Source organism: Leguminivora glycinivorella, chromosome 13 (assembly GCF_023078275.1).
Source record: "Leguminivora glycinivorella isolate SPB_JAAS2020 chromosome 13, LegGlyc_1.1, whole genome shotgun sequence".
NCBI classification, from domain to species: domain Eukaryota; kingdom Metazoa; phylum Arthropoda; class Insecta; order Lepidoptera; family Tortricidae; genus Leguminivora; species Leguminivora glycinivorella.
The window spans coordinates 10,130,123-10,274,301 of NC_062983.1; the positions used below are offsets into that span (position 1 = coordinate 10,130,123).

Below are 144,179 nucleotides of genomic sequence, written 5' to 3' on the forward strand. Positions count from 1 at the left end.
TATATATATATAGAAAATACGTCTAAATCTCATTCTACTACCCGCCAGCAGTAAAAACATTACAAGTTTACTTACAAGATTTATAAAATCTAACCACAAAAAAAAAACGATTTAAAAAACGTTATTAAAACAGTTAAAAGTAACGAAACGTTACTATTTACACCCTGGCAACATTATCAAGTTTCAAAGAAAAGTCATCTGAGGAACGTCTGTCAGTACTGTCACTGTCAAGCAAGTCCAAACGACAAGATACCTTATTTTAACACAAAACATAGCAAAAGTAAATAATTACCATAAGTAGAAAAGTGGGTAACATATAAGAAAACAGATAATACGACTAAAACTAAAAGTCACACTGAATCGAATGAAGACAGACTTGACCAGGAACACAAAAGAATGGAAGAAAGATAAAGTACCAAGAAATATGTATGTATGTATTAATAACATTTATATTTAGGATTATTTTTATTTTAGGTTACGAATAAAGAGCCATAAAGACTTTAAACACATTGAAAATAGTTTTCTAATAAACAACATAATTCCATTTTAAGACAAGACTTTATTAGTTTTTGCTTTTCCAGAATTAAACGCAACTGGTAACTATCAACCACTTGGATACTTTTACCCTCCATTTCATACAGTATTTCTATAAAAATACACAATTTTTTGCACTAACAAAATAGGATACGAATCTAGTTATGTTGACAAAACGCATGTATGAAGACGAAGACGGCCATTATTTGGATGTCCCTTCACACATGGCTAAGCGGTTTTCCAAACCACGTTAAGAATGCATCTGTTAAGTACCTTATCTCTTCAAAATAAAGTATAATATTACTGGGATAGACGTGAAGATAAATTTGTTATCTCTAATCGTTAATAATGTGTTTACATGATAGCCAACAGTGGCGAATTGAGGTAATTTGGTAATGGTCTGATCTTACTATTTACTTAATATCCTATAATCTGATATATTATCACTTTGGTGTTCTGAGATAATTAACTTGCGGCAAAGAAAGATGTACGTTTATTAATTCGTACGTAGATATAAATAGTTTAAACTCTTTTTGAAATAGACTTTGTTTCTTTTGAGATATAATAAATAAATAAATATAAGTCTTATAGTACATTCTTACAAATATTGACTGAGTCCCACGGTAAGCTCAAGAAGTCTTGTGTTGTGGGTACTCAGACAACGATATACATAATATACAAATACTTATATACATAGAAAACATCCATGTCAGGAACAAATATCTGTGCTCATCACACAAATAAATGCCCTTACCGGGATTCGAACCCGGGACCGCGGCGTAGCAGGCAGGGTCACGACGCGCTAGGCCAGACCGGTCGTCCATATACCTGAGTGGGGCCTGTAACAAAGGCGAAGAATTGAACTCTAGGCTATTCTCCTTCTACTGATCAACATTTGTTCGGCGACTTTTAAAAATAACTTTTATTTTGATTTTTATCACCCTTGAAAGTTTTTTCTAAGAGGATTTGTATTGCGAATTCTGTTAAGTCTAAAGTGTGACAGACAACGTCAATGACAACAATAATGGCGTACATTGAAGCTAATATTTATTTTGTATGAAAAATTAAAAATTTAGACTTCATAATTTTTAAAAGTCACTGAACAAATGTTGATCAGTATAAGGAGAATATTATAGCCTACAGTTCAATTCTTCGCGTTTGTTACAGGCCCCACTCTGTATTATATGTGTTTATCTTGCTATATTGAATATACCTACTAAAAATAAATCAAATTGTTAAGTTTATCTTTTAGCCGCCATATCAATGGAAAATCTCATGTTTGCACATCTTGCAAGAAGCAACTCATCTGTGATAGAAAAGTCACATATTCTTAAAAATTGTAAGAGATTCGTGATTTTCGTAACTGTAATGCTAGTTAACATAATCAGTTTCATATCCAGTCGATCGGAACGATGATTAATCAATGTGTAATGATGCAGTATTTTGTAGACAAGGTAATGTGGGCTGTCACACTAGACCGTCAGTTTTAGTGGGACGCCAACAAAATTGTATTACAGTGACTAAGCACCGACGGGTAGTAGGCTCATTCTTAGTTTTCCTTTTACGCTAATTCAAACGTTCACAAATAAGTACATGACAACACAAAAGTTATATCTAATTCACTGATTTAAACTTTCAGGATTGTTGCAAATAGGTAATTATATTTTCTCAAACATGGTATGAAATATTGATGTTATGTGCCTTATAATTGGCAGTGAAGTGTGATGTTGCAGGTGCGGTTAGGACGATTGATAGATAATGAAATTTCATACAAACCTTGCAGGCCAAGGCTGGCAAAGTCTTCTTTTTATGAACCCTTATGGTGCGACTCTGTCCGTCTGTCTGTCCGTCTGTCACATTGTTAAATATCTCGAGAACTACTTATGTTATCGATATGAAATTTGGAATAGTTATAAACATTGTGAACCTCTACAAGTTGGAAGAATTTTTTTTTAATTATTTAATTTCCAAACACAGATAATTGTGACATAACATCCAGGTATTTAGCCAATTAAAAAAAAACTATAAGGGGCTTTATAGACGCAACTGGTACGGGCCCTAGACAATATTTGATTTTGGGTGCGTTTTCATACAAAAAAAAATTTTTCGTTTTATTTTTTATTTTTTTTTGTCTATATATCTTCGGCCGGCAACCCCATTTGTCCCGGCCTCTGTAGTAATGTACTATTAAATCGGGACTTAATTTCGCGTATGACTACATGACTAGCCTCTAACGTTTCAGGGAAGGCATTGTCCCCGTGGTCTCGGAGTTCGGTGGTGGTGGTTCAATCCAGTATTCTCCAGACCATGGGGACAAAGCCGTTCCTGTCATTGTCATTTGTTAGGTTGCACAGTACACTCACTACGTCATTCGACAATTTTACGTGAGTGACCCGATTTTAACATGTTTGATGTCAGTGTCTCACGATAGTTTTGTTATTAGAATAAGTATCCTGAACGTCACTTGTTTTGTCATACTATTACTTTATTTCCACAATATGATTATAATCAATTAAAGAGTGAGGAAACTTAAATTGACTTTCGAATTAAAATTATAATACCTATCTAATTCAGCTTGTGTAACCTGATAAATTTTCTGTTATTTTCAGATTTTTTTTTACTTTTATTAAGTTTATGTGCAACTACTTTTTATTTTCTATATTTAGGCACTTCAAGAAACTCAGCCAAAATCTATCGATTTATAACTTTTTAAGTATTGACAAATAAAATACAACACATTATTTATGTAAATTTTGCGTTTAGTAGACTCTGGAATCACCCAAAACGTCACACTTTTTGTAAGGGCGCGCACACTAACGTATTGGCTTATCCATCATCTCTGAGTGATATATGCCTTTGTTTTAGTTGATTACCCATGTGGACACGCCCTTAGCTGAATAATGAGTGTTAATTAATTTGTGACTAGATATAATTGATGTTTGTTGGGGCTTTCACTTTGTAGGCTTTAAACATGACAAAGCTTTTTGAAGCCTAAATGAAATAATTATATATGCTACAATATTATATTTAAGTATTGAGCTTTGAGACGACCCTTTTTTTATAAAGATAGTATAAATAAAATAACACAAGACAAAAGGGTCTTATAAACAAGGCAAAATTACGTTTCCTTCAGCATCAAAGCTGAATAAACCCTAGCCTAAAAAGACAAAGTGGTTATTATTTTGACAAATCACAAAGTATCAGCCATTTTTAATTTTGGATCATATAGGGTCGCAGCGCGCATCAATATTGCAGATCTCGCAAAACGTCTGTTTGCCGTAAATAGTGACCGAAGAGATGGTCACCTCTTTGCATAAGCAGCATAGCGTTAAAGGGAGGAAACACCTACCACCAATATCTTTGCTACAATATGTTCATCTTTATTGTCTGACAATTATGTTATTTCGATTGAGTACTACTAAATGGGCATTTTCGCGAGAACTATCACATGTTTTTCCTATTCAGAATCACGAGCACTTTCAATCTAGGACAAAAAAAAATCGTCCCAAAATTTTCCATTATTTTGCATACTTTCCACTTTGTACCTAACGACCGCTGTACAAAGTGTTTGAAAAATGGTATAGTAACGAAGTGGAAAAAATAAATTTAGTATCGAAAGGGCTCGTGATTCTGAGTAAGGAAAAACATTAAACTATGACTATTTTTAGAAAAAAAAGTTTTTGAATCTTTTCTTTTAGAACTTAGATAACTTACATAATATCTTACTTAATTTACTTAAATTTATTCTCTTTCTGTAGCAATTCGCGCCAGTAATTGTAACTCGGTTGTAATTTGATTTCCTACGGGGCAGGCATTGCCTAGTGTAGGAATCAAGCCAACTATTGCTAAGGCACAAAAGGTATTCTTTTCAAATTCACTGTGTATAGTTCTTTAATTTAATGTTATGTGTATGTATATGAATTTGTATAGTTATGTTTTTTTTTTCGCGAAAATGCCCAAATCCAAAAACCGTTTTTATATTTTAGGTGGATTAGAAGGTTGAGAGTTAATCATAAAACGAATTTAAGTATCTACTGCACAACAGAGAACCAAAAACGAATTTAACGAGTCTGTACCTGCATAAAAATGTGACTATCTAATCCAGACAAAAATCTAAACTTTCCATATTACTCAAGAATTCAACAAGGTACATTTTTATTTAAACTTGGTAATCTCCTGTCTCATTGTCAACTGGCAGCTCCTTAAACGTGCCGGGGCCGAGACCTCCAGTTTTTTAAAGAAACCGACGCTTTAAGGAGCTCATGGACCTCAAGGGACAAAAACATCGAAAACTTTAGTCGTTTAACAGGCAATTTCAAGAAATTAAAAAGCCATCCGCTATCTTCGGACAGATTTTTATCCGTTTCAGCCTGAAAGGGGGTGACAATCTCGTTATAAAGTTTGTTGTGTACAGTATTTTAAGGTGCGCGAAAGAGACATTATATGTATGTATGTTCTTAGCTTAATACTGAACGGGTTCAAACCCAGGCTCGTACCAATTATTTTTTTCGGAACTTATGTGCGAAATTAGACTTATATTGACCGGGATATAGACCGTGATTACCTTCCGTTCCTTCCTTCGTTTCTTCGTTATTTTTTCTTATTTGTGGTTTTCCGTGATCATGATGCATGCAAATGCGTCGAAATATCTATCGGGAGCTCGACAAAAATCAAAAAGGTAATCACGGTCTATATCCCGGTCAATATAAGTCTAATGAAAATAACCGTGAATCATTCAAAACTCTTATGTGCCAAATGTCTTTGGTATTTGCCAGTGTCTTTTCGATGAAGGAAAACATCGTGAGGAAACCGAACTAATCCCAATAAACCCTTCGGGTTGGAAGGTCAGATGGCAGTCGCTTTCCGTAAAAACTAGTGTCTACGTCAAATCTTGGGATTAGTTGTCAAAGTGGACCCCAGGCTCCCATGAGCCTTGGAAATGCCGGCATAACGCAAAGAGGATGATGATGACGACTTACCTACAGAAATATTAATTTAGGAAACAATGTTTTAAAATCGGTGGCGCATGACAAGATTTTCAAGTAGTGGGGGTTACTGCACGACTTTAAACCTATAACTAAGTAATGTAAGTATTAATAATGAGTTTTTTGAAGCGTATGCATGAAATCATTTGATATTTATGTGAAAATGTGTCGTTTTTCTGTGAAAACAAATATAACATTCATATTTGTATGGATTTAGGTTAGCGCGTAGTGACCCTGCCTGCTAAGACACATTAATGGGTTCGAATCCCGGTAAGGGCATTTATTTGTGTGATGAGCACAGATATTTGTTCCTGAGTCATGGATGTTTTCTACGTAGGTATATATCTGTATATAACGAGTATATATGTCGTTGTCTGAGTACCCGCAACACAAGCCTTCTTGAGCTTACCGTGGGACTCGGTCAATCTGTGTAATAATTAATGTCTTAAAATATTTATTTATTTATTTTAGTTCTTAACTACAGTTTATAGGCCACGAGGGTTGCTGAAGATAAGAAGGCGTGGCGCAAGCTCATGAAAGCCCTTCGCAGCTCTGGGGCGCCTTAGGACAATAACAACAACAACATTTAGAAGCAGAATATCAAGAACGTAATGAATATTTATAGAAATCTACTTAATTTACTGTGTTTAATTTTCCTAAACTATTTGCATTCTTACATCTTGCCTTTAATTTAAGCGAAATTTCGCCGAACCCCTCAAAGCGAGAACAGTCTATTTCACTAAAGTATCTGCATTAAGGCTGTATGTAAATATAAACATATAGGCGAGTTCAGGGGTGCATGCTCGGCAGTTAAATATGTGGACAGCGAGAGCACTTTGTTTCAAAACAGCTGAGACACGGTTGACACAGTAATGTACTGTTTCAGCTCTTTCCAATATTTTTACATAAAAAGAGATTAAAACATACCATCAAACATACAACCAAAGCCCCAAATGTATTTTTTTATTCGGAAACAAGAACTTTCGTTTTCACGGTGCTATTAGAACATCCAAAACATTTGTCATTCAGACATCTTGGCCATTTTGGCCGCGTCCTAATACAGCTACGGGCAAGCATGAGCGAAATGCAGATATTTACGATATCTAATTATACGAAAGTAATATAAAATTGGTCTGTGACATTTTACTTAAAAGCGCGAAAACACGCAATGACATATCTCTTAGTTACAATGTCAAGGTCAGACAGCCAAAACATTATGTAATTTTTTCTCTTTTTTGGGATTTTCTCGTAGTCAATTTTGCTCAGTATGTCTTAAATGGCACAGGCGTGATTGAATTTATGTATGTCTTAAAACATCCAAATCGCTCGTAAATGCAAGTGTCTAAAAACCTTATATTTAATTAAAGTAAACGTTCTTCAAAAGTAAGCTACGCTTAGTTGGCGAACGTATCGCGATGTTAAACGTTACAAGGAAAGTTTGGAGGAGGTTCGAAACTACTGCTTATTTAGCGATACTGGTATGAAAACGCTGTGAACATTATTATTACTTTACTGCTGGCGCAAAGGAAGGCAAAATTATGTTTACACTGCGAAAACTACGCTGAAAATTATGACGTGTATATTGAAAATGTTTACTGCTGTTCTTAAGGGCGGTTAGTTTTATGCGATGAGCGAAGCGGTCGCATGCGATTTATTGAATGTAGGGAAATTAATGACATATGTGCAGTAAGTTGGTTATTGTTTCTCATACATTAAGTGATCGCTTGCGTTTACCGCTGCTTCTGTCGCAAAAAATATCGCGCTTTATAAATAGATCAACAACTTCAACCCTGTCAATATACTGTTGGCTGATCCTAAACAATGAATAAATGTAAAAACAATGTACATAATAAATAAAATGTATGTAATGAATATCAGGCTAGCTAGAATAGGTACCTACATAAATTTATGAAAGATAATCGTAAAAGAAAATTTAAAGTTTCTACTGTTTATTTTAAAGTTTGTTTGGAAAAGATCGTTTGCATAAAACTGCCAGAGTTGCCTACATTTACATCGAAAATCTGTTTGTATTTTATGTGGTGCTAATTTTACTGTTAAAATAACTTACCTATTTTGTACCTTATCACTCTTATCAGTTTTCTTAATATTTTAAAGAAGAATTCTTGTATAAAATCCACAACTACTAGTTACAATCGACTCAACATGACTGTCAACCATACGTTACATTGACGAAACACCAATCCGAGCTAAGTGCCCCGCCCTGTATCCCGATTCCTTCGATTTATTATCCCACTATAAATTTCCCGGCCCTTTTCGGGCCCATTAAATAGCCCGAAAATCATCTTAGCACACCGCGAAATATAGTCATTTGTGGGGTTTTATTTTCATTTTATTGTTTCGAAATAAGAGAATGAGGTTAGGTAATGGACCGTGTCGATTCAGTTTTACGAGCGTCCAGGAAACTCGGAACTTTGCCTCTACTATGACGTTTTAGAATACGTAACTCGATAACGTAAATGTCGCGGAAAATGTAAATAATTTTAAGCACTTTAAATTCTTTCACGTTCGCGTCACTCACGAATCGAACGCGATAAAAAGTATAAAAACCTATAGAGGTGTACAAATAAATTTTAAGGTTTTTTTTTTTAATTTTGAATTTTTATTGAGAAAAACTGGTACAATGTATATCGTTTAAAATATTGCCCGTCGCTTTCTATTACCTTTGCCCATCTTTCAGGCAGCAAACGGATACCGCGTTTAAAAAAATCCTCATCTTTTGAGGCGATCCAAGAATCGAGCCAATTTTTCACATCTTCATAAGAAGTAAAGTGCTGATCAGACAGCGCATGAGCCATTGACCGGAACAAGTGGTAGTCCGAAGGAACAATGTCTGGCGAATACGGCGGGTGAGGTAGAACATCCCAGTTCAGTGCCTCTAAAGTTTCCTTGACAACTTTCGCAACATGTGGCCGAGCGTTGTCGTGCTGAAATATCACTTTGTCATGTCTTTTGTCATATTGGGGGGGGTTTAAGCTTTAATATTCGACTCAATTGCTTCAATTGTTGTTGATAACGTTGCCCAGTGACAGTTTCGTTAGGCTGGAGTAGCTCATAGTAGATAACTCCGAGTTGATCCCACCAGATGCACAGCATTATCTTCTTGCCATGAATACTCGGTTTGGCCGTTGAAGTTGAGGCATGGCCGGGCTTATCCCAGGATTTTCTGCGCTTTGGATTGTCGTACTTGATTCATTTTTCGTCTCCTGTCACTATTCGATGTAAAAAACTCTTCCGGTTTTGTCTTTGAAGTAGTTGTTCGCACGTGAAAAAACGGCGTTCGACGTCTCTAGGCTTGAGTTCATACGGAACCCAATGTCCTTCTTTTTGCACCATACCTAATGCCTTGAGACGATTTGAAATCGTTTGCTGAGTCACTCCCAAGGTCTCAGCAAGTTCCTCTTGAGTTTGACATGAATCTTGGTCCAGTAATGCTTCTAACTCGGCGTCTTCAAACTTTACTGGCCTCTCTTCGCGTTCTTTGTCACTGATGTCAAAAAACCGTCGGAACCAATACTCGCATGTTTTTATTGATGGAGCATGCTCTTCATACGCTTCACATAGCAGTCGATGCCCTTCAGCTGCACTTTTCTTTAAGTTGAAGCAAAAAAGCAGTGCTTCCCGCAAATGTTGTTTAGTTGGCACAAAAGTTGACATGGTTGGAGCACAAAAATGCGTGTCCTTTACACTTCAACGAAATAAATCCTACTATGAGGGGAAAATGGTTACGTTTTAACATGTATACGCAAGTTTCAAGATAGTCCGATGCGATGTAGTACTAGTTATGCCATCTTTTGTAAACCCCTCAAAACTTATTTGTTCACCTAATATATTATAATTATAAGTAACCGTTTTGCCAACGCCACCTATAGCGAATCGGGAGGCAATGGTGTGGTGAAGAGATCTTTTGAGGGAAAGGCAGTCAGCGCGTCGCGGCCGATAGGCGATGGGAGGTTGCTGTGGAGTTATGGACGCGGATATGTACGAACTCCATCAGGTTGAAAACTGGAGAGAAGATGCTAAGGATGGGAAACAGCGGTGAGCTGAAGTGTTGGACGCCATGAAACACTTTGCCATTTGCATTTTGTCACTGGGCCATAGGAGTAAGTAAGTAATCGTTTGCGGGCACTGAATACTTATTCATACAATAAATACGCCACCTTCTAAGGCGTGTAGGAATTGAGGGAAGGCATGGACAACTTCGCACGCATCCAACAGGCCTCCGTGGCTAAATTGGTCATAGCGACTGCTCCGGCAAAGCAGCAGTTCGCAGTTTCGAGTCCTGCCGGAGGTGTCAAATTTTCCATTTTTTTCTTTAATTTGAAAATATATGTAGTATCATACAATGAACGTTGTCTTCCGTGGTGTGTATTCTCGGGTAACGAATTCTAAAATGTCAAAAGCTCCATAGTAGAGGGTCAGGAAACTCGGAACTAAACGCCCTTGAGCACTAAAGTTTTAAGTGCTAAGGTGTGTCGGCATTTGAACACGCGCACGCGGATTTTGTAGTTAAAGGATTCAGTAGAAGAACGACGCATTACGACATATTTTACAAACTATTATAGGTATACATTTATAGTATTATATGCAGTCGCGTTCAGTTACATTTATGCGAATTAAAATATTGGAGTCGTGTTCAGATATTTTTTTAAGTAAGTAACTAAACTCGACTGTATTCATAACAGACTCTTAAAACAAAGGTATATTTTAATTGGCATAATGTAATTCATTTAATTGAAATAATATTCCTCTATACTTATATTGTATGTTTGACTACAAAGGTTATCAAACCTTTTTTTTTTTTTTTGACGGAGTGGGAATGCTGTTACGCACGATGTGTGGGACTCGCCGTTTCTTTCCCCTCCCCTGTCGAGAGGGGGGAAACTTGGCCCTACCCACTAAACCCACTCCGGCGTTCCATCCTCTTTGCCGTTCGTGAGGGCGCGCTGGGATCGATGTTGTCATCATGTCATTCACCCGGCATTGCCCGGCCAAGGCACCCGCTTAAAGAGGGGGATCAGAGACGCTTGATCCCCCTCGCTGGCATTCAATCAGGGGGTAAAACCCTTACGGCTCGAGGCGAGCGTACGCTCTTCGCCTTCGACCCTGCCGCCTGCGTCGTAGCGGAAGAGCGTCTGCGGCTGCTTCTCGCTCCTCTCTGCTTCTTCCTTCTGCGATATGATCACTTCGCAGAAGGAAACCACCGCATTCCAGTTTTTCTCGCTACCCAGCATAGCTTCTACTACGCTGCGTAGCGAGAGGTCCGCCATCCCCGTCGCCGCCCTGAGCGTGGCTCTTTCAACAGCCCAGCGACCGCACTCTTCCAAAGTGTGCTGGGCCGTGTCGTCCGCTGCGCCGCATTCGTGGCAGTGAGGCCCCGGCTCTCTCCGTATTCTGTGCAGGTAATGTCCGAAACAGCCGTGTCCGGACACCACCTGCGTTATCCTGTATGTTAGGGCCCCCCTCCTGCGGCTGAGCCACTCGTCCATCACTGGTAGAATAGCACCTATGGTTCGGGTTCCATAGGCGCTATTCTCCAAGGCATCCCTCCATCTTTCTTTCAGGCGCTCCGCGGCAGCCCGCTCCCTTCTCTCGGCTTCCTCAGCGTCCGGGACCTCTCCTCGCTCCCTGGCTTCCACTTTAAGCCGGTACCTCTCCGCCAGCATCCCCGCATCCAGCTCCCAAGGTGGGGTGCCGGCAAGAAGGCATGCCGCTGCGTGAGAGGTGGTGCGGTAGGCCCTCACCATTCTTTGGGCCACTAACCTCTGTGGCCGACGGAGCAGTGCCTTTGCGCGTGTCGTCAGTCGTTCAGCCCAAATGGGCGCGCCGTAGAGCGCCATGCTCCTGACGACCCCCGCATATAGGCGCCGACATGGGGTATTCAGCCCTCCCAAATTAGGTAATAGGCGGCCCAGAGCCGAGGCCGCCCCCACGAGGCGAGGAGCCAGTTTCGCAAAGTGCTCCTCGAACGTCCACTTTCTGTCCAGGACAAGACCCAAGTACTTGATGTGGGGATTGACCTGGACAGATTCACCCCCCACCCTCACTGCAGCGCCCGAAGGTAACCGGCCCCACCCCCTCGTTCGCCCGAGGACCATAGCCTCGGTCTTTGGTAAGGCAACCCGGAGCCCCAGGAGTCCTATGCGCTCCACCGTGAGCTCGGTCGCCACCGCCGCCCTCCTGAGTACCTCATCTAGCTCTCTTCCCCGCACAGCCACTAGTGTGTCGTCTGCGTAACACACGGTGATCATGCGGGGAAGCTGCACCCCCCGGATTACCCAGTCATAGCCGAGATTCCACAGGATTGGACCCAAGACAGACCCCTGCGGAACCCCGCACGCCATAGCCCTCGCACTCCTGATACCCCTCTGTTCATACAGCACTACCCGTCCCGTCAGGTAGTGCTCTACTACTCGCCTCAAATAGTGAGGCACCTCGTGATAACGAAGTGCCTCCCCAATGACCGCATAGGGCAGCGAGCCGAAAGCGTTGGCGATATCCAGTGATACCGCCACTACTCCTTCCCCCTGCCCAGCTGCTAGCACCACAAAATCTCTCAGCGCTGCCACCGCGTCTATAGTAGACCTCCCCCTGCGGAATCCGAATTGGCAGTCATGTAGGTTCGGACCCATTCCCACCAGATGCTGTTGAATTCGGGCGGCCAGAATTCGTTCGAAGAGCTTCCCGACCTCATCCAGGAGCACGATGGGTCGGTAGCCGGCCGGAGAATCTGGTGGACGCCCCTCCTTACGCAACAGGCATAGTCGACCTTCCTTCCAGCAGCTTGGGAAGCGGCCCTCCTCAAGGCAGTCCTGCAGAAGGGATTTTAGACGATTGCCAAGTTGCTTAAGTGCCAGGAAGAGCACTTTGCCTGGCACTCCGTCCGGTCCCGGTGCTTTGCGCGCAATCCTCAACCGCTCCATGGCCAATTCCATCTCCTCGTCCGTTATAGGGGGAACAAAGGGCGGCTCCACCGGGTCCGCTGGGGGGCCATCGCTGGTGGTATGAAGTCTGGCGCATCCGGAAACAGGCCCTCAACTACCCTCCGGAGAAGTTGTGGCTCCATATCATCTATGGGCGGGGATCTCTGCAATTTATTGCGCACCATTCTGTATGGGCGTCCCCATGGGTCCCTATTGAGGGTAGCCAGGAATTGCTCCCACCCCTCGCTTTTCGCCTTCTTGATAGCCTGTTGGAGAACTCGCTTCTTCTCCACTAATGCGGTGCGGAGGAGCTCCTCCTCTTCAGCTGTGTGCCTCCTCCTTCTACACCTTGTGTAGGCCCGCCGAGCGTAAAGGTTATCAAACCTACCGTGTAAGTAGTTACAAAGTTTGTCGTTAAATTACTTCGTGTACTAGGTATTTTGAATACTCACTAGTCAGAATAAAACTTAAATACCAGTCATAAATCCTCCAATAAACATTTTTTCCTAAATTCAACTAAAATTTTACTTACTTTTGCTTTGGTTTCATGCGCCGCATGGTTTGAAGAACAAGGTTTCCGATTTCAAGTCTTGAGATTGGAGTGAGTCCACCCGCTACGGAAAAAAATAAATTAATAAGTACAATAATCACACGCATATATTCCCAAAAGAGGTAGGCAGAATACATGAAACTACACGTTTCAGTGCCACTCTTAGCAATCAAGAGGTTGAAACAAAACGAAATGTGCAAGTTGCCAGCCAGTTGATTTCTATGATACTCACGGAAGGAAAGGAGGGTGAAATTCTTTACCCGACATCACACGGGCATAAATTCACTTTGTATTAGGCATTAAAATATGTAAGTAGATTATAAGTACGTAACATAGCATGTTAGTGTTCACTAACAACTATGTACTGTAATTGTCTGACAATAAACGTTTTTTTTTTTTTTAAATTTATAAAGAGGATATTTACTGTTATTAACCCCCGACGCAAAAACGACGGGGTGTTATAAGTTTGACGTGTCTGTGTGTCTGTCTGTCTGTCTGTCTGTCTGTCTGTCTGTCTGTCTGTGTGTGTGTGTCTATCTATGGCATCGTAGCTCCCGAACGGATGAACCGATTTAGATTTTTTGTTTGAAAGCTGTTTGTTTGAAAACTAACTAGTCGGGAGTATTCTTAGCCATGTTTCATAAAAATCGGTCCTCTACGTCGCGGTCGGGGGTTCTTTCATAATTTTAATTTTGTGGTTAGGTTATAATCAATATTATACATATTTAGTGTCTAAACAATCACAAGAGAAATAAAAACCGAAGCTCACAGATTAAACAGCTTGCTATCAAAGTATATCATCTGGTAATTAATTAATAGACCAAAAAAACGTTCGCGATGTCGCCAGCCAGTCCAACTTCGCACATTATTCAAAACTTATTCCTTTGCCATTGAAGTTGGCCGTTTTCATTAAATTATAACTTTTAATTAGCTGGATTTTGTACTCTTTTAAGAACATAAGATAACAAATGCAGAATACTGATGCTAAAAGCTTTGAAAGTAGTTTCTTAATTAACTTTATTAAGTATCTAGTTTTTCTTTCATTGGGACTTTACCAGTAATAAGCTAAGTGGAAGAAAGTGTTAAGCAAAAATAATGTTGATCTGTCTTTTTAACCCCCGACGTATAAACGACGGAGTGTTATAAGTTTCACTGTCTGACTGCCTGTCTGTTTGTGTGTGTGTCTGTCTGTGGCATCGTAGCTCCCGAACGGAGGAACCGATTTAAATTTAGTTTTTTTCTTTGAAAGCAGAATTATTCAGGAGTGTTCTTGAAAATCCATGTTTCATGAAAATCGGTCCACTATGTCGAGGGTTTTTTCAAAATTTTAATTTTGTGGATATCAAAAACTCCATCCTAATGAAGCTTTTCGATTCAATCACAACTTTGGAAGACTTTTTTGATATGACACAAACATACAAACAATTGTTTTTCAAGAATTCCTGCGTCGACCATGTGACGAAAAGTAACTGAATGACTACGTTTTTTATTTACTTAAATTTTAATAAAAACAGGTATATTCGAAGGTACCTAGCTTTTGAACCTTAATAGTTATAGCAGGGGCGGCTCACTCCGCAATTCTACTGTGGCGCTACAAGTACATGCAAGCGGCCGGGAGTTCGCGGCCCATTCAGTGATGACAACCTTCGCGCGGCGCAATAGAATTCAATGTCGGCTGCTCGCTTGCGGTCCGTTTGTTAATGTAGGTAAGAATTTAGAATGGCGGCATTTTATAAACATCAAAGGAGTGAGCCTTCTGTACTTGTACTATTTCTATTATATATTCTGTGGTTATAGTTACATTAATTTTTTAATGGTTTCGTCAAAAATTAAGACAATTGTCATTCACTATCCTCATACTAAAATACGTACTGAATAATAAGTTACGCGAAAAAGTGTGCCAAAACACTTGCCTTTTGATACAGGTCAGTTAAATCAAATGCCGCAATTTTTCGCGGAACCACTAAATCAATTTAAATCAAGCACGTGCCAGGATCAAAACCACCTTCCAATTTCTCTTTTCTCAAGCATAAAACATACCCAAAATGAAACAATAGGCTTGTCCCGCACAATCGCAGTGTGGTCACCGAGTCCTGAGTCCCTAATAGTCACTGGATTTACGGGCACCCTATAAATCTGAGAGGGATTGTTAGCCCTAGCGCAAAAAGCTTATGTGGATGGACAGACGTTACTTTATTATTCATTAATGGTAATTTTATGAAATTCATAAAAAGAAATGGAATATTATATTTTATAGCTACTAAAGAAATGGTTTTAGGCGGTTTTGATTTAGTAAAGTAGTCCAGTCTAGGTGCCTATAAATGGACACTTATCCGTCTAAGAGAAAATAAAAAATTATCTGGATTTTCTTTATTTGTTCTCGTAAGAGTGAATTAGAATTAAAGAATGGAAAACAAAATTACACAGATTTTTACCAAGCGTACTATGGTAAAAAGACAAAAGGGTTACGGTATTACGCTACTGGAATAAAAATAATTTCAACTTTGTTCATAGTTTTGGAGTAGGTCTGAACGATTGTTTTCTATTTAATCATTTGCATTAAAAATTAGTATATAACACTTGAAATGAAGCCCTTCCAAGTGGCCAAAAAATAATCCAGGCTTGCCGGGATACATAACACGATTACTTACATATGTAGATATGGGGATATCTGGTGGAAACATGTTTTGTTGATACTATTTAAGCACTAGTTTTTATAGTCAGTCTGGTTAAACATGACACACAATAAACATTAACTGATATTAGCTTTCACAAAATTTTACAATCACTATCCATAGAATTGCAATAGAGTCAAGCAGAATCACTAGTAATTTTCTGTCATAGACCTATAGGTTTCCTATTTCAAGTGTTTTCTGCAGGGAGACTTAGAGATATATTTCTAATCTCCATAGTTTTCTTACTTTGACAGCGTGTCAAAACCAATGAAAACCATAAAGAATCAATACCTACTAAAAAGTATAGTATTCTGTTTGTTCTTTGTAAAAAGGTTTATAATATTCATATATTCTACTTTTTCCATGAAAGGTGTACATATCAAAGTTTATATAATTTGGCTGTAAGGACATTGCCATTAACGCATAATGTTTACATATTATTTTTACAAAAAGCAGTATCCTCTTTTCTTAAATTTATATAAATAATATCACATCTCAAAGAAGAAAAGACCTTGACAGCTTTTGACAGCTTTCAACATCAAACTATTTTATTTTGTGTTTTCTTTGTATGTGAAAAATTTCACGCTAAAAACTAAAATAAGATGAACGCTAAAGTGCTTGGTGTGTTTTTATATTTTGTCATAAATTTTAAAACATGTGTGGGAGGAAAGTATTCGAATCACAAGTTGATCACTCTGAACACAGAGACTAGAAGTCAGCTCAAATACCTTCGTGCTATGGAGACTCAAAAGTACATGCATATTATTTTTTGTGAGAAACCATACAAGGTAAGTTCCTTCAATATATCACGGTTTGTTATGTTAGACAGTTGGGTGCAAACCTAAAGCTTCCCATTCACGGTACGATATATCTGTACGATCCGTCGCAACAGATCAATTGAAACGACCGATCGACAGTGTATGTCCATTCATTAACTATTTCGGATATCGGACGTCGCAACAAAATTCCGTGCAAGCATGAATATTGCAACGATGGATCGAAAGTGTATGGATGCTTGCAACCAACGATTCGATTTCTATTTCATATTTACCTACCTGACTTTATTATTGCGTTTCGTCTAAGATCGTTTACGGCCGATCGTTAACGATCAATCGCTTGTGTGGCTGGCACTTACGATGCGACCGATCGTCACGATATCTATGCGATCGATCGAAACGATGAATCGTACCGTGAATTACGGAAAACTGCGGGACGGTTGAGGCTAGCCTGCGTCCGGACTTCTATACTCATCTATACTGGAGGCTGAATGAGTTTTGAACTGTTCTGACAATACGATCTCGTCGATCACATTCGTTAAAAGTCAAACTGACTTAACTATACCAAATAAAGCACGGTGTCCATACGACAAGGTTCTAGAGTGGCCTAGGATTCTAATTGGTGGACTGTACACTCGAGTTTGAGTTCAAACGCGCACAAATCAGCCTGAGAGACCGTACTGGTACTGTTTTTAAGTCTGAATGGAGATTGACTAAAAAGTGCAGTCAAATGCAATAATGTTATTTTCCTTAAAAGGCGTTATTACCCTTATAAGGCTCGAGAAAACAGATCGTCCCACATATTTGTGCCAACAATCTTGTGTAACATAGTTTTGCAGGTAACTTTACCTACAAAATAATGTAATAAGGGCGAATTACACAACACAAATTAATGCCCTTACGCGGCTTAGCAGGCAAGGTCACTAAGCGCCAAATGGTCAAATTATATTATATTAAGTCCGCCATTTTGTACATGTTTCTTTGGTTGTGCAATAAAGTTTAAATAAATAAATTGTAATTTATTTCAGTTGGGACAATCTGTACAAGTTGTCGTCAGTCCAGAGGACTTCGAAATGTTTCAAAACAGGGCGGAACACTTTAATTTAAATTATACGATACTGATGCATGATATTCAAAAGTAAGTTTTGGCATTTTTATTGTATAATCTAAGTATTTTTTGATTAATAATTAATAATGCTATATTACATTCATGTACTGTAGTCACCGGCAATAATCTAAATATATAAAAGAAGAAGCTGACTGACTGACATATCAACGCACAGCCGAAACCGCTGGTCCTAGAGATTTCAAATTTGGCACGTAGGTTCCCTATATCCCCTGTTGTGGTGCAATGGGGTTTAAATATCAAAAAAATATATAAAAGAGGATATTGACTGACTGACCGACATATCAACGCACAGCCGAAACCGCTGGTCCTAGAGACGTCAAATTTGTCAAGTAGGTTCCTTATATAGTGTAGAGGAGCACTAAGAAAGAATTTTCCAAAATTCACTTCCTAAGGGGGTCAAATGGGGGTTCAAAGTTTGTATGGGGAAACAAGATTAGTTTGACTATTTTATTCGAAACTTCACAGGAAGATTCCTTAAGACATATGGCTGACTACGTGTTTCAGGTTTTTTGAAAATTTAACCCCTAAAAGGGTGAAAAGGGGGTGATAAAGTCAAAAAACGAATATGGGTATCGTTTTTACGGTTTATTGGGTCGCTGATCACGATAAATACAACGTTTTTAAAATCTAACGAGGCGGAAGTGAAATACCTTCTCCCCTGTAGTGCAATGGGGGTTTAAATATCAAAAAATATATAAAAGAAGAAACAAACTGACTGACTAACTGACATAATATATCAACACACAGCCGAAACCGCTGGTCCTAGAGATTTCAAATTTGGCACATAGGTTCCTTATATGGCGCAGAGGAGCACTAAGAAAGGATTATTCAAAATTCTCCTCTTAAAAGGGTGAAATGGGGGTTCAAAGTTTGTATGGGGAAACAAGATTAGTTTGACTATTCGAAAATTTGACCCCTAAAGGGGTGCAAAGGGGGTAAAGTCAAAAACACAATATGGGTATCGTTTTTATGGTTTATTTCGTTTCGCTGAACACGATAAATGCAACGATTTTAAAATCTAATGAGGTGGAAAAGAAATTTTCTCCCCTGTTGTTGTGCAATGGGGTTAAAATATCCAAAATAGCCAAAAACTAAGTATAGGTTTAGTTTTTATATTTACTTCTGGTTCAAGAGATTTCAAATTAGGATAGGGATAGGGATAGGGATAGGGATAGGGATAGGGATAGGGATAGGGATAGGGATAGGGATAGGGATAGGGACAGGGACAGGGACAGGGACAGGGACAGGGACAGGGACAGGGACAGGGACAGGGACAGGGACAGGGACGGGACGGGACGGGACGGGACGGGACGGGGACGGGGACGGGGACGGGGACGGGGACGGGGACAAAGATAGAGATAGGGACTAATAGGGATTGGGGATAAGAATAGGGATTGGGGTCGGAATAATCGGTCGGCAATCGATATCTAGGCAGTGTAAAATGCAGGTGGCTCAGTGGGAAGGTATTAGTAAGTAGGCATCGGCGAGTATCCTGCATCCGTAATAACTATTACATTCAATGTGCTGTAAGAAGATCGTTGTTTGCTTGCCTTTTATATGTTTACGTTTGTAATAAGTATAAGCAAAATGGAAAAAATTGTAAGCGATAATGCAAGGAAGTACTTTTTACCCTACCGACCATAGCGTCGGGATACTGGCTATGTGGGTTGTATGAAGATTCCCCAGTATAAATATTTATATAGGTTTATTTTATGTAAACGTTTCAATAAGAATACTTTTATTACGCGGGCGAAGCCGCGGGTAAAAGCTAATATCGTATAAAATGAAGGCTGCATAAAGCAATATCTGAGACGAATTTTTTTACCTTCTTTTTAACGCTCGACGCAAAAACGACGGGGTGTTTGACGTGTCTGTCTGACTGTCGGTTTGTGTGTGTGTCTGTCTGTAGCATCGTAGCGAACGGATGAATCGATTTACATTAGTTTCTTTTTTCTTTGAAAGCTGAATTAGTCAAAGGTGTTCTTAGCAATGTTTCATGAAAAACGGTCCACTATGTCGCGGTCGGGAGGTTTTTTCGAAATTTTTATTTTTCTGAAAGCAATCGAAGGCCGTTTAAAATGCTTTTTAATTAAAGACGTTTTTGTGTGATTTATTGCCGGCGACTGTGCAAGAATAATGCAAAATACATAGTACTATCGTTAATTGCGTGAATATTCAAACAGGAATGAGAAGAACCTTCTTAAGGTTCCTTCACAATTTTCTATGATCTACTAAAAACAATACCTGTAACATCACCTGCCCTATTGTGATTTGCTTTTTGTTTGTCCGGATATTCTTCACTCAGGTCGCAATTCTCAACCGATTCTCGTGCAATGTAGTGTCCAGATTTCATGATTTTTTTTTTGTCGATCAGTTTTTGTAAATTTACCAAAATACAAATATTGATATAAAGGGCTAAGACTCCAATAGCGTGTATGCGATTAACACGAACGTGACTTGACTGTGATAATGACTTGAAGAACTAAGTTTTTCCGACTTTTGCGTTTCTGAGCATGTCCACTAGTTTAACCCTTCGTCTGTGTTTGATAAGGATCCTAACATATATGTCGTGTCGTTGGACTTTAAAAAAATATGTCAAAGTTTTTTTTTATACTACGTCGTTGGCAAACAAGCGTACGGCCCGCCTGATGGAAAGCGGTTACGTAACCTACGTAAATAATTACTCTTTGAGTTGCAGGCGTCCAACGCCTGCAACTCAAAGAGTAATTATTTTAAGACAATTTTTTGACAGAAACAGGCGACGGGTTAATACCTATTATACGATATTTCAGGGCATTTGACGCCCAAGCCATATCAAGCTACCAGCTCCTCCGACCAGAAACCTTCTCTTTTGAGCACTACCACCTACTGGAGGATATTTACCAGTGGTTGGCAGACTTGAACACCAACAAATCCGTTAACGTACGTCACATAACCATTGGAAAGTCGTCAGACGGCAGGGATGTTTCCATGGTCAATATTAACCTGGATCCAACTTTCAACAAGCCGAAGGTAATTGTAATTTTGATTTATGTATTTATAAACAAATTCTAGTTTTGTCATACCTATTCGAAATAAGCATTCAACTTGGATAGAAACTCCGATTTCTCTCGTACCTGGTTAAAAAATGTGTTCATAAGGTTTGTTCGTGCAAATGTTAAAACTTTAGGGCCCTAATAGGGGTTGTTTGGCTCAACCTCGTAACTTTGTATCGAAGATCAGTCTGCTTACTAGAACGATTTTGATACGAGTTTGAGTGGTAAGGCCCAACTCACAAACCTATATTTAGGTGGAAGAAATGAATTAGGCCGGTTGCATCAAACCACTTGTCACCGTTAAAGTGTATGTTTATCGCATGGGAAGTTCCATACGATGCTGATGTGTCTGTCAAATGTGGGTGATAATCCTCCCTTAATCTTATTTTATAAGGGCACACACACACATAGCGTCACATTTTACAGTGAAATTTGTATTTACTTGTAATACGAAATATGTTTCTGACAGTCATTATTTTGTTGTTGTTGCAAATATCACGCAACGAGAATGTTTTCGTTGACTTCCACCTACGTACTCACACAAACCTACAAAAATTAACTGTGAGTAGGGACGGACTACTTAGAAGTTTTGAGTGGTAAGGCACGCTAAGTATAGCCTGTCAACCAAATTTTGGCAGTAGCAATGTACATCGAACTAAAGTATGGTATCCCTATAAAACGAACAAAAACCAGCAATGTACGTCGAACAGCCACAGATATTTTTTTTCAAGGGGCTCGTTGGGCCTGCAGCATTGGAATGCCTCCCTAATATAAAAAGCATATGAAACGCGTATACTCATCCTTTATTTCCTTACGAATTAGATAATGTATTAAAAAGGGACAGATATATGCTAGTTATTTCTCTTTTTCGTAGGGTGGAGGTTTCCACAGATAAGATACAAATGACACGCGAATTTCCACCGATTTTTAAAACTAGTGTTGCTAGCCCGCGATTTTTCAAATTTGCCGCCTTTTTCTAGTGACAAGATTTGGTTGACGGTCTATAGATGCGTTGGTTTTATTGAATCTGTGTTTAAAGGTGATAGTAGAAGGAGGTATTCATGGACACGAATGGGCAGCAGTTGTATTTGTGACTTACTTGATCAACGAGCTGGCCCAAGCTGCTGCATCGAGCGACGATGCGTGGAAGACGTTGGCGAAGAGCTACAATTGGTATTTGATACCAGTGCTGAATCCTGATGGATATGATTACACGCATAAACAGGCAAGCAATCAACACTCTTCTCTCTTTTCTTTTATTTACCTCCCTCTTACTGTAAAATACAGTACGATTAACATCAGTTAACGATTCGGGTTTTATATCTTGCTTGCTCGCACTTATGCGATCCCGATAAGAGCCGAAGCCGAATGGTAAAAGCTGAATCATACGAGTACTACCCCTAAAGGCCCATTTCGACGACGCACGAACTCGCGATTTCAGTTACAATACGGACTTCACTGTTAGGACTACAACTACATACAGTTCAGTACACTAATAAAATACCACAATGTAATGAACCTCGCATGCACGCACCGTGTAAATGGGCTTTAAACAACATTAACCCTCATCATAACGTAACTATATGCCATCTCTTTATTCACGTCTGATTGTTGAATATGCTTTGCTTGTCTTATTCTATACTATAGTTGACCAGGATACTGATACGCAATAATGTGTCATCGTGGTGTCATCCCACATGCATTTCGCAATAAGATGTCAACTTAAAAATTTGACGATTAAAGTTGGCATTTTATTGCAAAATTCATGTGGCATTATTGCGTATCAGCATCCTTGACGTGTAAAAAAGCCAAGGTGGGAAATAAAATTTAAGAACTTTAATTCATCAATTCAATAAGTTGTGACAATGTTATTGTCACAGCTTTCATGGGCCGTAGCGTGCTGAAGTATTTCTCTCTTGAGCTCTTCCGTATTAGTGCTACAGAGTCATTTTTGCATCATTTGCTACGGAACGTCATCAAAGATAGAAACATATAAGGAGAAATTAACAAGTTGTATAAAAATTCCAGGATCGCTTATGGAGAAAGAATAGAAACCGAAACGCTTCAGTCGACTTAAATAGAAATTTTGACGAAAGTTTTGGAAGTATGTATTTTAATTCTAAGTAACATATTATTAATTTGACTTATAAAGTTATTTAGCCGTCTCTCAGCTACCTACTGCTCGGTCTCTAGTGATATTACATCTCGCTGACGGCGAGTTCACGAAAATCTGCTTCCGCTCTATCCACCCAGCGATACATTGGATAACCGAAGCATAACATCGTCCGGTAGATCCAAGTAAGCCGTCTTGACTGCCCGATCCTCACCTATCCTTTGGAGATGCTTAAGTCAGAGGAGACGATGTACCTTGGTCTCACCTATTACATTTGTACGGCTTCTTATTCCGTCAGGTTCGGCTATTTGGTCTTCTATTGTTATGATGATCGGAATTCTTTCGGATTTCGGATGTCTGAAATGATGATCGGTATATTTTTCTTTCAGAATTTGAATCCAGTCCAGACCCAAATACAGACAATTACTGCGGAACACACCCTTTTTCGGAACCAGAAACAAAAGCACTGGCATCCTTCGTCATGCCTATTCGCAAGGAAATCAAGTTTTACTTCGCTATTCACGCTTATGGACAAAGGATTATTATTCCGTATGAGGACAGAATACAGCATTTGGAGAATTTTGGAGAAATGGTACGTCATAAATTTGTTATGTTTCTTCAGTCTATGTCTTTAGCCTTAGGAGTGCGAAGACACGAAAAAATGATAAGAAAACTCCGGCAACTTCGACAAGGTCGAGCCTTAACGTCCCAAGCACGACATTGGTCTTAGGCAACATGGTCACACGGCCATTGGATGAAGCGAGAGAATAACGATGAATTGCCACTTGCGGTATTTCAGGATTGTGTGTATATATATTTTAGACTTATTTAGATAAGTTAAAGATTATAATTTGATATGAAGAAAGATTTTCTTTGACAATATGTCAGCGGCTGCATCAAACAGTTACGATTGTTTTTATACATTTTGAATGCATCGCTAAGTATTTGTTTAATTTCGCTGTTTTCCTTTAACAAATGCTGCCTATCATATGGTTTAAATTCCTGGTTTTTACAGGAGAACTACAGTCGACAAGCAATACGGAAATTGTACTTACGAAATCATATTAAATTTATCACAGGAACTGTGTATGATACTATGGGTGAGTCAAAACAATATTAAATAAATTATTCGGTAGCCATAAATTAAAAGATATAATAAACGAAATAATTTATCCAGTATAAATTATTTCGTTTTAGGTTCCTTCAATGTCAAATAGACCTTACACTTTGTTCATCATATCAGCCGAAAGACGTCCACTGGCTGGACATATGCCTCCCCCAAAGATTGTCACAATGACCTGTCCTGCGCCACCCGCGTCCAGCGGACTCCAGCGACCTTCACCAGGTCATCATTCCACCTTGTGGGGGGCCTACCCACGCTGCGCCTTCCGTTACGCGGTTGGCGGTACACCGTGTTACGATACGAGTAAATGTTGCTAGACCAAATGGTGGGAAAATTTGCTTGCTTCGGATGAGGTCTTGGAGGCTCAGTTTACAAAGAGCTGGGGAATGGTTTCCAGACTCTGTGTAACAAGTGTAAATTCTGTATACACCTATGAAAGTGCACATATACAGTATAGGGTTCAAAAAAAACGGGTTTTTTGCAGGAATAAGAATGTCAGGAACTAGCGCAAGTTGGATGAAAAAACAAATGAAAGTCAAGTAAGTGAAATGTATGACATGGTACGGTCGACGTCGATCGATGCCAGGGTACGTAGCCGAATGACACAAACGCTCAAGAAACGAAACGCTCGTAGATATCTATCTCTATCGCTCTTGCGTATTGGCGCGACAGAGCCAGACTACCTTTCGCGGCGTTTCGTTTTCGTTTTGCGTCGCAGGAATGCCATTCAGCTACGGCACCAGGTGACTCAGTCAGCCATTTTGACAAAAACTTATTTTAGGTACGTCTACACCGTCCAAGTACGAGACAACGGTACGTACGGCTACACGCTGCCGAACGACCAGCTAAAGCCGATGTGCGAGGAAACAAAGCTAATGATACAAGAGCTAATGACGGCGAAACCGCGACATGTCAGGGCGCTTTACGCAGACAATGCTGAAGTCAACGATTTGTTTGTCCCACTTATGTTGTTTAGTGTTATTGTGATTTTAACATTGAAATAAATTGTTTTAATTTGTCAAAGATAACTTTAAATATACTTTTCCCCTCACTAGCTCGGAAACACGTGTTTTGTCCTTTAATACCAGCGGGTAAAAACGCATTTTATCCACTAGTGGGTAAAGTAATTTGACCTTGAATAAAGTCAAATTAACTGCTTTAAAATTGATAAAAGTAGGTGAATCTAGTAATAAAGATGATTTACCACCTGTGGAACTACGGGAAGCAGTGATAAACGCATTTTTTGCGTTGTAGTTTCCTCGCTATAGTGAGGGGAAAAGTTTTGTGTTACACTCGGGTGCAAATGTATTTTACTTCTCGTGTGTTAAAAAACTCGCAAGTTTAGGATTCTATTCTCGAACCACTCGCTTCGCTCGTGGTTCAACTATAGAATCCTTTCACTTGCTCGTTTTTCAATTCCACACTCGGCGTTAAAATACAACTTTGCCCCCTTGTATAACAAATAACTATTACTAGATGTATCAACTCGTAGTATTAATTGATATCGACTTTCAGTTGTCAGTATAACTAATTCTCTCAGGATCTTGGTGCTCGTCGTCGGTAAATATTTCTACCATGTACTTCTTATATTATATTATATGTGTATGTGTTTATATCATAGAGGAATACGTAAGGGAAGAGTTGTAACTCTATACAACAGTAAATGCGGGTTATTTGTATAGGCATAGTTAAGTGACATCTAGCGACAATCACGCGTCAACTGTTGATGTTGCAATGAAATATCACTTAACGAGGCTTTTTTAATATTTTTGTTGACTTCAACTTATAAAAATTGACGCCAGAAAGCACCAAGCTGCGATTAAAGACGGACAACTTAGTGGATTTTACTGAGTTCATTTGCCACGCTAAGTAGATATGTTTGCTTGATCTATGGTATATTATGACATCTGTATTTGTAATTTCAAAAACTTTCAAAATAAGCTGTGATTATAATCTATTGAGCTACGCTTTTATGATGTAATGTTTTTTGACATTGTTACCACTTATGTAATTTGATTATCTAACAATGTTTTTATATTTTGTATTTTATATTGTTCTTATCCTGAATGTATGTGATGGAATGAGATACGACGGATATATGCTTATGCGGGGTTTGCCCGCTAATAAAGTACATTTGGATTTCTTCAAAAACGTGACGAAGAATTATGATGTCGACGTGTGGCAGGCTCCAGGGTCGGTCAACAAGCCTGTTGATTTCGTTATAAGCCCTGAACATGCTGAAATTGTAAAGTCTGCAGCGATCAGTCAGAATATTCCCTTGGAAATATTGCAGAGTGATATACAGAGGTGAGTTTTTGGTAATTGAGAATGCATCAATTCTAAGGGCGTTCCCTGTGATATTATGATTAGTTTCCCATTGATATTATGATACTTTCGAAAGCCTATCATATTAACAACATCGTCTTTAAACAAAATAGTATCTCATAATTCCTTCACAGCTCATTGTTTCTGTGATATTTGGCATCAAAGTTGAACAATTTTAGGATCAAAAACTGTTTTTTGGAATAACTTTTGTTTTAATTACTTTAAAATTAAAATCTCTTGTATTTTTAGAAACGTCAAATGTAAATCCAAATAATTATGTCGATTTCATGTATGTAATACTCTTCACTAAAATCGAATTTCGATAAAAGTGTTTTTTAGACCATGCTTAAAAATTCATTTTTTTAATACTAGATATATTTACTATACACCGTGTCCAATAAGTCCGAATACTCACATTTTACCTCAGTTCTAAAGATATAGGGATCACAGGCCATCAAATTCTTATTTAAACTGAAGAGTATATTCCTTTTAATAAAATACAAGCACAAAGTTCATGAAATTTCCGAAGTGTCTAAGAAAAACAAAGAGGTAAAGTGCCAACAAAATACTTGCTCGGCACGCAGGTGACGAGTTATTTTTTATAAGCAGAATCTGTATGTGATAAAACAGACGCCACGTGTCCAAAATAAACTATTATGGGTACCGAGGATAGATAACGTTCCGGGCAACTAGAAAAATGTGCCTAGGTTCCAGAGCTCACCATCGGCCCAGGTGTGGGATGCAGTATGTAAGCGAGGTAAACTACCTTCAGTACTTACAGATAAAAGCGTTAAAATCAACGTTTTTTTCTTTAAAACCAAGGTTTTGGAGAAAAAAATGCCTTAAAGTTAAAAAGGATGCTTGGGAATGAGTATCATGTGTCCCAACAAGACGCACCTCCAGCACATTCGGCAAATGGTATTCTAGCGTAGTTTCAGACTAATTTGGCAGTTTTTTATCCGAAACATGAGTGGCCACCCAGACCTCCAGGTTTAGGCGTATTAGACTACTTTGTATGGTCATACATGCTTTGAAGACTAAATTTTTATAAAATCATAAACCTAGATCATTTCAAAAAGATTATTGAGAGTATTTGGGATGAAATGTGAAGAAAACGGTGCGTGCCGCGTGTGATCCGTTTGAGAAGCGTTTGAGGCTGGTAAACAAGTTAATGCTGGAGTTATTCCAAAACATTTGTTGTGAATGTAGTAAATAAGAGTGCCATTCATAAAATATAATAATAATGTAGTAACTATTTGTTCATTTTGTTTTATTGGCTATTTGTGCTGTATTCAAACTTATTGGACACGGTGTAAATAGGTATCTCATAGGTTAGCGTGCTCCACCGTAGACTGCATCATCACTTACCATCAGGTGTGACCGTGGTCAAACGTCTACCTATTAAAACTAAAAAAAAAAAAAAAAACGAACGGAGAAAGAACATTAAAGAACCGATGGCCGTTGGGCTTATAATTCTATCTGTGGAGCCACTTAACGCTGGCTTATACTCTATTTCAAATACGAATTCCTACTTGAATCTTAACACTCGTGCATATTTTGCAGCGCGTTCGACAATCAAACAGTTAACACCTACAGAAGACGCAACACCGATTCCTTTACCTGGGACAGCTATTACCGCGCAAATGATATAGTCAATTGGTTAAAAGATCTTCAATCAAAGTACCCAAAAGAAATAAAATTGTTCAGCATCGGGAAAACAGCCGAGGGCAGGGATATTATGTGCGTCAAGATCGTCTTGAAAGGATCGAAACCAAGGTTTGAAACAAATTAAGTAGGTAAATCAACACTACAGGTGTAGTGCGAAAAGATTTTCCTTCATATTTTACGGAAAAGTACGAACGTGGAACATGTCATGCTATTTCATTTAATCTCAGTACAAGACGTACTGACACTGTCTGAACTAGCATGACAAATACGAACGATTCCGGAAAAATACGAAAGAAAATATTTCGCACTAAAAAAACGGACTTCGGAATCATCAAGAACAAAGTATGATCGACTAGATGGTGACACCACACCTTTTGTTGATTCTCGGCTAGTTTTTTACTAAATATGTATATTTTCTCAGGTCTAAAGTTATAATTGAAGGTAATATACATGCCCGGGAGTGGATTACGTCGGCTATGGCTACCTATATCATTAATGAGCTGATCCATGCCCCCAAAGGAAAAAATAAAGAATGGAACAAAATTGCTAACAATTACGAATGGTACATTATTCCTTTATTGAATGTGGACGGCTACGAATATTCGCACACAACTGTAAGTATAATTTAAAAACAATTTATACTAAAGATCAAATGCATGCCAAGTTTCGTGCTTTCCGCTCTATCCGTCTAATATGAAGAATGAAGTACAACAATCTTGAAAAACTTATAATGAAAAGAATAAATATATTCGATATTCAATCAAAACAGACAACTCTGAATAAGCATGAGGCCCAGGGACCGCAACTTTGGTGCCGATGACAGACGTATGACGTCAAGCTAAATACAGAGTGTTGTTATCTAGATTATATACACTTAATCAAATAACAACTTATTAGCCTCTTTAGTTTACTGATATTCAAACTTGAGTTAAGAGTTTTTCCACGTACTGGCCACGTATAAAAACATAACTGTCTTTGTCATGTTAAAACCGAGATTGTGGGAAATGACAACCAATTTCTGTTTAACTGTTTTTCATTGGTAAAATATAACCGAAATATTATTGTTTCGCTATGGAACCGTATTTGCAGAAATTTCCTTTTCTGATTTTACAAAATGAAAAAATGTACTGCTCCTGCTGTGACCAATATTTAAGAGGAAAAGCAAGTAATATAGAGAAACATTTGAAAACAAAAAAGCATATAGAACGAGAAGGAGGAAAAATGACACAGCATGATTTCAATATGGATTTAACAAAATTTATGATAGCTTCGAATATACCCTGGAATCAATTAAAAAATAAGAACTTTTCCAATTTTATTGAAATATGCGGTTATAGGAATTATGACCAGTGCGACCCCAATTTTCCGAATTGGCGAGAGGTTAAAGAATTATTTTGCCCTGAATGTACGTGTGAAATGTAAAAAAAAACAACCTTTTGTTAATATGTTGTTTTATTTAAGTACACGAAGAATAATATTTTTTGTTAAAATTACATTACTGTAAAAAAAGCCAATAAAAATAATACTTGCATCGTTTTTTAATGTTAACATTATTTTTTTATGCAAATACCAAGCAGTTCTCAATATCTCATTATTAAGAATTGAGGTATTGCAATGTTATTAAAAGAACATCCTATATCGGACTAAACGTCATAATGACGTCACCGGCACCAAAGTTGCGGTCCCTGAGCATGACATAAGTTATTAATGATTTTTCTTTTGATTACAATATAGTCACGAATGTGGAGGAAAAATCGGCGTGGCGGTTTTGGAGTCGATTTGAATCGAAACTTCGATATCGCTTTTGGAAGTAAGATCTATAAATGACACAATTACTAGAACGCTTGGGACAACCCTCAATCCCAACTATTTCTTCTTGGACGAATAAAAATGATAATAGGCTATTATAAGAATGTTCAGTGCGCTACACAGGTAGCACTAGTAGCAGAGTATTTTAAGTGACTTAGTTCGATTTTTTAAGTTAAAGAAGTTATATTAACGTATAAAAAAACCGACTAAGAGCGTGTCGGGCAATGCTCAGTGTAGGGTTCTGTAGTTTCTCGTATTTAAAAAAAAACTGTTCAACCAATCAAGTTCAAAATAATTTTCCTAGAAAGTTTTTATAAAGATCTACTTTTATGATTTTTTTCATATTTTTTAAACTTATGATTCAAAAGTTAGAGGGGGAGAACACGATTTTTGCTTTAGGAGCGATTATTTCCGAAAATATGAGCATTATCAAAAAATGATTTTAGTAAATCCCTAATCCCTATTCATTCTTAAATACCTATTTAACAATGTAGGGAATAAATCAAATTATTTTATTAAATCCCAATCAAATTATTTCATTCCCAGCTTCGCCACCAGTTGGCTTGATTGCTTTTTATTTAGCGTATGGTATCTATTTCAGTTTATAACCTATCCAACAATATATCACACACACACACACACTTGGAGGCCTTGGTAATTTTTTCTTTGTATATGACATTTATTTCAGTTTATAGTTAAAATAATAGTAGTATGTCTACTAAAAAACACAAATTAAAATATTTCCTATGAAATAATTTAATTTGGTGTTAGAGTTAATATATCACACGTTAGGGTTGAAATGGAAAAAAAATCACTCCCCACTTTACGTGTAAAAAAAAAATACGTTTATTACCATAACACAAAAAGAGTACAGCAATGGAATAAAAAAGTAATATGCTAATTCACTTAAGCTAAGCAAAATAAGAGCTAAGTACATTTTTTTTTCGTGCTCGGTAAAAGGATACTCTTCTTGTATCTTGGTGTAGGGGGTACTCTAATGAAACATTTTTTTCCACTATTTAGTTTTGCACTTTGTCGGCGTGATTAATATACATATTTGTACCAAATTTCAGCTTTCTAGTCCTAACGGTCACTGAGATTATCAGCCAACGAACATATTATATCTATGTAGTACATGTTTCAAAACAAAATCCGCCGGGCCGTTTCTTTACGTTTACGGAAACTCAATAACTACAAAATAAAAAATTATGACGATGTTAAAGTGAAAAAAAAAACACGCAATATAAAATATATTTTTATATACTACGTCGGTGGCAAACAAGCATACGGTCCGCCTGATGGAAAGTGGTCACCGTAACCTATGGACGCCTGCAACTCTAGCAGTGTCACATGCGCGTTCCCAACCCATTGAAAACTTGTACACTCCCTTTTGCTGTGTTAAGTACATAGCGACTTATATATATACTAGCTTTTGCCCGCGGCTTCTCACGCGTTAGAAAGAGACAAAAAGTAGCCTATGTCACTCTCCATCCCTTCAACTATCTCCACTTAAAAAATCACGTCAATTCGTCGCTCCGTTTTGCCGTGAAAGACGGACAAACAAACAGACACACACACTTTCTCATTTATAATATTAATATGGATATATGTATAGGTACTATATAATTTTTACCATTTTTGTGCTTCAGTTCACGAGCGAAGCCGGGTCAGGGTGTAGGATATTATCTACTCGTATTGAGAAATCTTAAATTATAAATAATAAGTTAATAATTTACAATTTAAGATTCCTTTACAAATTACTTCTGTTTGTTTAGCTGATGCAACAGAAACCAGTAAAAAGTCTCCAATATACGCCGGCCCTAAACCATTCTCTGAACCAGAAACCAAAAGTTTAAGAAAATTTATGAAATCCGCAAGCAAGGGCTTGACTATAAGCCATTACATATCAATACATTCATATGGACAGCTCTTCATCATACCATACGCATATACTACCGAACACCTTGAAAATTTTAGTGAAATGGTAAGTCTTTAATTTTTTTTTGTTCTTAAATAATAAAATAAATAGCTATCTCATTGTCTAGTTTCTAAATCGGTTCCCCTTGTTTTGGCATAATTTTACAATCAAGAATTATTTTTGGCATAATCTACATTGCCATAATTCACCTTACGCATAATCTATTATAGGCTATTCTCTCTAGTCTTACCGCGTAGTTTTACCAGTTGAACCAATGGGAATTTTTTTCCCAATAGACTTACTGATTGTAAGACTTTGCTTTTTTGTACGAAACCAGACGCGACAACTGTTTCAAATATCAAAGTAATATTTAGATTATGCCAAATAAGTTTTTTGTCAAATTAACATTAAATTTGTCGAAAATCGATTATGCTAAGTCTGTTATGCGAAAATCGTTTCGTATAATTGAAGGTATGCCAAATAGAGGGAACCTTTCAAAATCTTTTCGACTTTTAGTCACCTACGTTGCATTGTACGCTAAATAATTGTTTGCTTCTTTCTTTTCTTAATTTTTCCAGGTTTTGGATTTTTTTTCTGTCAAAGGAACTTCAAAAGTTTATCCATTAATTTTAATCTTGTATTTTTTTAAATTGTTAACACTATTTATGTCCTATGTCCACCGCAGGACAGGCTATGCCTAGTGTGGGGAGCAGAATAAAATTTAACTTACTATGGGCTGGTTTTTCAATCGCCAGATAAATAATATCTGTCAGATAAATGTTAGCTGTCATTGTCATTTATACGTGTGATGAAAAGGATAGTGATAACTTTATCTGATAGATATATTTATCTGGCGATTGAAAAACCGGCCCTATGTTATTTAAATAAATGTTTCAATGTTTCAATTTTATTTTTTACAATAAACGGGCTTAATTAATACTCACGGCCACGGACTAGTTAAGGCGAAGACGTGGCCTACGATGGAGCTCGCCCAGAAGGTGCATGTTTATCCTTGACTTGAAAGTTGCTGGGTTATATGAGCCAGGAAATATGAAGCTCATATGTAGTGCGAAAAGGGTTACCTTCGTATTTTTCCGGAAACGTTCGTATTTGTCATGCTAGTTAAGTCAATGTCAGTACATCTTGTATTGAAACTGACTGAAATAGCACGACACGTTCGTGTGTTTCCGTAACAATACGAAGGCAAATGTTTTCGCTACTACATCTGTAACAGTTACTTATAGGTATATTTTTTTTTAATTTTCAGGAGAAAATAGGAAAAAAAGTGGCAAAACGTATTTTGAAGCGATACGGAACAAAGTACGTTGTAGGAACAGCATACGACACGGTGGGTAAGTTATGCAAACATTTTATGACATTTTCTATTCGGCCTAAGAGGAAAATAAAGTTTCCCTGTCACACAATAAATATAAAAATAAAAAATAAATATAAATATTGGGGACACCTAAGCTTACACAGTTCAACTTAGCCCTAAATTAAGCAAAGCTTGTACTATGAGTGCTAAGCGACGATATACATACTTAAATAGATAAATATATACATATATAGATAGAAAATGACTCAGGAACAAATATCTGTGCTCATCACACAAAGAAATGCCCTTACCGGGATTCGAAGCCAGGACCGCGGCGCCGCAGGCAGGGTCACTACCGACTGAGCCAGACCGAGCGTCTACAATGTTATGACGACCGGTCTGGCTCAGTCGGTAGTGACCCTGCCTGCTGAGCCGCGGTCCCAGGTTCGAATCCCGGTAAGGGCATTTATTTGTGTGATGAGCACAGATATTTGTTCCTGAGTCATGGATGTTTTCTATGTATATAAGTATGTATTTATCTATTTAAGTATGTATATCGTCGCTTAGCAACCATAGTACAAGCTTTGCTTAGTTTGGGGGCTAAGTTGATCTGTGTAAGGTGTCCCCCAATATTTATTTATTTTATTTATTTATTTATATGTATAACTTTTAAAACAGTCAGTGTGGGAGCACCATTATCATCATCATAATCCTCCTTGCGTTATCCCGGCATTTGCCACGGCTTATTGGAGCCTGGGGTCCGCTTTGATCGCAAGAAAAATCGCAAGATTTGCCGTAGGCACTAGTTTTTACGAAAGCGACTGCCTTCTAACCTTCCAACCCGAAGGGTAATTAGGCCTTATTGGAATTAGTCCGGTTTCCTCACGGTGTTTTCCTTCATCGAAAAGCGACTGGCAAATGTCAAATGACATTTCGCACATAAGTTCAGAAAAACTCATTGGTACGAGCCGGGTTCGAACCCGCGACCTCCGGATCGAAAGTCGCACGCTCTTACCGCTAGGCCACCAGCGCTTCAATGTGGAACACCATTCTTCTTCTTCTTTACATCCTGTTACCCTCTGCTGGGGTGTAGGGCTCGAATCATATTTTTCCATTTACTCCGGTCTTGGGCAGTTTGAGTGACCTCCCACCTCATGTCTAGCACCCTGAGCTCCTGCTGAACCGAACGACGCCAGGTCGATTTAGGGCGGCATGGTTTGCGCTTTCCGGGTACATTCCAGGTGAGGGCCATTTTGGATAGGTGGGTATCAGGTTTTCTGAGGATGTGTCCAATCCAATGCCATTTCCGCGTCTGTATTTCTTCTTGTACGGGTGCTTGTCCAGTTATTCTCCATAAGTGGGCGTTTGTGATCCAGTTAGGCCAAAAGATACGCAGGATCTGCCTCAAGCATTTGTTCACAAACACTTGGAGTTTTGACATTAGGTCTTTGCGGACAAACCAGGTCTCACACCCGTACAGTAATACGGCCTTTACATTGGAATTGAAAATCCTCAGTTTAGTTCTTCTAGTCAGGGTCGAGGAGCTCCACACCGGTTTAAGCTGACCGAAAGCGGCTCGGGCTTTGTTTATTCGAGATTCAACACCATTAGGCGTGGAACACCATTAGGCGAAATTACACATACGGGCATAGATTGTAAACTTGGACAGAAAAAGCATTACTACGTATCAAAGAGGATCGAGTATTATATAGAGAGTTACTGTAAAAGTAAAATGTGTAATCACAGTGCATACCATCTCTCGACAAGCTTAAAACTTTTGAACCTCAGTTTTAACAATTTGGCCCATATTGTTAGCTTGATATGTGTTAAAATGTCAAATATGAATATTAGCCCCATCTAGCCGAGCATTCCCCGAAGGTGTAACGCCATCTAGGCCACCGTACCTTTTTCTCTAGGGCTTTGATATGAATAGGGCAATTGACTGAAGATGGAGTGATGGCGTTTTTGGCATGTTTTAGGATATACGGCATCTGGTGTTAGCGCATGTTGGGTCAAGAAAGCGTATAAAGTTCGGTGAGTTCACAATAATTTATTTGCTTTTATTCGTCTTTTATTTGGTCCTAGTTAGGGTCCATTTGCCAGTTACTGGTCAGCCTCCAATAACTGCTAACAGCACCCTATAGGTACAAAAGATAGGAATTCTATTTACCTATAAACTTACAGTTCGTCGACTGGCGAATTTTCAAGCTTCATTTTATTGATATACTTATTTTATTAGCTATTGTATAGGTTCAATAGTTCAATCTCGTTCCATACTGTTTGGGTCACTCGGCAAGCTTCGTGGCCTAAACATGGAAGTCGACTGAAAAGCTCTGCAATATACCATGCTTGTATAAAATACTATTATAGGTACGTGAACGTCTTTGAGCTTCGTGACACTGGAAAATACGGATTCGCCTTGCCGATAAACCAGATAAAACCCACATGTCTGGAAACTATGGATGGACTTATGGAACTCCTCAAACCACGGGAATCAATCAAACTATCAGATTATGAAGAGAACGAATCCCAACCCGACGGCACGGCTGTAACAACGTTGAATGGACTGGCCTTATGTATAAATTTTCTTTGGTTTTTTCAGTCCATTATTCTGATAAACTTCTAAACTTACATATTCACATACATTCATACTCGCTCTGCAAGTTTTTTGTTATTTTAGTAGCGTGTGGATTTAAATAATGCCTTACCTTTTCGACGGTTTTCCTCCCGGCCCACGGCACAAAATTGTGTCGACGCTAAGCTCAAGTTGCGTACGGACTCTGCGAGCCTGGGTGAGCCGGCTTGCGCGCGAGCCCCGCGCGTCAAAGAAACCTCGCTCCAAAAACTGATAGCAGCCAGGGTGACTCGCGCGCGAGCCTGCTTACCTTTGCACGAGTAATCCGTACGCAGCTTCATCATCAATATCGGTCTAAATTACACTTTTAGTGGTCATTGGGGTCACAGGCACGACATACAACACTTTTAGTTCCTTGGCGTTCAAAGGATCAACCATTTCCGAAGTATTGGTGTGATAGAATTAGGACAAACAAACTTCTTCTATCGGCTTGATAACTTTAGAGTAGGTACGTTTATGAATAAGAAGGGGGTTAGGATATTTTTCTTATGGAGCATGTATAACTGATCACCCAAAGTAAAATTTCACAACAAATAAATACTTGTACAATCTTAGGTTACATTTTTTACTTTTCAGCCACTTTTCTGGTTGCAAAGCTTCAATTTCTATATTTCAAGTTTCTATTTGATTTAGATCAAATCTTGGAAATTGGGATCCACTTCTCGATATCCAATTTAGATAAATTCCTGCATACGTTTTCAATCGGATGATACTCATTTAAAAGTCTACTTAAAAAATATAAAAACTGCAAAGAGTTATATTTTTGGCAATAATTCAGATATTTAGTCTATAATTTAGATATTAATGTCCTACACTACATAGTAAACATTGGTTTTGATTTATGTTTACTTTTTGTACTCATTTAAAAGTTTATATTTTTGGCATGTTACCTATACAAATACGCATTCACAATAAAATAAAAAGAATATTGGTCTGATCTTCGAACACTTCAGCAAATATAATGGATAAAGTAATAACTACAAAACTATTGGAACAAATCAAATATTTTGATTTGTGTGTTTTTTAGGTAGTCACACTACTATGTATAAATTAAAAATCGAAATAAGGTGTCATAGTTTAAAGAAAAAATGACGAGCACCAACAGTGATCCGGCCTTCACCACTGTTGGTGCTCGTCATTTTTTCTTTAATATATGACACCTTATTTCGATTTTTAATAACTACAATTTAAAAAATACTGGCTGAAAATAAATGATAAGTTTTGTTTTGTTAACTTTCAAAACTATGCCTTAATCTATTGAGCTACGGTTTTATGATGTGCGATCTTTTGACACCACTAATGTAATATTTATTTGAAACTACAATGATTTTTAAATGTATTTTAATACTACTTGCATTAAGTTTTTGTGAAGGGAGGAGATACGATGGATTCATGCTTTTGCGGGGTTTGCCTGCTAACGAACAAGATTTGGAATTTTTCAAAAATGTAACGAAGAACTATGATGTTAACGTGTGGCAGCCTCCAGGATTGGTCAACAAACCTGTTGATTTCATTATAAGTCCTGATCATGCGAATATAGTGAAGTCCGCAGCCAGGAGTCAGAATATTTCCTTGGAAACGCTACATGATGACATACAGACGTGAGTATCTTTGATTGAATTATTAAATACTAGCTTTTGCCCGCGGCTTCGCTCGCGTTAGAAAGAGACAAAAAGTAGCCTATGTCACTCTCCCTTCAACTGTCTCCACCTAAACAATCACGTCAATTCGTCGCTCAGTTTTGTTGTGAAAGGCGGACAAACAACCAGACACACACACTTTCCCATTTATAAATAATATTAGTACCTACACTAATACCTACACTAAGCGCAAGCAACGCGGTTTGCTTATAAGTGACTAAAGCGGTTTATGACAAAAAGTACCAACGAATAGAGAGGACCCCCCTCTCACTTCACTGACCCCTCACGACTTCCTGCCCGCATCGGAAACTTATTGCACCTCATTAATAGTTTCTATTTTTGCATTTATTTTTGAAAATAAAGATTTCGTACAACTACTAGAGCTTACAGAACTTATATTGACCGGGATATAGACCGTGATTACCTTTTTGATTTTTGTCGAGCTCCCGATATTTCGACGCAGTTGCATGCATCATAATCACGGAAATCTGAAGAAGGCGGGTGGATGCCAAGTTGCGTAGACAGCGCGCGATTTACCCTCTTTCGCGCGCGTCGGCTGCGTTCACTTTCAGCGTTACTACTGGTCGCATTCACACTCGATGGTCTGTCCAAACACACTACACTCACAGTGTCACTACGTCCCGGTCAATATAAGTCTAATGAAAATAACCGTGAATCATTCAAAACTCTTATTGAGTTTACAGAAGTCATCATTTTATCAAGACACTATTTATTTCACAGCGCGTTTGACAATCAAACTGTGAACACGTACAGTCGACGCAACACCAAGTCATTCAACTTTGACAGCTATTATCGCCCAAATGATATCATCAACTGGATGATGGACATTAAGACACAGTATCCTGAAGAAATCAGCTTGTTTAGTATCGGGAAATCACTTGAAGGGAGGGATATTATGTGTATGAAGATCATCTTTAAGGGATCAAAAAGAAGGTATATGACTGGTTACATGGTTGAATAAATTTTCCAAACTTCATTGATAGAAATATTAATTAACTTAAAAACATGTACAGTGTAATAACAAGATATCGTCACTACTTTTAAACAATCTCGTATCTCACGCTTTTCCTCAAAGTTAAAACGCAGTAAGTATATATGCATTCCATAGATACTTACTACAATTTTCTTTTCATTGACAGACGAAGATACAAGTTTTTTTTAAAGTAGTGACGATATGTTATTACGGATGAGGATGGGCAGCGCCAATGTATAAAGTGTAGTCAAAATGACAGACACGAGTAATATAGGTAAATCGCGGACAAGTCAATAAATCATTTATTGTATAAAGGTATGCTTATATACATATGCATGTTTGGGTTGTCGCTGACCAAGCAATATGCGTTATGTCGCAGTAAACCATTACAACAGTAAGTGAACACGCCTTTAGGTTCCGACTGTTCTGAGCTAGTAGATCCTGTAATCACAGAACCCAGAGGTATAGTTATTAATAGTTATTTGTTATACAAGGGGGCAAAGTTGTATTTTAACGCCGAGTGTGGAATTGAAAAACGAGCAAGTGAAAGGATTCTATAGTTGAACCACGAGCGAAGCGAGTGGTTCGAGAATAGAATCCTGAACTTGCGAGTTTTTTAACACACGAGAAGTAAAATACATTTGCACCCGAGTATAACACAAAACTTTTCCCCTCACTATAGCGAGGAAACTACAACGCAAAAAATGCGTTTATCACTGCTTCCAGTAGTTCCACAGGTGGTAAATCATCTTAATTACTAGATTCACCTACTTTTATCAATTTTAAAGCAGTTAATTTGACTTTATTCAAGGTCAAATTACTTTACCCACTAGTGGATAAAATGCATTTTTACCCGCTGGTATTAAAGGACAAAACACGTGTTTCCGAGCTAGTGAGGGGAAAATTAAAGTAAACTAAATTAAATTTACCTTACTGTACTAAGTACTTCTATCCAATATTAAAAACAGTAGGAACCATCATGGAGTTTCATTTGGATGGTTCTTAGCAATTAGAAAATAATGTCACCTAGCTATTGCGTGTCTCGATCGCACCAATGCAACTACGGGCAAGCACAAGTGAATCACACAATATCAACATCCGAATGACATCCTAACCCGGAAACCTGCAGGGCACTTCTGGATGAGATTAGCCATGACCTGGATAAGTGGCGTACACGAAGGGAGGCCTATGCTCAGCAGTGGGCGATTAATGGCTGAAGTGATGATGATGAGATATCCTAAAGACAAGACAAGTGTAAGTTAGAATTGGACTTTTAATCTCACTTATTTTACAGGTCCAAAGTTGTGATTGAAGGCGGCATACATGCGCGTGAGTGGATAGGAACAGCGATGGTCACGTATATCATTAACGAACTGATCCATGCCCGTAACGGCTTGAGGGACAACTTCAAGACTATTGCTTATAACTACGAGTGGTTTATTATTCCTATATTTAATATAGATGGCTATGAATATACTCATACAACGGTAAGCAAAGCATAAAAAATTGCATGAGGTTTTAAAAGGCCTTGGGATTTTGAGCGATATTATGGTCATATGGAAGTCAGTGTCCATTTTATGATTACATCCAATTTCACTCGAAAACCTATGGTCCTTCATATTTTCTACGACAACGCTTTACATGTCGAGTTTTAATCTAAGTACCTAAGTTCAGGAAAATTCCAATATAGGGCCGCTATTCCGTCCGGAAATTTAAGCAGATGATTTTTTACGGATGAAAATAAAAGAAAAATATACGCTATATTTTTCTTTTATTTTCATCCGTAAAAAATCATCTGCTTAAATTTCCGAAGCTTAAAGCATTACCTGGTTTGTTAAGGAAATTACTTATCAATTTTATATTCCTGATTAAAAATTGCACGCTCGGCGTGCTGTTCTACATTCGTTTATTTATTAGACTTAATCATTATAAACAGTTTTACTTAAGTCTTTAAAGTTTTTTAGTATAAATTACATTATCAGCTCCACCATCTATTATATAATTTGTTAATTAATACTCTCTTAAAATATTATATAACACAGGATCGTATGTGGAGAAAGAATCGCCGCGGCGGTTACGGTGTCGATCTGAATCGAAACTTCGATGCCGCTTTTGGAAGTAAGCTCTTAAATAATCGTATTTCATTATACTTTGACTTCATGCAGCAATTTTACTCCATTAAATAAGATACTCCACACAAGACATGAGAAACCATTGATTTACCATTCGACGTTATGGCTCCATTACACCATCGGCAATAATGGTAAATGAGAGAATGGCGATTCGTGTGACTCGTCAACCAACACGGCCACTTCTATTGTGTTCACCCGAGAAACCGACGCAAGGGCGGGCGATCATAGAACATTGTAGGTCTTGCCTAAACCCTCCCTTCACTCACACCATTGGCATCACCAACAGTTGATCTGCCATAGAATTAGGAGCATATCATTAATAGGCGATCGGCCACCATCATATCTCCGATCTTGTAGCCGATAATCTTAGCCGATGGTATAGTGGAGACATAAAATAAGTCTTTTTGCAAAAAAAAATATTTTTGGCACAAGCTTTTATCGCCGACCGTACCTTTCTTTCAACAGTCACTGCTCTCCGAGACGTTTTTAAAACCCCTTACTCGATGGGGAATGGGGATACGACGTTTCATAACAGAGTTCCTATGATCACCTTTCTGCTCCATCACCAGATCAGGTCCATGATACCATACTATTGCATTGTCACGTGATTTACAGTATATGTGTGCCAGTTTCAACTTAATCGGAAACCGGGAAGTTGGTCAAATTTAGCTTCTACGTTTTGACGCACACTAACATAGGTACTAACAAGGCAAGTTGAATAAAAGCTTGTAATCATTAGCAGAACGGACAGGGTAAGCTATTTGCTTAATACTCGTAATATGACATACGCGACGAAAATATGTACCTCACCTCGTCTGACCTCGATCATTAGGTATTCATTTGGTTACGTATTAATTAACATAGAGGAATAAGTAAGGGAATAGTTCTGTTGCAACTCCATACATCAGTAAATGCGAGTTAATTGTAGTGACATCTAGCGACAATCACGCGTCAAATAGCGTAAATTATCAGTTAGGTACTGCTACTTGTCAATAGATGTCACGAGTCACGACGAACGAAGAGTCTAATGCTTACCAATTTTTAGCTAATATGTATTACAATAATATTAATCAGTATTCTGTTTTCAATTCCTTCTGCTTGTAATATAAGTTGTAAACTTTTGTAATATTAATTTTTTGGCAGTTGACACCTAGTATCGAGTAGTGGTACTGAACTTTCGCTATTTGATGCGTGATTGTCGCTAGATGTCACTACAAATAACCCGCATATACTGATGTACGGAGTACTCATCCCTTACTTATTCCTCTATGGTATAATTTTTTTCTGTTTCAGCCGTTGGTGTTACATTAACCGACAAAGACTCAGAAGAATATTGCGGTCCCAAAGCTTTCTCTGAACCAGAAACCCAGCATTTGAGAAGATTCATGCAGTCTACCAACAAGGGTCTACCGATTAGCCACTACATGTCCTTCCATGCGTACGGGCAACTCTTCATCATACCGTACGCATATACTAAGAAACACCTTGACAATTTTAATGAAATGGTAAGACATTTCAAATTGAAAATAAAGCACTCAGTAAATAACATAAAATATAAATACTTACTTCACTGGCTCAGCGACCCAAAAAGTATATTGGCGTCTGACACAAAAGGTCGTCACTCTACCCTATCCTGCGCCACTTCACGCCAGTTAGGTACACCAAGTGCAGACACAGGTCTAAGGGCTTCCTCGCACCAGAGATATCTGGGACACCGACTCAGACATTTTCCATATAATATAGTCTTAATCATAGTCTTACTTATTTTCATAAAACCCAGAACATAGTATTGTACATAAATATGTTTATTTCTTTATAGAAAAAAATTGGAGACAGAGCGGCGACACGTATAAAGAAGAGGTACGGGACGGAGTATACTGTAGGCACAGCATTTGACACTGTGGGTAAGTTACAAACATAGCTTTTTCGATACCTGCAACCTGCACGGGAAGCATGGTCGCGCGATAGACGATAAAATATCAGGCCGTCCCTATCGCACTTACGAATAGTGCGATAGGGACGGCCTGCTATTTTATCACTAAAGTCTTATCGCGCGACCATAATTGCCTGCCTGTGATACAGTCTCTCCCTCTGGACCGCATCCAACGAAGGGCGACTGAGATTGTCGATATTTCTGATCGGTTTGACGACTTGGCGCTGCGCAGAGATGTATCCTCGCTCTGCATTTTCTAATTATGTACCTACATGTATAATTGGGAGTGTTCCGAGGAATTGTTCTTATTGATCCTTGCCGCGACACCTCCATCGTTTAGATAGCTCACAGTCCTCAACATGGTTTTGAATCATACATTTTTTGTACGTTCATGTGCATTATATACGTTACGCTACTTTGTTGTTCTAGGATACATGGCAGCTGGCGTCAGTGCGTGTTGGGCCAAGAAGACATTTAATATTCCGTGAGTTCACATAAATAGCAACCTAAGTTAGTAAAATAGTCAGCCAAGGCAGACCTTCGGAGCGATAACTCGAAAACCATGACATTTTCATTAAGGGTGTGATATAATGAGATCTCCTATCACCTCTTTTCATTTTGACGTTGGTTGTAGGGACACCCAGTATGATGGCACTGCTATAATAAGAAACTCAAGTCAAGGGAAACTAAAATACATTCTACGACTCTTCCCTTTCTGCACCGACTCTAATTTGTACCATTTACATATTGCACTGGAAAGATTTATACATTTTTAATTTTAATAAGTTTTTTTTGCAAAAACCTAAGTTTCTGCACCGACTCTAATTTGTACCATTTACATATTGCACTGGAAAGATTTATACATTTTTAATTTTAATAAGTTTTTTTTGCAAAAAAATAATTTTTGGCACATGTTTTTATCGCCGACTGTACCTTTATTTCAACAGTCATCTACTGCTCTCCGAGACGTTTCTAAAAACCCCTTACTCAATGGAGTAACGACGATTCATAACAAAGTTCTTATGATCACCTTTCTGCTCCATTATCAGATCAGCTCCATGATACCATTATATTGACTTGTCACGTGATTTACATAATATGTGTGCAAAATTTCAGCTCAATCGGAAACCCGGAAGTGGGTCAAATTTAGCTTCTTTACGTTTTGACCCAAACCAAAGACATATGTAACCCCGTATAGACGGATAAAGTCTAAGAAAAAAACGTACCACAAAGTCATAGAGAAAAAGGTACGGTGGCCTAGATGGCGTTACACCTTTGGGGAACGCTCGGCTAGATGGCTCTAATATTATTAATAATTGATATTTTAACACATCAATCTAACAATATGGATCAAAACTGAGATTCAAAAGTTTTAAGCTTGTGTCGAGAGCTGGCAGTCTTTGCACTGTGATTACACGTTTTACTTTGACAGTAACGCTCTATAATACTCGATCCTCTTTGCCCAAACTAACATACTAACAAAACAAGTTGAATAAAAGCTTGTAAACATCTGAAGAATGAATATTTACAGGTACGTAAACGTATTCGAGCTCCGTGACACCGGCAAACACGGCTTCGCCCTACCAGCGCATCACATCAAGCATACGTGCTTGGAAACCATGGATGGCCTCATGGAGGTCCTCAAACCTCGCCATGGAACCAAACTGTCAGGACAAGATGATATGGACGGAGACACGCCTGGCGGCCAGGCTATGACTACTTTTAATGGAATGGTCGTTTCGATAAATGTTTTTATTATGTGGTTATTCAGTTTTTAATTAAATTATTTTTATTAATAAACGTGCATACTTACTTACTGATTTGTATTATATAAATCTGTGCGAAAAAAGAAGTCATAAGAACATGTCATAGAACATTTTGTCCGTCAAATCTTTTTTTCTTTTTTTTAGTTTGAATAGGTAGACGTTTGACCACGATCATCACCTGATGGTAAGTGATGATGCGTATAATAGATAGCTAGATAATAGATAGATAGAATACTCCTTATTGGTTTACCTCAGCAAAAGATACAGAAAAAGGATACAGTGGAGACAAAACAAATGATTATAAATAGAGGCATACAAGAGGCGGTCTTATCGCTAAAGAGCGATCTCCACCCGACAACCTTTAAAATATGTATGTTTGTGTAATGTATGTATTGTATGACTGTATGTATTCTATTAGGATTTTATTAGGAAGGTAAAGGGGCCTGCCTGCATACATACGTACCTCGAGATTTAGAGGTACGTATTCAGGCAGGCTACTTGAATTCTCTTTCAGTAAAGGCTGACCAGAGTGACCAGAAATATATGACTACGCGCCATGTTGCGGAATTCCACTAAAACTATTTTCTTCAAACCATCTTCATACTATACTGAACTGTCACCGCATACTTACATCAGAATAAGGGCACCCTTTTGACATCACATATTTCTGGTCTGGCTTTATTTCTATGCCGTACCAAGCTAACAGGCTTTTCCTAAAACATGATTCATCTAAAATAGGTACCCCCAAAGAAGGTGGTACAAATCACGTAGCATTCTCTTTGCTTTTGAAATAAAACCTTTGCAGCAATATTTTCTATCAATATGTTATTCTGTGGTAATTATTCCGCAAATGACAATCACTGTCTTCCATAAATCTACATAAATCAATAAAATATTTACTAAAACGTAGGAATGTTCTAAGCGTGTTCTAAGTAATAATTTCTTTGTAAAAGTTCACATTTTGACTAACAACAGAAATGCCTATTCCCAAGTAAACATGTATGTCATCATCATAACTTTAGCTTTTGCATCAATTTGCAAAGGAATAACATACAGGAACCATGCCCTTCTCCATGGTACGCCGCAAAATGAACGCGAGCTGAAGTTCTTTAAGGACATGGCGAAGCTGTACAATGTCACCTTTTGGAGAAGACCTGGTAAAGTCATGGGGCCTGTGGAATTCACCATTAGTCCCTACAACTATGGTGAACTTATGATAGATACATATAGGACGAAGATTCGCTTTACTACTATAATGGAAGATGTGCAAATGTAAGCTCAAAATTTATAAGTCAATTTATAAGTTAGCGTCTGTAGGGATAAAAAGGAGGAGGTAGGGCATAGCGAATGATATTCCGCTTTGTGTGGTAGGGCACAGCACAGCGGATATCATCTCACTCGAATCTTGAGCAGAGCCCAATTGGGGAAGTATCTCCGCCTTACAGAAGACCGCAGCCAAATAGCATTAGGCGCTACTCATAGTGTTGTGTTCCAGTCGGTGAGTAGGGTTGCCAGAGCTCAACGAGGGTGTCGTGTGCTGGCGACGGACCTGTGGAACTAATTTGTTCCGTGTATTGTCCTTTGAGTCATCGGCAACCCGAACCCTCCTTAGAACTTGTACACTCCTTTTTGCTGTGTACTTAACACAAAATGCAGTGTACAAGTTACTAATGGGTTGGCGACGCGCATGTGAAACTCCGTGAATTGCAGGCGTCCATAGGTTACGGTGACTGCTTTCCATCAGGCGGACCGAATGCTTGTTTTCCACCGACGTAGTATTAAAAAAAAATAACTTTCACCGTCGCGATTTAACTTACTCTCGTTTACAATATTTTACTTCTGCCCCACGTCTGCATAATGTACTGTTGAATAGGTATATCTTCCAAATGGAACATAATTATTAGAACGATTGCGACCCTGATATATTATCTTGAAACGACCCATTTAGTCCAATAGACGCAAATATCCCGGTCGACCTTAGGTGTTAGTTTTAGTAGAAGTTATCTTTGGAAGTTTTTATTAAGTACTAGCTTTTGCCCGCGGCTTCGCTCGCGTTAGAAAGAGACAAAAAGTAGCCTATGTCACTCTCCATTCCTTCACCTATCTCCACTTAAAAAATCACGTCAATTTGTCGATTCGTTTTGCCGTGAAAGACGGTCAAACAAACAGACACGAACACTTTCCCATTTACAATATTGGTACGGATATGATTTATGGCGAAGCTGCTTAATTTGTTAATATTTGTCATGATAAATATTACATGTTACATTTGATAAATTTGCGCGGTTCGTAAGTGACAGGATATACTTACCAGAAACCTTAATATTTATAATGAATCTCACTTATCTACTTTATTTTAAAGCTAACAATTACCTTATAAATGTATTTTCCAGTGCATTTGATGACCAAACGGTCAAACGCTATTTTCGACACCACCTGGAGTCGTTCACATGGGAACACTATTACGGTTTGGACGACATTTACAACTGGCTGAGAGATTTTAGCATTGCACACCCTAATGAGGTTCAGTTATTGCCTATAGGAAAGAGTATTGAAAACAGGGACATATTTGCAGTGAGACTAAAGTTGAATAAAGCTAAAATTTGCAAGAACAGGTGAATACAAACTTTCTCAAATTTGAAATAGATTAGAAGGTAGCCAATTTTGGGACTGATACAGACGAATTTACGAAAATCTGACAAATCAATCCAATTCAGCTAAAACGAATATAGGAATTGCACGCTTACAGCACACCAACTACGTCGATGTGTAGATTTCATACATTATGTTGCAGTCTTTAATCTCGATATGGCCTAACTCTAAACACCAACAAATAATATTACATACATACAATCACGCCTGTATCCCATAAAGGGGTAAGCAGAACACATGAAACTACTAAAGCTTCAGTGCCACTCTTGGCAAATAAGGGGTTGAAAGAAAACGAAACTGTGACATTGCAGTTTACAAATAATATTGTCGCGCGAAAAGCTAGAGCTTTTCGCTAGAACGAGTAAATACAAAATTTGTACCTACATATTAAAAAAATATTTACCAGTTTTTAACTTCAGACATAGACCCAAAGTCATAGTGGAAGGTGGAAGCCACGGAAGGGAGTGGATATCCCCAGCGGTGGTTACCTACATGATCTACGCGTTAGTAAACGCGAATAATTCCAACAGCGAAGAGTTGAAGCTTGTAGCACCAATGTACGATTGGTTTTTCGTTCCTGTAATGAACCCAGATGGATATGTTTATTCACAAACACATGTATGTATTTTGATTTAGCATTTTGTCGTCTTGCTTATTTTTGGAGATCATTATTTTATAATGTTTTTTCTTATTTATACGGTCTACGGTCTCTATTTTAGGATCGATTGTGGAAGAAAAATCGCCGTGGTGATTATGGTGTCGACTTAAATCGCAATTTCGGAATTTTATTTGGAAGTAAGCTAGAGAATAACCCCCTTCATAAACGCACTGTAAAGTTATCAAGCCGATAAAGTTCGTTTGTCTCTTTTCGGCGTATTGGTGTGATAGAAAAGGACAACCGAATTTTATCGGCTTCATAACTTTAGTGTGCGTTTATGAATAAGGGGATAAGTAGGTTAGAAAGCTTGTAAAAGTTTAAAATAGATTCATATTTGAACATTTTTACTGCTAGAAAATTTGTCATACCAAAGAAGATCGAGTATTATAGAGAGTTACTGTCGAAGTAAAATGTGTAATCAGGTAATCACAGTGCCATCTCTTGACACAGGCTTAAAACTTTTGAACCTCAGTTTTGACAATTTGGCCCATATTGTTAGCATGATATGTTTTAAAATGTCAAATATTAATATTAGCGCCATCTAGCTGAGCGTACCCCAAAGGTGTAATGCCATCTAGGCCACCGTACCTTTTTTTGTATGGTACTTAGGTACGTTTTTTTCTTAGACTTTATCTGTCTATACGGAGTTATACACCGTGTTTCACTTAACACTAAAAACCTGAAAACCGTTTGTTCAGAATCGAGAGTAGAATCGATTGAGCTATATCTTGATGGGGGTAATATTTTTATTTAAATTAGTAAGATTAGTTATTTTTTACGTGCCTATTCTATTGTATTCGTAATACAACATTGTGTATAGCGCATTGCTAGAGGTTGTTTACCTTTTTCAGTATTTAGGGGTATTAATACTGGCTGGTTACTTGGGCGATTATTTTTTCCGCTACGAGTTTGACGTTGTTTGTCAGTTTAATCTTAATGTTTATCATAAGTCATAACAAATTGAACTCGTACCTAATTACAACCTTGTCATCCTGAATATTGGGTTTGAATTTGCTTACTGCGATTACCTGTCCAATTTAAAATTTACTGTGACAAAGCTTTAAAGTGTTTTATAATGACATCTTAGGTGTCTATTGGTAAACCTTATGTCGTTGCAGTAACGTACACAAATAAATAGTTTTATGGTTTATGATGGTAGTTAGCAATTATTTTATTGAGTGTAGAGCTTAAAGTCAAGTAGAGCTGTACATAAATCTAAAAGTTCAATTTAAAAAAAAGTAACCATCAGATTAAAATATGAATACTCTAGGTGAGTTTAAAAAAATAAAAATCTGTTGGGGTGTCTGAGGTTTTGAGTGATACCGGAAACACGTTGTATATGTCTTTGGTCATACCTAAGAGTTATATTTGAAAAAAAAATCTTGTTATCCAACTCAAAGAGGTTCTGAGGCCTTTAAATAATCACGAAACACCTGTCTACATTCAGCAACACAATCATTTCTCTTCAGACTTCGCTTCGGTTCAGTTCAAGTACTCACTTTTGACAGACTCTTATCAAGACATGTTGAACAACAGTTTAAAATTATCTTTGTCCAACAGAATTGGGATCAAAAAGGGATAAAATAGATGACGAATACTGCGGCACAGAACCTTTCTCTGAACCGGAATCTGCAGCAATGGCTACGTTTGCGAGAGACAACAGCTTCAGTCTTGAATACTATCTGTCTTTTCATGCTTATGGACAGTATATAATCCTTCCTTACTCCTTTTCTAGGATGTATGAAGATAATTACAATAGTACGGTAAGAATCAAAAGAGCAGACACGAATAGATTGAAGGAGCGAATGGATTTTCGTCTGTGTGTCACGTTAACCAATAAAATGGTAGCTCTGACAGTGTATCGATACAGGTGTAAATCATGCAATGAAAGGTTTCGTTTATTGCATTAGTGTCAGATTTTGTAACAACAGAACAATTGAAATGTCAATTAGGGTTATCCCGTATTGTTGACCTTATATTTTTATTTATTTAGAATGTGACTCTTTATAATGTTGATATTTTTTTTTACTTCCAGAAAAAGTTGGCTGAATTGATGGCTGAAAAACTATTCACAAAATATCAAATTGAATATAAAGTTGGCACTAATTTTGATACACAAGGTCATACAGTCTTTTTTTTAATTTTTATTAGTAATTCAGCGACTTTAGGATTGTGTTATAATATTGTAATTTTTATAATGTTAGCAATATCGATACTATCGATACTATTGTTGGTTGATTAATACTTTTCATACTTGGGCTAAAAACACATTCACATTGCAGGATACTTAGCGTCAGGTGTAAGTGCAGACTGGGTCAAAAGAGCAATTAACGTTACGTAAGTATTATACATATATTATCGTTTATCACGCGACCATGCCTAGGGCCGCCACATCTAGCGTCTCACGGGCGTAGCGCCGGGCCAACTGAATATGAACGCCGACGCGGCGTCTTTTTCCATACAGTTGGCCCGACTACGCTCGCGAGATGCTAGATGTGGCCCTTACCTGCCAGGTGCCGGAGCCGAATGGCATTTCTGCGACGCGAAAGGTAGTCTGTCTCTGTCGCGCCAATACGCACTAGCGATAGAGATAGATGTCTACGAGCGTTTCGTTTCGTGAGCGTTTCGTGAGCGTTTGTGTCTTTCCGCTATGCACCCAGGACTTGTCTTACACCTAAAAAATGAAAAATATAATTTCAGTCACGTTGCAACCATCATGTTACCGGACACCGGAGCGCACGGTCTCGCGTTGCCACCAAAGCAGATCTTGCCAACCTGCGTCTCCATCATGGATGGTTTGCTAGCGTTCCTTGATCCACCACAACCCGAAGATGTGAAACGTGACGCAATGAGATTTAGCGAGATAAACGATAAAAGTGCCATGTTTGCAGAATTTTTGGAAGAAAATGAAATTATTAATGATTATGCTCCGAAATTTGATTCTTCAAGATATATCTTTGTTTGTAATGTGATTGTGTACATGTTTAGCAGATTTAGATAAATTTACTAGAAATATAATTATTCTACCTACAATTTTTTTATGTCAGCTGATGTAACATTCAAGGCTGCGATTAAGTAAAGGGGTAGCTGTTATGTAAACCTCCGATTCATTTACTATACTCTGTCAAACAAGTCCGTCAGTAAATAAGAACAAAGAAAACTATATGCATCCTTTTCTTTAGGGTGCTAGATAATAGGATACCTATAGTTTTCTTTGTTCTTATTTACTGACAGACTTGTTTGACAGAATATTGGTTGTCAAAGAAGTACCAATTGCTGCGGGAAAAATGCTCTTTTCCCTCTGGCTTTTTGATTGACTGCGACTAGTGTTGTAAAGGACGCATGGGTGTGTAAATTAAAGTTAATTATATTCTGTAATTAACCAACTGAATATTTGAATGACAGCGGTGGACTATGGGATCAAACACCGGACGCGTGACTAAAAAATATATAATTGTATTAAGGATGGGCCCGTACAAAATTCGATACCCATGTCTCGAAGCTACAAGTTAGAAATATTTACAAGTGGTTGTCAATGTCTTATATGACAAGTTAGAAAGATACTTCCGCTTGTAACTTGTAACTTTCAGTTTTTAGAAATGGGCTCCAGTTAGTTATTTTAAAAAACACCTGTAGAATAGAGCTAATGGTCTCTACCCGACCCCTTCCTTGGTAAATTTTGAAAAATATGTTAGATGTTGGTTAGCACATAGACTATTATCTTCTATATGAATCAATATCGAATACGTGATCCAAAGTGCAAAATATTTTGAGAACTGCTGATAATATGTCTACCTGTCTTGTTAAATTAAAAAAAAAATCATTAAATTTTATTCATTGACATAGAAAAACCACTGAAATATAGGTCTATGAGAAAATCTAATCTACAATTTCATTTTTATTCACACTCTAAAAAGGATTTACGTGGAACGCGAAAAAGAATAATGCTGAGAGGAGCATGATCACTATGATACTGCATTACTTTTTGTCAACGTGACTTTGACTTATGTTGAGTAAATATGGCAAAGAGCATTGAATCACTACGAATCAATATGGTGTAAATTGTGTATGACTATCGAGATCTTATTAACAAAATGTTTGATTTCATAATGTCTTCAGAAGAGCCTCGTGGAAATAAAACCTTGTTATAATACCCCTTGTTATACCAAACGGTATAAGTCAGGACGTGTATGTAATTTGAAGAGACAATGCATTTAGCAAACATAACGTTTCTTATTTTTCTGTTTCTGAAAAATGTGCTGCCAAATCATACAGAGACCATCTACTGGTTCATGTGGTTCCAAGCAATGAAGCTGAATTGGAGTTTTTCAAGTCAATGGATAAGTTTTACAATGCTACATTTTGGAGGAGACCAGGCTTGGTCGATAGACCAGTTGATTTTAGTTTGAGTCGATTAAATTTTGCAGATCTTATAAGGGATACTAAAGACATGGATATTGAGTTCGTAACTATTATCCGTGATCTGCAAAGGTAAGTTAAATATTACTAAAGATAATATGATCTGATCTAGTATCAACCAAACTCGATAAACTCTCAATAAGTTACGCATTCAGTATTTAATTCTAGCAGGGAAATGCTTTCGTAGTTTAAGTAAATATAAAAACACTAATGGTAATCACGTAAACTTTAATCAGCAACTGTGAACAGTAGACTATATTAATACGACATTAATTTTAAGTCTAAAGTAGAAAGAAGTTCTAAGAATAACTAAGAGTTAAGTACCAATTTATAAACGCAAGTTAGGACGCGAATACAAACTGTGAACAACTAATAAATAATAGTAACTGTAGTCAAGACTACCTACTATGTTGATTCATATTTTTGATAATTTTAAAACAGAAGATTGTTATTTAGTCTTTAACCTGTTAAATAAGAATAATCTTAATTATGAGTTCAATCCTAGAAATACTATAGTCAATGCTTTAAATACCTGTGGGTACATAAGTCACCAAACGCTAATTACGCTCATTCGCTAGAGAAACGCACCTGTTATTGTCGCACTAAATGTTAGTATAGTCTACTGTTAAAGTTTACTGCCGGCGTAGCTGAATGGCAATCGTCGACGCCAGACGTCGACAAAAATGCAGCCTGCACGGGAAGCATGGTCGCGCGATAGACGATAAATAATGCGAAACTTACAAATAGTGCGATAGGGAAGGCCTGCTATTTTATCACTTATCCCGCGACCATAAATGCCTGCCTGGTGCAATACGCAAGAGCGATAAAGATATATAGCTACGAAATAGATATTATCGTGAGCGTTTGTGCATACGTTGTGGGTACGTACCCTGATTACCATAGTGTTTTTTTTTTAATTACCTACATCTCGTCGCAGTATAATAATACTACGAAAGCATTTCCCTGCTAGAATTAAAGGCTGAATGCGTAACCTACTGACTATTCAACAGCGGCGAATACTAAAAAATTAACTTTGAGCTTGTTGCCAAAGTATTAGTAGATCGTTTTTAAGCAAATATTGTTTCTTTATTACAAAACTGGATATAAAATAGTCTTATTCTTTTTTGTTTCTAAGATAGCTTAGATAAATAATACACTGCATTAAACTAATGTCTATTCTATGCCATATTAAGTACGTTTTGACACATTTTTCCAGTTTTTAATTGTAAACTTAGCACAACATTTGTACCATTTCGGTTACAATTACGCCCCGGTTTTGTATAAAAATCATCTAAGACCGTCATTTACGACCCTATCAAATCATGGGTGTAAAGGAAGTTAATAGCTTTTGACGTGTCCTTTACAACCATCTATCTTCTAAATCGTTTAGTTTATCACTACGGTTGTTACACTAGGTTAAAGATACTCGTAATCTGCATATTTTTCTTATACACGTCACAAATATAGGTCAAAAAAACAAAAAAGTGGGTTTATCTTTCTCTTGGAAACCTGCATTATATGTCCTTTACGACAATTCAATGATATGAATGATTTATGAATGATTTATTGCGTATATGTTAATTCAGGTTACAATAGCAGGTACAGGTGCATATTATAAAACAGTTCCACTGAACAATACCTTTACAGGTGTATACGCTAACATAACTTACACTAATAAAATAAAAATAAAAGAATACAAGAATTACAAAATGTCATGACATGTCAAAATATATGGTAATGTAAATTATAACGTATTAAAATAATTAAAATGAAATTGTAAATAATTATGTGTTTTCAGCATCCATATATTCTTTTAAACTATAAAAACATTTGTCTATAAGCCAATCATGAACTGAATTTTTAAATGTATACAAGTCAAAAGTCTTAAATGTATCGGGTAATTTATTATAAATATCAATGCACATCATAAAGCTATTTTTAGAAGTTAATGCCAGTCTTACATAGGGTTTGTACAATTTGTGCTCGTATTGGCTCCTTACTATTCTAGAAGACATGTCTTGAACAGTTTTAAACATGTATATGTGCTTATAAACAAATATACATATTTCTAAGATATACAGGCTATATAATGTTAAAATGCGATATTCAATAAAGTAAGGACGACACGATGATATGAAGCCATTTACATCGGCATACATTGTTCTTGGTGTTCCTGAAATAGGCTTTTCTTAGACTTTATTTATCTTATACGGAGTTGTAGATATCTTTCATCTGCTACAATTATAACCGTCTTGTTTTCTTAAAGCCAGAAGGGTTATGTATTTCTTGTATATTAACGTGATGGTTGAAATTTTCAGTGCATTCGACAACCAAACCATCAAACCGTTATATATTAGGCGAAGAATGGAGTCTTTCGATTGGCGGAACTACTATAGTGTTGAAGACATTTTTAGTTGGCTCAGGGATCTTAGTGAAAAGTTTCCAAAAGAAGTCAAATTGAGTAAGATTGGAGAGAGTGTTCAAAACAGGAATATACTTGCAGTCACAATTGAATTAGCGCCACCTACACTGAGGAGAAGGTACGCTGCAAATAAGTCAACAAGCAGAGTGTATGTTGTTGACTTTTATAACTTACAATACATATTTTAGCAGGATTTGCTACTGGTGACCCGTGGTGGGTGGTTTCCCGTGTGATGAGTGGTTAAGAATTTCACCACTCCTTCCCGTAGGTGTCGTAGAAGTAGACTGTAATATGATATGGGTATTGATAACTATGCCTTAAATAGTGGCGTAGGCGAGAATAGATGCTGGCAACCTGTTTTGCCAAGAGTGGCACTGAAACTTGAGTACTTCGTGTGATCTGCTTACTTCTTTATGGGATACAGGCGTGATTGTATGTATGTATGTACTCGTATGTTGCTAATTGGTATAAAACAGTCAATATGTCACTCCTTTTCAAACTTTCAATAAAGAGGCAGACGATTCACCTGATAGAAGCCGACGCTCATTGACACCTGGCACTAGAAGAGTAAGAAGCATGTTGGGGGCGTTTCACACTGTTGCAACCAAGAACCTGGTGGGCACTCGTGAACTTTACTCAGATGCTGAAGAACCCGCTGGGCGGGTTCTCGCCATACAACTGTGTGGTTATAAATTACCAGTGGTTCCTGACGGAGTGCGCCATTTTAAGTCCGGTAGTGAATGCGTTAAAAAAAGAGTACGCTTTTTTCTCGAATGTTCGTCTTCTTGATAAAGTTTTCCTAATTAATTTGTTTTCTTATAGATCCGTGGTGGTCGTTGAAGGAGGTTGCCATGCCAGAGAATGGATTTCACCTGCATTCGTTACGTATTTAATAAATAACATAGTAAACTCTAAAAAGTCCACCAATGAAGAATTGAAGACGGTAGCTCATGCGCATAAATGGGTCTTCGTTCCTCTACTAAATCCAGATGGATATGCTTATTCACAAATGACTGTGAGTATAAATTTAATTCCCTTAGTATGGTATACACTTTTAACAAATTTTGGGTGGAATCTTTACTGAAGAACTTTTCCTATGGGACTAACCCAGAAATCACAAAATAAATTGACTGTTTCAAATATTTTAGCTCTCTGACCTTGACATTTTAAATGGAAAACTAAATACTTTTATTGGTATTTAGGGGTTAGTCCCATAGTGATAGTTGATAATAACAACTGATTTTTATCATTTTTTGTAGGATCGTTTATGGAGAAAAAATCTCAATGGTGTTGATTTAAATCGAAATTTTGGTGTCGCACACGGGAGTGAGTATCTATTAGTTTAACCACGTTTTGAACGTATTGAAGGCTTTATAGTTTACTAACATTTGCCCGCGGCTCCGCTCGCGTTAGAAAGAGACAAAAAGTAGCCTATGTCACTCTCCATCCCTTCAACTATCTCCACCTAAAAAATCACGTCAATTCGTCGCTCCGTTTTGCCGTGAAAGACGGACAAACAAACAGACACACACACTTTCCCATTTATAATATTAGTATGGATATGGATTTGACTTTGACGGTTATATTGGCGACGCATGATAAAATGCTGGCTTAGTTTCTCATTGAATCCCAGTTAAGGATAATTGAACAAAATGGATGTCATAGTCTTCCGTAAACTGCTCTGATTTCGACATGTTACTGGCGTCATGTGGCGAATTTGAGTTGTTGATTGTTGTCATTCCAAATTTGTTTGTCAGTCAGTCTATATCTGGTCACCACGGAAATTGGAAGTCATGACAATTGCTAAGTGTAGGTGAAATATTTTAATTTAATGATTTTATTTGGTAACAGGGTTTGGTGCACAAGCAACAAAAGAATCTGAAGATTATTGTGGAGACGCACCTTTCTCTGAGCCCGAATCGTCAGCATTAGCATCATTTTTAAGAGACCATAGCGACACGCTGGAGTATTATATTTCTTTTCATTCGTACGGCCAGTACATTGTTATCCCTTACGCGTTTGAAAAAGAGCATATGGATAACTATGATGTTGTGGTAAGTAAAGATATTTTCCCCTCACTATAGCGAGGAAACTACAACGCAAAAAATGCGTTTATCACTGCTTATAGTGGTTCCACAGGTGGTAAATCATCTTTATTACTAGGTTCACCTACTATTATCAATTTGAAAGCAGTTAATTTGACTTTATTCAAGGTCAAATTACTTTACCCACTAGTGGATAAAATGCGTTTTTACCCTCTGGTATTAAAGGACAAAACACGTGTTTCCGAGCTAGTGAGGGGAAAAGATATAATTTTATTTTCTCCGTTGATGATGATGATGTGTCGTCGTATCGTAAGCCCTCATTATAGTTTAGTGTTGCCCCCTAAACAGAGTTTTGCGTATTATTCACTTTTGACTTTTATTTTTTTTTTTCTTTTAGTGACTTCTAACTGGTAGTATTATGGTTAAAAGAGATGCAGGCAAACAGTTTTGTTTAACCCCTATTGTTTCCTTGATATGCTTAAAAATGAAGTTTTGGTGTACTATTCCTACCCAACCGTTACGACAACATATAAAATCATACCTATTGAATGATATGTACCTATTATTGAATCACCACCACACATACACAATGAAATACTATTTACTGTTTCAGAAACCGTATGCTGATAAAATAGCAACACGGTCATCCAAAAATCACGGTATCCATTATTTTGTAGGAACTGCTTTTGATACGGTGGGCAAGTATTTTTGAAATAATTTATTTTCTTTCTTAAAAACTAGCCGGGCTGATAATCGTTCGCATACACGTTATCTGTTTATGCCGGATTATTAACGAAACATTTTCAGAGTCACTTAACAGCGTTTTTGTTCCTTCATACGACTCGTCTTGGTTTGTTTAGTGTTTACCCAATCTGCTGAAATAGCCAAGCGACGATTGCTACGGTAACGATACGTTTTGTGTCTTTATATCGCTCTTTAATATTCGTACGACAGTGACAAATAATGCTATTGCTGTTCTTAAGACGCTGACAATACCCAATGGCCTTGACGCTAGCGTACACTCTCTATTCGCATGCGAGTAAGTGAGAGCGCGATGTCACTAAAAGAGGGCGGCTAGGTACAAAAAGTACGGAAAAATATTAAAATAAAATAGAAAGATGCATTATTTGTGCAATATCGTCACTACTTTTAAAAAAACTTGTATCTTCGTCTGTCAATGAAAAGAAAATTGTAGTAAGTATGTATGGAATGCATATAGACTTACTGCGTTTTAACTTTGAGGAACAGCGTGAGATACGAGATTTTTTAATAGTAGTGACGATATGCTTCGTTAGTGTTTTAGATATGTATATTTTTGTTATTTTAATTTTAATTAAAGACAACTAAGGTCAGTGTGGGGAAGACCAGACACCCGGAAAGACCGTCTATTGACTATAACTTTTTTGTTTATATATCTACGCTTCTCACACCTCTGGAGGTATAGCAGTTTTTCATCCTTAATCCATTGGTCTTCAATACATATCCCTAGGACGAACACTAGTTAACAATAAACTTGTTTCTCGTTTCGAACTCAAACATCGAGTTCAACATGGTTCCGCAAAAAAATAAAATAAAATAGAAGCTGTCGGAATATTTGTATATCATGTATGTAACGCAGTCATTTAATAACCGTTATTTCTGACTAGTACTATTATTCTACTCAAAACGCGCTCAATTTCTAGTTTTATGTTCTGAAATATGTAACTTAAAAATTGTGCCTAGTCAGAAAGTCCGGCATAAAAGAGAAAGGCAAGACCGGCATATGATAAACAAGGAGTTACCAACCTTTTTCAGGCTTTATTGGACATAAGTCGAGTGTAAACAATATCAATATATAGGTACGTTTTTGGCTTATGATAGTTGTACCGTTTTTGATTTTAACTTCAAAATACAGTTTTGATAATGATTCGTATAGTATTACTAAAATCATTGGAAAGTATTAAGTAAAAATAAAATATATGTGACATGGTTGTGAAGAATGATAAGAGGTGAACAGAAGTAAGCCTACACTGCATTATTCATCATCATATTTAAGTTGGTAGAATTATCGTAAGCTCTAACCGTTTTTTATTATTTTTGTTTAAGTATATCTAGATTGTGCAACATGCGGCGACAAATATTTCAAAAGAGAGTAGGGTTTCCAGTTGGTCATTATTTTTATAATCAGCATTACCTAACAGGGACCGTATGGGTACCCTTTAAAACGGTTTTGACACTTTTGACCGACTATTTTACGGCTACCCGACCGTTAATTGACATTGCTGGCTGTCACTTTGACAAAAAGTCGTCATGGGTGTCGTCAATATGTTTTCGGGGCTGGTAGCTCAGGTAGGTGGTAACTCTGGTAGTAACTATAGAAAAAAAAAGCATTGCTAAGAAATGTTACCAAACCAATTCACGTATCTTAATATCCTATTAGCTTTTCTTAATAAAAAAGTTTCAAAAACAGATAAGTAGTTGGATTTATATGAGCCTGTAATATCGTGACTAAATTGTATCGCAGGTGTTCGTTGGGAAAACAGTATTATGCAATATCTGGACCTGAAAAGAAAAGGTTATGAACCCCATCTACGGGACTTATGCCGGTCTTGCCTTATAAATAGAAAAATGCTTATATATTCAATATTTTAACATTATTTGATTAATTATCTAGCACATTCTGCCCTGTTATTACGTAAAATAACAATGATCATGATTTTGGAACCTAGTCTCATATGAAATTACGCGACAACAAGCACTAGACGGTCTTTCTGTACTCATCGCGGGAGGACGGTCAACCCGCCGAGCCTTATAAAATGTGATTTTTATGACTTAAAAGTACTTTATTTCACCAACATATTATAAAAGCTTTGTAAAATATAATATTTGCTATCTCATAGGACCATGCGCATTACGTCAAACTACATTAATTATAGAGTTTTATCCACTCAAACTTTATTTCAAATAAACTATGCCGGTCTTGCCCGCACTGACCTTAAGTGAAAAATTGAACGACATAGAACCGTTTAATGATGAACTCGAGACCAATCTTTGCAATTTTTTTTTATCGAGCCGATTTCTTTAAATCGTATATCGAGTACGGCTATGTTCTTTGAAATATAATGAATAATAACATATAATTTACTTGCCTTGCTAAAACTAATAGTTTGTCTTAAAAAACTGCGCAAGTAACATAAATTTTGCGCAATTGGGTGTTGTCAGCCCCTTACAGTAACTCTCACAATTTCGTGTATGGTTTACAGTGCCACAGGAAGCTTGGCGATGTTTGTATGTGTGACATAAAGCGTTGAAAAAGCGTGCTTTTCCATCAATATCATGATAATAATTAATAACTAGGAATCTGTTTTTTAGGTTACCTTGCCTCGGGTGTAAGTTCTGACTGGGTGAAAAAATCTTTAAATGTCCCGTGAGTATAAGTGTTATTGATTTAAAATAAGAAGACGTTGTAGTATTAGCAAATCACTTTATTAAAATAAAATATAACACAAATATACAGTTAATGTGTACAAAGACAAAATTATCCTCTAAAGGGATCTCTTCCAGATTGAAGAAAATGTAATAGCATTATGCTCGTACTTAAACTCAATTCTGATAATAAAAAAATGTCCCAATTGGTACGTCACGCAAAGGTCACATGCATGCATATTATAATATTCTAGCTAAAGATGACGTAGGCACTAGAAAACACAGTATAAGGACGACTTAGTAGTAATTCTTCTAACAAATTTTGCGCCGCGCGGTTTGTCCTTGAGTAGCGCTCTGTGCGAGCGAGGTGCAGAGAGTACATGCGGATCCGGATGATGCCGGTCCCGTCAGTACGCGCCGCGCTGCGTGGTGCTGTGTCGTGACCAACAAAATGGTCCCGACGGAAGACCAGCGCTGACCCTCGGGTTAGCATTTTATGCTGAGTCGGGACCATTTCGTAGTAACTTATACCTACGTTTAATTTCTTTTATTTGCTGTTTCTGTTTTCTTACTTGTGTATTTTGTAGTTATCACGAATAAATAATTGATTGATTGATTGATTGCTGCCAAGGTCGCGAGCGGCGTGTGCGAGAGAGCCAAATACCGATCGCGGGAGATTGGCTTGGCTACTGAGTCGTCCTTATACTGTGTAGAAAGGGACCTGCTTCGTAATGAAGCGATGACGAATGCTGACAACTTTGATTAGAATAAGCAGTGGAAACTATAGATTCAGCAAAAGAGAACGCCCATTACGTAATGTCAGACATTATAAAGATTTTACCTTGCATCTGACTATTTACTTTTATTTTCAGTTACACAATAACTATCGAGCTTCCCGATCAAGGTTTCTACGGGTTCGCGTTGCCCAAGGACAGAATTTTGCCCACATGTGAGGCCACTATGGACTCCATACTACCCTTCCTGATGGCCCCGAAAAAAGGTGCTAAGCTTAGACACAAAGATCCGTATTTTATACAAGATAGTGGATCTGAACGGCACAAGAGTTTCAAGGTTGTGTATTTTGTGATACCAATATGTATTTTTATGGGTGTTTTGAAATAAATTTATTTTCTAAACAAATAAGTTTATTATGTTCAGATATCTGAGGTCAGTATGTATCTGAGGTACCTAATTAAAAGATTCATTTGTTAACCTGTTGTGTCCCAGACCGGACAAAGGCTTCCCTTTTTTCCCCATGCGTCTTGGTCTAAGGTGTAATGTTTGGCCAATCTTTTCGAAAGACGTTAAAGTTGTGCCGCCATCGCCATTCCTTGGCGGTCTTAACAGATTACTAAGTTAAATGAATAATCCATAACTTAATATTATAAATGGGAAAGTGTGTGTGTCTGTTTGTTTGTCCGTCCTTCACAGCAAAACAGAGCGATAAATTGCCGTGATTTTTTAAGTGGAGATTGCTGAAGGGATGGAGATTGACATAGTCTACTTTATGTCTCTTTTTAACCATTTCCCTAAACTGTGGTGTGGAAGTTTGTATGGAACATTCCGCAATTTTCGAATTGAACACGAGCGAAGCCGCGAGCAAAAGCTAGTATACTTATAAAATATAAACTCACGCTTCTATTACCAATGCACATGAAATTGCTCGAGTTTAAAGCACACTCACAGAAAACTAAGTACATCACACAGAAAACTTCTGCAACTCCCATAGGAGGAAAAAGGGGTGGTGAAATTTTTAACCCGTAACCACACGACTATTATTGAATATTTATTATAGGGAATATTCGGCAGAACGGTCCTATTAGAATTTTGTAAAACGAAATTGTTTATTCAGCCAATCTGTTTGTACTTCTTTCTAGTTAAAACTTAATATCGAACATGACCTTAAATGGATTCCCAGTATATTTTCACACCTCGTATAAGATTCATATCCGTACAATGATTAAGATACAAAGTTCATCCACATCCTTTTTCTTTAAGATAATTGAGACAGAAATAATAATCCAATAAAAGAAATAACCGATTAATTCACATACAAAAGAAAGCAACGCCCTGAAAACTGGACAATTACTATCCATCAAGCTATATTGAAACATAAAGCAGAGCCACACAGCTCCAATTCATTTGTATTAATCCAAAACGATACTCATGCCATTAATGATGGTAGCATTTGTCCAATAAAGGAAGGTCTCTCAGAACGCGTGTAATCTAAAACAATTTGTTCCGTGGATTTAAATGCGGGGGTCTAAGTAAAATGGTCAATGCTACCAAAATAAATGGCACTAGATCACGTGATATGACGATTTGTCGTGACGCCTAAACGATTATACGGGTCATTACTCATATTACCACCTTTGATAACATCATTTTTGCTTCCATTACTGAATTTATTGGGCACCAAGAAAGCAGATGTGGTGCAATTATTAAATTGCTGATTGTGATTAAATAGGTTTAATCACGATAAGTTCCACATATTTTATACAATATTTTGATGTAAATTAAAATTAGTTTGTGATTCGAAAGATAAAATAAAAATGCGTACCCAATGTAAATTAATATTCTAAAAGAGATTTATTGGCTTGATATCCAACACGCACTATTTGAAAACTAAATAATTGATACCGGAAACAACCAATGAGAGACATTAGGAATAAGAATTGGGTGTTATTTGTATTTTCAATATCTGGTTAAAAAACATAAAGTGAAGCATGGCAAGACCATCTATGGGGCAAGAGGTACACTTCCAAGGAAACAAAAAAAAATGTTCGAGATATCTACTTAAATATTTATTTACAAGCATTACATACTTACCTAGTTTAAACAAAGTTCTCCACCGAAAAAAGTTTTATAATGTGAACTATTAACATAAATTGACTCTTTTTGGCACAAAAAATAATAATTCTTCTACATGCAAAATGCATGCAAGAGCTATGAGTACTGTGACGTACCTAATGTTTGTCGGTCTAAGCAGGTTTTGAACTTTTGACATGCACCATCAAGACGATTAAAATCATAACAACAGAATGTATTTAAACTCAAAAACAAGTGCTTTAATATATTTCAAAACGTCTTTAAAAGCGCTCCAAAATCTGGGTTAAAATCATAAATTAAACACACCCATTGTACCGAGTCCAAGTAGAGAACTGAAGTGGGACACTCGGGCTTTGGCAAGAACTCTGCTGTGTCTTTAAATTCCCGACTTAATTCGTATTCGGCTGTAATCATTAAGCTAACGAGACATGCTGGCTTTGAATTTGTGCAAAATGAGATACTATCGCGTTTTGAGCTGAGATCGCGGAGTTTTGAAAATGTTGCATTTCATCAGGTTTTACGGTCAGATTTAGCGAAAATTGGTGCAAATATATGTTTCTTAGCAAAAAGTCTTACTTTGTTGTTTGCCATAAGGATGTCATTCATATACAGGTAGGTCGGAAGAAAACTGGACTAGGTTTGATGGGTGACAAAGTGGAACCTTGATTTACACTTTTACATAATAAGATGCCTAAGAAAGAAAATGCCCTGAATTGAAGCCACTGTAAAAATAAAAAAAATGTCCGTTTGTGTCATATTTTACAATACAATGCTAATGCTGTATAGTCCTATTTAAAATTATGAGAATATAATATAATGTTCTATATAAAATTATGCTTCAAAAATATGCAAACTTTAATCATGCTTTTCACATTTTTTACCATCTGCTACATTACTTTTGTTTAGAAGCTGCTATCTTTGGTATCTTTTTACTTTACCCGTGTTTCCTAGAATTAAGAGATTTCTCTAAATTAGCCCAGTTTTAATACACAATGCACTCTGCTTGAGATGTTTCCCGAGCTACCACCGCAAACTTTTCTGGCTCCTTTCCAATTGACTTATTACCTAACGAATTTTATCTTATTCCTCGATATAGAATTTACCCTCTCTTACAGATTCAAGGTGTAGGACAAGGAGGGCTGATATTCTTTTCGATTGGTTAGTCCCGAATGTGCCCGTGGGATTAATTGAATAGAACACGGGGACTTCTCCGGTCTAACCTTTTCTATTTAATAAGACGCTTGGGTGGATACTTTTTTGCTGAATGCACTCATTTGGCTTAATTGATTTGGGGTTTAAGCTCTCTAAATGATAAAAGATAATCTGAAAAATTTCTAAGAAAACTAGCACTGTAAAAAGTACATTTATATGATACAATGGCATTAGGTTAATATTTTAGTCATCGCGTTTACTTGTCAATGTTATCAACATTCTCACTTAAAACAAATATATTCCAATTTTACGGGCAACCTGCAACTTCCTGACTAGTTTTTGGAAACTAAAAAGAGTTATTACGAGTTGGTGCAGTCATAATAACTATCATCACAAATTGGCTCAGCAGGCCTTACATCGTCAAATCTACGTAGGTACCTAAATAGAACACTGAATTCAAATCCATCAAACCGAACTTCAATTTGCGAAGCCCGATACTCAATTACACCAATCAGATCGCGCTTGGATCAGCGCCAGATGTCTAATTGGTGGGATTCTTGTGATACATTGGTAGTGTTTTGTTTATTCCTAACTTCGTTCCGGTTCGTATACTTTTTGAAATTGTTACGGTAAGGGCTGATCGGTACGAGAAATCGTATGTGAGTTTTAGGACAAGGTTAAAACATATTTCCACATAATCCAACAAATCCAATTCTAATCCAAATCCAAATCCAATTCGCAAAAAACAGCGCTGGTGACCTGAAAAAGCGCTGGTAGCGGTAAGAGCGTGCGACATTCGATCTGAAGGTCGAGGGTTCGAACCCCGGCTCGTACCAATGTGTTTTTAGAAACTTATCTGTGGAATGACATTAAATTTGCCAGTCGCTTTTTGGTGAACGAAAACACCGCGAGGAAACGGCCTAGTTACCTTTCGGGTTGGAAGGTCAGATGTCAGTCACTTTCGTAAACTAGTGCCTACGCCAAACATTGGAATTAGTTGTCAAAGCGGACCTCAGGCTCCCATGAGCCGTGGCAAATGCCGGGATAACGCAAGGAGGATGATGAATCCAACATTCGCAAGTATCTTTAACCAGAACCCTAAGAGAAGGCAGTTTTTTTTCTTAATAAATATTTATACACAATTTCCTATTTGCTAATCTAAACCTCTGTTCCGTCTATCAACTGACCTCAAATGGTCTCAAAAGTAACTACTTCAAAAACCGTTTTTATGCTTTAATGAAGCGTCTAACCGCCAAAGAAGTTTAAGCGGCCAATAAACTATTCACGGCATCTAACTAAAAGAAACTTTCGAAAAACGTCCAAACATGCCCTCCGGGGCCCGAGTTCTAAATCGAGGCAGACATCTTCCGGGACCAGTATAAGCAAACTTACCTATCCGGGTGGGAGGGCGCCACTTTCCGCCAATTACTCTGAAGTTAGTACTTGAATATGTTAGTTCCTGTTTCGGCCACCGGCACAGGTAACGTTGTACGTAGATAATAAATTCATAAGTGAGGTCTGAGTTGAGTCTGGCGTGTCTGACTGAAACAATCTGTGGTGTACCTAGGTTTATTCGTTAAGATCGTTTACAAATCTAAATTTAAACAGAACCTTATTCGATGTAAAATAAAACACAATGTCTGTTGTATGGGTAGCAAACCTGATGGGGCTATTTTGTATTTTGCGTTGTTTGAATACACGGTACATCACAAATTCAAGGCAAGGAGCAAAGTGGCTAATGTAATGTTTACTCTTGGATATTGCCCAAAGATACCGAAAACAACAGTGAGATACATAGATTCTATCTAGACACGCGGTAGCAGCTGTCAAGGCACTGTGTGTAATATTACACGAACCATTTGGAGCCATCTTTGACCCCCTCATAATTCAAAAAATATTTTACATAAACGTTTCAAATTTGGCTCGTATATTGACACTTGCGAATACATAAATGTGCTCCAAATTTCAAAAAACAACTCACACGGTTGTTTAGATAATAACGTCCAAAAATCGTCATTTTTATCATATATACCTATACCTATAGACATAAACTCTAACCCAGTTCCATATACCATATACACAGAAAAAAAATCAGAAATTGGTAAATTTTTATTATTTTCGAAAAGTGATATGTTCAGTAAAAACATGTTTAGTAGTCCTAGATTTTCCAGTAAACTTAGTGAATATTAATAAGCGTTCCCGTAGCCTTAAAATACCTACAAAAAGTAATGATATCCCATAAAAAACATAAATGTGAAATGAGAGCCAAGTTCAATAATATGATATATGCCTTGGTTGTTCACTTGGGTGCCAAGTTCAATGGTCAGTCCTGAAATGTATTTACTATTTATAACAACATAAAATACTTTTATTATATACTTTTACTATGGAACCAATGCCGAAATCGCAAAAAAAATTTGGCTGTTTCATACATTTCGACTGTCATGAATGTCATGATACCGCTCATTTCTACAGTGGCCTAGGGGTTCCAATTGGTGGACTGTACCGTCGCCATCAAATTGAGAAGATAAATCGGAGCGGTCGAGTTGGCCATATTTAAACAATAAAAGTCATGTGGTGGGCAAACATTTATTAAGGGCCAAATATGAAGGAAGATTTTTGAGGCAAGCCAGATTTACACCAAAAATGCATTTTTACTACAGTGCAGGATCATGTAGCGGGCCATACTTTGCCCACCACTGCTCTTGGCATTAGTGTCATCAAATATTTTGCACACCAAAGCTGCTCCGATATAAAAGGAGTAGGGACTTTCATATTATTGGAACAATGTGGCTACCTCAGCCAATTCCACAGCGCCCAGTCACCCCACAAATCATTCCCCCAAAACAAGAGTACAGACATTAGACACAACAGACGAACGGACAAAAACGCAAGTGTAAATTACACGTGGCATTAATCACGGACTGCCACAATAACATGGTTGACTTCATCTTCGAATAATTCTCTTTGTTCAGTCGTTGCCGTTTTTACTGCTGCCTTAAGGCATGAGATTTAGCGGAAAATTTGCAATTTGCAAATCTTCAACCACGAGTAAATAGAGGTAATAGTAGTAGGGTAGGTATCTATATTTTTTCTAGTGACTTAGTTCTTTGTTTTTAAAGCAGGTACAAAGTTTTGCGCACTTTTAAAATAAACGCATGAGATAACCGGGCTGATGATCTGATGTCGAATAAAAATATGCTGGATTGGTGCAAAGGTGTAATTTTATTATTAAATTATGGTGTAATAGTTACCTGCTGGCTGACTGCTTTCCGATTTATATTTCTCCGCTGGCTCTTATTTTCGTGACCTCTTTTCTCGCATTGTTTATATAACAACAACATCGTCATAACGGCAAGATATGACTCAAAATCATTTTCTACATCTTATTTTATTAATAGTGTTCTCTTTCAGGTCGCTGAGTTCATACGATTTGTTGTCAAGTTGTGCTTAAATACCTCGTTGGTCTTCTTTTGTTCGACGTCATGCGACGACGCAGTCGCCACTCCTAATTTCAAATTCGACCGCTTACGTTCACGCTACCGCTTACTCTTCTCCCACACTTCTTCCGTCGTACATCACATCGTGTCGTTAAGGGCAGGAGGTGGTCCGATAAATCAGGGACGTCGTCTACGCTCGCCTGCAGCCGCTAATGCGTGTTGTAATGAATGAGTGCGATTCTAGATTTTTGTTTAAAATTACACGTGATTTAATGAGAAGCTGATCGTTCGGAGGAAAGATAATGGTAGGAATAACGTTATTGAACTGGATTAGAGAGAAAACTTGAAAGCGCGAGTATCATAAGGGTGAGACATAACGTGACGAAGTACAAGCGGAGACATACGAGTATAAATTTAATTGTTTCTGGCAAGTTTTTAGAAATCACAAATGTAGTTCTCTAACTGATATTTTATTTTCTATTGAAATGAATAACTAAATATTGGGGGACACCTTACATCGATCAACCTAGCCCCAAACAGAGCAAAGTTTGTACTATGGGTGCTAGGCGACGATATACATACTTATCCATAGGTACTAATATTATAAATGGGAAAGTGTGTGTGTCTACGGCCAAACGGAGCGACGACGTGATTTTTTTAAGTGGAGATGTTTGAAGTTTGCTACTTTTTGTCTCTTTCTAACGCGTGCGAAGCCGCGGGAAAAAGCTAGTATTATATACATAGAAAAACATCCATGCCTCTGGAACAAATATCTGCTCATCACAATAATAAATGCCCTTACCGACCGTATTCGAACCGACTAGGCTTGGATAAGGTACAGCGGGGCAAATATCGACTGGGGGACAATTGTAACTAATCCATTTTTTCCATTATAACACTATGATATTGAGTTCTACATATATCCACTGAACACGCCAACCATATATAACCGGTGGACACTCTATTTAATAATGCAAACATTGTAAAACATGGAAAACATGGAAAAAATCGACCAGTTACATTTGCCCCCCAGTCGAGATTTGCCCCGCTGTATCTTATAAAATTATTAGATCTGCACTTCCAGGTTTTTCATTTCCAAGCTTTCGGGACAACATATTCATACATTAGTAGACCATGTTAAAGGTCAAGCGGGACGTAATAAAGCAATTTTGACCACTGTGACTGTAATATGATCAAGTTCGGAGAAGTGAGCGGGTTTAAGAAAAAATAAATAGTATGAGCAACGTTTTCTGTACTTCTGTAATGAGTTCAGATTCGATTACGATTATTGGTTCTTTTAAGTATCCGATTGGAGCACTGTTTACTTTCTCAATACATTTTACGCAACATTCTCGCTATCCGGTAAGGTAACCAATTAACCATAGACCAGGTATTCATGCTACACTAATTTGTCTATAATAGACTACTAGACTCATATCTAATTTTGCACAAGAAATGATTGTCTTCTGTAATATTTGACATAAGAAACCAATCTTTAATGATTTTTGGGTATTAAATGTGTACGACGACTAAGTATTTTTAATTTAAAAATGCGAGTATTTTTTTTTTTGGCCACCGAAAACGCTGTCAGCCGTGTAGTGACGTCATAGAATTCATGTCAAATCAATCACTGACACAATGACCTTTATGCCTCGTACTTAAACTGTCAGAAAGTGTTGTTTTCGCACTGAATGACTTCATTCACAGAAATTCTATAGATGACATGGCTGATGTTGTTTTTGTCCGATTACGTAAGTTTTCTTTAAAAATATTTTTTGCGGTTTTTAAGTCATAATAAAATATAGTGATTTTTTTTTTCGGTTAATTGGACAGTAAGTAACAGTATAAGACAAACTTTAAAAAAGGGGTCAAGTAGCCTATAACACCCGCGTGCAAGCTATAGTTGGTGCCCTAAAATATAAGCTTTCCGTCGTTACGTAGGATTATATGCAAGCTAAAAGCGCATACTATATTTAGCAGTATGACAGATAGTAAGCTGGATTAACTTTCGAAATCCTCTGGCACCAAAAAGGCTACAAAATTTAATAATAAATTTAAAACTCGGTGAAAATTTTTAGCCGGAATTTTATCGAAAAATCTAGTTGGAAAAGGTAAAATTACCTAGTTACGAGTAGTATATAATCAAACTATAGTTAATCTGTTAATTACAGTTTAAATTCTCTGGGACAGATCTGGAACAAGGTGTTTGAGGGGTTGATTAAACAAGGAGAATATATTTCCCACCACCGTTTGGACTCTGTCAATAGTACAATTTGATTGGTTCTGAAAATTTCATTAATATTGACCACGTGTCTATCCAATTAAGGATAAAATAAACGATTGTCTTATGTAGATAACATAAATAATTTGGGTAGGTACATAAACACTTTAGTAGAATGTTATTCATATTTATTTTAGGAATGTGAGTCCCATGACATGGACAATGGCAGCATCCACTTGTTGTGCCCCTTACATTTCATCAAAGTATCAAAAGGGCCTCTACGTGTTGGCTTCGGCTCCGCGCACGCCTTCCAAAGGTCCGGGATACCTAATAGTTCTCGTGATGGGAAAGACATAGGAGAACTCTAAGACATGATGGTTTCTCGGGCCTTGGAATAAGAACCTACTTCACATTTTCTGACATAATTCTCAAATACAAAACTTACATGGATAACAAGAACATAATATTAAAATCTAGACAGAAAACAGAAATATGAAGCTCTTTCAAAATTCCAGATTTTCTGACTTTAAATCACTGGCAAAACCAGCCCTTAACTCACTCACCCATAAACGTCCGGCCTTAGTTAAACCAAAGTAGCCAAGCCTTCGTGTGCTCTCTCAAAAGCAATCGATCAAATGGACGCATTTATTCATGTCCTAACGCACCTACTACATATCGAACAGCTTTCATTCCATAGGTCGGGACTGTATGAGTTCATTCGAATGACATTCGGTCTCACTAACGCTCCTATGTTGGAAAGGGATAGTGAAGTGTAAGAGCGTGCGCAGACAGAGAGCGGTCTGCGTTCTGTCAGAGTTCCGCGTTCTGGTGACCGTTGACCGCTCAAGAGTTCCAACGCACACAGGCGGCGTTCAAATTCTCGCGTTCTAGTTTCGTTTGTGTCTTTGTACATGCAACATGTCACTGAATAGTTCGTTTTCCTATGAAAAATTATTGCTCAAAAACTCCACCTGTTAAATTCTCCTTACAGATGAACAGCGATTCGATATTTCTATTCGCATGTCGATGAATAGTTTCATTAATTGAGAAAAAATAAAGGCTGGCTGTAATTTTAGGGCATTGTAATTATTTATTAAGGATAAAATAAACATAACAGCATTTCGTCGTGTACTATCCGTAGATTCGACCTCAGAAATCCTTCCTTTTCCTAACCAATTCATTTTTTTTTCTGTGTTTGCAACCTCAGACATCCCCGCGTTCCGGCGTTCTCTGTCTCCGCGGGAAAAGAACGCTAGAATGCGGCGTTCCACTTTGACCGCCGCGGGCAGACGGCCCGCTGTGTGCGTTGTTGCTACAGATTCGGTACATTCTAAAGAACGCAGAACTCTGAACGCGGAACGCAGAACTCCAGACCGCTCTCTGTCTGCGCACGCTCTAAGTAAAATGAGACTGAACGTGCTGGTATAGAATCAGAGGGATGTTCTGCTATTGTTTTAAGCACATCAACCGTTGGCCTAGAGCCAAACTCTGCCTGTAATTGGGATTTCGATACTTGTCTCTGGTTTACTTCGATTTGTAACTTGGCTGTACAGATCGTGTTATTCGGACTCTGATCTAGACTTGGATTAGTTATTGAGATTGGTTTCTGTAGCAGGGCAAATTGTATTGGGAATTACAACCAGGCCTAAAACCTTCCGTAAATGCATTTGTATGCGATGCTTCTTGCTACTCACGACTGTTGGTAAACGTATGAAATCTCAATAAACCCTGATCATTATTTAAAAAGGCCAAACACACTTTCCCGTATAACACACTTCTCCCTACTAACCTTACTGTATTCGATGTACTAAATGTATTTGAAAACGATTTAGGATTCGATCGCGCTTTGTAGAATACAATAGCTGAAAGAAATACTGAATATTTAAGGGATACCTAGCAAGAGTAGTTTCACGCATATTTCCGCTATTTTGAACGCACGATAACGACATAAACAAACTGCTCGTTTTTGAGCCGCAGACCGCAGTCCACACCGCAACCGCTGCTAATTGTGATTAATGGCCGTTCACTCGTCGCCGCGTCGTTTGTCTTTCGCGACAGACATTTACTTTTCACTCCGAGGTTGAAGCGATTGGGGATTTTCTATGGAGGAAGAAAGAGATGAGAAATCACTGAAGGCGTCTGTAAGCTGCGGTGGGTGTAAGAAGTGACCGTAAGCAGGCGAATGCCAGGTAAAATCCTTCACACGCGTTTACACCAACGCATACGCCGAAAATTGTATCATCCGTCGTAGCCGAAATGACAGTCATTGACGATAGACGCCGCTCGAAACGCAATAAATCTATTACCTATGTTATATGTAAATATGCCAGTGCATTTATGACAACATGCTGATCGACAAATTAGTAGTGTTTACAGGTGTAAATAAATAGTTTACATTAAATTTAATGTTCATAATTACAATTACTAGGAACCACGCAAAGCTTCAATTAACTACTTACAGTCAAATCCCACTAGATCCATTTGAACTAATTGGTATTCCAAATTTCATAAAATTATCCACGTAATTAAATACCATATTCACAAGCGCGTGTCCGTTAAATTGTTCTGCTTAATTGAACTAAAGTCTGTCATGTTTTTCGCTTGTCTGTCGATGATGCCGAATCCGCAAATTGGCCGAGCCACAGGGATTGATGGCTAACACTAAACATTCAATAGACTAATCTATCTGGATTTGGGAAGTGAACCAAAAATAACTGATTTGTCATTTAAGTATTGTTCTTTAAAGCAACTTTAAAGCTGCAGGTACTTTAGGTTTAGTGAATCGGAGATTGTTAGAAATTTCAGCCAAAATACAATAATATATAACTAGCCAAATGCGAGTCCGACTTGGGCACGAAGGGTTCCATACCACTATTTATAAACGGGCGAAAAAAATCATGTAGGTATGTTGTATTGAATTCCCACTTAAATATACTTTAATTTTTGTTATAGCGACAACAGAAATACATCATCCTAATAAATACATAAATAAATCTATGAAAATGTCAAATGTCTAACTCGGACAAACGGACACGTTTGTACACCCAGACGGACAGCGGAGTTTTAGTAATAGGGTCCCGTTTCGCCCTTAGAGTACTGAACCCTAAAACAGTAAATTGATAATTAGCACAGTCAATTTGCAGAAAGTGCTAAACTGATTGCAGTCAAAAGAGGCAATTATTCTTTCAAATTCAGTTTTATATCTAAAGAAAACTCAGTTTTTCTCAAAATAATGTTAACCGGTTCGCATAGATAAGGATAGTCACGTAAAATCAATACATAGAATATAAATTACACAAGTCACGTTTCCTGCTACTGAAACTTTGACAGGCGAGTTCGACAGCTGTTAATTTCCGAGAGTAGCTCACCTGTCAAAACGTCAACAGTTAAAAATGAACAGTAAAGAGCTCGCTTAGCCACCGATGCGGGGCTAATTACTGCACAGTAGATGCATAGCAGTAAAAAGGTCAGCTGGGAAGCACATGTGTCTTTTGAATGTTTTTTGACCATTTTCATGAACCATAGCATTCATATTATGACAGTGACTCTGCTGGCTATGCTAGCAGTCGGGGCCATTTTTAATCGTCGCCTCATATCTCTCAAGAAGGACGGTTATCAAGTCGTCTGTATGTTTTTTTTTATGTTTGTTCCTCGATATCTCCGTCGTTCCTGGACCGATTTTGAATTTTTTTTTTTTGATTGAATGTATGCATACATATTGGTCCCATTTTTCTCAGAACCCAGTTCTGATGATGGGATCCTGGAGAAATCGAGGGAACTCGTCGAATCTGAAAGGCATACATATGATGATTTTTGTGTTTTTAATGGAATAGCATGCTGAACTGCTCATGATGGCCAGAACGGAACTCTTTAAATCTGAACGGCACGCTTATAGTGACTTTGGTATTTTTATAAGAACAGCATGCACTTTCGTCCAGAACAAAGACATTTGGTGCAGTGGAATTGCTGATGATGGTCAGAACCAAACTCCTCAAATCTGAACGGCACGCTTATAGTGACTTTGTTATTTTTATAAGAACAGCATTCACTTTCGTCCAGAACAGTGACATTTGGTGCAGATGAACTGCTGATGATGGCCAGAACCAAACTCCTCAAATCTGAACGGCACGCTTATAGTGACTTTGCCATTTTCATAGGAACAGCATGCGCTTACGTCTAGACCAGTGACATTTGGTACAGTGGAACTGCTGATGATGGTCAGAACCGAAATCCTCAAATCTGAACGGCACACTCATAGTGACTTTGGTATTTTTGTAAGAAAAGCATGCATTTAAGTTCAGAACAGTGACATTTATTTAGTTATGTTTGTTAAGCATATTGAGTTTTCAAGTCAAAGTTTGTCAAGCTTCGATTTCTTATAGTATAATCGGATTCATGAGGAATTCAGGAAACTCCTCAAACCTTAACGTTATACGTATATTCATTTGTGTTGCTATCTAATAATTAAAGCAAACATAATCCAACATTCGCACGTAGCTTTCACCAGAACCCGAAAGGGGACGAGTTTTTTTTCTTAAAAATTATTTTCAAAGTTGTCCACCCAATTTTAGGGTTCCGTAGCCAAAATGGCAAAAACGGAACCCTTATAGTTTCGTCATGTCCGTCTGTCCGTCTGTCCGTCTGTCCGTCTGTCCGTCTGTCACAGCCGATTTACTCGGAAACTATAAGTACTACAGTGATGAAATTTGATGGGAATATGTGTTGTATGAACCGCTACAAAATTATGACACTAAATAGTAAGAATTGGGGTGGGGCCCCCATACATGTAACTGAGGGATGAAAATTTTTTTTTCGATGTACATACCCGTGTGGGGTATCAATGGAAAGGTCTTTTAAAATGATATAAAGTTTTCTAAAAAACATTTTTCTTAAAGTGAACGGTTTTTGAGATATCAGCTCTCAAAGTCGTAAAAAGTATGTCCCCCCCCCTCTATTTTTATAACTACGGGGTATAAAATTCTAAAAAAAATAGAGGTGATGCATGCTAATTAACTCTTTCAACGATTTTTGGTTTGATCAAAGTATCTCTTATAGTTTTTGAGATAGGTTGATTTAACTGTAATTTTGGTTAAGTTATTGGTTTATTATATTTGCTGCTACGGAACCCTTTGTGCGCGAGCCCGACTCGCACTTGGCCGGTTTTTTTTTTTGGATTTGGAATTTTTTATGTAGTTTCCACTCAGAATCGCGAGCTCTTTCAATTCTAATAGAAGAAAAAAAATTCCCATGGTAAAAACCTACCGTTCCCGCCATACAAAATGTATGAAACATTTTGTATGGCGGTAACGGAATGGAAGGTTCGAAAAAATGTATGGAAATCTTGGGACATTTTTTTTCTCCTATCAGGATCGAAAGAGCTCGCGATTATTAATCGCGTAAATAATACCCATGTTACAAAAAAAGTGGGGTGGACAACTTTGAAAAAAAAAATGACCCAGTAACGCTAGTAAATTTTATAATAGGTTTGAGTGATTGGCACACAGTATTTTTTTTACCAAAAGCAGCTCGATGAAGTTAATGTTCAATGATTATCGTTTACAAAATAAGCAATAAACATTTTTGGACATAAATTTAATTATACATCAAATTTTATGGACGTTTTGAGTACAAGCTATGATTTTGACGACCGATAGTACAGGTATTATTTACCAATCTCTTTTCGATAAGGCAACCATCGTCTCCATATATTTCACGATTCTTGTTTTTCCAAATAGACTCTAGATCTTTACGAATATGGATACCTTGAACTACTGTTTTAAAACATCTGCGCATCAACGATCAATCTTCCGAATTCGCGCTCTTCTGCTCACAACAAATTGTCATTGTGGGTCCGCGCGACGGCCATCTTTATTATAATTGCGCCTGCTCATTAGCGGATTTATTATGGAACGGAAATAGCCTCCCAGTTTCCGATTATACTTGCAGGAATGAGAAATAATGGCCTGTGCGTTTGCCAGGAGAGATTTACTGGAAGATTTATACTAGAGGTATTCTGATTTTACCATTTGTTGATCTTGACACGATTCCCGGTGCCACTTGCACGCACCAATTAAGTAAGTATGTACTGACGATAGACTGGGACGTGTCCCAGATAGATCCCAGATAGTCCCAGATAGATCGGACCTTCGGGTGGTTTCTATGGAAAGCATCACGTGATCACGGGTCTCTGACTCCAGAAACACCGACCCGGTTTAGCGTGTCTTTAATTATTATCAAGGTGCCAAATGACACGGTCACCGTAGGTATTAACGCATTTTCGTGAACCAATTAGCCCTATGTCTATCTACCGCAGTACCCGTCATGACCGTCGAGTATGGGCTGAGGAGGTTGCGGACTGTGCCCAACGCGCTGCCAACTCCGGAAATCTCAGGGAGATATACAAGGCGACGAAGACCTTGGCCGGAAATAGAAACCAGAGGAAGAAGAAGCCTTTGAAAGACAAGACAGGCCAGTTTATTGTGACATCGGAGGGACAGCTTCAACGCTGGCGGGAGCACTTTGAAGAGATCTTCCAAGTCCCAAACGACCCCGCTACGCTTGCAAGTGCGGCCAGCTTGCCCACACAAGGCCTGGACATCGATGTGTCTCCCCCTACAACGGACGAAGTAGTGAAGGCTATCCGATCGCTGAAGAATGGGAAAGCCCCAGGAGAGGACCTCATCACAGCGGAAATGCTGAAAGCCGACATCCCTACCGCTGCAAACGCGCTGACGCCTCTCCTGAGGAACATCTGGTCAGCCGAAGAGTTACCTTGTGACTGGAGCAAGGGCCTTCTGATCACCGTACCCAAGAAGGGAGACCTCAGTGACTGTGGCAATTGGAGAGGCATCACTTTGCTCTCGATTCCTTCCAAGGTGCTCTGCAGGATCATCTTGGACAGACTCTCGAGGGCCGTAGAACCTCTTCTGCGCAAAGAGCAAGCTGGCTTCCGGCCCAACCGATCGTGTACGGACCAGATCAACACCTTACGCATAATTCTCGAACAGGCATCAGAATTTCAGAGGGAAATGTACCTGACCTTTGTGGACTTCGAAAAAGCCTTCGACACCTTGAGATGGAACTGTATCTGGGACCGGCTACAAGAAATTGGAGTCCCCGAGAAAATAACAAACTTGATTAAGGCCATCTACAGGAACTATTCCTGTAGAGTAACTCACGACGGTCTCATCTCGGAGGACATACCGGTTCAGGCCGGTGTACGACAGGGGTGTCTTCTTTCTCCTCTCCTCTTCCTTGTCGTCCTCGATGGCATCATGGTCAAGACCAATAGAAAGCGCCGCGGCATAGAGTGGGGGCTGTCCAACGTGCTGGAAGATTTAGACTATGCCGATGATCTATGCCTATTGAGCCACACACGCGCCGACATGCAAGCCAAATTGGACGACCTACGGCGAGAGGCTTTGGAGACGGGACTCAAAATCAACACCAGGAAGACCCAAGACATGAGGTGCAGAGCAACCAGTTCGGTACCGTTGCTCATCGGCACAGAGGGTGTGGAGACAGTCCACAAATTTACGTACCTTGGTAGTGTAGTGTCGGAAACTGGAGGAACCGAAGAGGACATCGCTTCGAGGATCGCCAAGGCGAGAGCAACCTTCGCACGACTCCGTCCTATATGGCAATCGCGGAAACTGACTCGGAGAGTTAAGCTCAAGATATTCCGGTCCAACGTGAAACCCGTGTTGCTGTACGGATGTGAGACGTGGAAGGTCACTAAGGACATCTCGCAACGGATCCAGGTCTTTGTCAACCGCTGTCTTCGCCGCATTCTCGAAATATACTGGCCCGAGAAAATCTCCAACACAGCTCTGTGGGAACGCTGCGGTGAGACGCCGATCAACCAGCAGATCAAACGCCGCAAATGGAACTGGATTGGCCATACGCTCCGAAGGGACCCCGACCACATACCGAGGCAAGCCCTAGACTGGAATCCCCAAGGAAAGCGAAGACGTGCCCGCCCTAAGCAGTCCTGGCGGAGGACGATCACTGCAGAAGCGAAGGCGATAGGGATGACCTGGAGCGAAGTAAAGCGCGAAGCTCAAAACCGCTCGGGATGGCGACGCACTGTGGATGCCCTCTGCCCCATCTAGGGGACACAGGACATTAAGTCAAGTAAGTCAATTAGCCCTATGTATCAGATCATGGTACCTATCAACACTTTCAGAGATTTTACAGGTCATGATCAATATTCAACATCTTCAAAAACATATTTTTCATACAAAGTGTAGGTACGCAATATAATAAATAATTCATCCATCTTTTATTTCTATGGCCCATTTCTCGAAGCAACAAGTTACAATTTATGACAAGTTTGAAAGAGACTTCCGCTTGTAACTTGTAACTTTCAGTTTTGAGAAATGGGCCCCTGGTCACTAATTAATTAATAATTCCGTATACCGAATCATACTTACATAGTGAAAATTTTTTAGGTAAATATTTGTGAAGTCAATTGTCCAAACACGTAGAGAAAATGGACATTACACATTGATTGTGTTATCACAACCACCACAACTATCCTCATAATGTACTAACAAGAATGCTCAATCTATTTAGATTAGTGATAACAAATCGATTAGATACCACAATACCCAAATATCAAATGCAGACCTTTTAATTCAATTTCAATCATATGTCCATCAACAAAGTATTTACCAGAACACTGCACAAAACTTTGTCAAACAAAATCGGATTATCATTTGTAGTATTAAAATCTGGTTCATTTTACATTGTTAATAAGTTCACTGGCACTTTCAATAATGTTGTTGAAAATTGTTTTATTAAGTTTAATTTGTGGTTTAAGCGCTGAAAAGTTTCGATACGATGGGTACGCGTTGTTCAAGATTATTCCTCAGGATGTGCACCAAGTACAGTTTCTTAAGGATTTAGAATACAATGAGAAAGAGTTGGATTTCTGGAAGTCTGCGTCTAGAGTGGGGGAATATGTGAGTGTTGTGGCTCCTCCTGAGAAGAAGGACGAACTAATAGAGTCGTTGACGCAAATTAATATTCATTATGAGGTTATGATGGATAGTATTCAAGAGTAAGTTGACAAAGTTTCTTTATATTTCCCTAGCATTAGCATAGAAGTGTGGTCCTCTGTAGATTTATAGCACTCCTTATGTTGTCAAGCTTGTGTGAATGAAAAACTTCCAGAGGTGTCTGTTAGATATAGTGTTCATCGATTAAATACCTATACAGGGTGTCCCAAGACTATGGGACATGAACGGAAAGTACCTTAAATATCGTAGATAGGGTATTTTGCTACAAGAAGACTTTATTTTATTTTTAAAACTAAGTAAAACTCCATTCATAGATTTTTAAATAATTACATGGTTAAACCGGGAATCAAACCCGCTACACGAGAAAAAAAAAACATCCTGTAATTTTGTCATACCGATCGATAGGCTTCATCATAAAGATTATCTTTCTCTAAATAACATAGTGTCGGAGATAAAAGGAAGACCATGAATTTTAACATTTTACATGGCAGACTCCTTAGCCTTAAAATTTGTCCATACATTAAAAAAAAAAAAAAAATTTTTTTTTGAATGCAGTTTTACCAAGTTTTAAAAATAAAATAAAGTCTTCTTTCAGCAATATATCCTATCTGTGATATTTTAGGTACTTTCCCTTCATGTCCCATGGTCTTGGGACACCCTGTATATGTTTGTTACTTAAAGCACAATATAATAAAGAGTAACTTTTATCGTACAGTATGGCCATCCCCGCTCCCCGCTTAAAGTGCCGCCCACTCGCTCTCGGTTGCCTCACAGTTACCGCCTGTCAAAAAACGCGAACAGTCGACCTGTCATATCTCACGCACGGTGCCTGTTTACCTACACGAGCTTAGACTGTGTGCTCGGAACGCGCCTCTTTCATATATTTGATCGCCAGTGTCCGAGGTGTGCTTATAGCCTAGGAAACATAGGTTTTACTAATGTCAATGTAATGCTACGAGTAGGTTATATTGTACTACTCAATGCGACTGTGAAAACTAATGCAACAAAATGTAGGCAGTCATGGATAATAACATTCATTGTATGGAGAAAGTGAATAGAACCTACAAATACTCACTTTACTATTTAAAAATTTAGAGGTGTTGATACATTTCTTGGAGTCAAAGCATCATCAAGGTTTTGGTGTAAGCCGTGGGAAGCTGTGATAGCATTTTAGAGAAGCCATCATCATAAATAAATTAATTAGGTGTATTAACTGCTTAAGCTTAAGTGCTTATATTATTTACTTTACTTTTTCAGAGCCATTGATGCTCAAGTAAACAGCAGAAAGAAACGCAGTCCTCGTGTGATTCGTGAGCCCGTCATGCACTTCGAAGGCTATCACACTCTGGAGAATATCAATAACTGGTTCCAACATCTAGCTGAGCAGCACAGTAACATCGTCACTTTGGTTACTGCTGGTACTTCACATGAGGGTAAAGAATTCAACTAATTCAAACCATTGGACATTGACAGAGAGATAGAAAATAGAACTCTTTATTGGCACACATTCGAGGCAAAACAAATGACTATACATGTAGCAGACAGCAAGCATTGTTATCATTAAAGAGCGATGTTTGTTTTCCCATTATAAAATTGCGTGGCGTTACATCAAGAGGCACTATATACTAAGGATAAATATTTATTTGAAAATGACCTCCGGAGATCATCACAACGGGCAGATAATAAAATAAATACTTGCTAAATAATTACTGTTTAAACAAAATCGATGTGGGATGGAGAAACAATGTCTTCCTAAATATGCTTTATATATTTTTTCGCTAACAAGTCTGTGAACGGAACCATATATGCAAATGCATACGCAATTGCGCACTGTAATGCACTGCTCTCACGCAGAATCTTTTCCCTTTATTAGTCTGATTTTACCTTTTAGTCATAATAGTATTAATATATAATTTTCAGTAACTAATGATAATGGTACTTGTACAAAAGGGCATCGTTAAACATTTGAAGAATGGATTTAACAATTTAATGAATTCTAGCATACTAATTTCCTGTCAATATTATTCCAGGACGAAACATCACCGGTATAAAAATAGCCCGAAACTCTAACCGGCCAGCATTCTTCCTCGAAGCTGGTCAGATCGGAGCTGACTGGCTATCTCCCACTGTAGTCTGTTACATTGTGGACCAACTGGTTCGCGGCGATAACCCTGATGCATTGGCTGCGTCGAGAGATTTCGAGTGGCATATCTTCCCTAGTGTCAACCCTGATGGTTTTGAGTTTTCTGATAACAATGTAAGAATAGATATAAGCTTTCAATTTTTTTTTCTAACACAATGTTTATTGTTCAAGAAATAACCTTTTAAAACGAGCCAAAAACCTCGTACTGATTCAGAAATTCTTAAATTTCTCGAAGGCTTTTATTATGATTTCTGAATTATCGGACTTACAAAATGATCCATACTTACATTGATATGAGTTCAATTATATAGATTGATATAAATTTACATCGCACAGGTTAGATTATGGACTAAAAACCGAAGACCACAACACGGTAACCAGATTGGAGTTGATCTTACAAGAAATTGGAACTCTCAATGGGGAGGTAAGTCAATTTTACAACACACATAGAATCATAAATTATTTACTTACTCACGGAGTAGGCAAATCACATGAAATTGCACAAGTATTAGTACAAGTCTTAGCAGTTTAGGGGTTGAAAGAAAAAATTGTTAAGTGATAGGTACGTTATCACTGTTATCAGCTTCTTGTCAGCTTGTGGTGTGGGCGATATGACAACCTGTCACTGCAAATACTTCAGTAGTAGAATTTCCGTTTTATGTTAACCCTTTTAGGCCAGGAGTGGCCCTAAAACTTGAGCAGTTTCATGTGCTACCCCGTTTGGATATATAGGCGTGAGTTATCACTGCAGCATCACAATTTTTTTTCTGTCAACCCTTTAGGCACTGAAACATGAATATGTAATTGTATGTACGTATGTAAAAGTGGATAATTTATTGCAGTTCGCGGTGGAAGTTTCAGCCCAGTAGAAGCCAGCTTCATCGGCATCGGTCCTTTCTCCGAACCAGAAACCCGTGCTCTCTCCAGATACATGGAATCTATTGGTCACAATCTAGCCGCAGTTTTGTCCTTCAGAGGTTTTGGGCAGAGGCTGGTTATACCTTACGCACATACGTCAGAGCCTTTGGACAACTACAATGAAATGGTTAGTAAAATTTAATGGAGTTGTTTAAAATTTCGTGGTTACTATTTTTTTATTAGTCACAAGTGTCCATATTTGCCAAATACTGCTATGCTACTGTTTAATTCTTAAAGCGAAAGTATATCTTAGGAGAATCCTATAATAATATTCAGAACAAAACTGAATTAATTCATTAATATTCGTCTTGGTTATTGGACCCATTGGAAGTCTTTGTTATTATATAAATTGTCTTGATATCTATGAGTGTTTAAAATGTCATCACAGTTACTTCTTATTTAGTATATTTTTTACTATAGTTTCATGAAATAAATAATTTCAGATTACTATCGGACGGAGAGCAATGGGTTCATTAGCAGTGAAACATGACACTCAATATTTAGTTGGAAATTCCGCTGCAGTCCACGGTAAGAAATTATTCAAATATATGAAATAAATTCCGTTTATCTAATAAATTTGAATATTTGCTACGAACTTCGTGATTTTTAGAATAAGATGGATCCAATAAAAAAAAATTGAAAAATCATAGACATATAGACATCGGTATATATATTATTATGCAAAGGCTCTTTCACTGTATTATCGTTACTTACAGTTCTTCAATGCCTACCAAATACTGTCATTTAATTTAATTAACGATTGATGATGATGATTATATCCTGTTGTCCCTCATAGAGCTCTTAGGAAGGATTTCCACTGATCCGGGAATATTCCAAGTCAGCTTGCTTGGACAGGTGGTCGTCTGGCCTTCGTAAAGTAACATGTCCTTATCCAGCGCCATTTCCGCAGAAGTATCTCTTTGCTTATAGGGTTTCGTCCAGCCGATTCCGTTAATTTCGCATTATGGCCAGAAGACTGCATAGATTCGATTCGATTAGATTCGATTAATTAATGATTAATATTGTATACACTATATGTTAACGCAGACATCTGCAAACGGTTCTATTAAACTTAGATATTTTTTGTCTTTTAATTCATTGATATTATTTCCTTCTAGATGGATCAACAGGCGTGCTTGTCGACTGGGCAAAATACAGGTTTAAGCCTCCAGTAGCAGCTACTTTCCTGCTGAGAGACAACAGCGGTTGGGGACACATATTACCTGTCGCACAGGTCTTGCCTTCCTGTGAGGAGACATATGATGCAGTCATAGCTATTATTAGAGAGGCGAAATATATCAGTGTGCTTTAGACCGTTTTCACATTATCCGATCCGATATCGGATGTCGGAAGGATTTCAATAGAAAAAATCCAAGATGGCGCCTGTAATGTATGGATTATCGGTCCGATATCCGATATCGGATCGGATAATGTGAAAACGCACTTAAGTTAAAATAATGAGTAATAAAATATTTAAACCCTGGTGATTGAATTTGAATTATTAACAATTAAGTTTAGTATCTGTACACAATTCGAGAATAAATTTCGAAACAAGCAGACGTTTCTGGTCTGCAAGCGATGTTTACCTATAAGGTACATACCTAAATTAAAAGAGAGAAAATTCACTGGTTTGGATGGAACTTCTTTAACCCACGACCACATCACCGCAGTTAAGCCAGATTTTTTTTTGCCTTTTCATTATTTTATCTCTAAGCTGAATTATTTAGCATTTTGGTTATATAATGAAACGTTTTTATTTTATGCTTGTATGAGAGATCATATCAATTCAATTATGCGACCGAGTATGTTAAAGGTGTATAATATGCAGCCTTTTGTCCAAAATAATAATCAACGTTTTTACTTCAAGAAAGGTAACTAACTTCCAAGGAACAAATTAGCTTTACTCAAATGTTATATGACCTGTAGTGACTACTAATATGACGAAATAACTAACCTCCAAAGAACAAATTAGCTTTACCCAAATGTCATATGACCTGAAGTGACTAATATGATAAAATAATTGTAAACATTTATTTGTATTACAATTCGGGCAATTCTCCATTTAAGCGATCCTAATTAAATTTGTTTTTGGGATAAATTTAAATATGTAATTCAATTAGCAAATATGGGACATAATAAAACTGCGTTGGTTATAAAGCAATGACACCAATTATATATTTACTCTTTAGAAACACATCAAATACTCAACAAGGGAGTAAAATCATAAACATGGTTACTATTAAGTTACGTATAATGAAATAGTAAAATATGCTTATTTTTAATTACAATTTCATTAGTCAGTTTCATCAATTTATTCAGGTAGTTTTCATTAATTAATTTTCATAGTTAAATACGGGTAATTATTATTAAATAATCAGACATAAACAGCGTTGTAGAGTTGTTTATAACGAAACACTAAAACATTAACTTTTTAATTACATTTTCATTAATCCATTTCATAAATTAATTCAGACAATTTTCATTGAATAAATTCATAAATTAATTCAGGTATTTATTAAATAATCAGATTAAGGTACTTCAAATCTCATAAATTAATTCAGACAATTATTATTATTATATAATCAGATTAAGGTACTTATCTCTGTTCGTGGCGCTGGTAGAACTAAAAGTGACTGCTCGCCGACGAGCAGTCCCTTTTATAACCAGTCCAGGTAAACTTGCCAACCGACCCGGTTTCTTTGTCTACCGACATTATTGCCATAAATTTAAATGTTTGAGAGAAACGTACCTTAAAATGTTACAATTATTAAATATTATAATGGCAAATCCAACACGGCCATACTGACAAGTACTTCGATCTCGAAGTACAAAAGTTTACATAGTTACATATCTTAATCTAACTCTTATAGTAAGTAGCCACAAGCCTTGACATGTAAGCCCCATCACCTGCTGCCCGTGAAGCCAGGCAAACATCAGACTTGTGACCGACCAGCATTTTTTTTATAGCTGTGGGCCCTGGCATGAAAGCTACTGGCTACTGGCTGTTGCGACATGACGTCGAGCAATCATCAGACACACAACCGACCAACAGTATTTTTGTAGCTGTGGGCCCTGGCATGAAAGCTCCGTCACCTGTTGCGACATGACGTCGAGCAATCATCAGACACACAACCGACCAACAGTATTTTTGTAGCTGTGGGCCCTGGCATGAAAGCTCCGTCACCTGTTGCGACATGACGTCGAGCAATCATCAGACACACAACCGACCAACAGTATTTTGTAGCTATGTGCCCTGGCATGAAAGCTCCGTCACCTGCTGCACCATGACGTCAAGCAATCATCAGACACATAACCGACCAGCAGTATATATACAATTGACAACATTTCATATTTTTAAGTATTACTTTTTATTGTTTGGTTTGAAAGAACTCAATTCTAAAAGATACACGTTTTTTTTTTATTTTTCCAAAAACTGCTATTTTAATGAGAAAATCCCTTATTACTACTTCGAGCAGAAAGAGCGTAAGAAGACAGCTTTATGATGTCACATGTGTTGTTTCATACACCTAAGAAAACGACAAAATTATTTCCAAAAAAAAAAAGTTTTAACAGTCAGCTTAAACAGTCCGGTATGTTTGACTGTCAAGTGTCACTGTCAAACTCAAGTGACTTCCCAACTGGAAGATTTTTTGTAATAGTGACAGCTTTAAATCAGCTATTGACGTCACTTCCCCATAACTATTTTTTAAGATTTTTTTATACTAAAAATACGGAGAAAAAAAAATATTATATTAATATATCTCGAAATGGTTTCCGATTTAGGGACACTGAAAATTTTGAAACATTGTCAATTATACATAGTATTATAATATATATTACACATTTTATTACATATGTATCCATATCCGTATACATATCCAACACGGCTAATCCGGACTTAAAGCAATCGGCAAAAAAAGCTACCTTTTTTCAGTTATTTATTGTAATCTTAAATTGATGTAATAGTATAGCAAGTACACAATAAATATAGCCAGTTTTTTTTTGCGGAATGCTTTAAGATAATCAGCACTTATATGGCCATTTACCATTTTGTATACCATTTTACATTTTCTTTACAGATATAGCATCATCGATAGGTATATCTTTCATCAAGTTTTATCACAAAATGTTTTTATCTTTGTATTGTACTGTAAAAAGATACAGTATCATAGGACTTCAATTAATCGAGCTATATATTTATTTCTGATTACTTAACGATCAATCAACAAGTGTGAATATTATTATATCTTCCAAACAGCTCGGCCAGTCTGACCTAACGACATAATATTTTATGAAGGGCATGTCATGTAAGATGCAAATGCCGTACAAACTGAAAACTCATGTTCCTTTATTCGTAGCTTATTACATGGTAAATATCGCTTTATCAGCAACGGTTTTCAGTAAATAGTATACCTAATATATTTATTAAGCATTACAGTATCACATATTAACTATGTAATGAGCAATCTTGAGAAGTAAAGCATAAACGTGACGAATAATCAGGAAAAGAAGCATATAGAATCGCCCACTTATTTATACAGTTATATTTTGAAAATGGTCCCTTTTCCCAAAGAATCTTATTTATTTGAATCTATTCACACAATTTTCTGTAGGTACTCTACTCAGCATGAAAGATGAATAAGTACCTACCTAGTGACCCTTTTTTTTTTTTTGCAGAATCTTGTTCTGTGAGATTTGTATTATTGTTCATAATTTAATTTATTAATCTTATTTTTTTTTGCTTTCCTTTTTTAATAATGACTTTCTTGTTGGGAGACCATATTAATTTTATTACTTATACGAACCCGCTGATATGAAAACACAGTGTTTTTTTGTTAAATTTGACAGTCGCCAGGATCCCTATCAGGAACCACCCGGCAAATCACTTATTAAATTAGAAAAAGGGTTTTTTTTTAATCGTTTTCATACATTATAAATTTGTCAATCATGTGAGAGACCCGTAGAAACAGTAAAGTCAGTCTCAAGTAAATGACGACACATGTAACAATAAATAATGATAAGGAATTACAAAGGCAGCCTTTATTACTATGCTTACTGAGCCACTAAATTCATTCCCTGAATAACTGGGTACGTATCACAATATCTAAAATTAAAAAACCTAACGTTAAATGACCTACGTTCAAAATACCTAAAATCATAATACCTAATGATTTTAAATACCTAAGCAAGTTTCACCTACGCACGAATTACCGAAATTTAAAATACCTATTGGACTAAATACCTAATGTTATTTTTAGGTAATTTTAATTTTAGGTATTTTGAACGTAGGTCATTTAACGTTAGTTTTTTTATTTTAAACATTATAATGTGCACCATTTTAAACTTTAGGTATTTTGAATTTCGGTCGAAACACCATTATGTATTTTGATTTTAGGTATTTTGAACGTAGGTCATTTAACGTTAGGTTTTTTAACTTTAGACATTGTGATACGTACCCGAATAACTCGATAACAGTAAGAGAAAAGACAATATTTTCTTACAGAAATTAATTGTAATTTACCTAAAGAACCGTCCCCTAATATTAACGGAAATCAATAAAAATTCTTTGTAGATATTAATCTACCCAAACTCGAAAACCAGGCAAGCACAGAGTAAACTCTCTTTATAAAGCAAGTTGCGTAAGCCTTTATTTGCACTAGGTCCATTTATTTATCTACGTATATGTTAAATAATATGTATGTAAGTTCATTTATTGTATCTATATATATGTTTATTTTATAATAGAATCAACTTGTATTTAATCATTAAAATCTCATACTGGCTTTATAATGGCGTCCACCAAACTATCTCTGTTTTGCCCAATGGTTGACTGATAGAAAATGGCAAGTTTAAATAAATAAATAAAACTTTATTCGTTTTTGAGCCTAAGATATGCGATAACAGACACACAAACGTGGAAGTAGAATTAAAATTTCAGACACGTCCTTAATCGTTACTTCTCAACGAAAAGAGAAAACAAAATTGTAAACATACTCGCAATGATAAATAGATCAGATCAGTAATTTGTCCGAGGTAACAGCAACTTGGAAAAAGTTTCAATGTTAATTGAGTTCAAACTAATAGGGATGTGTGTGTAACAATACTGTTGGGTACTAACAGTAGATTTTATTGCTCCGCAATTTGTGAAATAATTTTGAAATACGTTAGTGCGGGATACAAACGTTTAAGCGTTTCTTAGAATAAGCACAGCATTTATAGTAGCAAGTTTTGAATCTATTTTTTTTTATTAACTAGATAGGTAAAGAAAGTCTACCATATTTATTAAATAATTTGGTTTAAATTTCAATGCCTCAAACTGTACCTACATGGTGGGCAGGAACAGGTTAAAATAAGCACAGCATTTTTAGCAGTAAGTTTTGAGTCTATTTTTTTATGATGTAGGTAAGTATGTAACTAAACTATTGTATTTAAATAAACCAATGTGGAGAAAAATCTTTATAAAATGTAAGCGAAAACAAATATTGGACAATTGAAAAGCGAGTATTAAAAAAAAATGAAAGCGATTTTTGAAATGTACATATTATTTGCTTGAAAACATCGATCTTGAGTCATCAAATTTTTACTTATTAAGTGAAAATTGCCACTTTGCTAAATACATAAACAAAAAAAAAAATATTAGTGATTTTCAAATTAGTGTTTCTCAAGAGAAATAGCTAAAAATATTTTTTGGAAAATAAAATAAACGTTGGTCAATACAGAGATTTAGACCCTATACCAATACGAAAATCGAAATATTGTTTCGCAGTTATAGGATCACTCCGGATCAGTAGTGTCATAATACAATCTTTACAACAAGAACTTGTTTACCGAATTATGTCATTAACAAAATATAATTTATTCCCAAAGGAAGAAACTAAACCAGTATTGTTCTAAACCTGTATTGTTCAGTTCTGACTTTTATACCCTTTCTTCAGGATTTAACTGTTTTTCTTTTAAACAACATGATCTAATACGAGGTAATTTATTTATTCAAGATGTCATAATCATAACACTAGCTCTTTCAATAACTAGCTCGATTAACTGCAGTTCCGTAATAAGTAAACAAAATCAGTTTAAAACACAGTGGGTACAAAAATATTTCTTTAAAGCAAGATTTTTTACATGATAATGCAGAGCCCTCAGGGCCTTACCGACTTTAATGATCATAACAACGCCAGTCCATTCAGGTTTTCAGAAGGTCCCGAAATCGGTGCACCATGCGTCGGCCGTGCAGCCCCATCATCGCTGTCAGTAGGACCAAATGTAGGAAGCACAATGTTGTGGTATCGGCAGCCCGAAGAAACTGCACTTCGAATGGTGGTATGAAAGTTGATCAGCAGATTTCAATCCGTTATCTCTGAAATAATTCACAGTGTTGAAAGATGGCTAGGTAAAACGTATCTCCACTTCTGAATTTAGCATTTTGGTTATATAATGAAACGTTTTTATTTTATGCTTGTATGAGAGATCATATCAATTCAATTATGCGACCGAGTATGTTAAAGGTGTATAATATGCAGCCTTTTGTCCAAAATAATAATCAACGTTTTTACTTCAAGAAAGGTAACTAACTTCCAAGGAACAAATTAGCTTTACTCAAATGAAATGAAATGAAATGAAATGAAATATTTATTTTTTCAAGTAGGCATATTACAATGCGCATATGAACGTCAAATAAAGCTACGCCGGCTCTAACCCTACGCCTCAGCCTCGAGAAGATTTCAGTCCCCCCTCAGTTGGGAGGGGGGTATCCACTATGGGACCGGCAAGAAACTCGGCGGGCAACTTCTTTTCAAAACATTACATCTTATAATTAACATGCATTAAATAACAACATACAATTTAACATGCAAAAGTATTCATCAAAGAATATGAACAGACTAGGTACTCTATGGAAATCAATTTCAATAAATTATATTATTGCTTAATAATACGTCGTTCTTCTTCAGAGAAAACATATCAAATTGTCATAGAAGAAAAAGATAATATGAATCTCAATATCATTAAATATGTAATTTACCTACACAACATAAAATATAAAATATTTGATGTGCTTTCTTATCTGAACTGTGTCCTCTATACATAATACAATTATTTTAATTGCTATTCGTTTTTTGTAGTTTCTGGTTCGGGCCATGCATGTTTGTCTGTCAAATAGTCCTCGACTCTGTAATAAGCCTTTAACATCAATGATTTTTTTAAGTAGTTCTTAAGAGCTGGGAGGGGTAATCTCAAAGCAGTGTCAGGTAACTTATTATAAAAATGAATGCATTGCCCAACAAATGACTTCTGTACTTTACGGACACGAAACTTCTTTATGGCAAGCTTATTTTTGTTTCTAGTGTTATAATTATGGATATCAGAATTCTTAGTGAAACAGTCTAAATTCTTAACAACATAAATTATACTATCATAAATGTATTGGGAAGCTACAGTTAAGATATTAATTTCTTTGAAGAGTTCTCTTACTGATTCACGTGTTCCTAAGTTGTAAATAGAACGAATGGCTCTCTTTTGTAATACAAAGATAGTCTGTATGTCAGCTGCTTTGCCCCAAACCAGAATACCGTATGACATTACACTGTGAAAATAACTATGATACACTAGGCGAGCTGTCTCAACATTAGTCAGTTGCCTGATTCTCCTAACGGCGTATGCGGCTGAACTTAATTTGCTTGCTAGTTTATTTATATGAGGACTCCATTGTAGATTTTTGTCCAATGTTAAACCAAGAAACAGTGTTGTATCTACCATCTCTAAGCATTCATCATTCAAAAGTATTTTTGTATCGATTGGTTTAACATTCGGCAGAGAAAATCGAATACATTTGGTTTTCTTAGAATTAAGAAGTAAATTGTTGACAGTAAACCACTGCAGTACATCAGCTAACGTGCTATTAATTACATTGTAATCCGTAGATTTTCGGTCAACATTAAAAAGCAGTGATGTATCATCAGCAAAAAGTACTATTTCACAAAAGTTTTTCACTATACATGGCAAATCATTTATATAAACCAAAAACAGGAATGGACCTAAAATTGAGCCTTGTGGCACTCCTAATTGGACTACAGTCCCGCTAGAGCGAGTTTTGTTAACAACTACTGTTTGTGTTCTATTGCTAAGGTAAGAAGACATAAAGTTTAGGGCATTTATAGACAAACCATAATGTTCTAATTTCAAAATGAGCGTTCCATGATCCACACAATCAAAGGCTTTTGAAAGATCACAAAATATGCCAATTGCATCACAAGAATTTTCCCAAAAATTATATATATGTTTAATGAGTACCGAAGCAGCATCGGTCGTGGAACGGCCCCTTGTGAAACCGAACTGTTTGCTTGTAAGTAATCTATGTCTGTTGAAGTGTCCCAGTAGATCATTTAACATTAGCTTCTCAAAGACTTTACTTAGTACAGGAAGTATTGATATGGGACGGAAATTGGTTATATCACTCGAATCACCCGATTTAAAAAGCGGTATGACTTTGCTACATTTCATAAGATCTGGAAAGGTGCCTTGTGAAATTGAAATATTATATATTACGGCCAAGTAAGGTGCTATTATATCTATGACATGACTAATTACTTTAACTGATGTTCCCCATAAGTCTTCCGTTTTCTTTAAATTGAGTGACTTGAATGTTTTAACAATATTTACAGAGTCTACTTGACTAAATTCAAATGAATTATTACATTTCTTAACATTAGCACAAAGTAATGAATGGGCTTGAGCCGCAGAAGAATGTAAACATTTTGTGGTGTTAACGGCTATATTTGAGAAATAATCTTCGAATGCCGAGGCAACATCGCTGTTCGACACTATTTGTTGATTATCTGATACAATGTTGACTTGACAATCGCGTGATTTACATTTACCAGCTTCTTTATTTATAATACTCCAAGTTGTTTTCACTTTGTTGTCCGACACTTTCAATTTAGAACTAATAAAGTTTTTCTTGGCAGTTAAACACACTTTCTTGAAGATTCTTGAGTAGTTTCTTACATAGTCCAGGAATTCTGAATTCTTGTTCAGCTCTCTCTCACCATAAAGTTCATAAAGTCTTTTTCTACTTTTGTGAATACCTACAGTAGCCCATTCACTAAACTTTGTTTTAACTTTTGACCCACTAATAGATTTCACTTTGAAATTGTTATTAAATTGATTAAGAATTACATTGAAAACATCTTGATACAAATGATTACAGTCATAATGCGAAAATGGTATTATAGACAAACTATGTAGAATTTCATTTTTGAATGATTCCAAGCGAGATCCAGTAATGGGTCTATATGTTATTGTTTGTGGAGTATCATGAATAACGTTTAAGAAAGCTGCCCTTTGGCCGCTGTGATCGGAATGAAAACAGTTAAATAATTTCTTATCTATACATTCACAGTTACAAAAATATTATCTAGGCATGTTGCACTAGTCACACCTACCCGGGTAGGTTCAAGAAATAAATTAAATAAATTAAATGATTTAAACAAACAGAACATTTTAACAGTATTACTAGATGACTCGAGCAAGTTAACATTAAAATCTCCACATACAATAACATGTTTTTGGCCCTTGCATACTAAATTCAGAACATTTTCCATTGTAGATTCAAATATGCTGAAGTCAGCTGATGGTGGTCTATAAACACATACAATAATATATCTGTCTAATTCAACACATGAAATTTCTATAGTTCTTTCTATGGAATATTTTACAACATCTTTGCGCTCTTTACACTTCATACAATTTTTAACAATAATAAGGGAGCCACCATGAGCAGCAGATTTTCTGGCAAAAAAACTAGCTAATTTAAAATTAACATAATCAAATATCAACTGTTCTTGTTTCAACCAATGTTCAGTAATACACATAACTTCAACATTATTACTATCTAAAAATAATCCTACTTCTAATTCTTTGCTGGAAAAACCCTGAATATTCTGGTGAACAACGTTCATATTCAGGTGTTTTTCCGCTGTCTTACAATCTAGTTTAAATGAGGCATGGGGTCCTTGGCTTTGTCAGCTGACTGAGACTTATATATAACACTATTACATCTATTTGGCTCAATATTGAAGGCCAATAACTCCACTAAATATACAAATAATTTCTTTGGCAAAAATACCTTCCGTGGAGCTAGCATGAAGCGCTCAATGAATTTATTTAAGTCAAAGAAATGGTACTTTTTATTAACAGCTATGGCATGGTACATTAAAGAATTATAGTAAGCTATCTTACAATTATAGTCATATGATACATTTTCTGCATAAGGTAGTGCACATAATATAATTTTCCCCGCACCAGATTTTTCAATAACATTTAGTGTGGACATCAATTTATCTATGCTAAGCTTATCTACATTAAGACTATTTCCTAATAAAATTACTAATGTAGTACTGCTATCATAACATCCCTTTGAAATAAGGTCACATAAATGAGACAAAGTAATGTTTTGATAACAGTAATTTGTCACTTGTTGCTCTAACTGGTAGCTTAATAATGGGCCCATTCCTAACCCAATCTGATCTGAAAAAACAACAGTCTTACTGACTGCTCTAGGGGCTGTTTAACTACTGCCGCATGCCTAGTTGTGTCGTGGGCCACATCGGCTTGAATAATCTTTGCTGGTGGCATTTGGCCACAATTACAATGTTTTCCATTTAATAATGCCTTACACCGCTCCTCCAAATTTCTATTTTCTAGCAGCAATTTATTAAAAGCCTGTATGTGCTCCTCAACTTGTTTTTTAGTAGTCTCATACATGGTGGATACTGCCAAAAGCTCATCTTTCAGCCTGTTAATGTCGGCATTTAATTTCAGAAAATTTGATTCCTTGACTTCCAGCTCTGAATGACAGTCTTGAACCCTATTTTTCATAACTGTTAATGTATGTTTTAATTTACTATATTTTTTAATACATGCCTGGCCTTTGATCAGCTTTTGGGTTCTCCTAATATACCTATTAATCTTAATGTACTTTTTTAACTTATTACTACTATTAAAGAATACTATGTGTTTGGAGTCCCTACTCAATTGTGTTTCACCGCTTACCAACTCTTGGTACACATTCTGTAACTGCGAAGCATCATAGTGCTCCCGCTCTTTCCTAAACAAATTAAGTTCCTCATTAGCCGCACCCAGTTCTTCTTCTAACTGTGTGATGCGGGCCAAGGCCACTTCATGTGTCGAAGCGCACTGGTTGAAGGTGTCTATTGTGCCTTGCAAACGGTCCACTTCTCCGCGGGCATCAGTCAGCTGCACATCATTGTCCGCCAGCTCCCTTTTCAATTCTGAGTTTTTGTTGATTACTTTCTGGAGCTCCACTTCGCTTTCCTCCCTTTCCTCCAACAACTGCTTCGACAAGGCCCTCGACTCTTGTAGGTCCTGTGCTGTTGTTTTTAGCTGCATCTCTAGTTGTCGTGCCGTTGCCTTGCGAGTTTCGGTCGCAATATTGGTGTCCATTGTCACTCGTCTGGCTTTCTGAAAGATGTAATAAAAAAGGATGAGTACTTATCTCAACAGAGATTGAAAGATTTGCCAAGATGACGACAGAGATGAGAGCTGTAGGAATGAATAGTGTGCAGTGTGTCAGTAGTCGGCAGTGTCTGTGGCGAATGTGTCTTGTCTCGTCTTGTGCTTCCACTAGTTCGTCAAGCAAAGGGAAACTGCACGGTGCCAATGTTGTTTGTTTGACGTTGCTCACGGCCGCAGCAATGAGCTTTGTTTGAGTGTAGAAATAAATGATAAATAAAACGGAATACTCTCCCCGTTTCAAACGCAGGTTCCAACGGCTGCGATCACTCGTTGACAGTTGGGTAGTCCTGCCTCAAAGTCCAATAAATACTCGGTGTAACGTTGTCAATTTCACCAAAACTGTATCACTGATAATACTTTACTACTTAAATTAACTAACAATGAGTAGAAGTCCTCTTTAAAGCTCAAAATATAATTAAATTTCAATATTTGAAATCAGCTGGTCACAGAGTCAACTTGACAGCTCGGCGACCGTTCGGAAACCTGACCACAAATGTCATATGACCTGTAGTGACTACTAATATGACGAAATAACTAACCTCCAAAGAACAAATTAGCTTTACCCAAATGTCATATGACCTGAAGTGACTAATATGATAAAATAATTGTAAACATTTATTTGTATTACAATCGGGCAATTCTCCATTTAAGCGATCCTAATTAAATTTGTTTTTGGGATAAATTTAAATATGTAATTCAATTAGCAAATATGGGACATAATAAAACTGCGTTGGTTATAAAGCAATGACACCAATTATATATTTACTCTTTAGAAACACATCAAATACTAAATCATAAACATGGTTACTATTAAGTTACGTATAATGAAATAGTAAAATATGCTTATTTTTAATTACAATTTCATTAGTCAGTTTCATCAATTTATTCAGGTAGTTTTCATTAATTAATTTTCATAGTTAAATACGGGTAATTATTATTAAATAATCAGACATTAAACAGCGTTGTAGAGTTGTTTATAACAAAACACTAAAACATTAACTTTTTAATTACATTTTCATTAATCCATTTCATAAATTAATTCAGACAATTTTCATTGAAAATAAATTCAGGTATTTATTAAATAATCAGATTAAGGTACTTCAAATAATTTCATAAATTAATTCAGACAATTATTATTATTATATAATCAGATTAAGGTACTTATCTCTGTTCGTGGCGCCGGTAGAACTAAAAGTGACTGCTCGCCGACGAGCAGTCCCTTTTATAACCAGTCCAGGTAAACTTGCCAACCGACCCGATTTCTTTGTCTACCGACATTATTGCCATAAATTTAAATGTTTGAGAGAAACGTACCTTAAAATGTTACAATTATTAAATATTATAATGGCAAATCCAACAAATTCAAGAATTTGTGTCTTGCCCTAGTCAACTGGTAGTTAAGGGCGTAATCCGTTATTCATTGTGCAATAAAGTTTCAATAAATATTCCGCCCCTAATCTCTGAAACTGTTCTGAAAAGTTTTAGATATGCAGATTATAGGAAACCCATAAGGAATGTATGAGTCATGGGACACACGCAGAAGCAGCACCCGCCAGGGTGCAAAGATTCTTTGAGAGTTCATGGAATCTAAAACGAACTAGGCTGTTGGATGAAAATGGTGAATGAAATACCTGTCTATAGGATAAAAATTCTACTACACAGCGCCAACTCGCCTCTTAGATTTTTTTTCATTTCAACCCGATCGTTAATTATATCCCTAACGCCAGCCAAAGCAAGTCAGAGATAGAGTCCTGGGTCACCTATCAGCACACTCGGTCGACGATATTTTGGTGCTAATAAAAAAAAAAATCGGCCAAGAGCGTGTCGGGCCACGCTCAGTGTAGGGGCTCAAGTTCCGAAGTTCTACTTTTGTGATTTTTATCATATTATTTTTTAAACAAATGGTTCAAAAGTTAGAGGGGGGGGACACACACTTTTTTTCCTTTAAGAGCGATTATTTCCGAAAATATTAAATTTATCAAAAAACGATTTTAGTAAACCCTTATTTATTTTTAAATTCCTATCCAACAATATATCACACGTTGGGGTAGGAATGAAAAAAAAAATCAGTCCCCACTTTACATGTAGGGGGGGTACCCTAACAAAACATTTTTTTCCACTTTTTATTTTACCACTTTGTCGGCGTGATTGAATATACATATTAGTACCAAATTTCAGCTTTCTAGTGCTAACGGTTACTGAGATTATCCGCGGACGGACGGACGAACGGACGGACAGACAGACATGGCGAAACTATAAGGGTTCCTAGTTGACTACGGAATCCTAAAAACAATAAATAGCTTTAAACCATATCCATAAAGATTAGACTACATTTCGATAATAGGTTTATCACATAAGGTTTAAAAGATATACTATCAAAGCCATTATTTAGTTCATAGACATATTGAAAACAAGTAAGTGGCCTTAGAAATTAATATTTTTTCGTTACAAATAAATTAATTTGTAATATTTTTGTGCAAGTCTCTTATAACTAAGCATAATCTATTTGTATAAATCAAAACAAAACATGGTAAAATTAACCAAAACCTGAAGTTTATAATTTTTATAGTTTAATTTCATTTGATATTATGATTGTAGGTTTTCAGTTAAATCCCATTTTAATGTCCCTTTTAAATGTTTGATTTTATTTGAAAAAGTAATAAAAATTAACAAAATTGTTGTGACCAGTGTGTATAATTGTCATTCGTCACCCTATTTCACAGCCGTTTTAAATACACCAAACATTTGGTTGCGAAAAATATATTATGTCTGTGCACTGTGATACGCTATTCCAACAAAAAAAAAAAACAGAGAGTAGTTCCCTAACCGTATGTAAGTACCTACAATTGCTTATTTTACTTTTTTTTTCAGGACAATATGTTAAAACTACTAGCCACCTTGCTTTTATTAAGCAGCTATGCAAATAGTGAAAAGTTCAATTTCACAAATTACGCCCTATACAGGGTAACCCCGAGCACCGCTGAAGAACTAGAAATACTAAATTCCATGCTATCTAACCCTCAGTTAGATTTCTTCGAAGATCCAGTAATTGTCAATGAAATGGTCAGCGTAGTAACATCACCTGGATACAGAAAAACGTTTGATGATATATTAAAAGCAAATAGTATTGATGCTGAAGTTACTATTGAAAATATACAAACGTAAGTAATTTAAGCATGATCCCCTAAAACATAATATTACATAGGACTTATTGACCAGTGAGAAGATATAGGTAACGCACGGAAAATAATGGTCACACAGAGATGAGAGTATATATTAAAAATAAAATTCAGGGTCAAACGCGATTAGCCAACCTTTTGTATCACATGATTGTTTGATCAGTGAAAAGATGATTCAACTTTTTTTTCTCAATTCAACTCAATTTAAGATGTTTCTGTTTGTAGGGTAATTGACAACGAAAAACACGGCAAATATATTCAACGCAATGTGCAATCTATGACATGGGACGCGTACTATCCTTTGGAGGACATATACTCTTGGCTTGATGACATAGCTGCTGACAACAGTGATATAGTTACAATAATAAAAGGAGGAGAGTCATATGAACGAAGAGAAATTAAAGGAGTTAAAATTTCTCACGGTAGCGGTAGAAAGTCCATATTTATTGAAGGAGGTATACATGCTAGAGAATGGATAGCTGACGCAACAGTAAACTACATTATTACTCAGCTCTTGTATAGTGAAGATCCGGAAGCGCAAGCTGCTGCTAGAGATTTCGATTGGTACATATTTCCCTGCACAAACCCTGATGGTTATGTTTGGACATGGACAGACGTAAGTTTCTATACCTATGTGTTAAATAACATATTGCATTTTTTTTATTATTATAGCGAAGATTTTTTTTTTATGTTTTGGTTTCTATTTTAGTTCAGACTGTGGCGTAAAAACAGGCGTCCCGTTGGAACTGAATTTGGAATTGATTTAAACAGAAATTGGGACAGCAATTGGATGCGTAAGTAACTTTTGTGTTAAATAAATGAAAAATAGTACCGCAAATGTAAGCAGAATTAACATTAAGTAATCATTATATGTTACGATTCCAATAAAAATAAATGATAAAAAGGATGTGTCAATATTACAGTCGAAAACTAAACCTTATAATTATCTCTCTGATTTGCGAGGTCTATAGTGCCTATACTTATTTTGATCTAAACTATCCTGCAGAACTTTGCAGAAAGAGTTAATTGACTGGTGAAATAATTAGAATGAAAAATGTTTGTCTTTACAGTTAAAGGTTCCAGCAATGATCCTTCTAGCGACATCTATGCTGGTACCGGTCCGTTTTCCGAACCCGAAGCAAGTTCTTTAGCCGCCTATATAGAAAGCGTTGCAGAAAATATGGAAATGTATATCAGCTTCCATTCTGCGGGGCAATGCTTATGGTTCCTTACGGAAATACTACTGACCGGTTGGACAATTATGAAGATTCGGTAATTATTAATTCATACTGATCCTCGTAAGTTGATTTTTGAAACGAACTTACATCATTAGTTAGGTTCTAGTGCGAAAATATTTTCCTTCGTATTTTTACGGAAACGTAGTACGTGTCATGCTATTTTAGTCAGTCTCAGTACAAAACTTACTGACTACTGATACAGTCTGAACTAGCATAACAAATACGAACGTTTCCGTAAAAACTTTTTAACAAAAAATAAAACCGCCTTCAAAAATAAGCGCGTTACAAAACACCTGTACCTCTAATGTAGGAAGTCGTTCTTTTAATTTTACCTTTTGTATTATACAGATATCATGAAAAATTACAATTTTATGGAGAAAGTGACCAGAGGGCCAAATTTTTACCTACTGCAATAAAATATACATATAATTTTTCCGCAACATTTTTACGCTATCGCGATAACTTACCTACGTATTAAAAAAACGTGCTAGTCACACTGATTAAGATTATAAAATTATAAGTAGACAACAAGTGATTAATGTACAGTGAGCTGAAAAAGTGCATGGCGAATTTATCAACGAAATTCATTCATAATTTGTCCATGCGATTTCGTAGCTCACTTACCAACTCCTTATTTTTGTACTTTTGTGGGTGTCGGCGTCGTAGAAGTAATCTGTGGGATATGGGTTAAATTGTGGCGTCAGCGATAGGCTGGCACCCTGTCACTTCTATATCACTTCAGTATTTTTTTTCAACTCCTTAGTTGCCAAGAGTGGCACTGAAGCTTGAGCGGTTTCATGTACTCTGCCCTTACGTTTGGGAATATAGGCAAGACCTTATGTATGTTTACAAAGTCCCTTTTTTATGGTTAATTTATAATTTGTGTTCTTTTTTTTATTACAGGTGAAAATCGCCCGCAGAGCTATAGGCTCTTTGACAGTGCGATACGGAACGAAATATGTGGCTGGCAATGTGGCTAAAGTAGTTTGTAAGTAATTTTCATATAGTCGTATTTTATTGTCTATTAAATGCTAGTCACATAAATCTTTAAAAAACGCTATAAACATGTAAACACAGTTAATGAAAGGTTTCTGCGTACAATGCTAAAATTGTTTTATCTCTAGGAGGCTTTAGGACCCAAGGATAGATTTAAGACAAAAAGTCGCCAAGATTAATTTTTTTATAGCTAATGGAAGTTGCGGTCAGTCACTTGACTTTTTTGAACTTCTGAAATAGCCAATAACGGTAACGGTTTTTTTTTTAGATGAAGCAACGGGAGCTAGTACAGACTGGGTAAAAGAAAAACTACGTATACCTCTCACGTACACCTATGAACTTCGAGACCTTGGTGAATATGGTCATCTTCTGCCCGCTGAGCAAATATTACCCAACAATGAAGAAATTTGGGATTCGGTACTCGCCTTAATAAGGGAAGGTCGAGCTTTGGGCTACTTCAATTCTGCTTCTATCATTTCAGGATCGTTTGCTTCTAGGAGTAGATTCTAGGAGTTTTGTTATATCTTGTAAATTAAGAGGAAGATAAAACATCGACAACTTTAAAATCATTTACATGTTCATGCTCATAATTATAGTTTAGGAACATTCTATGCATTGTATTTCGCTTGGTATTTCGTACGTTGCGATTTTTCTATTTCGGCGTTTAAAGCAATTGATAATTTGTCTGTACATAATTCTGCACAATGCCTTAGATAAGGATCCTCTTTCACCAGCCAATTTTCAGAAAATTCGTCTTTGTACGGGACACCAGTAGCCTATTTCATGGAATGCTCCTTTAACATGTTTTTCAATGGATATATTTTTAACTTTTATTAATTTGTTATTCTTAATATATTTGTATTTATCATTATAAAGATCGTATTTAACTTCATGATTTTATGCTTCAAGTGTTTTTTCTTATTTTCTTTAAGCAAAACAATTCTGTGTAATATCAATGTTTACTGTAGTAAAACTTATTTCAACTTTCACGATTTTTACACATATATAAAATTGTTGCAAACGGGACTTCATTTTATTATTATGAAATGGACTTACTCTTGACCACAAACTAGCCAAATGAAAAAAATAATAATAAATAAAATATGTATATTATTCGTCTTAAATTTATTCAGTTAATTTTATGAAACATTGATAATGATGTTCGGTATTTATCGTTGATAATTTGATAAAAGACCATTTATGTCAAAGCGGTGAAATGTAATCTATATAGATTAGCCTGTATTTTTGATAATTATTTTATTGGACAAGGCTTAAAATGGAACGTTTTAAAGATATTACTTTATATCTTAAACATATTGGATAAGGTAAGTCCCATTGTTTTGAAGATGTTTATTTTTATTTATTGTCTGTGTGTATGTTTATTTCACAATAGTTTTGATTCGTATCTATTCATTCTAAACTCATACAGACTCTATAATCTTGCACCAAACTAGGGAATGCTCCCGGGAATTCCCGGTACCAAAAGTACCGGGAAATCCCGGGATTTTTGAACTCTTTGGGTACCGGTACTGATGTTATAAAATCCCGGTTCTTCGGTACTTTTCGGTACTGAAAAATGGACAAAGATTACAAACTAAAACGCATTTAATCACTTCAAAAATTTGAACGTAAACGATGGAATATCCATTGAATGCTGTACAAATGTAATGTAAATAGTTTCAAACGCGTTAGACTCGTCCCGTTCGGTATTCATCGGCTATGATCGGGACCTCGGCGTCGGTTATACTTAGAGGGTAAACCAAACTAACTTTGCTAATGTTAGAATTAGTTGAGGTCTGTATGGTTTCTTGCACATGTCGTCCAGGTTTTTGAAAGTATGCTTAGAACGCAGTCTGGTATACTATAATTTTGGTCCTAAATAATAGGCGACCAGGATAAAATTCTAACAATAGTCACCAAATTCTACAAAACCCTTTACGCCGAATCTCCCACATACCCACAGCCTGTGCCTGATTTAGAAGAAAGCTTCAAAGCTATCCCGCCAGTTACGGAACAAGAAGTATATAATATGTGGCTCTTATTATGGTTCTTCAAAAAATGAAATACACGGGAAAAGCCCTGGCGAGGATGGAATCACCACCGAAGCACTGAAAGTAGGAGAACGTACTTTGATCCCGTATATCACCAAACTGTTTAATACTATAATAACCACTCAAACTTTTCCACAAAAAATGTGCCACTCCAACATCATTCTGCTTCATAAGAAGGAAGACAAGTCTGATATAGGAAACTCCCGTCCTATCAGTCTTGTCTCCCATCTGTACAAGATATTTCTTAAAATCGTAGAAGACCGTATCTCGGGAACACTCGATCGGCACCAGCCGCCCGAACAGGCTGGATTCCGTCCAGGCTAGAGATGGGTAGGGGTGAGTAAATACTGAGTATTTACCCGTAATTTACTCAAAGCACCGAGTAAATACTCGTATTTACTCATTTGGGTGAGTATAAACTGTTACCTAAAAATAATTTAAAAAATGAGATTTAAGTACTTAGTCGTGTTTATTTTAACTGTGTGGACATGTTTAAATGAGATTTATATTATTAGAAGCTTATGGGAGTCTTAGTTTGTCGAAAAAAGGTAATCTTTGTGAGAAAAAAATAGTGATAATGTTTAGTTAGCAGTTTTGTTTTAAGAAAGCAGGTATTTACAGTAAAAGTATGAGACTTCAATGAAATTCATGTTCTAGATAACGGCATGACGTTCGGAAGTGATTGTTAATGGCACTTACGACCTTTTATTAAGGGTTTTCTAAAGAAAACTCAAAAATGGCTCAGCTGGTGACGTTTAAAGTACTAGTTTTGTGTTTTGTATTATATGGCCAATAATTTGACGGTTTCTGGATATTTCTCCAACAACGAATTCGAAAGTTATAAAGGTATAAACATTATTTCGGCCTTAATTATCGTTTTATTCCAAAACTGTTCATATTATTAAAAAACTTTTTTAGAAACATTCAACTAATTTTTAAAGACCTATCAGATGATGTATAACACACTGGTAATTTCTGAATTTTATTTTTGTGAAAAATAGTTACATGTATGGAGAGCACGTCTTTAAAATAAAATTAATATAAATTTGATTACTTAACTTAGTAGTCGATAACAAAATACACCAATATTTCTAATTTGTATTTCCATTTCAGCACGCGAAATAGTTTATACCCATCAATTTGAGTAAAAACGAGTAAATACGGGTATTTTGAGTAAATACTGAGTATTTACTCGATATTTACTCTTGAGTATTTACTCACTACCCATCTCTAGTCCAGGCCTCTCCACCACCGACCACCTACAAGCCCTTAATCAAATTATCGAAAAATGCCAAGAATACAAAATCCCAGTTTACATCGCATTTGTCGATTACTCTAAAGCTTTCGACAGTCTTCATCACAATTCCATTTTCACAGCTTTACGCAATCAAAATATATATCCCAGTTACATTCGACTCATAACTTAAGCGAAAACTCATGGACATGGGACACCACGCTGCGCTCCAAAACAAAAATAGTCAATGTAGTTCGGAAAGCGGCAAAGCTGAAGTGGGACTGGGCCGGTCATGTCTGCCGAATGCCGAACGAGCTATGGGCCAAGATTATCACAGAGTGGCAGCCCAGGCTAAAACGGGGACCCGGCAGACCACGTATGCGATGGCGGAACGAGTTGGACTCCTTTTTAAAAGAATGGCCGAGGACTGCACAAAACCGGGAGGAATGGAAAAAGCGGGGGGAGGCCCTTGCCCAGCAGTGGGACATCGCAGGCTCTTAATAATAATAAAAAGTAATGAGGTGTTTGTGACACCATAAAAAATAATGAGATGTTTGGCCAATACGTATCCAACAATCTCTGCATCAAGCGAGAGATTGTTGGATACGGTCGACCTAAGGTAGCAAAACTTATCGACGACTTCCATTTTATGTTTTATTCATAATTTTACAACAAATGTACTAGTAAACCCTCAGTACCGAAAAGTACCGAAGAACCGGGATTTCCCGGTTCTTTCCCAGTACCGGAAATCTCAGTCCCGGTTCTGGGACTGGTACCGGTTCTGCATTCCCTACACCAAACTAACTATCTCTATTTTATGAAATTGTTGACTGGAAGGGAATGCCTTAAGGCACCAAGTCCACTAAACTTGTACTTTTTGTTATTAAATTTTGCAATAACAAAGTTTGAATAATTAAATATCGAATATTTTAACTAAAAACCAATATTGTACAAATCAATTATATTTAAACAGTAATTATAGTCAATAAGTTTAATAAGACTGTAGCGGCGTTTAATTGGTGAGGCTAACTTACATTCGTCCAGAGGCGCTTGTGGGGCCACGTGGAAACACTTTGGGAAAATCCTCACACTAAAACGATTGTCACATATAAACGGAAGCTTAGGTCACTGGGTTTTGATATCACTTGAATGTCAATTTTCACGTTTGTGTCGCGCCGGTGCACCGATAACTATTTTTAATTCGTAATAACGGGAGCGCAGATCATGGCGCTCGCACGATCGAAGAGAGAAAGTTTTTCTTTATTCCCGCCAGGTGGCGTTGTAGGCGCACCGGAAAGTCGCTTTGGGACTTCTGTAATTGCCAGCTCCAAAAAACTGTGCTACATATACATGGAAAAAGTATTCTTTCTAAATTGTGTTGCCTTGTATGTATGAAAATGAAATAACTATTTAACTATATCAAGAAAAGAAATTAAAACTAAAAATCTCTGTTCCTCGACGGAACATGCCGCTCACCTTAAAAGACACGGAGTGACTTTTAAAAGAAATAAAAAAAGAAACTATACGAAAGTATACCAAAATATTTTATGAAACTTATATTTAACTTAACATTAAGAGTCGTAACGATTGTATAAGTTTATTCTAAAGGTAAGGGACAGACCTTCACAACAGGTCGTTTGAACAACGTGTTCCCGCTTTTCAATGTTACGACGCGAATAACTTGATCGCTGCCCGGATGGACAGCATGAACGCGCGCGAGTTTCCACTGCAGCGGCGGCAGGTGGTCGTCGCATACCACAACAACAGTACCTTCACGAACGGCGGGACCGCGGTCTTGAAGCCACTTTGTACTTTGTTGCAGTTGATGGAGATATTCACGACTCCATCGACGCCAGAAATGCTGGACAGCTTGCTGTATCCAGCGCCAACGTGTAAGACGATTAGGGTTCTCGTCTATCACAGAAACGTCCGGTAGGGCCGTTAAGGGCTCACCGATTAAGAAATGGGCCGGCGTAAGAGGTAAAGGATCCGCGGAGTCCGAACTTAGAGCGCAGAGCGGACGACTGTTTAATACAGCTTCGATTTGACACGTCAAAGTGTGCATACAATCATATGTTTGCGTTTGTGTACCTATTACGCGATGTAAATGAGTTTTGAAACTCTTAACACTTTCGAAACCGGGCTCTACGCGGCGCTACGACATTTTCGCTACATACGGGGAAACCCATGTAATCGGCTACGCTTCTACGAGCGGTGTGCCCGACAGTCGGGTTCTTGGTAGCGAAAGTGTTAACAGCCGCTTCAAATAATCCACCGAAATGACTAGCATAAGGTGGTTGAAAATGTCAAGTTAATCCTTGTTTTAAAGTTTGTTGATTAAGGGCACTCATGACCGAATCATTACGTAAAAAAGTATATAACTCTTGAAGGTAATTATTACAACCAACAAAGTTACGTCCGCAATCGGTATATATATCCGTACAATATCCTCGACGGGACGTGAAACGTCTAGACTAAGAAAAGTAAGCTACCCTGGACATAATTCAATAACTCGTCCTTTTTGATATTTTATCGGGTATTATTATTAAGCATCAAATAGTAATTATGTACATAGATAAAAAAAATACGATCGTATTCATATCTTATAAAAATCGTGAGATATAGTACATTATCCAACTTTTCGCTAACAGCAAAATAGTTAACCGAAAACTTTGTTAGATTAACTTTGTGGTGCACTCAAATGCGATCAGTTATTTGCGATATTACAAAGAAAATAAATCTGATTGTGTACTTTTTTTACCGTTTTCATTTAATGTGAATATCTAGGTAGGTAAAAATGGTGACCATGATATATATATATATATCAATTTGCATTGTATTGAGTATATATAGACATTTAGCACCGATCTTAAACATATATTTTTAACGCTTATAGAAACATGAATTTCTCAGTAGGTATAAATTGTAACTGAGATTTTTTTGCTTAAGACCAGGTTTTTGTGTACTATAATCATGATTTTATCAAAATTAATACTGTGAAGGTCGCGCTTAAGAAACTGTAAATGTCAGTAATTTAAAAGGGTGCAAAGTTGTCGTAGAGCGGCTGGCGCGGGGCGGGGGGAGCGCGCGGGGCGCGGGCCGGGGAGAGCGCGCCGCGCACCGGCCGCGTCACCGCGGCGGATCGGTTTACATTGGTACCAAATTTCAGCTTTCTAGTGCTTACGGTTACTGAGATTATCCGCGGACGGACGGACAGACAGACAGACAGGGGGAAACTATAAGGATTCCTAGTTGACTACGGAACCCTAAAAAACATTCAGTCGAATTGAGAACCTCCTACTTTTTTTGAAGTCGGTTAAAAAAACAACCTTTATTGCCGGCCGGCAAACGGCTAACCGATTGAAACAGAAACATAAATGAAAAGAGAGGGCGAACGGCGACACCTGCGTGTCAGCGATTTCAAAGGTAAGCGCACGTGCACCCGATCTTCGCTACCTACGCCCAGGTGCGGGCGCGGATTTCGACCTTCGCGCCGTGCAATAGAATTCAATGTCGGCTGCTCGTGTGCGGTCTGTTTGTTTTATAGAGTGGCGGCATTTTCAACATCAAAGGGTGAGCCTATTTTGTGCAAAATTCTGTTATATCAATAACTTCTCACGTCACTAGATTATCGACTTTGAATGTCGAGTATATTTATAGTATCATCACTTTATTTCAGTGTACGAATTTCGTATGTGTTAAAAATCATAGTTCTAGCTTCATAAACCAGGGAGGAAATAATGGAGAGCGTTTATATGTCTTGTTTTGCCTTAATTCAATATCATCACATATTTTTGTTGCTGATAAAATAATACATCCTATATATCAAGCGGCGCGCCACCTGTGCGACGCTCGAGTTGTGTCTGCTAGCGGCGCGTCGCTTGAGTTGCCTGCGCCGCCTGCGCCGCGCCGCTTCAGTGTAATTTAAAAAACGTCTCCTCAGTACATTTTGTATAGGAAAGACGTAAGACGCGCCTCAAGCGACGCCGCGCCCCGTCGCCGCCACCGCGCCGCCGCCACCTCGTTAAATTACATTCAGGCGGCGTGGCGGAGACGTCCGTTGCGCGCCCCGAGACACGCGACGCTCTGGTGTGGTCGGTCACTAAGGGTGCATTGGGGTGATTTCGAATCACAGAAATACTCGGGTAATGTCGAAAGGGGTTCTTGATATGATGGAATAAGTTGTAATTTTTATGTGACTTTCGAAATTAGACGACTTTCGAAATTACCCCGTTGCACCCTATTACTTAATGGCCTCATAAACGGTATGATTTATTCATTTAAACATTATTGCACAGTAAAAAAATTTACAAAAGGCGAACGTAATACCTACCAAAAGGCATTTTATCTTTACGATCGGTCGTAAGACATTAATCGAAACGACCGATCGGACCAATCGACAATGTATTTTTTTTATTTTAATATCGTTATCGTTAACGATATCATTGTTCGCATATGATATCGGACATCGTAGCAAAATCCTGTGCAATCATGAATATCGCAACGATGGATCAAAAGTGTGTGGCCGCTGGCGACCAACGATTCGATTTTAGGTTTTAGTGACATACCTATTAAACCTGGCGTTAACTAGGCTTGCGGAATCGAATCGAAAAAAAACTGCCTTCTATACATTTACTTTGAACAGCGAATTCGATTCATCGCATCGGCAATGAATGCAATCTCATCGTAAATATAGGCGATGTTGAACGTACATGTGCATCAGCCACTACATTTAATATAAATAAAATCCCATAATAATAAAATAAATAAATAAATAAATAAATAAATATTATAGGACATTCTTACACAGATTGACTGAGCCCCACGGTAAGCTCAAGAAGGCTTGTGTTGTGGGTACTCAGACAACGATATATATAATATATATAAATACTTATATACATAGAAAACATCCATGACTCAGGAACAAATATCTGTGCTCATCACACAAATAAATGCCCTTACCGGGATTCGAACCCGGGACCGCGGCGTAGCAGGCAGGGTCACTACCGACTGCGCCAGACCGGTCGTCTAATAATAACTTGCAGCACAGAATATATATTAGTACAAGTATAAAAGACTCACTGCTTTGCTTTATGGTTCACAAAATGCCGCCCGCTCTTCATAATTCTTACCTACATCCTACATACATTCAATAATCACAAAATTACAATTTTGAAAAAACCCCCGACCGCGACCTAGTGGACCTATTTTCATGAAACGTGGCTAAGAACACTCCGACTAACTCAGCTTTCAGACAAAAAAAACTAAATCAAAATCGGTTCATCCATTCGAGAGCTACGATGCCACAGACAGACAAATAGACAGACAGACAGACAGATAGACATACACACAGACAGACACGTCAAACTTATAACACCCCTTCGTTTATGCGTCGGGGGTTAAAAACGTACCTAACGCGAGCAGACGACATTGAGTTCTACTGCCCCGCGAGAAGGTCGCCATCTACTGCCGCCGTCATGTCCTTGTAGGCCTTCTAGCTCGGCGAAAGAATCGTGATCGCGGAGTGCGCGGGCCCTGATTATAATTATTTTGTCCAGTTATTATAATAACCTATACAAAAAGTACCGATAGAATAGGTATTCTAATCTATATCTGCATAGAACTATTTAAAACAAACCACAAAAGTTCATAGTTGATCGTTATTGGTACAGTCAGCAATTCAGCTGTGAATACAGATAAAGTGCCAAATATATGTATACACACACCTTAATGTACCAAATACCAACACTTGTACAGGAAATAAAATACTCTATACATATTTTTGGCACTTTGTCTTGCCAGCTGTGTTGTTGACTGTACACGATCTAAAAAGGAGCCGAACGGTTATTATAATTATACGCGGTGACTTGCGTAGTCGGCGGCCGCGCGATACATGGTGCTGTCTCTGTTCAGGCCCCGTAGCCGAATGGCATTTCTCCGACGCAAAACGAAAACGAAACGCAGTCTGGCTCTGTCGCGCCAATACGCAAGAGCGATAGAGATAGATATCTACTAGCGTTTCGTTTCGTGAGCGTTTGTGCCATTCGCCTACGCACCCTGTTCTCACTACCACGAATTTGAAGAACAATATTGCTGTCTCTCTCAATCTTTAGGCGTCATTCATATATTACGTCATACTAAATGTGACAATCCATGTTAAAGGATTAAAAAAGCGTGACATTGGGGGGTCCAAATAGGCGTCATTCATATATTACGTCATACTAAATGTGACAATCCATGTTAAAGGATTAAAAAAGCGTGACATTGGGGGGTCCAAATAGTAAGTCCATAAACCACGTCTTTGACCAACGTGAGTGATATCTCTGTCACTCTTTACGTCTTTACTAACAGAAATTTAAATAACAATAGTGCTATCTCTGTCACTCTTTACTAACAGAAATTTAAATAACAAAAATGCTATCTCTGTCACTCTTTACTACCAGGAACTTAAATTATTATAGTGCTATCTCTGTCACTCTTTACTATCAGGAACTTAAATTGTTATAGTGCTATCTCTGTCACTCTTTACTACCAGGACCTTAAATTATTATAGTGCTATCTCTGTCACTCTTTACTGTGTGCGGGAAGTGCACATACCACGAGTTTGACTAACATGAGTGCTATCTCTATCACTCTTTACTACCAGGAACTTTAATTATGAGAGTGCTATCTCTGTCACTCTTTACTACCAGGAACATAAATTTTATTATTATAGTGCTATCTCTGGCACTCTTTACTACCAGGAACTTAAATGATTATAGTGCTATCTCTGTCACTCTTTACTGTGTGCGGGAAGTGCACATACCACGAGTTTGACTAACATGAGTGCTATCTCTGTCACTCTTTACTACCAGGAACTTAAATGATTATAGTGCTATCTCTGTCACTCTTTACTGTGTGCGGGAAGTGCACATACCACGAGTTTGACTAACATGAGTGCTATCTCTGTCACTCTTTACTTCTAGGAACTTAAATATTTTTTTCGGTTTCGCTTTCGGTTTTGGTCTTGGTTTCGGTGTCGGTTTTGGTGTAGGTTTCGGTGTCGGTTTCGGTTTCGATTTCGGTGTTCGTTTCCATTCCCGTTTCGGTTTCCGTTTTCGTTTTCAGTTTTGTTTTTGTTTAAACTAACAGAACTAAAACTAAAACCAAAACCAAAACCAAACCAGAAACGGGAAACCGAACACGGGAAACCGGATATCGGATACCGTATATCGGATACTGGTTACCGGTTACTGTCTACCGTTTACCGGATACCGGTTACCGTCTACCGGTTACCGGATACCGGTCACCGTTTACCGGATACCGGTTAACGGTCATTGGTTACTGGTTACCGGTTACCGGTCATCTCTTCTAATAGTTACGAAAAAGATATTATCGCGAGCGTTTCGCTGGTCTTCAATTAAATGCTGTCTTATCAAAGTTTTTGTTGTAGAAGATAACGAGGTTCAATTTCAGAATTATCTGATATCGTATACATTTTATCCTCACTAGATAAGTACATACCTGTTCCAAACTAAAGTTAGGCACAGCAGCGATCCCCTCGTCGCATTGTCCCGGAAAGATCACGGGTACTCCCGATTCAGGTACGGGATAGTAGAAGCATCCATCAGGACTCTGGTCTCTTATTTGATAATAACGGTCGTCCAAAACAGGTATCGATGCAATGACAGCATTGATTGTGGCGTTGGCCTCGGCTGATAGCTCTTTAGTCCTGCTGAGCTTCCAACTCCAAACTGGAAATGATCAGAAAAGTCACGATTTTGTAAATAAGAACACTACATACATCCATATTGATGTAGCTACAGTAAGCTGTAGAGTAGTGACCCCTTGTGAACTAATTTCAAGTGCAAATGGGGTCACTTAGCTCTGCAGCTGCGTACATACGTATCTATAGATAGAACCGTGAAAATGAAAAATGAAAATGAAATATTTATTTTTCAAGTAGGCATATTACAATGCGCATATGAACGTCAAATAAAGCTACGCCGGCTCTAACCCTACGCCTCAGCCTCGAGAAGATTTCAGTCCCCCCTCAGTTGGGAGGGGGGTATCCACTATGGGACCGGCAAGAAACTCGGCGGGCAACTTCTTTTCAAAACATTACATCTTATAACTAACATGCATTAAATAACAAGATACAATTTAACATGCAAAAGTATTCATCAAAGAATATGAACAGACTAGGTACTCTATGGCAATTAATTTCAATAAATTATATTATTGCTTAATAATACGTCGTTCTTCTTCAGAGAAAACATATCAAATTGTCACAGAAGAAAAAGATAATATGAATCTCAATATCATTAAATATGTAATTTACCTACACAACATAAAATATAAAATATTTGATGTGCTTTCTTATCTGAACTGTGTCCTCTATACATAATACAATTATTTTAATTGCTATTCGTTTTTTGTAGTTTCTGGTTCGGGCCATGCATGTTTGTCTGTCAAATAGTCCTCGACTCTGTAATAAGCCTTTAACATCAATGATTTTTTTAAGTAGTTCTTAAGAGCTGGGAGGGGTAATCTCAAAGCAGTGTCAGGTAACTTATTATAAAAATGAATGCATTGCCCAACAAATGACTTCTGTACTTTACGGACACGAAACTTCTTTATGGCAAGCTTATTTTTGTTTCTAGTGTTATAATTATGGATATCAGAATTCTTAGTGAAACAGTCTAAATTCTTAACAACATAAATTATACTATCATAAATGTATTGGGAAGCTACAGTTAAGATATTAATTTCTTTGAAGAGTTCTCTTACTGATTCACGTGTTCCTAAGTTGTAAATAGAACGAATGGCTCTCTTTTGTAATACAAAGATAGTCTGTATGTCAGCTGCTTTGCCCCAAACCAGAATACCGTATGAACGTGTGTATTAACCGAGGCGAATACATGGCCTGATGGAGGGTGCTAACAAGGTGCCTGTTCATTCTTGGTGATATATGGTCTACTCTGCTCAAGAAGATTTATACCAGTATCTCTCAATTGTGAGCAGCATTTACTTTTGACACTGAGGCCTATTCTAATTCGCCAGTTTGATATTAGTTTCAATATTGTTATGATACGACCATAACACAACACTATAGGTATCTCATGTGCATCAAGGTTAAACTACAGTTTAGGCCCCTCTAATAATATTTGGATTGCCGTAGCTTGTAGAAATGTGTATTAAAGCAACTTTACCTCCTCTGGTGTCGGGGTCAATACTGTAGCAGGTGTAAACTAAAGAGTAGTTTTCGTAGTCGGTGTCCAACACCCAGTAGTCGGTTGAAGTCGTCACTGTAAGTAACCAGTATGATTTCAGCTTTTTGTTAATACATCGGACAAAAGGTTATTGCGGATTCCTACCTCCTTGATTTTTGATGAAAGAAAGAAAGAAAGAAAGAAAGAAAGAAATTTATTTGCTAGAATACTTATAACTAAGGTACAGATGTTCGTGTAAGTAGACAAGTAAAAGTATTCAGTCATCGTCATGACGACATGCAAATGTTTCTTAAAACTAAGTATTAAATTTATTAATTATACAAAATATATAACTAATATTAAAAAAATTACAAAATTAAAATCTACACATTCAACAATAATAATTAACTTCATTCCATTGTTATATAAATAAAAAAGTATGTCAACGACTAAATATAATTAAAAGAGTTATTGTCACGTAAATCACAAATTCACAATTATTATTATTCAATGTTACAATATGTTTTAAAATTACAATTAAAAAAATTAAAATTAATTTATAAAATTCAATATATCATTACTAGGAATGTAAAAATAAAAATTATAAAATAAAACAATATTCCATTCAGTCACTTCCGTTCATTCGTTTATGCTTCCTTCCCGTTCCACTACCATCCATCCCTCATTCATTCCACGATATTGGCGGTAGCCACACATACCTTTGAAGTTGGCTCCTTCTTCATTTTTATCCTCCATTTTGTAAAATTATCTTAAAAATAAAAATTAATTTTAACTGACAAATCGAGATTTTGTGAACCCAGAGATGGCTGATCGTGCTACAAAAGACTGTCTTCAAGTGTTCGTCGAGACTACAGGGTAAGTCATAAATCTTTTTTACTTTATAACGATACTTTGATCTTTGTAGAATTTAAAAGATGAGAGTACCCGTTGATAACCAAAAAATAGTTAAATATGTGAAATAAATGAAATTAACTATGTATTCCCTTGTTACAGAACGAGAAACCGGGTGAAATAGACCGCCAACATGTACCCCTGCCGGACCAGAAGATGCACGAGGGTGATTTTATTGCGCCATTCGCTTACTAAAGTCAGTATATTCTTGTACACTATAGAAACAGTGCTCCAAGAGAAAACTAGTCAAGTTCTTTTTAAATTGCGTACCATTCAAAAGTTTTACACTATTTGGCAAGGCATTATATAGAGTTATGCACATATTATATGCATTCTTTTTGTAAATGGCTAAGTGGTTTATATTTTCACATATTGATATAGGTACACTATTATAATCTATATTTAATTGAATTGGCACACTTTCATTTCATTTCATTTTTCATTTATTTTATTTCAATATAAACTTACAGTTAAACACCAAAACGTTTACATGAGAGTTAAAGAATTAATAACTAAAATACTAACCACACATAAGAAAAATAAATAAATAAAGAAACAGTACAAAATAAAATAAACATTCAAATTAACATAAAATCCTATAAAATCTTGTTCATAAACAACAATGTCACCAAAATATTTAAGCGTATATTGATAGTAATTAGATTAAAAATAAAATGCCAAAAGATACAATGAAATCAATAAAATAAATTAATCAAAACAAAATATGTTTAAAAACAAAAGACATTTTCTGCAAAATTCACCAACATTGTCCGCAAATACATCAATATCGTGACCCTCGATAGCCATCACATTGAATAGGGCTAGAGCCCGCGGCGTGGGCGCATTGTCGGCTTGACGGGTGCGCGCGCGCAACCAGGCGAACAGGCGACGGCGGCGCCGCGGCGGCAGCGCACTCACCTCATCCGACACCGTCCGCATTACCGGCACGTGCAAACTCATACGTTCCAGCACGGATGAATTATTAACTTTGTTGTGCACAATACCATGGTAATGTACCAACAAAAGTAGCTTTCTTCTCAGTTCTAGAGAATGGAGGCCTACCATCCCCGAAACGAAACGAGAAGGGTAAAGATACGGGTAGTAGCCGTAGGACCTGCTGTACAAATAACGTGCGAACTTTCTTTGTAATTTTTCAATCATAACAATATATTTGCACTCGCAGGGATCCCATGCCACCGAACCGAATTCAAGCTTACTACGGACATATGCGTTGTACAATATTACAGCTATTTTCACATTTCTAAATTGAGAACTCATCCTAATGATAAAGCCTAGGGTCTTAGAAGCACTTTTACATATGTTAATAATGTGCTGCCTGAAGTTCAGATGAGCATCCAAGGTCAGCCCCAGGTCACGAATTTCATCTACTCTTTCTAACTGGACACCTTGGAGACTATAGGTATAATGGATGGGTGACTTATTCCTGGAGTACGTCATGACCTTGCATTTGGTTATATTAAAATGTAAATTGTTAATATCGCTCCACTCGGCCACGGCATCAATATCATGCTGCAGCATATTGCAGTCGGTCATAGAACTAACCTCCATGCAGAGCTTAAGGTCATCCGCGTACAAAAGGCAAGCAGCAAAACTTACAACTTTAGGTAGATCATCTATCATTATCAGAAATTGAGTGGGCCCCAGTGTACTGCCTTGGCTCACTCCCGATAGCGTATAGTATGGCTTCGACTGACACCCTGCAAGTTTAACATACTGTCTGCGGTTATGAAGATAATCAGCGAAAAAGTGAAGGAGTTTAGGTGTGAACCCTAACTTCGCGAATTTTCGCAGCAACAAATCGTTGTCAACCAAGTCGAACGCTTTTTGAAAATCAAAATACGCTACATCAACTTGGTTGCGGCGATCCATTGCTGCTGCCGCATAGTCTACAAAGCAGACCTGATTTGTGGTCGTAGACCTACCAGCACGAAATCCATGTTGGGCTTGATCGAGATTCAAGCCTATTTGCTGATTGATACGAGACGCTATTACAGTTTCAAATATTTTACCAAAAACTGACATCACAGCTATAGGCCTGTACTGTGTTATATCTGACTCAGCTTTGCCCTTTGGAACAGGGGTGACACATGACACCTTCCAGCACTCGGGATATTTAGCTCGCTGCAGAGCCAAATTGTATATGTGCTGAAGTGGTTTCTCGAAGGATGTTATGCAGTCTTTGGCTAAGTATGGTGGAATGCCGTCCGGTCCCGGAGCAGAGCGTGGTTTGAGGCCGCGAACCACCTGCCTTATCTCCGATGCACTAACGCTGTCAATAGTCACTAGCGTCGCATCAGCACCAGAACTACCTGCTGCTGCCACTGCGTCCAACAGAGGTTTTTTCTTTAAGAACACGGAGCTAAAATACTCAGCAAACGCATCGGCAGCCGCTTGTCCCTTGAAAGTCTCATCTTTGTAGTGATATTCGCAACATTGACGTCCATCTTTGCGTTTACTTTTGACAAAATCCCAAAACTTTGCAGGGTTTTCGCTAATATTACGTTCAATGTTACGAATATATTCCTCGTAAGCTACATTGATACGACTTTTGGCGCATTCCCTATAGTACTTATAAAGTTCTTTGTTGAATTCTAACCCCAATTCTTTGTATTTCTTTAAGTGAAAGTATTTGTCTTGGATTGTTTTAATTATTATGGGAGTAAACCATGGAGGATAGTTGTATTTGCCAGGTTTATGCCCATTTTGCTTTCTCAAAGGCACACATGAAGAAATGCACTCCTCTAATTTTGAGTAAAATACTTCCGTAGCCTTATCCACATCATCCAATTCCATCACAGCACGCCAGTCAATACTCGACAGGCTTGCGTAAAGTTGCTGAAAGTCTGCTTTTCTATAATTAAATTCAGGCTTCAACGAGTCATTAACTGAAGATGTCTGCTCTGGAGGAGGCGGATGTCCTCGCGGTATCGCAAGCTTAATTTCTAGCGGTGGATGGTACGCATCAGCCGGCACCAACGGTTCCACCTCACCCGTCACGCTTACAATGTCCGGCCGCCACCCACTCAGTATTAAATCTAATAAATTGCCTTGCTCGTTTAAGATGTTATTATGTTGGTGAAATTTGCAGAATTCCATAAAAATAGAAAAATTATTCTTTACATTAACACTGCATGAATTAAGGTTAAAGTCCCCTAGTATAATAAAATCTAACCCTGAGTACCTACATACCGCTCTTTCAAGACATGCCAAGACACTTAGGTATTGTTCATCGCTATAATTTGGGGGTAGGTAAACCACACCACATAAAAAAGTTACATTTCTCCATTGGACTAAGGCTATTAAAAGTTCCATATTTTCATTTATTCCCTCTATATCGGTAATCAACCGTAAGGTATAAGTGTCACGCGCAGCTAACAGTACTCCTCCCCACCCAGCATCATGCGCCCGGTCTTTGCGTAGCACAGTGTAACCAGAGGGGAAGAGCTCTGCATCATTAACTGAGCTAGTCAAAAAAGTTTCTGTTAATGCAATGAGATCATTTGAACATATTAGCACATTATTCAAGAACAACACAGTTTTCGACCGTAAACCGCGTACATTTTGATAAAAAATAGTTAAGTTTTTAACCATATTATTTTTATTTTTGCTCACTTTTCGCACGAAAGTTTTGCCATGGCTTTACACATATGTCCTGTTCCCAGTTTTCACCGGCCATTACCCGCTCCGCCAGCCTAGAGGGTACACATATCTTAAATGAGGCATAATTTCCTCGCGATTTGAGCGCTTGCACGGTACATTCATCACTGCTGCAAATATTCCTTAAATGTTCCTTGACCTGTTCAGTGGTAGTACCTTGTTCGACGTAGCAAAGATGGAGATATAACTTTCGCTCTGACGCCTTCAGCACAGTAGTACCAGCAGCTGCTGTTCCTCTCGTCACCCCCGAAGCAGGTGTCATTGTAGGTTGGATATCTTCTGAATGTCCACCTGTCAAATTGGTGATCGCTGCACTGTGTTCGCAATCACCACGTGGAGATGAAGATGATTTACGATTCAGTGGTTGCGCGGTAGTGGTTGGCGCTGGCAATGGATGCATGTCCCTGACCAGGCTCGGTCTTGATTGTTGATGCGTAGACCTCACCGAAGCTGCCGTCTTAGGCTGCTCATCCACTTTCTTCTTTTTCGCCGCTCGTCTGGACTTGGATCGATTTTTTTCCACTTGTACGATTGGTGAATGCTGATCTAGAGCTGATTTATCAGCTTCGGTAATCGTAGCTGAGGCACTAACAGTCGACACAACGCGCTGCGTTGCACAGGGAGAGTTTCCGGTCTTATCATCATCTTGTTGTAGCTTCCCCTGCGAGCCCTGCTGCCCGGGAAGGCCTCCATGCATCACCTGTTCTTTTAGCGGACGATCAGAATTACTAAATGTATCTAGGTTGGTTTGTATCTTTTCTTCCAGTAGATTTAATTTTGCATGTAATGATTCCATGTGCTTATTCAAGTCTTTTACAGCTTTTTCACTTGTCGCTGTAATAGTTTCTGAAAATATACGGCTAATCAATGCCGTTAGCGAATAATTTAAATTCGTTTGAAGCTCCTCGCGAACTATTAATCGTATATTTTCTTCTGTAATCTGAGTTTCACAGGGTGCGGATGATAGATTACACCGTGCACCGGTGCGAATTGTAATGTTTTTGTGGGTGTTGATCATAGATTCGTTGTGCTTTGGAGTTAGACTAGTAGTTAGTATGGATGTGTCATTTAAGTTAAAACAATTGTTACGGTCAATCAAACGGACAGGTGTTAACGTATTATCTCCCTTCGGCTGCTTGCCGCGGCATTCATAACACATCCAGTTATCCAAATATTCACTCGTAAGTAAAGCATAATCACCTTCTTTGATGTTGGCGCAGAGCAGATCATAGTGCGCTCCACATAAATAACAAGTTAAGTAAGACTCGCCTTCCCCGATTTCTGTTGGGCAGCCGGCGCACTTAAAAAGGCTTGACATTGTCTTTAGTATCGCTTAACTCACTGTATTTAAAGTCTAAATTTATTTACACTCCGAGTTCACTCACTGCACGATGTTGTTGTCTACAAGACGCGAGGCCCTGGCGTAATGGGCGTAAGCGCCATGAATTCTGCGTGACTTACGACGTTTTCTTCAAAAACGCTGCACTGATAAACCAATAGACACTTTACGCTTTTAATTTGTTGATTGTCGTTTATATTGGCACTTTTTCTGTAGTCCATGAACACTGTACACTAATATTGGGGTTACACTAGAATATTAGTGCAAATAATTCACAAAACTTCAACTTAGACGCTTGTAGTTAATAATTATTTACGGAGCTAATTTTCGATGTTTACTCGTAGCCGCCTACCCTCTCTCTCATATAGAATGTCTTAGTCATATTAATATCTAGATTATTGTTACATGTCCAATTTTTTATATCAGCTAACGCATTGTTTACAGTATTTTCGTAGGAATCAGCGTCTTCACCCCTTACTAATAAAGTTGTGTCGTCCGCGAAAAGTAAACACTTATGTGAGATGGCTAGAGGAAGGTCATTAATGTATATTAAGAATAAAAGAGGCCCTAAGATGCTCCCCTGAGGGACACCTGATTTAACTTCACGAACTGTTGAACGGTAATTAATTTTTGTAAAGGTTTTCCCGACCTTTTCAATTTTTAGTATTTCTGTACATTGTTTTCTATGTGACAAATAGCTTTTTATCCAATTATTCGCCAATCCTCTAATACCATAATACTCAAGTTTGGCTAGTAGTATACTATGATCAACGCAGTCGAACGCTTTGCTTAAGTCCAGAAATATTGACAATACAGGTAATTTGTTGTTTAGACTTTCAGTAACATATCTGACAAAATCAAAGCACGCCAGTTCAGTTGAAAGACCTTTTCTAAAACCGTATTGTTCTGGTCGCAATAACTTGTTTCTTTCGAGAAATCCCGTTAGCCGTTCACACATTGCCTTCTCAATTATTTTAGAAATAACTGGAACAATTGTTATGGGCCTATAATTATTGGGATCTTTGCGGTCACCTTTCTTGAATAAGGGCTTTACCACAGACAGTTTTAACTGTGCGGGAAAAACCGCTTGGTCTAATGATAGGTTGATTATATGGGCTATAGGGTGACATATCCATAGAGCGCTTAGCTTGAGAATGTATGTTGTAATGTCATCATATCCGGACGTGTTACTATTGTTAAGGGACATTATGATTTTGAAAGCTTCTTGGGCATCAGCAGGTCTTAAAAATATTGTAGAAGGAAAGTTATTTATATTATTTGTTACATTATTCACATTGCCATTTGGATTCGATTTTGATAAAGTTATGTCAATAAAATAATCATTCATTAAATTACAAATATCTTCGGGCTTACTAAATGTCATATTATTATAATTTAAATAATCAATTTCATTATAACTGTTAATGCTTGCAAATTTTTTTGTGATAATGTCCCATGTAGCTTTAGACTGATTTTTACTACAAGATATATGGTTTGAATTGTAAATTTTTTGCGATTTGTAAATACATTTTCTTAAAATTTTATTGTAATTTATTAGTTGAATTTTATAAATTGATTTATTTGTCTTAGAAAATTTATATTTTAAATACAGTTTTCGTTTAGTGTGACATGACTTTCGTAGTCCTTTTGTTAACCATGCAGTTCTTCTGAAGAGATTATTCATCTTGACCTTTACGATTGGAAAGCATAAGTTATAAAACAAACACACTATGTCATAAAACGAATTAAATGCTTCCGTTAGGTCAGTTGAAGACATAACATCGTAGAACGATAACGCAGATATACACTGTATGAACTTATCAATATTCTCTTTATTGAAATCTCTCTTGTATTCAAACCATGTTTGACATATATTTTTTTGCTTTACCCTAAAAGTGATGTGATGTTATGTTATAAAAGTTTGGTAAATTCTGTGAAATGAGATCATTGTTGTTACACCAGTAAAGTTTATGTTTTTTTTTCATTGCATATGATGGCGCTACTTTACCGTACTAGTGCGGCAATGAATTTTTAACGTGCATATGTTTAAAATCAAATAGGATAGGATTAAATGTATTGTAAATAGCATAATAGGTAATTCGCAACTAAATATAATAATACTTCTATCGGTGTATGTTTTAATTTATAGCCACTCGTAGTGAATATTATACTCTTCGCACTTGAATCGTAAAGTACTGTTGCGGTATTGCACATGTAGTACTTATAATACAAATATTTCATGTTATAAAATATGAGTCATTGATTTTATTAATAAATTCAATTACAATTATAACCTTAAGTACTCGTACCATCTTATTACAATGTACCTTGTAGTATAGTAATCATAACATAACATCTTAAGATGCTATTCGTTTTACTAGTATTGATATAGATAACATATTATTATCTATATTCCGCGTTCATATCTAGCTGATAATCATTTGTGAATTAGACCAAGACACTTTTTAGAGGCCGATTCGATAAACGGTATTTTCAAGGATAAATATATGTTTTGAAAGTCTTCTAGTCTAGCCGGTAGTGACCATACTTACGATTTTTTTTTATACTACGTCGGTGACGAACAAGCATACGGTCCGCCTGATGAAAAGCGGTCACCGTAAGCTATGGACGCCTGCAACTCAAGGAGTGGCACATGCGCGTTGCTAACCCATTAGATACGTGTACACTCCTTTTTGCTGTGTTAAGTACACAAGGGAAGTGTTAAGGAGGGGAAATTAAACAATAATGTGCCTTTCCTTAAAAAAAAGCTCCATAAAGCATTTTCTCATTATCCATTATATGGACGCCATCTTTGGCATCTGCCTGTCATAAATCCTTTCAACATTCGATGGGATAATGTGAAAACGCTCTTACGCATATCATCAGTACAAATTATAAGTAACTTAGCAAATGAGCCCCGTTTATCTTTCAATATGTAGACTATGAACTGTTCCCTATCAGGCTTAAGAGCGTTATAACATTTCGGCGTCGGGCGAAATTAGGTATTTTACCTGCCGCGCGAGCCCAATATGCCGACCCTTTCCAGCACGTCTTATCACTCGCTCGCACTACAATAATAGACAAAACAATCTTGATCCTTCCTATGGAATTTTGATAACAACCACAATCTACTATCTCGATACAAACTTTTATTTTATGTTAAAATTTAAAGTAATAATTATAAACTGTGATCATATTTAAGTAGATCCCATTCCAAATATTTGCTTTTGTTATAATTATGATAAGTATTAGAGTAAAGTATATATTAATATGATGATAAGTCTAATACAATTCTAATTACTTCAAGGTGGTACTCAGGGTCTGATGATGGAGTCAGATGGTGGTCACCTGTACCAATGAACCATGTCACTAAACCACTTCGTGTTTAGGCTCGTTGGGTTCATCTCAACAAGACTTTTGACAAGAGGTGGTACTCAGGGTCTGATGATGGAGACAGATGGTGGTCACCAGTACCAATGAACCATATGACTAAACCACTTCGTGTTTAGGCTCAATGGGGTCGTCTCAATAAGACCTTTGACAAGAGGTGGTACTCAGGGTCTGATGATGGAGCCAGATGGTGGTCACCAGTACCGAATACCGGAGACCTGTCACCGGTTACCGGTTACCGGATAGCGGATACCGGTTACCGGATACCGGTTACCGGATACCGGATACAGGATACAGGATACCGGATACCGGTTACCGGTTACCGGGTACCAGATACCAGAAACCAGGTTTTGATTTCTGGTTTCTCATGTTACAACGTGTATAGATTAGTCGATACCAAGTCGGACACTTCCGATTAGGCGATTTCGGCTCGCATTGTTACGCAGCATTCGAGTGTTGAGTTTCTCACACATGAGGCCCCCTAATTTGTACCACTCATATTATTGATTTGACTCTCGCAACACAAACACCTCATGCCCACACAAATACACACAAAATAAAATCATTCACAAACTTCAAATCATTCAAAAACTCAACTGTCACACGCGCTCCTCGCGGTCCTCTAAGAACTCCCTCGCGAGAGTCGACACTTCAAAATGAAGCGACATCGCATCGGCTCATCGTCCACAAATCCGAAAAGATCCACCGATAAATTTGTACCGGAAAGACCTCACCGTGACAATGTCACATTACCCAAATTACTTCAAAAATCCTCTGAAAGTGAAACAGTTCATTAGGTTTACCGTAAGAGTGAGTGAGACAGACACGCACTGTGCTTCAAATTTGCCTCGCCAAAATACGTTACACACGACTCGAAAGAATACAGTCTTAAGCGCCGCAAGCTTTCATACATATTACGTTGTTGTGATCCAAGCATCTCGTCAAGCTCGATAGGTACTATTATTGAGCTAACGACTTGACCAGTTTAACGTGACCTATCGGACTAATTGATTTGTATGACTTTTGTCACTTGTAATAAGGGAGCTCTCTTATACTGGACGGTGAAATATTTGTTATCGAAGCGTTTTGAAAACGCGGCGCCCTTGATATCGCCGAGCGAAACACGTGTCGACGACTCGCCGCCCGTTCCCGCTACTACTATACTAGCTATACCTACTCTGTGCACGACCTTATTCTGCAGGTAATAACGTTCATATTAAAGCGCAAGTAAGAAAAATATCAATTAAGTAATGAATCTTACATATTTGTTGTTTAATTGATTTCGTATAGTACTAAGAATATATTAACGGCAAAATTTACCATCTTTCAATTTAGTCAAGTATTTTTCCTTTCCTAAAATTATCAATATTTAAGATTTTGAACAAGCGCCAAAAGTATTGGTATAAGTTTTAATAATTTATCAACACACGTAATATTATATTCATAATAAATTGCAGGATTACGGTTAACAATATTTTCTAGTGAAATACGCCTGAAAATGTGTAACTTACTAAACCTTCTTTATAAATGATAGTTCTGTATGAATTATTTATAAAAATTAGATGTTTTTATATGAAATGCAGGTGTCACAACATAATACAAGCACTTTTTCCGGATTACATCTAATACTTTAGTTATAAAATCAAAAATTATTCAAAGTTCGTTTTTATTTTTTTTAAATTGAATCGGACCCTAATTTGATTAATAATTTGTATTTTAACTATCACTAATGATACTTTATACGACAGAAAAAGAAAATTACGGTTACCGAATTATGTCCAGGTCAAGCTATTTTTACTGGCCTAGTCGCAACGCGGCTAAAAAACCTTCCGTGGAAAATTCGGAAACTAACTCAAGATGTACAGCTTTAACGCTCATACATACGAAAACTGCAACGTAACATTTTATTATTTTTGCGTTACGAACCTTATTAGCGCGTACGTAGAATGGCCCACAAAAGTCACAAGACGTTTTACTAAACACACGCGCGGGGCGCAGCCGAACCGAGGGTAACATTTCCATGCGCGGCTGGCAGCGAGTCGGTCGAGCGCGGAAGCATTTGATACAACGATGTACGCGGAGGCGAACAATATCACGACCAGAGATAATCCAGTATCGCTGTAAGAGCGAGTTTTGCACGCACTGCGAACCGGCATGTAATTCCTTTATATGCACATCGTCAATAATAAGATTTGTAAGAGGATGTCTTTTAGGTAAAATCAATTGTTGTTTTGATTCAAAAGGTAAAAGCGATTTGTGAATACGTCCGCCGACGCGTAACAAACCATCCTTATCTATCATGGGCGTGAGACGCCGCAAACGAATTGACGGATGTTTATTTGACGAAATCCTTTTAATGTCGTCTTCGAACACTTTTTGTTGTGTAATCAATATTAGTCGATTTAATGCAAAATTGTACTCTGGTACGGTGACGTACTTTGGGAATGTTTGTTTATGTTTCCTGCATTTATTGTAGAAACGAAATATGAATGCTGTGACGCGAACTAATTTACCTAGCGACGAAAATAGCGTTATAAGAGTGTCGTCGTCCGGGGAAGGAGGCAATGTGGACACACATGCGTAACTAAGACTTGCCGAATCATGTGTATTGCGTTTTTCCTCATTCGTGTTTACCACCGGTTTGTGTATAGGCCAGAAGTCGCGACTGTGTTGGAGCCATGTAGGACCATGGAGCCACAAGTCATTTTGTACGAGCGCGGCGGGGAGCAGACCGCGAGACGCCGGGTCAGCGCTGTTATCAGCTGACGGGACGTGACGCCAACAGCGCGCCGGGACACGGGACAAAATCTCACTGGTGCGGTTCGAGACAAACGTTTTCCATTCGTGCGGGGGTGACTGTGTGCTCGGAACGCGCCCTTGGAACGCGCCTCTTTCTTATATTTGATCGCCAGTGTCCGAGGTGTGCTTATAGCCTAGGAAACATAGGTTTTACAAATGTCAATGTAATGCTACGAGTAGGTTATATTGTACTACTCAATGCGACTGTGAAAACTAATGCAACAAAATGTAGGCAGTCATGGAAAATAACATTCATTGTATGGAGAAAGTGAATAGAACCTAACAACTACTCACTTTACTATTTAAAAATTTAGAGGTGTTGATACATTTCTTGGAGTCAAAGCATCATCAAGGTTTTGGTGTAAGCCGTGGGAAGCTGTGATAGCATTTTAGAGAAGCCATCATCATAAATAAATTAATTAGGTGTATTAACTGCTTAAGCTTAAGTGCTTATATTATTTACTTTACTTTTTCAGAGCCATTGATGCTCAAGTAAACAGCAGAAAGAAACGCAGTCCTCGTGTGATTCGTGAGCCCGTCATGCACTTCGAAGGCTATCACACTCTGGAGAATATCAATAACTGGTTCCAACATCTAGCTGAGCAGCACAGTAACATCGTCACTTTGGTCACTGCTGGTACTTCACATGAGGGTAAAGAATTCAACTAATTCAAACCATTGGACATTGACAGAGAGATAGAAAATAGAATACTCTTTATTGGCACACATTGGAGGCAAAACAAATGACTATACATGTAGCAGACAGCAAGCATTGTTATCACTAAAGAGCGATGTTTGTTTTCCCATAATAAAATTGCGTGGCGTTACATCAAGAAGCACTATATACTAAGGATAAATATTTATTTGAAAATGACCTCCGGAGATCATCACAACGAGCAGATAATAAAATAAATACTTGCTAAATAATTACTGTTTAAACAAAATCGATGTGGGATGGAGAAACGATGTCTTCCTAAATATGGATTATATATTTTTTCGATAACAAGTCTGTTTCCCTAACGGTCAGCTGTGAGCCGAACGGAACCATATATGCAAATGCATACGCAATTGCGCACTGTAATGCACTGCTCTCATGCAGAATCTTTTCCCTTTATTAGTCTGATTTTACCTTTTAGTCATAATAGTATTGATATATTACTTTCAGTAACTAATGATAATGATACTTGTACAAAAGGGCATCGTTAAACATTTGAAGAATGGATTTAACAATTTAATGAATTCCAGCATACTTATTTCCTGTCAATATTATTCCAGGACGAAACATCACCGGTATAAAAATAGCCCGAAACTCTAACCGGCCAGCATTCTTCCTCGAAGCTGGTCAGATCGGAGCTGACTGGCTATCTCCCACTGTAGTCTGTTACATTGTGGACCAACTGGTTCGCGGCGATAACCCTGATGCATTGGCTGCGTCGAGAGATTTCGAGTGGCATATCTTCCCTAGTGTCAACCCTGATGGTTTTGAGTTTTCTGATAACAATGTAAGAATAGATATAAGCTTTAAATTTTTTTTTCTAACACAATGTTTATTGTTCAAGAAATAACCTTTTAAAACGAGCCAAAAACCTCGTACTGATTCAGAAATTCTTAAATTTCTCGAAGGCTTTTATTATGATTTCTGAATTATCGGACTTACAAAATGATCTGCCGTCCTATCACTAGAACTCCTCTAAGCTGCATATTACCAGTTTTCATTTGGATAAATATTCTTAAATAGGAAAGAATTCCCCATCGACTGGTCTTGGAATCATATTTTTATCATTTTTAGTTACCGAGATACAGAGTCGACATACCTCGCTAAGTGCACTATTTTATAACCCTTTTCAATAGTATAAAACCGCAAACCCACATTTGTCTTCTATAACTTATATTAAAGCGCTTAGCAGTTGTTTATCTTCATAGTTTTATCACACGATACATAACTATAACAACGTTACTTGACATAAGCTTCATAAATTCCCATTAAAGCCGTTTAATTGCGTTATTACATTTTATAACATTCACTTTTTTAAATAAAATACTACGCTTAAACACGGCTAAAGTCCTTTAACCGTGTATTTAAAGACTTTCATTGTAATTTCGGTTACAAATACATCACTAAAACCTAGTTACTGCGCTTTACGGTGAATTTATTACTAAAAAATATTCATAATGCCACACTGAAACAGGACAAACCAGCAAAGCTACGCTAAAACCCCGCTAGTTGTAAAAGTATACCTTCCAAAGTTATTGCGCCAGTCCGACAGTCGGCCGAGCGGCTCGCGCACAGAAGGTTGTGCGAAGGCTACAGTGACCGGTGAATGAACATTTTCTCCTTAAAATGTTAAGAAACCGAAGACCAGGTAAGTGTTAAATATCTTTTTTTAAGGTTTTTTTCAAGCACAGCTTGCGTTTTGCTAACGTATTATCACACGTTTGCCGCGACAAGTAAATACCTAACTCATAAGTTATTCGATCAAGAGCCCAGTTAAAACTATTGTGTACAAATAAAGCGTAAACAAAAAAGTCAAGAAATTACATTGTACCATCCTATTGCTATGGCATTGCCATAGCCACATACATTTTGTAAGCATTGATTTACCTTACAATGTTTAGTACCTATGTAGGTATGGATTACTTGCGCAACATTATATTACCGTCAAGTTGATTTAATAATGCAGTCAAAAATTAAATTAATTAATGTTATTTCTTTTAGGCTTGTTACGAACTTCAGGATACAAACGATAACAGAGATCTGCGAATAAAATGAATACCGAAAAACCGACCACAAGTCATCACACCAGCAGTAAGTTTAATAAATGTAGAACAGAAGGGGATTGCTCAACTCGATCTTTACCAAGGAACATTCTATCGTTGTGTATTGTTTCAAGAATTTTTGAGATTGATACCTCAGAATTCTTTGCCTAACTTAGCCACGTCGAACGTTTCTGCTTTAATTTTCAATGCTGACGAAAATACATCAATTTTAAAACTCCCTTTTACTGGTCCAAGCTAAAACCGTTGCTGACGATCATCGAATTTGGGTTTATCCTTCGTTGTAACAAAATCGAACAACGTTACTTCTTTAATCATTCGTAAAATGCTTCTCATCTTGATATAAGGAAAGAAGGTTTTTGACTATTCCGTCGCAGACGCATTGAAACTACAAGTGATGACTCGAAAGAAGAAGAACTCTATACCTAGCATGTAAAAATTGTAAAATGACAACATATGTATCATCCAAAATGAAGCTTTATCTTGATTTTTCCGCTCCAATTCATACAAACAACAGAGAAACAGACTTAAAGTTAATCTAGTTAATACAATTTTAAGCAATGATGCACCTGATTTTACCAGAAATTGTTAACAAAGATCTCTATATTGATTCTAGTTTAAAGAAAAATGATATATAAGTATTCTGCTGTACCAATTCATTCAGACCCTTCAAATCCAGAAGTTTTACATACAGAAAAGGAGGACTGACCTACACATAAGTACATATAACCATTTATCGATGTAGAACCACCGTCGATATAGAGCACTACACTCGTAATATTAATATTAATAATACAACTGTCGAAAACCAAACGCACAAAAAAAGAAAAATAAATTTTAAGAAGAACGGAATCAAGCGGAAAGAGAGAAAATTATTATGTCAAACAATCCTAAATGTATTTTGAATTTTTGAAGTATAAAATAAATAAAGATTGCTATTTTCACTTGCTTGGCGAATAATAAATGAAATCCGTGTTTCTTTTTGTAAGAACTGCCAATGTCAACCGTTTTTAACCTTATATAACTCGGTAATAAAAACATTATTTTAATAGTGTATTATAGTAATAATACGAATAACTTTGGATATCCAAGAGCGACACCTTTCGCCATGTCGGTATAGCAAATTGATTTGTTGCAATGTAAAAAGCGAATTTTATTGTTTCATATTAATGTTATGTTAGTTTTCACTAATGTTAGAATATTATATTAAGTTTAAATATGTTAATTTGTAACATTACTTAACGAGGTTTTTTATGCATGCAAATAAATGGTTACAATATCATACAGTTGTCTTTTATTTATTTAACAAATTGAATTGCTCATGAAACTTAGTGCAGGTACTGCAGGTAAACGGGACATTGCTAAAATGATAAACTCCTTTTAAAAAGAATGACAATGCTAAAACCTAGTAATCGTCGCTGGTTTGTCATATAGCGGGCTTTTAGATTAGGAATGCATACAAATTATTTCGATGTTAGTAGTCATTGCATAGCTTAAAAACGGTTACAGCATTTTCTTAGAGCATATACGATAGTATAAAATTGTTTAGTGTCTTTGCGGTTATTAAGCTATGTTTTTAGATTATTATGCAATGCTCAGTTACGATTACTATAAACACGTAAATTTACTTTGCCGTTATTAAGCCATGTTTTATGTATTATTCAATCCTAAAAAACGGCTAAAGTATACTTAACCGTGTTTTAACAGTAAAATCATACATATTTTAGGAATTATTTGCATAACTTAACACGTTCCCTGTGCATGTACCATATGTGTAGCATTTTAGGGTGTACATGATACGTGCATGCATCATGGGTGATGCACGACCCCTCGTGAACATAAGGCATCGCCAAAAATTGCACGTGTGAGCTAGATGTTTTTTATTTGCGTGCACATATTGGGTACGAAAACTTTGACAGAAAACACGTGCGTCCGGAGGACATTTTCATAATGTTGCCAGGTGATGGCTGTTTAAAAAAAAATATTTTTTTATTTTAAATAACTAAACAATATTAATTATTTGGTTTAATGTCACGTTATATTGAAAACAAAAGACTAATCAAATAAATTCGTAAACTGTGATGCAAGGATTCAACTATATAAAGCTCCAGATTGTCGGTTGTCAGACGTCAAATTTGGTACTGGCAGTACACATTCTGCATTTTGAACTAGACGCGGCAAACCTGGTTTAGGCTATGTCTTAGTAAGTTTTTGCAAAGCCACGTAATCTCCAATTGTTTGATTCTGGAATCTTCAAGATAATCACGATTAATAAAGTATTTTATGTCATCAATAGTCCAAGGACGATACAGGTCCTATCACCAGAAATGTTAGAACCATCAATTTGCTCCAATTCGTCCATGATATTTTCTACTGATGATATTTTCACTCCCTCTAAAATTATCTATATTTATTCATAAGTAGGTATATGGAAAAAATAACTAATCGCATTTAGTTTTGAAGAGTATTTCATGATTCTTCTGACAATTGACTAGGCATATTCATATACCAATCAAACTTTTGTGAAACTTTCTTCCTTCAAAAAAATGGCTTAAACAAACGTAGGCCACATATATAAAAACAAAAAGAACGTCAAATTACTTAAAAATATGTATATAAATATAGGAGTGATGCACTCAGCAATGAGATAGTACGTGCATGCATCACATTGTGGGCACTAGTTTAGAAGCCTATACGTGTGTGCATCACATGTGGGTCACTCGAAAAAATGGGAAAATAGGGAAAACGGTCGTCATAAAAGATGTATTTGTGTATAAATATAACAATATAATACAGTTCCGAGTTAATTTACAAAAAAATAAAAATGCACGTGAGGAGTCAATTTCTGGTTGTCGGTTACACAGGGAACGTGTTAAACACAAAATGGCGAATTTCTAATAAATTAAACAATATTTAATTAAATTGATTTTAAATAATGTTAGCGTGAATTTAGTTTTAATTTAAGAATAAAAGAAATCTGGACTAAATCGACACATTTCCTAGAGATATGGGTTTTTATGTTTTTTGCCCATATCTCAAAACTATCATTTGTGGGTTAGATGGGTTTTAGTGATAGGACGGCAGTGATCCATACTTACATTGATATGAGTTCAATTCTATAGATTGATATAAATTTACATCGCACAGGTTAGATTATGGACTAAAAACCGAAGACCACAACGCGGTAACCAGATTGGAGTTGATCTTACAAGAAATTGGAACTCTCAATGGGGAGGTAAGTTAATTTTACAACACACATACAATCATATGATTTACTTACTCACGGAGTAGGCAAATCACATGAAATTGCACAAGTATTAGTACTAGTCTTAGCAGTTTAGGGGTTGAAAGAAAAAATTGTTAAGTGATAGGTACGTTATCACTGTTATCAGCCTCTTGTCAGCTTGTGGTGTGGGCGATATGACAACCTGTCACTGCAAATACTTCAGTATTAGAATTTCCGTTTTATGTTAACCCTTTTAGGCCAGGAGTGACACTAAAACTTGAGCAGTTTCATGTGCTACCCCGTTTGGATATATAGGCGTGAGTTATCACTGCAGCATCACAATTTTTTTTTCTACTCCAGCACTCAAATCTGCCAATTAGATTATTGTCAGCGGTATCGAAATTAAGTTCATTTGAGTAACGATAAGAAAGTCTATTTGTCTATAGGTTCTGTTAATTTTTTTTTAAAACACAACTTTCAATTTATCAGGTATGTTTTCATTTGAAACTTTTAATAAATAATATGATGTTAAGGTTCATAATTTAAATCAAGATGAAAAAATAAACTGAAATGCGTTTTACATATTAGATATTGCAAAACAAAGGTAAAAATCATAAGTTTATCAAATAATTTTACATTCGACATTTAAATATTCTTGAACGCAACCACATTTTTCGTAATTGAAAACCGGCTTATTTTCTTTTTCTCTTGTCTATGGCATGTTTGACATTTGTAAACTTTTGACGAAACTTTTTGAACTAGTATTTTAGTGTTGTGTAGTTTATTTTAATTCGACGTTATTGTGCAAAAACTTAAGTAATTATAAGTGATTCTGGTGAACTATGTACTTCCGAAGAAATCAAGGCTATGGCGATCAAAGTGACTGACAATTCGTTACCTGAAAAGTCGGGTAAGGAGCACCAACAATGTTATGATTGTTTTGAAATGGAAATTGCAAAAAAATGTTTCAACTTTCTCTGAAACCGCGTTGTTGGCATATTTTGAAGAATTGTGCAACAAGTTCTCGCCATCAACATTGTGGACAGAATATAATAGTTAAGATCCACACAAATATTCCCATTCATTATATGAAGTAGGTAAGCAACCCATTTTATTATTCTCAAATAGGTATTTATTTGGCTGTCGTAGAAAAAGTATAGTATGCAATCGTAACATTATGAAGGCTATAAAAGTCTCGTACCTTACTTAGGCCACTCGGCAAGCCTCGTGACCTAACCGCGGTACTCAACTTTTATAGCCTTCATAACGTTACCGTTATATAATATACTATTCTGTCAACCCTTTAGGCACTGAAACATGAATATGTAATTGTATGTACGTATGTAAAAGTGGATAATTTATTGCAGTTCGCGGTGGAAGTTTCAGCCCAGTAGAAGCCAGCTTCATCGGCATCGGTCCTTTCTCCGAACCAGAAACCCGTGCTCTCTCCAGATACATGGAATCTATTGGTCACAATCTAGCCGCAGTTTTGTCCTTCAGAGGTTTTGGGCAGAGGCTGGTTATACCTTACGCACATACGTCAGAGCCTTTGGACAACTACAATGAAATGGTTAGTAAAATTTAATGGAGTTGTTTAAAATTTCGTGGTTACTATTTTTTTATTAGTCACAAGTGTCCATATTTGCCAAATACTGCTATGCTACTGTTTAATTCTTAAAGCGAAAGTATATCTTAGGAGAATCCTATAATAATATTCAGAACAAAACTGAATTAATTCATTAATATTCGTCTTGGTTATTGGACCCATTGGAAGTCTTTGTTATTATATAAATTGTCTTGATATCTATGAGTGTTTAAAATGTCATCACAGTTACTTCTTATTTAGTATATTTTTTACTATAGTTTCATGAAATAAATAATTTCAGATTACTATCGGACGGAGAGCAATGGGTTCATTAGCAGTGAAACATGACACTCAATATTTAGTTGGAAATTCCGCTGCAGTCCACGGTAAGAAATTTTTCAAATATAAGGATTAAATTCCGTTTATCTAATAAATTTGAATATTTGCTACGAACTTCGTGATTTTTAGAATAAGATGGATCCAATAAAAAAAAATTGAAAAATCATAGACATATAGACATCGGTATATATATTACTAGCTTTTACCCGCGGCTTCGCCCGCGTAATAAAAGTATTCATTAAGATTTTCATTTGGATCCGTAGGGACCGTAGGTTTCTCTGTAGGTATATTTATCTGCGATTATTTCGATTGCACATAATACTTTTGCTTGCAATGATTGTAGAAATATTACACATCGACCACAGCGTAGGTAATTCTATATACGCTGGGGAAACCTTTATAAACATCCCACATAGCCCGTATTTCGACACTATGATCGGTGGGTAAAAAAGTACCTTTTTCTATTATCCCTTACAATTTTTTACATTTTGCTTATACTTATCGCAAACGTAATCTTCAAGCAAGCAAACAACGATCCTCTTAGAGCACATTGATTGTAAGAGACCGCCGACCGATTATCCGTATCCCTCTAACGATACCCATATTATCCGTATCCGTATCCGTATCCGTATCCGTATCCGTATCCGTATCCGTATCCGTATCCGTATCCGTATCGCTATCGCTAACGCTATCGCTATCGCTATCCCTATCCCTATCGCTATCCCTATCGCTATCGCTATCCCTATCGCTATCGCTATCCCTATCGCTATCCCTATCGCTTTCCCTATCGCTATCCCTATCGCTATCCCTATCCCTATACCTATCCCTATCCCTATCCCTATCCCTATCCCTTATCAAGATGTTTAATGATATAACACTTTAAGTTCTCGCGCTTTGTACACATATTTAAAGTCACATACAGGTCGAACGCGATTAATTAACATTATTTTTACCTTTTTTCCCAACGTTTCGGCCAGGTTGCACTGGCCGTGGTCGCGGAAGACTTACGTCCCAGCAAAATGTCACCGGAGATGTAAACAACACAAAACTACCCGATATTAATTTATATAAATGTTCGGGGTAGACAAATAAATATAATCTACCCGCTTTTAGTTAATGTTTATTTCCCACCATGTTTATTTTAAAGGTAAAAATAATGTTAATTAATCGCGTTCGACCTGTATGTGACTTTAAGTATATGTTTAATGATTTCTTATCAAGTGCTAAAATATAAAGTTTCATGGTTTTATCATTTAAAATTAAGAAATCCCATACAAACTTTCAACCTCGTTTTCAACCCCTTCATCCCTTTTTTTCGAAATAAAAAGTAGCCTATGTTCTGTCTCAGGGTCTAAAGATTGTCTGTTCCAAATTTCATCAAAATCGGTTGCGTGGTTTAAGCGGGAAAGCGTAACAGACAGACAGACAGACAGACAGACAGACAGACAGACAGACAGACAGACAGACAGAGTTACTTTCGCATTTATAATATTAGTATGGATGGATTATGCAAAGGCTCTTTCACTGTATTATCGTTACTTACAGTTCTTCAATGCCTACCAAATACTGTCATTTAATTTAATTAACGATTGATGATGATGATTATATCCTGTTGTCCCTCATAGAGCTCTTAGGAAGGATTTCCACTGATCCGGGAATATTCCAAGTCAGCTTGCTTGGACAGGTGGTCGTCTGGCCTTCGTAAAGTAACATGTCCTTATCCAGCGCCATTTCCGCAGAAGTATCTCTTTGCTTATAGGGTTTCGTCCAGCCGATTCCGTTAATTTCGCATTATGGCCAGAAGACTGCATCGATTCGATTCGATTAGATTCGATTAATTAATGATTAATATTGTATACACTATATGTTAACGCAGACATCTGCAAACGGTTCTATTAAACTTAGATATTTTTGTCTTTTAATTCATTGATATTATTTCCTTCTAGATGGATCAACAGGCGTGCTTGTCGACTGGGCAAAATACAGGTTTAAGCCTCCAGTAGCAGCTACTTTCCTGCTCAGAGACAACAGCGGTTGGGGACACATATTACCTGTCGCACAGGTCTTGCCTTCCTGTGAGGAGACATATGATGCAGTCATAGCTATCATTAGAGAGGCGAAATATATCAGCTTTAGACCGTTTTCACATTATCCGATCCGATATCGGATGTCGGAAGGATTTCAATAGAAAAAATCCAAGATGGCGCCTGTAATGTATGGATTATCGGTCCGATATCCGATATCGGATCGGATAATGTGAAAACGCACTTAAGTTAAAATAATGAGTAATAAAATATTTGAAACTTGGTGATTGAATTTGAATTATTAACAATTAAGTTTAGTATCTGTACACAATTCGAGAATAAATTTCGAAACAAGCAGACGTTTCTGGTCTGCAAGCGATGTTTACCTATAAGGTACATACCTAAATTAAAAGAGAGAAAATTCACTGGTTTGGATGGAACTTCTTCAACCCACGACCACATCACCGCAGTTAAGCCAGATTTTTTTTTTGCCTTTTCATTATTTTATCTCTAAGCTGAATTATTTAGCATTTTGGTTATATAATGAAACGTTTTTATTTTATGCTTGTATGAGAGATCATATCAATTCAATTATGCGACCGAGTATGTTAAAGGTGTATAATATGCAGCCTTTTGTCCAAAATAATAATCAACGTTTTTACTTCAAGAAAGGTAACTAACTTCCAAGGAACAAATTAGCTTTACTCAAATGTCATATGACCTGTAGTGACTACTAATATGACGAAATAACTAACCTCCAAAGAACAAATTAGCTTTACCCAAATGTCATATGACCTGAAGTGACTAATATGATAAAATAATTGTAAACATTTATTTGTATTACAATTCGGGCAATTCTCCATTTAAGCGATCCTAATTAAATTTGTTTTTGGGATAAATTTAAATATGTAATTCAATTAGCAAATATGGGACATAATAAAACTGCGTTGGTTATAAAGCGATGACACCAATTATATATTTACTCTTTAGAAACACATCAAATACTCAACAAGGGAGTAAAATCATAAACATGGTTACTATTAAGTTACGTATAATGAAATAGTAAAATATGCTTATTTTTAATTACAATTTCATTAGTCAGTTTCATCAATTTATTCAGGTAGTTTTCATTAATTAATTTTCATAGTTAAATACGGGTAATTATTATTAAATAATCAGACATAAACAGCGTTGTAGAGTTGTTTATAACGAAACACTAAAACATTAACTTTTTAATTACATTTTCATTAATCCATTTCATAAATTAATTCAGACAATTTTCATTGAATAAATTCATAAATTAATTCAGGTATTTATTAAATAATCAGATTAAGGTACTTCAAATAATCTCATAAATTAATTCAGACAATTATTATTATTATATAATCAGATTAAGGTACTTATCTCTGTTCGTGGCGCTGGTAGAACTAAAAGTGACTGCTCGCCGACGAGCAGTCCCTTTTATAACCAGTCCAGGTAAACTTGCCAACCGACCCGGTTTCTTTGTCTACCGACATTATTGCCATAAATTTAAATGTTTGAGAGAAACGTACCTTAAAATGTTACAATTATTAAATATTATAATGGCAAATCCAACACGGCCATACTGACAAGTACTTCGATCTCGAAGTACAAAAGTTTACATAGTTACATATCTTAATCTAACTCTTATAGTAAGTAGCCACAAGCCTTGACATGTAAGCCCCATCACCTGCTGCCCGTGAAGCCAGGCAAACATCAGACTTGTGACCGACCAGCATTTTTTTTATAGCTGTGGGCCCTGGCATGAAAGCTCCGTCACCTGTTGCGACATGACGTCGAGCAATCATCAGACACACAACCGACCAACAGTATTTTTGTAGCTGTGGGCCCTGGCATGAAAGCTCCGTCACCTGTTGCGACATGACGTCGAGCAATCATCAGACACACAACCGACCAACAGTATTTTTGTAGCTGTGGGCCCTGGCATGAAAGCTCCGTCACCTGTTGCGACATGACGTCGAGCAATCATCAGACACACAACCGACCAACAGTATTTTTGTAGCTATGTGCCCTGGCATGAAAGCTCCGTCACCTGCTGCACCATGACGTCAAGCAATCATCAGACACATAACCGACCAGCAGTATATATACAATTGACAACATTTCATATTTTTAAGTATTACTTTTTATTGTTTGGTTTGAAAGAACTCAATTCTAAAAGATACACGTTTTTTTTTTATTTTTCCAAAAACTGCTATTTTAATGAGAAAATCCCTTATTACTACTTCGAGCAGAAAGAGCGTAAGAAGACAGCTTTATGATGTCACATGTGTTGTTTCATACACCTAAGAAAACGACAAAATTATTTCCAAAAAAAAAAAAGTTTTAACAGTCAGCTTAAACAGTCCGGTATGTTTGACTGTCAAGTGTCACTGTCAAACTCAAGTGACTTCCCAACTGGAAGATTTTTTGTAATAGTGACAGCTTTAAATCAGCTATTGACGTCACTTCCCCATAACTATTTTTTAAGATTTTTTTATACTAAAAATACGGAGAAAAAAAAATATTATATTAATATATCTCGAAATGGTTTCCGATTTAGGGACACTGAAAATTTTGAAACGTTGTCAATTATACATAGTATTATAATATATATTACACATTTTATTACATATGTATCCATATCCGTATACATATCCAACACGGCTAATCCGGACTTAAAGCAATCGGCAAAAAAAAGCTACCTTTTTTCAGTTATTTATTGTAATCTTAAATTGATGTAATAGTATAGCAAGTACACAATAAATATAGCCAGTTTTTTTTTTGCGGAATGCTTTAAGATAATCAGCACTTATATGGCCATTTACCATTTTGTATACCATTTTACATTTTCTTTACAGATATAGCATCATCGATAGGTATATCTTTCATCAAGTTTTATCACAAAATGTTTTTATCTTTGTATTGTACTGTAAAAAGATACAGTATCATAGGACTTCAATTAATCGAGCTATATATTTATTTCTGATTACTTAACGATCAATCAACAAGTGTGAATATTATTATATCTTCCAAACAGCTCGGCCAGTCTGACCTAACGACATAATATTTTATGAAGGGCATGTCATGTAAGATGCAAATGCCGTACAAACTGAAAACTCATGTTCCTTTATTCGTAGCTTATTACATGGTAAATATCGCTTTATCAGCAACGGTTTTCAGTAAATAGTATACCTAATATATTTATTAAGCATTACAGTATCACATATTAACTATGTAATGAGCAATCTTGAGAAGTAAAGCATAAACGTGACGAATAATCAGGAAAAGAAGCATATAGAATCGCCCACTTATTTATACAGTTATATTTTGAAAATGGTCCCTTTTCCCAAAGAATCTTATTTATTTGAATCTATTCACACAATTTTCTGTAGGTACTCTACTCAGCATGAAAGATGAATAAGTACCTACCTAGTGACCCTTTTTTTTTTTGCAGAATCTTGTTCTGTGAGATTTGTATTATTGTTCATAATTTAATTTATTAATCTTATTTTTTTTTGCTTTCCTTTTTTTAATAATGACTTTCTTGTTGGGAGACCAAATTAATTTTATTACTTATACGAACCCGCTGATATGAAAACACAGTGTTTTTTTGTTAAATTTGACAGTCGCCAGGATCCCTATCAGGAACCACCCGGCAAATCACTTATTAAATTAGAAAAAGGGTTTTTTTTTAATCGTTTTCATACATTATAAATCTGTCAATCATGTGAGAGACCCGTAGAAACAGTAAAGTCAGTCTCAAGTAAATGACGACACATGTAACAATAAATAATGATAAGGAATTACAAAGGCAGCCTTTATTACTATGCTTACTGAGCCACTAAATTCATTCCCTGAATAACTGGGTACGTATCACAATATCTAAAATAAAAAAACCTAACGTTAAATGACCTACGTTCAAAATACCTAAAATCATAATACCTAATGATTTTAAATACCTAAGCAAGTTTCACCTACGCACGAATTACCGAAATTTAAAATACCTATTGGACTAAATACCTAATGTTTGAAATACCAAAAACTATGTAACCTAAATTTTATACATTAACATTTGAAATACCCTATGGTCAAAATACCTAAAATGATTAACCGGTCAAATTACCGAAGTAGTAGGGTAGGTTCCGCGAGCGTAAAAGAGGGTATATTGAAGTATTAATTTTAAGCATAGTATAGTTACGCATAATTTATCTAGGCATATTTTTGTTTGTTCGAATATATGTTGTGCATAAAGGTGTGGTTTTTATGCATAACATTGTTTAGTCGAAATTTATCACGCAGAATTTTTATCATAGCTAATACTACTATATTGATGTTGCAGTTCTAACCTAACCTAACCTAACCGACATTCAATCAATCAATCAAAATATTCTTTATTCAAATAGGCTTACAATAAGCACTTTTAAATTGTCAACAGTGTACAATATTCATCTTATTCTAAATATCAGAGCAATTTATTGGTGCAATAAACAATATTGTTTTAAAACTACATTGATTTAATAAAATGATATCAATCTAAATTGTATAAAAAAATACTAGTATAAAAACTTCTAGAATAAATTCTAAATGTCAAAAAAATTGTATAAAAATACATTGAATTATCAATAATTATCATCATTAATAAGCTATATAATTAATGGTTTTCAACAATACTTGTATCCCACGGTGTTTCATCATTCATGTAGTCTTGTGTGCTGTAGTAGGCTTTAGAGATCAGTATACGCTTTACATAATGTTTAAATCGATTAAAAGACAGTTCAGTGATGGCATTAGGAAGTTTGTTATAAAATCTTACACAATTACCCATGAATGATTTTTTAATTTTATGGAGCCGAGTGAAGGGCACTGCAAGCTTATGCTTATTTCTAGTGTTTATATTATGTACATCACAGTTTTTCTTAAATTTATAAATGTTTTTATGTACATACACAATATTCTCATAAATATATTGACAATGCACTGTCATTATATTAATGTCCTTAAACTTATCTCTAAGTGAGTCTCTATGGTTCATTTTGTATATTGCTCGAATAGCCCTCTTCTGCAGAACAAATATGGTATTTATCTCTGAAGCACTGCCCCATAGTAAAATACCATATGACATAATGCTGTGAAAGTAACTAAAATAAACTAATCGAGCTGTTTCCACGTCTGTTAACTGACGGATCTTGCTCACTGCAAATGCTGCAGAGCTCAGTCTATTCGAGAGGGTAGCAATATGGGGACCCCACTGAAGTTTAGAATCTAAAGTTATGCCAAGAAAAACTGTACTATCTACCAGTTCCAATTCCTCATCCTTCACAACGACACTTGCTTGTTCATTTTTAGCATTACTCGTTACAAACTTAATACATTTAGTCTTTTTCTCATTTAACAATAAGTTATTAACACTAAACCAATTAACTACTTCGGAAATAGCATTGTTTACATTTTCACAAGTTTGTTGCTGACGTTTGACTTTGAAAATAAGGGAAGTATCATCTGCAAACAATACTATATCATGGTGGGTCTTTACAAGATATGGCAGGTCATTAATGTAGATAAGGAACAGGAAAGGCCCCAATATTGATCCCTGCGGTACACCCATAGAGACTAGTGACCCCGGTGAGCGCTGTCCATTCACGTCGACCCTTTGTATTCTATCGTGTAAGTAAGATTTGACTAAATTCAGTGCCGATCCTCGCACTCCATAGTAGTGCAATTTCCTGATCAGTGTTTCATGACAGACGCAATCGAAAGCCTTAGATAAATCACAGAAGATACCCAAGGCATCCTGTGACTCCTCCCAGGCATCGAAAATCTGTTTGATTAGCTCAACACCAGCGTCGGTTGTTGAGCGACCCCGTGTAAAACCAAATTGTTTATTGTGCATTAGATTATTGATGTTAAAATGTTGCAATAGCTGAAATAACACTAACTTTTCAAAAAATTTGCTGAATGTCGGTAACACTGATATCGGTCTAAAATTAGTGGGGTCGGATGTGCTACCAGATTTAAATAATGGAATGACTTTACTGTGTTTCATAAGATCAGGAAACTCACCACAATCAACACTGTTATTAAAGATAACTACCAAGTCAGGCGCTACAATTTCTATTAAAGATTTAACACCATGGACAGAGACTCCCCAGAGGTCACAAGTTTTTTTAACATTAATTGATTGAAATGCCTTAATTATATCTGAGGTACTAACATGTTCAAATACAAGGTCTCTACTACATTCTGTGACATTATCTTCTAACAATGTAACGGCAGATGCGGGTGATGAATTTAAGTGCCTAGTTGTGGAAACTGGTATATCAGTGAAGAACTTTTCAAATTCTGTTGCTACTTCTAAATTGGAATCTACAATTTTGCCATCAATTTTTAATTTCAGTTCATTTGTTCTTTGCTTTGACCGACCAGTCTCCACGTTAATTACTTTCCACGTTGCTTTAATTATATCGGAACTACTTTTAATTTTCTTGCTTAAATAATTACGTTTAGCGGTATGACAATCTAATTTAAACTGTTTCGAAAATTGTTTGACATGTTCTTTAAATTCATCACTCGTATTAAACCGCCGTTCCTCATACAAGGCATACAATGCACGTCTTCGTTGATGTAACTCTGCAGTTGCCCACTCACTAAAAACTGATGCATCACTAACCGTGACCGTTTTTGTTGTAAATATCGTATTATAATTTTCCATATATGTGTGAAAGAATGAATTATACATATCATTAGGACTCATGTTTGGAGACAGAACGGGTAGCGCCTGAACTAAACTCTGTTTCATTCTTTCCACGCGGTCCGAGGTTACTGGTACAAAAGTTATGTGTTTTTTCAAGGTGATGCTATTTGTCTTTTGTAATAATTTGAAAGGTAACAATTACCTTTAGTCAAAAATACCATAGGCATATGGTATTTACTAACAAATTTGTTAGTGTCAATTATGCTAACCTTACTACTATATGTACAAAGATTATATAAAGCTATATTTAACTTATGTCTAGTGTTATTTTCTGCCTCTGACATTTGGGAACAGTAGGGGAATGTGAAAAAAATAATTTTATGCACTGCCATTGAGTTTAACTGTTCAAAGTATTTGACCAAATTACTTTTGTTCACATTGCCCCTATTTCCCATAAAGATAAGCAGTGTCGTCTGAGAATGAATATCACTGTCATTTAAAATTTGTTTTAAAATATTTTCAAAACTACTATGAGGCAAACAATGGTTGATTGTACTAAGTCCCCTTAAGTAAAAGTTTAGAAATGAGCTCATATCGCTTCCAATTTCATCACAGTACATAATAACATTAGGCTTAGGTATACATTTTAGAGAAGTGTCGAAAGAGCTACTACCACTTATATGCTGTTGTTGTAAACTGTCATACAGGCTTGGGTAGAGTGTGCTGGTTGACAAATCCCCGGTCACCTGCTTACATGCACATGACTGGGCATTGGTCAACGACTCAAAGCGGTCTGAATTATGCTTTATCTGGGATATTAAGTCATCCATAGCCAAAGAATATTCATTAATAACTTTTTTTGAACTTTCATTTATGCCTTCCAAAGATTTTATTGAATCCTCCAAAGTCTGAATTTTTGATTTTAACGCCTGTGTGTCAGTTTCATACTGTAATTTACTATTTTCTAACTGAGCAGAATACAAATCCAACTTATCCACTAAGCCTATATTAACTTTACAATATTTTAATTTTTTGAAAAACAATTTATTTATTTTTGACAGTTTTTTTTTTCTAATGACTTTATTCAATTTAATATATTTCTTTAGTTTGTTTCCGCTGCAATTTACTAACCTTGGTGTGGTGGTATCATTGGCTAAATCTGTAGTGACCAAAGGGATTTCAATTGCTGCGGTAACCAACTGGGAGTCAGGCCGGACCAGTTCCTCGAACAAGGTCTGAGTGTGTGCCGCAGCTGCTTGGTTTTGGGCCTCCCGTAGCTCGTAGATTTGTTCGTGGGCGTCGTGCAGTGCTCTCTCCAATGAGTCGATGTCTTTCAGGGCCTGTTCATATGCAGCGTTGCACTCCATAAACCTGTCAACCGTCTCCTGAAGCCGGGCCCGCTCTGAATTTACATTATTGTAATCACTCTCTAATGTACACAGTTCCTTTTTCAACTTATCGTTCCTATCAATTACTAATAAAAGCTCTTTCTCACTGTCTTCTCTTTCACTGATCAATTGAGCACTAAATTCCTTGGATTGTTTTAATTCCAGCAAGGTAAGTTGGAGCTTATCACACTTTTCAGGCTCCTGCTGGAGAGCCGCTGCTGCGGCTGCTGCAGCTGCTCTGCGTGTTTGCATTGTAGATGGGTTTTTAATGTACTAAACACTAAAACAAAGCAAGAAATTGCTTACTCAAGCTCAGCGGTTGCAGGTAGGTACTTACATGAAATAATGACGCTTAACTATGTCTACACTTGTTCTAGCCTTGTACACACGTTAACACTGAATTGAAAAACACAATTAACAATAACTAGTGACAATACGACCTAGAAAGTGTACAAAGGCGAACAGATATTTCAAATTTATAACCTATAACGGCTACAAACCTGAGACATCAAAGACACTGGTAAACGTCACTAAAACACTTCACTTATTATATTTATACAAAACTTAATGTTAAATCTACTTAGATTACACTTAAAATAGTAATTATTACACAAAATATCCTTAAAAAATAATTATTTTAAAGGGACCTAGCAAAATCAGCTGCTTATCGTTTGACAGCCGGGGTTGCCATCTGCATTCCATTCGTGCATTCTTAACAAAATATTGTATTTCTTGAGGTCGCAGTTCTAACCTAACCTAACCGACTCTCCTGACTACATTTAGTATGAGTGGTTATTCTGATTTTAAGAAATATTCCAAATACAATTTTGCAAATCAATGTTATTCATAAAAAAGAATCAGCGTAAAAAGTATTATTCGAACTCATTTTCGTAAAAAATAATATTAGTATTATTTTATATTATGTCAAATAAGTTTTCTGCCAAATTAACATTCGTCGATAATCGATTATGCGAAGTCTGTTATGCGAAAATCGTTTCGGACAATTAAAGGTATGCCAAATAGAGGGAACCCGATTGGTTTAAATCTAAAATTAGGTTAGAACTGCGCGATCACACAGAAAAGAACGGCTTTCAGAGTATATACCACGATATAAAGTATACTCGGAATAAGTTATCTACGAAGTAAAAGTCCACGGTTTAATTTGACTTGTATCGATCATTCTACGATATGAACTGTCGATGAAATGAAATTATTTGAAACGTTGTGTTTGAAATAATATTCGATTAATTGTCTGTCGACGATTCAAGGGTCAACCGGTTATTTAAGCCCCATTTATTAGACATTTTTGCTTTTCGGATTTAATCATTAGGTATTTCGATTTTAGGTATTTTGAACGTAGGTCATTTAACGTTTGTTTTTTTAATTTTAGGTATTTTGAACGTAGGTCATTTAACGTTAGTTTTTTTATTTTAAACATTATAATGTGCACCTTTTTAAACTTTAGGTATTTTGAATTTCGGTCGAAACACCATTATGTATTTTGATTTTAGGTATTTTGAACGTAGGTCATTTAACGTTAGGTTTTTAACTTTAGACATTGTGATACGTACCCGAATAACTCGATAACAGTAAGAGAAAAGACAATATTTTCTTACAGAAATTAATTGTAATTTACCTAAAGAACCGTCCCCTAATATTAACGGAAATCAATAAAAATTCTTTGTAGATATTAATCTACCCAAACTCGAAAACCAGGCAAGCACAGAGTAAACTCTCTTTATAAAGCAAGTTGCGTAAGCCTTTATTTGCACTAGGTCCATTTATTTATCTACGTATATGTTAATATGTATGTAAGTTCATTTATTGTATCTATATATATGTTTATTTTATAATAGAATCAACTTTTATTTAATCATTAAAATCTCATACTGGCTTTATAATGGCGTCCACCAAACTATCTCTGTTTTGCCCAATGGTTGACTGATAGAAAATGGCAAGTTTAAATAAATAAATAAAACTTTATTCGTTTTTGAGCCTAAGATATGCGATAACAGACACACAAACGTGGAAGTAGAATTAAAATTTCAGACACGTCCTTAATCGTTACTTCTCAACGAAAAGAGAAAACAAAATTGTAAACATACTCGCAATGATAAATAGATCAGATCAGTAATTTGTCCGAGGTAACAGCAACTTGGAAAAAGTTTCAATGTTAATTGAGTTCAAACTAATAGGGATGTGTGTGTAACAATACTGTTGGGTACTAACAGTAGATTTTATTGCTCCGCAATTTGTGAAATAATTTTGA

General features: G+C 36.9%; 6 protein-coding genes across 7 annotated transcripts; all 6 read left to right on the forward strand.

Moving 5' to 3' along the window:
- The first annotated feature begins 16,385 nt into the window (after positions 1-16,385).
- Positions 16,386-24,865, forward strand: LOC125232719 (zinc carboxypeptidase-like). Its single transcript, XM_048138478.1, has 9 exons — positions 16,386-16,473; positions 17,490-17,599; positions 20,383-20,602; positions 21,665-21,850; positions 22,654-22,729; positions 23,128-23,330; positions 23,754-23,838; positions 24,346-24,400; positions 24,643-24,865. Exons 1-9 carry the CDS (start codon positions 16,423-16,425, stop codon positions 24,863-24,865), a joined length of 1,209 nt encoding a protein of 402 aa, XP_047994435.1. The 5' UTR covers positions 16,386-16,422.
- Positions 24,866-25,871: 1,006 nt separating this feature from the next.
- On the forward strand, positions 25,872-50,307 carry LOC125232721. Its single transcript, XM_048138479.1, has 23 exons — positions 25,872-26,168; positions 27,750-27,962; positions 28,276-28,468; positions 29,589-29,664; positions 31,439-31,647; positions 32,849-32,933; positions 34,876-34,930; positions 35,267-35,472; positions 36,904-37,132; positions 37,913-38,125; positions 39,460-39,652; positions 40,208-40,283; positions 41,591-41,802; positions 42,117-42,201; positions 42,660-42,714; positions 43,762-43,992; positions 46,390-46,611; positions 47,068-47,266; positions 47,368-47,443; positions 48,867-49,069; positions 49,342-49,426; positions 49,589-49,643; positions 50,007-50,307. The coding sequence occupies exons 1-23, from the start codon at positions 25,888-25,890 to the stop codon at positions 50,305-50,307; spliced, it is 3,753 nt and encodes a 1,250-aa protein (XP_047994436.1). The 5' UTR covers positions 25,872-25,887.
- A 1,449-nt stretch (positions 50,308-51,756) lies between these two features.
- LOC125232723 (zinc carboxypeptidase-like) lies at positions 51,757-63,554 on the forward strand. The gene is made up of 9 exons (XM_048138481.1): positions 51,757-51,797; positions 54,044-54,265; positions 54,970-55,162; positions 55,407-55,473; positions 55,999-56,201; positions 56,806-56,890; positions 59,544-59,598; positions 60,470-60,622; positions 63,542-63,554. Exons 1-9 carry the CDS (start codon positions 51,757-51,759, stop codon positions 63,552-63,554), a joined length of 1,032 nt encoding a protein of 343 aa, XP_047994438.1.
- A 14,356-nt stretch (positions 63,555-77,910) lies between these two features.
- Positions 77,911-82,754, forward strand: LOC125232758 (zinc carboxypeptidase-like). Its single transcript, XM_048138527.1, has 7 exons — positions 77,911-78,300; positions 79,517-79,692; positions 80,290-80,516; positions 80,739-80,826; positions 81,245-81,447; positions 81,764-81,848; positions 82,439-82,754. The coding sequence occupies exons 1-7, from the start codon at positions 78,017-78,019 to the stop codon at positions 82,630-82,632; spliced, it is 1,257 nt and encodes a 418-aa protein (XP_047994484.1). The 5' UTR covers positions 77,911-78,016; the 3' UTR covers positions 82,633-82,754.
- Positions 82,755-96,363: 13,609 nt separating this feature from the next.
- On the forward strand, positions 96,364-100,156 carry LOC125232755 (zinc carboxypeptidase-like). Its single transcript, XM_048138524.1, is given in 8 exon segments — positions 96,364-96,381; positions 96,723-97,012; positions 97,256-97,646; positions 97,740-97,824; positions 98,101-98,244; positions 98,247-98,302; positions 99,172-99,256; positions 99,533-100,156. Coding segments are annotated over 8 exon segments (1,296 nt in total). The 5' UTR covers positions 96,364-96,378; the 3' UTR covers positions 99,775-100,156.
- A 4,320-nt stretch (positions 100,157-104,476) lies between these two features.
- Positions 104,477-134,001, forward strand: LOC125232759 (zinc carboxypeptidase-like). 2 transcript variants are annotated; one of them, XM_048138528.1, is made up of 7 exons: positions 104,477-104,529; positions 124,335-124,510; positions 125,134-125,360; positions 129,781-129,868; positions 131,227-131,429; positions 131,746-131,830; positions 133,730-134,001. In XM_048138528.1, the coding sequence occupies exons 1-7, from the start codon at positions 104,513-104,515 to the stop codon at positions 133,969-133,971; spliced, it is 1,038 nt and encodes a 345-aa protein (XP_047994485.1). In that variant the 5' UTR covers positions 104,477-104,512; the 3' UTR covers positions 133,972-134,001. The 2 variants fall into 2 exon arrangements, with proteins under 2 accessions (XP_047994485.1, XP_047994486.1); XM_048138529.1 differs by lacking the exon at positions 104,477-104,529 and adding an exon at positions 123,395-123,874 and having other exon boundaries at positions 133,730-134,000.
- The last annotated feature ends 10,178 nt before the right edge of the window (positions 134,002-144,179 follow it).

Excerpts from the sequence above, each read along its gene's own strand:
- LOC125232719 (XM_048138478.1), top strand. The coding sequence starts at position 16,423 with ATGGAGACTCAAAAGTACATGCATATTATTTTTTGTGAGAAACCATAC. Across the intron at positions 17,600-20,382 it reads CTGATGCATGATATTCAAAA|GGCATTTGACGCCCAAGCCA; the intron begins GTAAGTTTTGGC and ends ACGATATTTCAG. Across the intron at positions 23,331-23,753 it reads TGGAGAATTTTGGAGAAATG|GAGAACTACAGTCGACAAGC; the intron begins GTACGTCATAAA and ends TGGTTTTTACAG.
- LOC125232721 (XM_048138479.1), top strand. The coding sequence starts at position 25,888 with ATGTTTTTATATTTTGTATTTTATATTGTTCTTATCCTGAATGTATGT. Across the intron at positions 37,133-37,912 it reads CTACATGATGACATACAGAC|CGCGTTTGACAATCAAACTG; the intron begins GTGAGTATCTTT and ends TTTATTTCACAG. Across the intron at positions 39,653-40,207 it reads ATGAATATACTCATACAACG|GATCGTATGTGGAGAAAGAA; the intron begins GTAAGCAAAGCA and ends TATATAACACAG.
- LOC125232723 (XM_048138481.1), top strand. The coding sequence starts at position 51,757 with ATGGATATTGAGTTCGTAACTATTATCCGTGATCTGCAAAG. Across the intron at positions 55,163-55,406 it reads ATGCTTATTCACAAATGACT|GATCGTTTATGGAGAAAAAA; the intron begins GTGAGTATAAAT and ends CATTTTTTGTAG. Across the intron at positions 55,474-55,998 it reads TTTTGGTGTCGCACACGGGA|GGTTTGGTGCACAAGCAACA; the intron begins GTGAGTATCTAT and ends ATTTGGTAACAG.
- LOC125232758 (XM_048138527.1), top strand. The coding sequence starts at position 78,017 with ATGTTGTTGAAAATTGTTTTATTAAGTTTAATTTGTGGTTTAAGCGCT. Across the intron at positions 79,693-80,289 it reads TGCTGGTACTTCACATGAGG|GACGAAACATCACCGGTATA; the intron begins GTAAAGAATTCA and ends ATATTATTCCAG. Across the intron at positions 81,849-82,438 it reads AAATTCCGCTGCAGTCCACG|ATGGATCAACAGGCGTGCTT; the intron begins GTAAGAAATTAT and ends ATTTCCTTCTAG.
- LOC125232759 (XM_048138528.1), top strand. Across the intron at positions 124,511-125,133 it reads TGCTGGTACTTCACATGAGG|GACGAAACATCACCGGTATA; the intron begins GTAAAGAATTCA and ends ATATTATTCCAG. Across the intron at positions 131,430-131,745 it reads TGGACAACTACAATGAAATG|ATTACTATCGGACGGAGAGC; the intron begins GTTAGTAAAATT and ends AAATAATTTCAG.